At 46.3% G+C, this 144179-nt stretch overlaps 3 protein-coding genes and 3 pseudogenes across 3 annotated transcripts; 5 read left to right on the forward strand and 1 right to left on the reverse strand.

Moving 5' to 3' along the window:
- Nucleotides 1-30617: 30617 nt before the first annotated feature.
- On the forward strand, nt 30618-31238 carry LOC147986459 (uncharacterized). Its single transcript, XM_087542014.1, has one exon. The coding sequence runs from the start codon at nt 30618-30620 to the stop codon at nt 31236-31238; it is 621 nt and encodes a 206-aa protein (XP_087398140.1).
- A 63-nt stretch (nt 31239-31301) lies between these two features.
- On the forward strand, nt 31302-31646 carry LOC147986460 (uncharacterized). The gene has a single exon (XM_087542015.1). It carries the CDS (start codon nt 31302-31304, stop codon nt 31644-31646), a length of 345 nt encoding a protein of 114 aa, XP_087398141.1.
- Nucleotides 31647-55074: 23428 nt separating this feature from the next.
- On the forward strand, nt 55075-113897 carry LOC125537699 (SKP1-like protein 1; annotated as a pseudogene).
- A 10075-nt stretch (nt 113898-123972) lies between these two features.
- On the forward strand, nt 123973-124672 carry LOC147986461 (F-box protein At5g07610-like; annotated as a pseudogene).
- Nucleotides 124673-126436: 1764 nt separating this feature from the next.
- Nucleotides 126437-127777, forward strand: LOC147986462 (uncharacterized; annotated as a pseudogene).
- Nucleotides 127778-137100: 9323 nt separating this feature from the next.
- LOC147986463 (uncharacterized) lies at nt 137101-138060 on the reverse strand. The gene has a single exon (XM_087542016.1). The coding sequence runs from the start codon at nt 138058-138060 to the stop codon at nt 137101-137103; it is 960 nt and encodes a 319-aa protein (XP_087398142.1).
- Nucleotides 138061-144179: the final 6119 nt, after the last annotated feature.

Genomic DNA, 144179 nt, shown 5'->3' on the forward strand with positions numbered 1-144179 from the left:
AACCAACCCGAAGAAGCAAACACCGGAAAATAAGCACACAACATAGTAAACAAACCACACATGAACATCATATGATATGTGAGATGCGGTATGCGATGCATATGCATGATTGAACAAGGAATGCATGAACCTGGCCTCAACTTGGAAAACCAAGTGTGCTACTGGAAAGATGAGATGAAATCGCTTGAAAACGATATAAAGAACGCCGGAATCGGAGTTACGGTTTGGAAATGGCAAGCAATTCAAATATGACCACGATCTGCGATTTACAGCAAGTGTCCATCTAAATGCAATGAGATGAACATGCTACAGCACGCAAACATGGCAACAAAATACATGGCAGGGTTGCATTCAAGATGCTTAACAAAAGTCTAGCACTGAGCTACGGCCAATTCATCCATTAACAGGTTCAAACAAGCATGCCAAAACTGCATATGGTAAACAGATCTCAGACTTAGTGAAATTAACACTTGTCTGGAATTTCAGCTCAGGTAGCACTCTTCGGAGCAACAAAACTACATGCTACAGGACCCGAACATGAAAAAGTAAAGCATGGCATGGAGTTACTCAAGGAGCTTAACAAAAGTCGCTTAGTGACCTTGGGCCAAAAGGGATCACAAAATACATTTGTAAGCATGTGAACATAGCAAAAACATAATCAGTTTTCAGACTTGGTGAAAACTGGGACATGCTGAAAACAGATATCAAGTAGGCATGTTTACGAGCTCGATGCACTCACTACGGAGCAAGTCATGAAAAGCTAAGAATACATCTATCAAGAACACACAAAATGCAAGCTAGACATGGCAAGAACAATAACATAGCATGCACGGATCAACTACAACATCCTCGGCAAAATTGCAAACAAGTTGACAATCTGCCCAGATTCACAACGTAGCAAAAGTAGAGCTCGATTGACTCAAGCTAGGGTGCTCCATATATGCAAAAAAAGACATGGATGGATAGAGCACTACAAAATTAACAAAACATCCTTACTGATCATCCTCAAAAGAGGCACGGATCACTAGGAAACAACATGAACATATGGCATCATGAACTAAACAGCTCAAGGACTTCGTGGAAATGCTAAGTCCCTGAAAACAGAATTACCAAGTGCCTCACTTTGCAAGCTTGCACTAGTCACCACACACATCACAAAAATACATGGGTTGCACCTCTGGAAAGATGACAAAACCCTTAACAAAACATATGTAGAGCACCAGGGCATATCATGCACACAATACTCATGGCAAAAATGACAAATAGCTAAATGGAGTAGCAGATCTGACAATTATCTCAAGTAGCCCTCTTCTAACAGCATTTCGGGCATCAATATGAACTCAAATGAAAATGATGCAATGGAATGAAATGATGTGCTCTCTGAGACGAACAATTTGATATGCTATATGTCAAAAACGGAGCTACAGATGCGGAGATATAGCCTGATGAACAGGGGCACATGGATTAGGGTTTCGGGCAAAAATCAACCGGACCTAGATCTGGCACTGTAGCGGGTACTGTAGCAGCTCGCCGAAGTCGCCGGAAATGGTCGCCGCGGTGGCCGGACTTGGCGGGAGCTCGCTGGAGAAGGAGCCCAGGGCCGCGGGGAGGCTCGCCGGAGCCGAGGCGGCGGGCGGCGGACGTCGAGGTCGGGCGGCGAGGGGGGCTCGTCGGGGAACGAGGGAACGCGGGCGGCGGCCGGCGATAGCCGTGGTGGCCGGAGCGTCGGGCGGCGAGGGCGCTCCGGCCGCCGGAGTTGGCGAAGGAGGCGGCGATGTGGCGGCGGCGAACGCCCTGGCGCGACGGGCGGCGGATGGGCCTCGGGGGCCCAGTTCGGGCCGCCCGGGCCGGCGGCAGAGAAAGCGGCTGCGGCCAGGTGGCGGGAGGCGATTGGTTCGTATGGCGGCGGCGGGTTTGTCTGGCCGGGTCCGGACATGTCCGGCGCGGCGCGAGGGAAAATTAGGGTTGAGAGGAAGGGGAAGACCCGGGATTTCGGAGGGGATCACTAATTTATAGGTAGAGGGAGCTAGGAGAGTCCAAATGAGGTGCGGTTTTTGGCCACGCGATCGTGATCGAACAACCAAGATGATGGAGGAGGTTTAGGTGGGTTTTGGGCCAAAATGGAGGGGTGTTGGGCTGCAACACACACGAGGCCTTTTCGGTCCCTCGGTTAACCGTTGGAGTATCAAACGAAGTCCAAATGGTACGAAACTTGATAGGCGGTCTACTGGTAGTAAACCAAGGCCGCATGGAAAGTCTCGGTCCAATCCGGAAATGTTTAATCCCCACACACGAGAAGAAGGTAGAAATGACCATCGGAGGAGAACGGAGCGCCGGAATGCAAAACGGACAACGGGGAAAATGCTCGGATGCATGAGACGAACACGTATGCAAATGAAATGCACATGATGACATGATATGCAATGCATGACACGCAAGCAATGACAAGGCAACAACAACGAATAACTAAACGACACCTGGCACATCGGTCACGGGGCGTTACAACACTCCACCACTATGAGAGGATCTCGTCCCGAGATCTAGAATGGCACCGGAGGGAAAACGGAAGAGAAAGAGAAGAGGTAACGCTAAGTTGCTTCTTTGACAAACGAGTGACACCAAAGAACCTTGAAAAGGTTAAGTCATTTCGAGAGAAGAATACAACGGAGATGAATGAAGTTGAAAACACTCCGTTAGAAAAAGAGGGACAAAGAACATTGCGAAAACCTTGAGGTTGAAGGGAAGATATATATTGAAAACACTCCGTTTAAGGAAGGGGATCAAGGAAGACCAAATTCGGGCAGCACTCCGGTTAAAAAGAAAATAATTGAATAAGAACTTGATAAGGTGATAGAACTTGAAAAGAGGGCACGACACTCCGGTTAAATGGACAATCATGAAAAGAACATGATCTTAGACAAACGAGATGATGGGTTGAGAAGAGCAACATCAATAGACCTCCAGGAGAAAGAATAGAATAAAGATAATTGAGACAAACGAATATAGAAGACAATGCCAACTTCTACTACAAAAGAACTTGAAAAGGCATATTTAGGAGAAGGGTTGAACGGAGTTGTTGTGAAAACCCACATCGAAAAATAATAAGCTTGATATGGTCTTAAGGAATACATCTCAAATTATGAGGTGAAAAACCTGCCACTCACGGGAAAAGAATTGGATTGATAAGAACAAGGAGACGAGAAAGCTATATCACCGGGAGGATAAAAGAAGAACTTGGGTCATTTATAAGCACCATATAACAACAATCCTTAGGGAAGGCTTTAGGTGAAATATAACCCAAGACAATTCCAAAGACGAGATTGATGGATTTAAAATATCTCATTCTTGACAACATGTGAATCATGAAAAATGAACTCAAATTATCAAAAATGACATAATACCACCTCCAATGATACGGAAGAAAGAATTGCACTCCGGATTACAATATGAAGAAAGCTTGAGCTCACTAGAAATGAATGTTGATGAACACTTCGAGAAGGAATTAAATCCTTGATGAACCATCATGTAGAACCTTCATGAAGAACTCTGGTAACAAAAGGATGAAAAGAAAGAGAAATTGAAAACACCAGGTGAATCCTTGCAATGATTTAGATGGATCTCCGTGATAATTAGAGCTTGGAACTCCGGTAAAGAAAAGATAAAGCATCTCGAACTGAGAATATGATATGATGAACCACTCCGGAAAAAGGAATTAATCACTTGGATGGAACAAGAATAAGAATTATGTTATGCGTATCCTTCACGAATTAAATTGATGACAATCAACAGATTTGGCATACTACTTATTCTCGTTGAAAAGATTAAGAGAGATATAACATAAACTTGAGAAGGTCTTCGACGAACCACCGGTAGAATTGAAAATGAACACTAAAAAATATAAAGAAACGCCGGGAAGAATTATCAAATGCACGAAGGTGCTTGAGGGAATCTAGATACATAAGAACGAAGGAATCATGAACTGATTAGAGATACTTGAACGAAGTACCGGTAAGTTTTTTGGATAACCATAGCTGAAAGCCGAGAATGAATAAATCTCAGATGATGGGCTCCGGATAACAAACTGAAAAACTCTTGAAATGCTCCGGATAGGTGGAAAAAATTATCACAATCGAAAACAATTATGAGAGGAAGGCATCAAGCTAGAATAATGAATCTTGAAGTGAATGGAGCAAGATTAAAGAGAAACTCTTCTTCGGTCTCCGAATCTGAGAATGACGATGAGAAACACCACCAATAATTGTAGAGGCACTCCGGAAGAATCAAAACAAAGAGGTTGAGCCAATGATGAAAACAGTTTGACCGATCTTGGAGGAATACATATGACTAATGATACTCATTCTTACGTCAAACTTGGAAAAGAATTTGAGAATAGCTCCAGGAAAATAAGAAGAGTCAGGTAAGATCCTGGGAAAAGACCTTTGGGTTAGGGCCCACTCAAAAGAAACTCCGTTGAACGATTTAAACGAGAGGTTGCACCGGTTGAATTAAATGGCTAGAATGAGATAACAACCTCGAAATAGGTTGAACGGATCTTGCATTACGAGACGAGCCTTCTGAGATATCTTGAACACTCCGGAACAATTGAATAGCGAGAGTTCAAAGATTAAGAATTTCACCGGCAAGAGAAGGTATTTGAAACGAGGAGAAAGATATGATCAATAACGCTTGAATTTAAACCACCGGAGAAAAAAAATGAGTGAAGGGTGATGAACTAGAAGAGCATCTTCATGTGAACCACCGGGTAAAACATTGAAAGAAAAGAATGAAAAGACTTCACCCGAATAAAAGGATACTTGATAAAGAAATCTGAGTCCTTGAAGAAAACAAAGGGAGGGAGGGTGGGAAAAACAAAGACAATTTGAAATGGATGAAACGAACACCGATCAGAAGAAACTGATACTTGATCTTGCGGATGTTGAAATGATCGGATCCACTTGAAAAGAAACGCGCCGGTTGAAAAGAAATTGGCATGACAATATAGATTATCATGAAGGATTAGTATTCACATCGGAGTATGAGAACACCGTTTGGGAAAAGTATGGAATCAACATTTGACTTTGAAGCAACTCGAATACCACAACTCAAAACAAAACAAGGATCGGCTTGCAGAATAAGCCAAAACAAACATATGATAGAGATTTCGTCCAAAGTTTTCGTGGTGGGGCCTACACGGGCTCGATCGTACAGCACCATCATGTACACGGCAGTGCACATGACATACGAAGCGTCCCCGAGTCGGCATAGCCAAGGACTCTTTAAGACACAACGAGACCACTGTAAAACCGACCGTGAATAGGCGGACCACTAGACGTCGAACCCCAATTTCAAATCATACGTCTGTCGAAAAGATATCCTAAGAGCTACTTGAATTCCCACTTATAAACTCCCGAAACTTTCCGGTTATGCAATCAGGTGTTGGGGATACAGGGGAAGCATAATATCTCACCCAAACTAGCAAATCCTACATCCAGCTGTATCCATCCTTCAACACATAACCAAGAAAAAACTTCGGAAACCATCTACCTCAACCTTCGAAAAGCATCCGTTATACAAGTTATGGCAATACTCCCGAACTCCCGCCCCAGTACTGGGTGGCATCGAGGTTATCTCACCAACGAACTGCATAAAAGAGATTTTCGATGTCGGCGTACTAAACTCAGGTATTCCAAAACTTCAACGATAAAATTATGATGACAACACCTCAGAGCTCAACTCCCGGGACACTCCCACAAAACCCCTGACAGGAGGCACCAAGACAATGTTCTCATCATAAAACCATCGGAACGATTCCAAGATACCCGCGTGATCCTAAATTTTTTTAGTGAAATTTGAGAAGAGAAGAGTCAAAACTCTACGTCAGGATGCCTTACCAGAGTGATGAGGAGACTGGGAAGTAAAAAGAATTCCTAAACTCTCCAATATATAATTCCTAGATGACTCAAAACATTTTTTCTAGACACAACTCGGCCGCTAAAAACGATCAATCAGTGGGGGCTCCTAAGGTCGGGGAAAGCTCTGATACCAACTTGTAACGCCCTCGATGCGGCTATATCTTCCACGTGTCGAAGCACGACTTAGAGGCATAACCGCATTGAAAGCAATGTCGCAAGTGAGGTAATCTTCACACAACCCATGTAATACATAAGGGAAAAGATACATAGTTGGCTTACAATCGCCACTTCACACAATTACATGAATAAAGCATAACATCATCCAAATACAATCAAGGTCCGACTACGGAACCAAAATAAAAGAAGAACCCCAAATGCGACAAGGTCCCCGATCGACCCCAACTGGGCTCCACTACTGATCAACTAGAACGAAACAACACAAAGGACAAGATCTTCATCGAGCTCCTCCTTGAACTTGGTTGCATCACCTGCTCGGTTAACCGTTACCTGCAAGCTGGTTTTGGAAGTATCTGTGAGCCACGGGGACTCAGCAATTTCGCACCCTCGCGATCAAGACTATTTAAGCTTATGGGTAAGGTAAAGGTATGAGGTGGAGCTGCAGCAAGCGACTAGCATATATGGTGGCTAACATATGCAAATGAGAGCGAGAAGAGAAGGCAAAGCACGGTCGATAAAAGTATGATCAAGAAGTGATCCTAGAACAACCTACGTCAAGCATAACTCCAACACCGTGTTCACTTCCCGGACCCCGCCGAGAAGAGACCATCACGGTAACACACACAGTTGATTCATTTTAATTAAGTTAAGGTTCAAGTTATCTACAACCGGACATTAACAAATTCCCATCTGCCCATAACCACGGGCACGGCTTTCGAAAGTTCAAATCCCTGCAGGGGTGTCCCAATTTATCCCATCACAAGCTCTCACGGTCAACGAAGGAATAGACCTCCTCCCGAGACATTCCGATCAGACTCGGTATCCCGGTTCTTCAAGACATTTCGACAGGTTAAAACAAATCCAGCAACACCGCCCGAATGTGCCGACAAATCCCGATAGGAGCTTTACATATCTCTTTCTCAGGGCACACTCAGATTGTCCAAACTTCTGGTAGGCCAGCCCAGAGTTGCCCCTGGTGGCCACCGGCGGCTGACAGTTTGGACCAACACTCAGAGGAGCACTGGCCCGGGGGGGTTAAAATAATGATGACCCTTGAGTCTGCAGAACCCAAGGGAAAGAAAAGGCTAGGAGGCAAATGGTAAAACCAATGTTGGGCATTGCTGGAAGAGTTTTATTCAAGGCGAACTGTCAAGGGGTTCCCATTATTACCCAACCGCGTAAGGAACGCAAAATCCGGGAATATAACACCGATATGACGGAAACTAGGGCGGCAAGAGTGGAACAAAACACCAGGCATAAGGCCGAGCCTTCCACCCTTTACCAAGTATATAGATGCATTAAGTAAATAAGATATATTGTGATATCCCAACAAGCAAACATGTTCCAACAAGGAACAACATCTCCATGTTCCAACAAGGAACAAACTTCAATCTTCACCTGCAACTAACAATGCTATAAGAGGGGCTGAGCAAAGCGGTAACATAGCCAAACAACGGTTTGCTAGGACAAGGTGGGTTAGAGGCTTGGTTCAACAATATGGGAGGCATGATAAGCAAGTGGTAGGTATCGTAGCATAGGCATAGCAAAAGAGCGAGCATCTAGCAAAGCAAAGATAGAAGGGATTTCGAGGGTATGATCATCTTGCCTGAAATCCCGCAAGGAAGAAGAACGAGTCCATGAAGAAGACAAACGGACGTAGACGAACGGGTCCTCACAAACGCGACGTTATCGAAACCAACCCGAAGAAGCAAACACCGGAAAATAAGCACACAACATAGTAAACAAACCACACATGAACATCATATGATATGTGAGATGCGGTATGCGATGCATATGCATGATTGAACAAGGAATGCATGAACCTGGCCTCAACTTGGAAAACCAAGTGTGCCACTGGAAATATAAGATGAAATCGCTTGAAAACGATATAAAGAACGCCGGAATCGGAGTTATGGTTTGGAAATGGCAAGCAATTCAAATATGACCACGATCTGCGATTTACAGCAAGTGTCCATCTAAATGCAATGAGATGAACATGCTACAACACCCAAACATGGCAACAAAATACATGGCAGGGTTGCATTCAAGATGCTTAACAAAAGTCTAGCACAGAGCTACGGCCAATTCATCCATTAACAGGTTCAAACAAGCATGCCAAAACTGCATATGGTAAACAGATCTCAGACTTAGTGAAATTAACACTTGTCTGGAATTTCAGCTCAGGTAGCACTCTTCGGAGCAACAAAACTACATGCTACAGGACTTGAACAAGACAAACTAAAGCATGGCATGGAGCTACTCAAGGAGCTTAACAAAAGTCCCTTAGTGACCTTGGGCCAAAAGGGATCACAAAATACATTTGTAAGCATGTGAACATAGCAAAAACATAATCAGTTTTCAGACTTGGTGAAAACTGGGACATGCTGAAAACAGATATCAAGTAGGCATGTTTACGAGCTCGATGCACTCACTACGGAGCAAGTCATGAAAAGCTAAGCATACATCTATCAAGAACACACAAAATTCAAGCTAGACATGGCAAGAACAATAACATAGCATGCACGGATCAACTACAACATCCTCGGCAAAATTGCAAACAAGTTGACAATCTGCCCAGATTCACAACGTAGCAAAAGTAGAGCTCGATTGACTCAAGCTAGGGTGCTCCATATATGCAAAAAAATACATGGATGGATAGAGCACTACAAAATTAACAAAACATCCTTACTGATCATCCTCAAAAGAGGCACGGATCACTAGGAAACAACATGAACATATGGCATCATGAACTAAACAGCTCAAGGACTTCGTGGAAATGCTAAGTCCCTGAAAACAGAATTACCAAGTGCCTCACTTTGCAAGCTTGCACTAGTCACCACACACATCACAAAAATACATGGGTTGCACCTCTGGAAAGATGAAAAAACCCTTAACAAAACATATGTAGAGCACCAGGGCATATCATGCACACAATACTCATGGCAAAAATGACAAATAGCTAAATGGAGTAGCAGATCTGACAATTATCTCAAGTAGCCCTCTTCTAACAGCATTTCGGGCATCAAGATGAACTCGAATGGAAATGATGCAATGGAATGAAATGATGTGCTCTCTGAGACGAACAATTTGATATGCTATATGTCAAAAACGGAGCTACAGATGCGGAGATATAGCCTGATGAACAGGGGCACATGGATTAGGGTTTCGGGCAAAAATCAACCGGACCTAGATCTGGCACAGTAGCGGGTACTGTAGCAGCTACTGTAGCAGCTCGCCGAAGTCGCCGGAAATGGTCGTCGCGGTGGCCGGACTTGGCGGGAGCTCGCCGGAGAAGGAGCCCGGGGCCGCGGGGAGGCTCGCCGGAGCCGAGGCGGCGGGCGGCGGACGTCGAGGTCGGGCGGCGAGGGGGGCTCGTCGGGGAACGAGGGAACGCGGGCGGCGGCCGGTGATAGCCGTGGTGGCCGGAGCGTCGGGCGGCGAGGGCGCTCCGGCCGCCGGAGTTGGCGAAGGAGGCGGTGATGTGGCGGGGGCGAACGCCCTGGCGCGGTGCGGCGGCGGATGGGCCTCGGGGGCCTGGTTCGGGCCGCCCGGGCCGGCGGCGGAGAAAGCGGCTGCGGCCAGGTGGCGGGAGGAGATTGGTTCGTACGGCGGCGGCGGGTTTGTCCGGCCGGGTCCGGACATGTCCGGCGCGGCGCGAGGGAAAATTAGGGTTTAGAGGAAGGGGAAGACCCGGGATTTCAGAGGGGATCACTAATTTATAGGTAGAGGGAGCTAGGAGAGTCCAAGTGAGGTGCAATTTTCGGCCACGCGATCGTGATCGAACGACCGAGATGATGGAGGAGGTTTAGGTGGGTTTTGGCCAAAATGGAGGGGTGTTGGGCTGCAACACACACGAGGCCTTTTCGGTCCCTCGGTTAACCGTTGGAGTATCAAACGAAGTCCAAATGGTACGAAACTTGACAGGCGGTCTACTGGTAGTAAACCAAGGCCGCATGGCAAGTCTCGGTCCAATCCGGAAATGTTTAATCCCCACACACGAGAAGAAGGTAGAAATGACCACCGGAGGAGAACGGAGCGCCGGAATGCAAAACGGACAACGGGGAAAATGCTCGGATGCATGAGACGAACACGTATGCAAATGAAATGCACATGATGACATGATATGAAATGCATGGCACGCAAGAAATGACAAGGCAACGACAATGAATAACTGAACGACACCTGGCACATCGGTCACGGGGCGTTACAGGGTCTCATACCCATCTCCCTCGGTGCATTATCTATCACAGTGCGTGGTAGACCCTTACTAAAAGGATATTCTAGATTTTTAGACGTTTGGATATAATCTAATGCAATAACTCCGAAGTTTCTCATTTTCCTGGCAGACTTTAACCTTCTCTGAACGTGTCTTGATGACTTCATGTTATCCTTTGAGCTGCTCACTTTCGTGATCATAGTTTGATTGTCGCAGTTCATAAGGATACCCGGTACAGGTTTCTCAACAACCGGCAAGTCATTCAAGAGCCGGCGAAGCCAATCTACTTCGACCGTAGCTATATCTAGTGCTGTGAGTTCTGCTTCCATTGTCGACCTTGTTAAGATGGTCTACTTGCAAGACTTCCAAGAAACAGCGCCACCTCCATGAGTCAATACATATCCGCTCGTGGCCTTTATCTCATCAGCATCTGAGATCCAGTTTGAGTCACTATACCCTTCAAGCACCTTTGGGTGCCCAGTGTAGTGAAATCCATAATTCGTAGTGCCTTTCAAATAACGCAAAACTCTCTCTAGAGCTTTCCAATGCACATCTCCTGGTTTTGAGACAAACCGACTCAATTTGCTAACAACAAAAGAGATGTCAGGTCTTGTAGCACTGGCTAAGTACATAAGCGAGCCAATAATCTGAGAATACTTCAATTGATCTCTAGCAATTCTTCGGTTCTTTCGAAGCAGCACGCTAGCATCATATGGTGTTGGAGAGGGCTTGCAGTCACTATAGCCAAAGCGACTCAAGATCTTTTCTGTTGGGGAACGTAGTAATTTCAAAAAATTTCCTACGCACACGCAAGATCATGGTGATGCATAGCAACAAGAGGGGAGAGTGTTGTCCACGTACCCTTGTAGACCGAAAGCAGAAGCGTTAGCAGAACGCGGTTGATGTAGTTGTACGTCTTCATGATCTGACCGATCAAGTACCGAACGCACGACACCTCCGAGTTCAGCACATGTTCAGCCCGATGACGTCCCTCGAACTCCGATCCAGCCGAGTGTTGAGGGAGAGTTTGTCAGCACGACGGCGTGGTGACGATGATGATGTTCTACTGACGCAGGGCTTCGCCTAAGCACCGCTATAGTATTATCGAGGTGGACTATGGTGGAGGGGGGCACCGCACACGGCTAAAAGATCAAACGATCAATTGTTGTGTCTCTAGGGTGCCCCGTGCCCCCGTATATAAAGGAGCAAGGGGGGAGGTAAGGCCGGCCTAGAGGGGGCGCGCCAGGAGGAGTCCTACTCCTACCGGGAGTAGGACACCCTCCCTTTTCCTTGTTGGACTAGGAGTGGAGGGGGAAAGAGGAGGGAGAGAGGAAGGAAAGGGGGGGCGCCGCCCCCTTCACCTTGTCCTATTCGGACTAGGGGGGAGGGGCGCGCGGCCCTGCCCTGGCCGCCTCTCCTCTTCTCCACAAGGCCCACTATGGCCCATTAAGCTCCGGGGGGGGGGGGTTCCGGTAATCTCCTGGTACTCCGGTATAATCCCGATTTCACCCGAAACACTTTCGATATCCAAACATAGGCTTCCAATATATCAATCTTGATGTCTCGACCATATCGAGACTCCTCGTTATGTCCGTGATCACATCCGGGACTCTGAACAACCTTCGGTACATCAAAACATATAAACTCATAATATAACTGTCATCGAAACGTTAAGCGTGCGGACCCTACGGGTTCGAGAACTATGTAGACATGACCGAGACACGTCTCTGGTCAATACCAATAGCGAAACCTGGATGCTCATATTGGCTCACACATATTCTACGGAGATCTTTATCGGTCAGACCGCATAACAACATACGTTGTTCCCTTTGTCATTGGTATGTTACTTGCCCGAGATTCGATCGTCGGTATCTCAATACCTAGTTCAATCTCGTTACCGGCAAGTCTATTTACTTGTTCCGTAATACATCATCCCGCAACTAACTCATTAGTTGCAATGCTTGCAAGGCTTAAGTGATGTGCATTACCGAGAGGGCCCAGAGATACCTCTCCGACAATCAGAGTGACAAATCCTAATCTCGAAATACGCTAACCCAACAAGTACCTTCGGAGACACCTGTAGAGCACCTTTATAATCACCCAGTTACGTTGTGACATTTGGTAGCACACAAAGTGTTCCTCCGGTAAATGAGAGTTGCAAAATCTCCTAGTCATAGGAACATGTATAAGTCATGAAGAAGCAATAGAAACATACTAAACGATCGAGTGCTAAGCTAACGGAATGGGTCAAGTCAATCACATCATTCTCCTAATGATGTGATCCCGTTAATCAAATGACAACCCATGTCAATGGCTAGGAAACTTAACCATCTTTGATCAACGATCTAGTCAAGTAGAGGCATACTAGTGACACTCTGTTTGTCTATGTATTCACACATGTATTTTGTTTCCGGTTAATACAATTCTAGCATGAATAATAAACATTTATCATGATATAAGGAAATAAATAATAACTTTATTATTGCCTCTAGGGCATATTTCCTTCAGTCTCCCACTTGCACTAGAGTCAATAATCTAGATTACACAGTAATGATTCTAACATCCATGGAGCCTTGGTGCTGATCATGTTTTGCTCGTGGAAGAGGCTTAGTCAACGGGTCCGCAACATTCAGATCTGTATGTATCTTGCAAATTTCTATGTCTCCCACCTGGACTAAATCCCAGATGGAATTGAAGCGTCTCTTGATGTGCTTGGTTCTCTTGTGAAATCTGGATTCCTTCGCCAAGGCAATTGCACCAGTATTGTCACAAAAGATTTTCATTGGACCCGATGCACTAGGTATGACACCTAGATCAGATATGAACTCCTTCATCCAAACTCCTTCATTTGCTGCTTCCGAAGCAGCTATGTACTCCGCTTCACACGTAGATCCCGCCACGACACTTTGTTTAGAACTGCACCAACTGACAGCTCCACCGCTCAATGTAAATACGTATCCGGTTTGCAATTTAGAATCATCTGGATCAGTGTCAAAGCTTGCATCAACGTAACCGTTTACGATGAGCTCTTTGTCACCTCCATAAACGAGAAACATATCCTTAGTCCTTTTCAGGTATTTCAGGATGTTCTCGACCGCTATCCAGTGATCCACTCCTGGATTTCTTTGGTACCTCCCTGCTAGACTTATAACAAGGCAAACATCAGGTCTGGTACACAGCATTGCATACATGATAGAGCCTATGGCTGAAGCATAGGGAACATCTTTCATTTCTCTCTATCTTCTGCAGTGGTCGGGCATTGAGTCTTACTCAACTTTACACCTTGTAACACAGGCAAGAACCCTTTCTTTGCTTGATCCATTTTGAACTTCTTCAAAACTTTGTCAAGGTATGTGCTTTGTGAAAGTCCAATTAAGCGTCTTGATCTATCTCTATAGATCTTGATGCCCAATATATAAGCAGTTTCACCGAGGTCTTTCATTGTAAAACTCTTATTCAAGTATCCCTTTATGCTATCCAGAAATTCTATATCATTTCCAATCAACAATAAGTCATCCACATATAATATCAGAAATGCTACACAGCTCCCACTCACTTTCTTGTAAATACAGGCTTCTCCAAAAGTCTGTACAAAACCAAATGCTTTGATCACACTATCAAAGCGTTTATTGCAACTCCGAGAAGCTTGCACCAGTCCATAAATGGATCGCTGGAGCTTGCATACTTTGTTAGCTCCCTTTCGATCAACAAAACCTTCCGGTTGCATCATATACAACTCTTCTTCCAGAAATCCATTCAGGAATGCAGTTTTGACATCCATTTGCCAAATTTCATAATCATAAAATGCGGCAATTGCTAACATGATTCGGACAGACTTAAGCATCGCTATGGGTGAGAAGGTCTCATCGTAGTCAATCCCTTGAACTTGTCGAAAACCTTTCACAACAAGTCGAGCTTTATAGACAGTAACATTACCGTCAGCGTCAATCTTCTTCTTGAAGATCCATTTATTCTCAATTGCTTGCTGATCATCGGGCAAGTCAACCAAAGTCCACAGTTTGTTCTCATACTTGGATCCCATCTCAGATTTCATGGCCTCAAGCCATTTCGCGGAATCTGGGCTCACAATCGCTTCTTCATAGTCCGTTGGTTCGTCATGGTCTGGTAACATAACTTCTAGAACAGGATTACCGTACCACTCTGGTGCGGATCTTACTCTGGTTGACCTACGAGGTTTAAACCGCATAACAACATACGTTGTTCCCTTTGTTAAGAGATTAGGAAGATCAATGACCAGTAATATGCCACCCTCTTTGGATAGCGAGACATTGAAGGATACGATGACCAGCCGGGAAACGGTGCCCGAGGACTCGGGGGCTTACCAGTCGAGGAATTCATGAATATCCTCTTTGGCTAGGATCATCAAGATCCCCAAGTAAGTGGCTTAACGGCAAGCATCTTCATGCAATGGGATTGCCAGAAGGTAGCGGAAGGAGGCTACTCTACCGACAAAGCTAGTACTAGAGGTTCGGCTACCTGAATTGGAAATTCATTAAGAAAATAAGTGATGTAGAGATAAGGCAGGATCTCACCCGCTTTAAGTATATCATCAAGCCATCTGGAGGAGAATTATCGAGGAGAGGATAAGTTTATAGACAATGTTGCCGATAAGTGTTTCTCATGCTAAAAACTATAATGGGGTTCACGAGTTCACCAAGTGCATCTCTCCAATACATAAAGGTGCCGTAAGTAACACAATCATGTGCAAAAGTACAAAATGAAATATTCCATGCTCATGCCAAACATATGAAATTCTCGATTCCTATATAGACAATACTTTCAAATACTATTCCATTGAAAGACTTCATATAGCAGAAGATGGCCGCCGGAGGGCCACCAGGGGGCCCACGAGGTAGGGGGCGCACCCAGGGGGGTAGGGCGGGCCCCCCACCCTCGTGGGCAGGGTGTGCCCCCTGGTGAATCTATTCCGCTGAGTATTTTTTATATATTCTGAAAACGTCTTCCGTGAAGTTTCGGGACTTTTGGAACTGTGCAGAATAGGTCTCTAATATTTGCTCCTTTTCCAGCCCAGAATCCCAGCTGTCGGCAGTCTCCCTCTTCATGTAAACCTTGTAAAATAAGAGAGAATAGGCATAAGTATTGTGACATAATGTGTAATAACAGCCCATAATGCAATAAATATCGATATAAAAGCATGATGCAAAATGGACGTATCAACCCCCCCAAGCTTAGACCTAGCTTGTCCTCAAGTGAAAGCCAAAATCGAAAAAATATGTCCACATGTTTAGAGATAGAGGTGTCGATAAAAATAAAATACGAACATGAGGGCATCATGATCATTCTTAGAACAACACTTACATAATTCTTGTCATATGATTTCTTATGCTAGAGTAATACTTCAATCACAATTTCAAGTATGAATCATAAACTTCATCAAAAACTAACAAACTATAATCTTAGGCATTGGAGCAATTGCAATTTATCATAACATAGGAAAGCGTCAATATATAAGAGCTTTTCAGCAAGTCCACATACTCAACTATCATATAGTCTTTCACAATTGCTGACACTCACGCAATACTTATGGGTATGGAGTTTTAATCGGACACAGAGAAAGATAGGGGCTTATAGTTTTGCCTCCCAACGTTTTACCTCAAGGGTAATGTCAACAATAATAGTTCATGAAAACTCACATCCAATTAGCCATATATACCAGGATCTTTCCAACATAATGTGCTTGCCAAAGGATAAAATGTAAAAAGGAAGGGTGAAGATCACCATGACTCTTATGCAATGTAGGGGATAAAAGTAAAAGATAAGCCCTTCGCATAGGGAAGCAGAGGTTTTCATGCGCTTTTGTAGTTGGATGCACAAAATCTTAATGCGAAAGAACGTCACTTTATATTGCCACTTGTGATATGGACCTTTATTATGCAGTCTGTTGCTTTTATTTCTTCCATATCACACGATCGTATAAAGCTTATTTCTCCCACACTAATAAGTCATACATATTTAGAGAGCAATTTTTATTGCTTGCACCGATGGCAACTTGGAGGATCTTACTCAATCCATAGGTAGGTATGGTGGACTCTCATGGCAAAACTGGTTTAAGGGTATTTCGAAGCACACGTAGTATCTCTACTTGGTGCGATGAATTTGGCTAGCATGAGGGAGAAAGGCAAGATCAACCATGTTGGATGATCCATGACAATATAATTTATCTCAGATGTAAGAAAACGTAACCTATTACGTTGTCTTCCTTGTCCAACGTCAACTCTTTAGCATGTCATATTTTAATGAGTGCTCACAATCATAAAAGATGTCCAAGATAGTATATTTATATGTGAAGACCTCTCTTTCTTTATTACTTCCTATTAATTGCAACGATGACCAAAAACTATGCTTGTCAACCCTCAACAACTTTTATTCATCATACTTTTTTCTATGTGAGCTCATTACTCTCCATAAGACTCACATGATCTCTTTGTTTCTTTTTATTTTTTTCTCTTTTCTTTTGTTCCCTTAGGATCATGGCAAAATAATCAAGCCCTTGACTCAACACTAATCTTTATTATATAGCTCACGGACTCGATTACATAGAATAATTATAAAGCAAAACTCACAACTAGATCATACTAAGAACTTTTATTCTACTAGATCAAGATATTACCAAAAGGATAGAACTAAGAAAAACGGTAAAGATAAAAGTGATGGTGATACGATACCGGGGCACTCCCCCAAGCTTGGCAGTTGCCAAGGGGAGTGCCCATACCATGTGATTATGTCTCTTTTTTTTGGTGAAGAAGGTGGAGTTGTTGATGATGGATAGCCGCACATCAAGCATAGGAGGTCTTCTAACTTGCGGATAATGCCCTTGAGTGCGAGGATATGCTCCTTCAACAAAATATTTTCACGTGTGAGATACTTATTTTGTATACGAGCTAACTCAATCATCTTGAAAGCTTCGATTTCTGTTGGGGTAAGAAGATTGTGATCAAGTTGAAGGGTGTCTTCTGTTGCCGGAACTTGGTCCCCCATGGCCTTCTTGATCCCTTCATCCTTGTTGATCTCCATGGGTTCTTCTCTCTCCAGCTCTATCTTCATTAGCCAAGCATCGTTGCCCTCATGGTTGGAGGAGGAGGGAGACGACATAGTGCCTGGCCTTGAAAACCCTGACAGAAAACAACTTGAAACAAGAACAAGAGATTTTTGCGTGATACGTGATGTCAAAACCTCCGGGAGATTATATAATGAATTTTTACCGACCAAAATACGTGTCGTGCAAGAAAACGGAGTCCGGAGAGCACACGAGGTGCCCACGAGGTAGGGGGCGCGCCCAGGGGGTAGGGCGCGCCCTCCACCCTCGTGGAGCCCTCGTGTCCTTCCCGGACTGCTTCTTATTTTTCTATTTTTCTAAATATTCCAAAACGGAGAAATATTGCCTTAAAAACTGTTTTGGAGTCGGTTTACTTACTGTACCACATACCTATTCCTTTTCGGAGTCTGGAACATTCTAGAAAGTGTCCCTTATGTATTCCTCCGAGGTTACGGTTTCAATAACATTGGTTTCAACATTTATGTGATTACCTGAGATATAATGTTTGATTCTTTGACCGTTCACCACCTTCGGATTTGTGCCTTCGAAGTTGTTAATTTTTATGGCACCGGAACGATAGACCTCCTCGATAACGTAAGGACCTTCCCATTTAGAGAGAAGTTTTCCTGCAAAAAATCTTAAATGAGAGTTGTATAGCAATACATATTCACCTACATTAAACTCATGCTTTTGTATCCTTTTATCATATGCCATCTTTTAACTTTTTGTTTAAACAACTTGGCATTTTCGTAGGCTTGGGTTCTCCATTCATCGAGTGAGCTAATATCAAAAAACCTCTTCTCACCGGCAAGTTTAAAATCATAATTGAGTTCTTTAATAGCCCAATATGCCTTGTGTTCTAGTTCGAGAGGTAAGTGACATGCTTTTCCATAAACCATTTTATACGGAGACATACACATAGGATTTTTATATGCAGTTCTATAGGCCCATAATGCATCATCAAGTTTCTTGGACCAATTCTTTCTAGATCTATTAACAGTCTTTTGCAAAATTAATTTGAGCTCTCTATTACTCAATTCTACTTGACCACTAGACTGTGGGTGATAGGGAGATGCAATTCTATGATTAACATCATATTTAGCAAGCATTTTACGGAAAGCACCATGAATAAAATGTGAACCACCATCAGTCATTAAATATCTAGGGACTCCAAATCTTGGAAAAATAACTTCTTTAAGCATTTTAATGGAAGTGTTATGATCGGCACTACTAGTTGGAATAGCTTCTACCCACTTAGTAACGTAATCAACGGCAACTAAAATATGTGTATATCCATTAGAGGAAGGAAAAGGTCCCATATAGTCAAAGCCCCAAACATTAAATGGTTCAATAACGAGTGAATAATTCATAGACATTTCTTGACGTCTACTAATATTACCAATTCTTTGACATTCATCACAAGATAAGACAAACTTACGGGCATCCTTGAAGAGAGTGGGCCAATAAAAACCAGATTGCAATACCTTATGTGCAGTTCTATCTCCAGCATGGTGTCCTCCATAAGCTTCGGAGTGACACTTGCGTAGGATCTGTTCCTGTTCATGCTCAGGTACACAACGTCTAATAACACCATCTACTCCTTCTTTATAAAGATGTGGGTCATCCCAAAAGTAATTCCTCAAATCATAGAAGAACCTTTTCTTTTGCTGGTATGTGAAACTAGGTGGTATAAACTTAGCAACAATGTAATTAGCATAATCAGCATACCATGGAGCAGTATTAGAAGCATTTATGACATTTAATTGCTCATCAGGAAAGCTATCATCAATAGGAAGTAGGTCATCAAGCACATTTTCTAACCTAGACAAGTTGTCTGCAACGGGGTTCTCAGCTCCCTTTCTATCAACAATATGTAAGTCAAATTCTTGTAGCAAGAGAACCCATCTAATAATTCTAGGTTTAGCATCTTTCTTTTCCATAAGATATTTAATAGCAGCATGATCAGTGTGAATAGTTACTTTAGAATCAACAATATAAGGTCTGAACTTATCACAAGCAAATACAACCGCTAAAAATTCTTTTTCAGTGGTAGCATAATTTCTTTGAGCGTTGTCTAGGGTTTTACTAGCATATTGAATAACATTTAATTTCTTATCAACTCTTTGCCCTAGAACAACACCTATAGCATAATCACTAGCATCACACATAATTTCAAAGGGTAAATTCCAATCAGGTGGCTGAACGATAGGTGCAGAGATCAATGCTTTCTTAAGTATTTCAAATGCTTCTACACAATCATCATAAAAAACAAATGGTATATCTTTTTGTAATAAATTAGTCAGAGGCCGAGAAATTTTTGAGAAGTCCTTAATGAACCTCCTATAAAATCCGGCATGACCAAGGAAACTTCTTATACCTTTGATGTCCTTGGGACATGGCATCTTCTCAATAGCAACAACCCTGGCTTTATCAACCTCAATACCTTTTTCAGAAACTTTGTGCCCCAAGACAATACCTTCATTAACCATAAAGTGGCATTTTCCCCAATTCAAGACAAGATTAGTTTCTTCACATCTTTGCAAAACTCGATCAAGGTTGCTCAAGCAATCATCAAAAGAAGATCCATAGACAGAGAAATCGTCCATGAAAACCTCACAAATCTTTTCACAAAAGTCAGAGAATATAGCCATCATGTATCTTTGAAAGGTAGCAGGTGCATTACATAAACTAAAAGGCATACGTCTATAAGCAAAATTACCAAAAGGGCAAGTAAAAGTAGTCTTTGATTGATCTTTGGCTGACACGGGTATTTGAGAGAAACCAGAATAACCATCTAGAAAGCAAAAATGTGTATGTTTGGATAGTCTTTCTAGCATTTGATCGATAAAAGGTAAGGGGTAATGATCCTTTTTAGTTGCCTTATTTAATTTGCGGAAATCAATTACCATCCTATAACCTGTAATAATTCTTTGAGGAATCAATTCATCTTTATCATTAGGAATGACAGTAATACTTCTCTTCTTAGGGACACAATGGACAGGACTTACCCACTGACTATCAGCAACGGGATAGATTATACCTGCCTCAAGGAGCTTTAGTATTTCCTTTCTTACCACTTCTTTCATTTTAGGATTCAGCCGTCGTTGATGATCATGAACTGGTTTAGCATCTTCTTCCAAATTAATTTTATGTTGACATAGAGTGGAACTAATGCCCTTAAGATCATCAAGAGTATACCCAATAGCAGCACGGTGCTTCTTCAGAGTTTTCAATAATCTCTCTTCCTCATGCTCTAAAAGGTTAGCACTAATAATAACAGGATATATCCTTTTCTCATCAAGATAAGCATATTTAAGAGTACCAGGTAACGGTTTAAGCTCAAACACGGGATCACCCTTGGGTGGAGGAGGATCCCCTAGGATTTCAACAGGCAAATTGTGTTTCAGAATAGGTTCCTGTTTAAAGAATACTTCATCTATTTCCCTTCTTTCATTCATAAACATGTCATTTTCATGGTCTAGCAAATATTGTTCTAAAGGATTACTAGGAGGTACGGCAATAGAAGCAAGACCAATAATTTCATCCTTACTAGGTAATTCTTCTTCACGGTGTTGTCTACTAAATTTAGAGAAATTAAATACATGAGTCATATCATCTAAACCGATAGTAACAACATCCCTTTTGCAATCTATGGTAGCATTAACAGTGTTTAAGAAGGGCCTACCAAATATAATGGGACAAAAGCTATCTTGTGGGGAACCAAGAAAAAGAAAATCAGTAGGATATTTAGTTTTCCCACTCAAGACTTCAACGTCTCTAACAATTCCCATTGGTGAAATAGTATCTCTATTGGCAAGTTTAATTGTGATATCAATATCTTCTATCTCAGCAGGTGCAATATCATGCATAATTTCTTTGTATAAGGAATAAGGTATTGCACTAGCACCCATATCACATAAGCCATGATAACAATGATCTCCTATTTTAACAGGAATAACAGGCAAGCCTACCACCGGTCTGTTTTTATCTTTAGCGCAAGGTTTAGCAATTCTAGCAGTTTCATCACAGAAATAAATAACATGCCCATCAATATTATCAGACAAGAGATCTTTAACAATAGCAATATCAGGTTCAACTTTAATTTGCTCATGAGGTGTATAAGTTTTAATATTGCTTTTAAGAACCACAGTTGAAGCTTTAGCATGATCCTTTATCCTAACATGAAAAGGTGGTTTCTCAACATAAGAAGTAGGAACAATAGGATCATTATAAGTGACAATCTTTTCTTCAACTTTAATAGGTGCAGCTACTTTTACTTCTAGGGGAGGATGATATTTAAACCAGTTCTCCTTGGGGAGATCAACATAAGTAGCAAAAGATTCATAGAAAGAAGCTACTATCTCAGAGTCAAGTCCATATTTAGTGCTAAATTTACGAAAAACATCGGTATCCATAAAAGATTTAACACAATCAAAACTAGGTGTCATACCTAACTCCTTACCTTTGTCGAGGTCCCAATCTTCAGAGTTGCGTTTAATTCTTTTCAATAAATCCCATTTGAATTCAGTAGTCTTCATCATAAAAGAGCCAACACAAGAAGTATCAAGCATGGTGCAATTGTTATCAGAAAGCCGAGCATAAAAATTTTGAATAATCATTTCTCTTGAGAGCTCATGATTGGGGCATGAATATAACATTGATTTAAGCCTCCCCCAAGCTTGAGCGATACTTTCTCCTTCGCGAGGCCAAAAATTATATATATAATTGCGATCACGATGAACAAGATGCATAGGATAAAACTTCTGATGAAATTCCAATTTCAATCGTTTGTAATTCCAAGATCCCATATCATCACATAGCCTATACCATGTCGCTACATCTCCCTTCAAATATAAAGGGAAGACCTTCTTCTTAACAACATCTCCAGGTACACCTGCAAGCTTAAATAATCCACAAACTTCATCCACATATATTAGATGCTCATCAGGATGTTTTGTTCCATCTCCTAAAAAGGGATTAGCTAGCAGTTTTTCTATCATACCCGAAGGAATTTCAAAGAAGAAATTTTCATTTTCAGTAGGTTCAGTAGGTTGAGGAGAAACTCTTTGCTCTACTGCTCGGGGTGAAGATACCCCGAACAAGCCCCTCAGAGGACTACTTTCCATAGTAACAAGTGACAGTAAATTTCAGCACACTATATAAATTTTTCCTTACCAAATTCCACCTACCAAAGGCGCTTCACTCCTCGGCAACGGCGCTAGAAAAGAGTCTTGATGACCCACAAGTATAGGGGATCTATCGTAGTCCTTTCGATAAGTAAGAGTGTCGAACCCAACGAGGAGTAGAAGGAAATGATAAGCAGTTTCTAGCAAGGTATTCTCTGCAAGTACTGAAACAAGTGGTAACAGATAGTTTTGTGATAGGATAATTTGTAACGAGCAACAAGTAACAAAAGTAAATAAGGTGCACCAAGGTGGCCCAATCCTTTTTGTAGCAAAGGACAAGCCTGGACAAACTCTTATATAGAGAAAAGCGCTCCCGAGGACACATGGGAATATCATCAAGCTAGTTTTCATCACGCTCATATGAATCGCGTTCGGTACTTTGATAATTTGGTATGTGGGTGGACCGGTGCTTGGGTACTGTCCTTACTTGGAAAAGCATCCCACTTATGATTAACCTCTATTGCAAGCATTCGCAACTACAACAAAAGTATTAAGGTAAACCTAACCATAGCATGAAACATATGGATCCAAATCAGCCCCTTACGAAGCAACATATAAACTAGGGTTTAAGCTTCTGTCACTCTAGCAACCCATCATCTACTTATTACTTCCCAATGCCTTCCTCTAGGCCCAAATAATGGTGAAGTGTCATGTAGTCGACGTTCACATAACACCACTAGAGGAGAGACAACATACATCTCATCAAAATATCGAACGAATACCAAATTCAGATGACTACTAATAGCAAGACTTCTCCCATGTCCTCAGGAACAAACCTAACTACTCACAAAGCATAACCATGTTCATAATCAGAGGGGTATTAATATGCATATAGGATATGAACATATGATCTTCCACCAAATAAACCAACTAGCATCAACTACAAGGAGTAATTAACACTACCAGCAACCTACTAGCACCAATCCCGGACTTGGAGACAAGAATTGGATATAAGAGATGAACTACGGTTTTGAGAGGAGATGGTGTTGATGAAGATGTTGATGGAGATTGCCCTCTCCCGATGATAGGAGCGTTGGTGATGATGATGGTGATAATTTCCCCCTCCGGGAGGGAAATTTCCCCGGTAGAACAGCTCCACCAGAGCCCTAGATTGGTTCCGCCAAGGTTCCACCTCGTGGCGGCAGAGTTTCGTCCGAGAAGATGGCTTCTTATTTTTTCCCATCGAAAGACTTCATATAGCAGAAGATGGCCATCGGAGGGCCACCAGGGGGCCCACGAGGTAGGGGGCGCGCCCAGGGGGGTAGGGCTCGCCCGCACCCTCGTGGGTAGGGTGTGGCCCCCTGGTGAATCTTTTCCACTGAGTATTTTTTATATATTCTGAAAACATCTTCCGTGAAGTTTCTGGACTTTTCGAGCTGTGCGGAATAGGTCTCTAATATTTGCTCCTTTTCCAGCCCAGAATCCCAGCTGCCGGCATTCTCCCTCTTCATGTAAACCTTGTAAAATAAGAGAGTATAGGCATAAGTATTGTGACATAATGTGTAATAACAGCCCATAATGCAGTAAATATCGATATAAAAGCATGATGCAAAATGGACGTATCACCGCCGCACCTTGTCGCTTCACCCTCTCCTCCCCACTTCCCTTGTAAATTTCTTCTAACCTTCTTCGGTGGTTCTTGGGTTGGGTCGGTAGGGTCAGCCGTTTCTTCCTCGTCGGCTTAGGCGGTGGTCTTGGCTATGAAAAGATTCCACTTCCATTTCCCATTCAACTTCAACCAACAATGCATGACAGTGAAGGGCTTCCGCTCCAACTTCTTGTACACCAAACAAGCACGAGTAGGGTACAAAGTGAAACATTGTCAACAATGCATATCCGGCTAGTGAGCAATAAAAAATGGATGTCTGGCTAGTGATCAACAAAACTAAGCATATCCATCTAGTGATCAATAAAACAATGCATGTCCAGCTAGTGATATAAAAAAATGGTAACCTGAACTTCCATCACTTCCCGGCCCCTGATAACACGACCCTGCCATCGCTTCCCTCCCCAACATGGCCATGTCTCCCTGCAGCACCTCTGGCCATTGGAAATGCCCTGTGCATCAATACCATAGCTCCGGCAAGAGCCGACGCCCGGCTTACATCACTAGCTTGTGCTTTGCAACCAGTCGTGACCCTCAGGTTGTAGCGGCCGTGTCGCCGGTCAGCAATCGCAAAACCCCTTGAACTTGGCGACCCCAATTTGGTAAATTGTGTCCATTTTTTGGAAAGAAGTTGGCGGTGGCATAACACGGCGGATTCTGATTGGAACATGAACTAGACTCAAGGGATCCACGCGCTAACTCGCGCATATAAATGCTGCCCTCGTACCCCAACCCGTCACCTCGCAATCCATTCATCCGAAGGATCTACATGCAAGCCCTTGCCTTGATCTTCACCCCGTCGATCGATCTGCAAGGCCAAGGATGGTGTTGGTCTCTCGCGTAGATGGCGAATAAGTCAGCACCGACTGGCAAGGCCCATACGAGCATATCCTCCGTGCCTTGTTTACCTACCTGAGGAGGAGATGGGTCCGGAAGGATTTGGAGGCAACTATCAAGGACTTGCAGAAGGGGTATGCTGAGGCGATTAAGAGCATCCCTGAGGAGTACCCGGCGGTGATCAAGGGCATGATCAAGGAAACATTCAAGGGCGAGATGAGGAAGCTATGCAAGAGGGTGATCCAAGGCAAGTGAGAGAAGTACGCGGGCATGCGCATGCTGCCGGAGGAGTACGAGGACCTACTCCCAATGGTCAAGGACATGTGCGGGGAGTACAAGGTGGAGTAGATGTTGGAAATATGAGCAATTACCGAATGATTTTATTAATAGAAATATTAGATAAAGCATGACTAATATAGCAGAGATAAAACAAGTCATGTCCTTTGACAGAGAGAAGGTAAATAGTATCTGCATATACGAACTAGAACCGAACACATCTAGAACAGACACTAGAGCAAGAAGTTGTGACATAACCTCTAACAGGAAGAGTATGAGAACATACGGAACAGGGGCAGATGCACCGGTCTTAGGGTCGGTGTCCTCGCCAGCCATGTCATCTAGGAGGTTGTCGACGTTGGGGAAGAAGTCGTCGTTGGGAAAGTAGTTTTCGGAGCCCGGGGCGTCCGTGACGAAGAAGTAAGTACTCGTGCTGAGCGCTCCCCAAAAACCTTATCACCCTTCTCCCGTACAGGACTCAAATGGTGTGGTTTCAGAGGCCTACTGTCCCGACCTGCGGTGCACACCGCAAGTCGGGATGGGGAAGATCGTAGCAGCAGCGCAATGCTCAGAAACTTTGTGGCGAGAGGAAGAGGATCTTCTGGTGTGTCTCTCTGGAGAGGAGCGACCTCTCTTATATAGGCACACGAGAAGGAGCCGAACAGGCTGCGATGGGAGGTGAAGCAACAGAGGGAGACGAAGCGAACAGACTTCAGCCGAAGAGGCGAGCCCGTTGTGCGTGGCAAAAATTTAGACATCGACACGACTCATTCCTGCTACCCGCATCCCGTCGTGACGAGGCGTGGTGTGTGGCGGAGGAGAAGCGCCCGTGGATGTCCCTCTTGTTCTCATGCTCATACAAGTGGGGAAAGAACCTCCCTTATAAGGAGGTCCAACTCCCACTAAACTAGCAGTATGGGACTAAACTTTAGTAGTATCCCTTGTCTTGCACAAATGGGCTAACTGGGCCTCTAGGATTTATTTAGGAATTTCTGAAATAGTTATTGGGTTGTCCTAAAATAGACTAAATTCCAGCAATCCCCCACCAGATCCCAGAGGCACACAGAAATTTGCCTTTAGTTCCAAAACACTGTTTTATGTACCAATACTGCAATGGAGACTGTTAAGTTGAACTTCCACCTAGAACTATATGCTACATTAGTAAGCAACTTGAACAGTGGACTAGGCCTTGAACTGCAAGTTTTCTGCGAATCTAGCTTCACATAAAGCCTTGACCGATACGTGGCTACTGTGGATCTTCCCCGCGGGTGGAACTTATGCATCATACTCTGAGACCTTTTCTGAGTTTACTAGAGAGAACCCTACTCTCATTGATTGCGACGTTTGACAATCATACTCATTGTTAAGTTGAACCCTACACATTACTACAGCTTCAGCAACTTGCACACTTTTCCTTCCTAACCATATTGTACAAACCCATCTGGTTGTTCCATATAAATTTCCTCGTCCAACTCTCCATTTAGGAAAGCAGTCTTAACATTCATTTGATGAACGAGATGACCATGTGAGGTAGCTAGTGAAAGTAGAACTCGAATAGTGGTCAGTCAAACCACAGGTGAGTAAGTATCAAAGAAGTCTTCACCTTCCTTTTGGGTATAACCCTTATCCACGAGCCGAGCTTTGTACTTTTCAATAGTACCATCAGGCCTAAACTTCTTCTTGAATACCCATTGGCATCCTATAGGTTTGCACCCGTAAGGATGATCAGTTATCTCCCAAGTTTCATTCGCCAAGATGGAATCCATCTCGCTACGAACCGCTTCCTTCCAGTAGTCAGCATCTTCAGATGCATAGGCCTCTGAAATAGAACTGGGAGTATCATCTATGAGATACACAAGAAAATCATCACCAAAGGACTTTGCAGTCCTCTGTCTGTTGCTCCTAGTAGGAACTTTATTGTTCGCCTCCACAGGATTTTCAAATTGTTCCATCGAAATGGCAGGTTCGGTTACTGTAACTGGTTCTTGATTCGATGAACTAGGCATCTCCTGATTAGATGAGGTAGCCATATCCTTCATTGGAAAGATATCTTCAAAGAAAGTTGCATCATTCGACTCCATGATCGTACCGACATGCATGTCAGGTACCTCAGATTTTACAACCAAGAATCTATAACCAATGCTATGAAAAGCATACCCCAGGAAAACACAGTCCACAGTCTTTGGTCCAAGCTTGCGCTTCTTTGGAATTGGCACATTGACTTTCGCCAAACAACCCCAGGTTCGTAAATAAGAGAGTTTTAATATTTTCTTCTCCCATTCCTCGAATGGAGTTATCTCTTTATTGTTTGTGGGAACTCGGTTTAGGACATGACATGCAGTCAATATCACCTCCCCCACCATGCCTTGGAGAGACTCCATGTGTCTAACATGGCGTTAACCAAATTTGTTAGAGTACGATTCTTTCTTTCGGCCACCCCATTTGACTGAGGTGAATAGGGAGGTGCCCTCTCATGGATTATACCATGTTACGCACAAAAAGCATCAAATTCATTGGAAAAATACTCTCCACCACGGTTGGACCAAGGCCTCTTGATTTTCCGATCAAGTTGGTTTTCCACTTAAGCTTTATAGATCTTGAAAAAGTTCAAAGCTTCATCCTTAGATTTCAGAAGATACACACGACAGTATCTAGTGGAGTCGTCAATTAACGTCATGAAATATTTCTTTCCACTCTTTTGTCAAAACACCATTCATTTCACATAGATCTGAATGTATGAGTTCTAGTGGTGCAAGATTTCTCGTTTCCACAGTCACATGAGACTTACGAGGTTGCTTAGCTTGCACACACACTTGATATTTGGATCCCTTGACAGTGCTGAAACTAGGGATTAAGTTCAACTTCTCTAGTCGCGACATGCAACCAAAGTTAACATGATAAAGACGTGAATGCCACACATTTGATTCACTATTGTTGCAAATATGATTAACAACTTTATTGCAAATGTCTGATAAGGATAAACGAAACAGGCCTCCTGACTCATAGCCTTTACCAACAAAGGTTCCATACTTGGATATTACAAATTTATTCGACTCAAAGACAAGCTTGTAGCCATCTCTACACAGAAGAGATCCGCTAACAAGATTTTATTGACGGAGGGGACATAATGCACGTTCTTCAGCCGCACGATCTTCACCGAAGTAAACTTCAGATCGACCGTGCTAACACCATGAATAGAAGCACTTGAACCGTTGCCCATCAGCACGGTTGAAGTCCCTACGGTATGATAAGACAAAAACATGGAAATATTACCGCATACATGCACATTAGTATCTGTATCAATCAACCAATCAGGAGAATGACATACTGAAAGAATATTGGGAAATATACCATACCCAACATCCTTCATGTCAGTGTCTCCAATGACAACTTTAGCGGTCTTGCCGCCTTTCCCAGGATGACGCTTGTCATAGCGATTAGGGCAACTAGGAGCCGTGGCGGTGTCCTGGACTAGGGGGTACTCACCACGTCGTCTCCCGATCAGTTAGATTGGGCCGAGGACCCCATGGCCGCATACTCGTGGGCCGGTTCGGACAACCCCTGCCGCATACAAGGAAGACTCCACAAGACTTGGCGCCCAAGACAAGGACTCTCCTAAACCCTAGGCCTCCGGTGTCTTATATAAACCGAGGCCAGGCTAGTCAATAGACAATCTCATATTCATTAGATCAGTCTCGTGGTAGACATATGTACTCTGTACTACACCCATATGAATACAATCAAAAGCAGGACGTAGGGTTTTACCTCCATCAAGAGGGCCCGAACCTGGGTAAATCCTGTGTCCATGTTACCATCGCTCCAAGACGCCTAGCTTAGGACCCCTACTATGAGATACGCCGGATATTGAACTGACATTGGTGCTTTCATTGAGAGCCTGCTGGGTGATCGTCGCGGATCGATGGGATGATCAGGTGATATTTTTCAGTCATATCTATTCTATATAATTTCTCTCTCCTGCAAAGTCGTCGCTACCGTATTGTGCTATTTGTCTGCAGTCAATCGGATCGAGAATTCCTTTAGCGTCGGCGACCGTATCCGCCGCATCCGAACTACCGTGTGCACCATAAAGATCCTGGTGAGTTGCAGCGGCACAGTTATTAGACTTGCTCCAGGGCTACAGCGACCTAGCCGAGGCAAGTGTGCAACTCGTACTGCCCACGTAGTGCGGCGCAGGTGGGCATGTTGACTAAAGATCAAATCGGCAGCAACAGGGAGACTCTCTTTCCTTTCCCTTTTTCTTTAATCTACTAGTATCAACGTTGCCGATAGTGGACTACTAATTTAAGCATGCATAAGACTAGCATTGATTGTGCTAGCACTATTCGGGATGAGTTCTGCCTCACGTGAAGTTCAAAGTGTTAGGCGTGGTGCTGCGTGTGGAGTTTCTGTCCACTAGTTCTAAAGGCGATCAGACGTGCCGCATGATATAATTAAGGCCAACTCCACCGCGCGACCCTATCCTGTCCGCCCCCGTCCGTTTGGGGTAAAAGGGTAAAACGAGACGGCCCAGCGCGCGGGCGCAAACGGACAAATGTCCGGATTCCGTCCGCTTTCGACCCATCCCCGGCCCAAACTTGCGCTCGGTTTGGGGTGAAACGGACGCGCGTGGACGGCCTCAACGCACGCCCTTGTCCCCCCCCCCCCGTGGCCTGCCTGTCGGGGACACTAGCAGTTCCTCCGCTCCCAACGCTTCACCCTCTCTCCCCGCCCGCCCTGCCACCGGCGCCGCCGCTATTCTCCGGCCGCCTCCTCACCGCGCAGCCCCCCCGCCGTTCATACCAAACCACGTCTCGACATGGCCGCCACCACGCCCGCGCTTCCGCCGTAGTTTTGGTCGTCGATCGGAGGAGGTTTGGCCGTCGCCATCCTTGCCGGTGGCAGAGGGGACACGACTGCCGGCGACGTACCACGGCGGTCGAGGCAGATTCCGACGAGAGCTCCAGAGCGGCCTGTAGCCGGCCGGCAAGCACCCTGCTGCGTCGAGGTGATCATCGTGGCCTCTTCGCCACCACGACCGCAAGGTGTTCGACCTTTTGCCAACAAAGGTATGGACAGTGGAGACGAGTTTTTCTTCCATCACTTCCTTTGTCCATCGGACGATTCATCGTCGGATGATGACGATCTTGTGGTGGCTGCACTGGTCGTTCACGACCATATTCAACGGCAGCTTCCTCGGTACAGGGGGTCACTCCCTGGCTGTGCTCCCAACCTGAACCGTAACAGGGAGAGAGGCCACGCCCTGCTCTATGCATATTACTTTGCCAACACCCCGTTCTTCAGGCCGGATAAATTTCGTCGCCGTTTTCGTATGGCAAGGCATGTGTTCAATCGTATCCGAGAGGGAGTGGTTGCTCATGACCCATACTTCGAGTGTAAGACGGATTCCCTTGGCAAGCTTGGATTCTCCTCCTACCAGAAATGCACCGCGGCCATCCGCATGCTTGCATATGGAATTCCAGGTGATTTGGTGGATGAGTATGTGCGTATGAGTGAGACAACATGTCTGATGTCAATGTACAAGTTTTGCCAGGCTGTGATCGAGGTCTTTGGCCCAGAGTACTTGAGGCAACCAACTGCCGCTGATACAGAGAGATTGTTGGCGACCAACACAGCTAGAGGCTTTCCAGGTATGCTTGGCAGCATAGATCGTATGCACTGGGAGTGGAAGAACTGTCCATTTGCTTGGCAGGGCCAGTACAAGGGGCATGTTAATGGGTGCACTGTCATATTAGAAGCGGTGGCATCACAAGATCTTTGGATATGGCATTCTTTCTTCGGCATGGCAGGTTCTCACAATGATATCAACATGCTGCAGCGTTCTCCAGTCTTCACGAGGCTTGCAGAAGGCCACTCCCCACCTGTCAACTTTGAGATCAACGGCCACCATTACAACAAGGGATACTATCTAGCAGATGGTATATATCCTTAGTGGTCAACTTTTGTGAAGACAATCTCAAAACCCCAAGGTGAGAAGAGAAAGAGATTTGCCCAAATGCAAGAGAGTGTTAGAAAGGATGTGGAACGTGCTTTTGGTGTGCTTCAATCCTGGTGGGGTATCTTTCGAAACCCTGCACTGTCATGGGATGAAGGGAAGCTTTGGGAGGTGATGACTGCTTGTGTGATCATGCACAACATGATCGTCGAGGACGAGCGTGATGAGAGTATCTTCGTCCAAGGATTTGATTATCAAGGTGAAAATATTGAGCCCCTGCACCAAGACCCGACCACATTTGAACAGTTTGCCCAATTCCACCGTGAGATGCGTGATTGGCACACTCATGTGAATCTTCAAAATGACTTGGTTGAGCACGTGTGGGATCACATTGGCAACCAATAGATGTATTTGTCCATTTTATGTTCAGTCAAGACAATTTTGATTTGGTTGTAAAACTATTTTATGAAAGACAATTTCAATTGGGTTGTAAAACTATTTTAATTTTCAGACAAAAATTTGGGTTCGAAACTAGTTTTAATGCAAATTTGGGCATTTCTTGGCCCTGACAGACAGGACGGGGCAAAAGGATGCGGCAGCGCGCTGGGCGCACGGCCTCCGCATCCCAGTACAGGCCCGGACACGACCCCAAATCCCTACCCAAAGGGACAAAAACAGGACAAAACGGACGTCTGTTTGGGGTCGCGCGGTGGAGTTGGCCTAACCTCGACTACGCCACTTCGGCGAGCAGCTGTCGTCAGTCCGGCCTGCGTCAACCTAGTGTTGGCATCGCCTCAGCGCGGGTACCTGCAGTGCCATCTTCGTATTGTCACTTCAAAACTAGTATTAGTACTCTGGGTACACATTACTACAGCTTCACACAAACGTTCAGGTGGTATTTTTCCTTAATAAGAGTGGTTCACTAAATTGCTCCAAAATATTTTTTTGGGGCTTTCGCCGTATCGTTCTTCGCAGGAAATTTGTGAGTGTACGACATTTGTAGTCTACCTGATCCCAACAGTATTACAAATTCAATCCGTCCTCTTTGCCCATAGTCCGGCAGACATCGCCACGCACCTCGCGCCTTTGACACGGCTCGATGGCAGCACACCACACATGTCCGGCATGGATCAGTTCGTCCGTTTGCTTCGGTCAGCAGTCGTCGCTGCTGGTGTTCAGGTTTTATTTTTGCAAATTATTTGTTTATCATTATTATACCCAAAATATTTCTGTTGGCGTGTACTGCATTATCTTGGCAGAGAAATTCTACCGACGTCTGTACCCGGCGTCGGTCCGGCCAGCCTCTCACTGTCGCCTAGGCAGGCCGACCTTCGTCGACATCGCCATGCCACGACACCATCGCACCGTCGAGATAGCCTCAGCGCTCAGGCCATATTTACCAAACTTTTTTTGCATAAATTAATTATACACCCTTTTTTCACTATTATTATTTTTTGGTTGCACTACTTAGTGTGTGCAGGCAATCTATTTATGTTGGGCTGCGCTAACACCTTGCCAAGGCGATATCGTCATCCCACCGACGTTGACCAGGCGTCGCGTCGACGCCTGTCCCTGTGTCAACTTTTCCACATTGCCGCTCCGCCGGGCTGACCTTGTCGCCCAGGCCATATCTATTTCATTATTTACTTCACTCATGATTCTCGAAAAAAATTTACTTCACTTATATTAATTAAATTAGAAGATTTTTTATATACATTATTATTTGTCATTACTTTTGGTTTGCACTATTTTATCTGTGTAGCCATCCGACTTAGACTGAGCCGCGCTGTCACCCCCGTCGACCGAATTGTGTCATCGCCTTGGAGCTCTGCCCGGTGTTGGCAACCCCGCATCGTCGCTTCATCAACCTACTCGGCCGGAGATCCCAGTGTCACCCGCCGACCTGCTCCATCACCGCGACTGGACGGGGGCTTCACATTTTCGGAGTGCCGAACTCTCTTCTCGGCCACCTCGGGGCCAGCCTGGGGACTGGAACCTTGTCCCACATCAAGCTCGGACCGCGTCATCAATGCCGAACACATTAACTAGCTAAGTCGCTTTCATGCTCAAAAGCCTTCAGTTTTAAATTTTTGTTCGTTTCGACCAAGCATTATACCTTTTTGGCAATAAGTTGTTTGTGAAAAAATTCCTTGTCATAACTTTGTTTGTGACACACAAATCCAAATACCCCGTTTACTCGGGGGCTTCCTTTATGAAGCCTTTCCTCTTGCATATGATTATACTTATACGGCTTCGTTCCTTGTTCGTGTATTACGCCACAATATGCACCATATTGACTTAAGCAATTTGCAAGCTGGGTTGCCTCACTCCTGTGGTTACCCCTACGTTCCCAATTGTTCGGCTAGGGAGTAAAGGGAGCACCTCTGCGATTGTCATGATCGGGTCATCCGAGCCGGACCTCAGACTGGGTGAAGCCGAAAGCTAGCGCTCTTATTGTTTTCAATTATGGCCAGCACACAACGGAACTCATGAGTACAAAAAAATATATTGCACAAGTCTCATAGTAACAATGAGCACCGAAGAAAGGTATCGGGGGGGTACTATTTTCTTCGAAGATGCTTCTTACACTTCGTCATTAATATAGCATAAGTTCCCTGAGCGCGCTTTGTCTGTTACAACCTTATGGCCTGATTGCCTGGTTATCGGAAACACCATCGATATTCTCGACAGGTGGAGTACATAACACTTTTCGGCCCTTGACCGAACAAGGAGAAGCCGACGGTCGGTTAAGACGCGTATAAAGTTTGGGTGAACACAGATATGATATAAGTACATCGGTACATACAATCATTATACATAATTTTTTTACCCAAGTCACTTGGGGGCTCTTAAAATTTATATGAGCTATTTAATAGTAAATGTGTTTTCTTCTTGGTCGTTGCAAAGTCTTTTTCTACCGCTCCTTTTTCGACTTGAGTGTATGGTCAATAGCCCGATAGCCTGTCTTCTCTCTAAAAGTTGCTCGAGTTTAGTTTGCTAAACTAACCTCGGAGAAGTACTCCGCCTTTGCGATAAGGATCTTGAAGCCGTAGGCTGACCCGTGTGAAGTCTTGAGATCGGATGTGTCATGTTAAAGCGCGACAGAAGCATAATTCTTTTTCCAATTTTCGGATTGGCACCGAACACTTGATCTTGTTCGGACGTCATGTTTTTACTGGCGTTTTTTGGTTTTCCAAGATTTTGGCACTTTTGTGTGTTTCCAGCACAAGTCTCGAAGTGCAGCGCCGGACATATTTAGAGATTCGGCAAAACATTCTCGGGTATTGCTTTATATGCATCGGTTTCGAATTGTGTCTTTAGTCAATAGTTAGGTTGCCCGGTTCCTGTGCTTGCCTTCTACGTTCCGCTATGTTCGGCTAGGTGTGCAAAGGGAGAACCACTGCGATTCTGCTTCCAGCTCACATGGTTAAGCACCTCAGTGGAGAAAGCCGAAAACTGACTGTCACAATAAGCGTAAACTGGTCAGCAATCCGATGACTGTGTTAAATGACGGGCCATTCATAACATTGGGCGAAGTGTTTATGGCTTCACCTTGACTGTTGCCGAACACTATTGGGGGCTAGTAACTGGCCTCCCAAACTAAATCCTCAATATTTTGCTCTTACATTAGGGCTGAGGTTTCATTATCATGCTTAGCATGACAACCCAAAGAAAGGAACCGATAGCGGGACTATTTTCTTCGGAAGACATTTCTTATGTTAAACAGTAATATAACATATCTCTCTGCGTACCTTTGTTTATAAAACTGTATGGCCAGATTGCCTCGTTTTTCGTAAATCTTTGCCCTCATAAAGGCTTTATAAAGTAGGACAAACACTCCTCGGCTACTGGTCGAGGAGGTGGAAGCCGATGGTCGGTCACCAAAGTTTTGTACAATGCGGATCCGAGCGTTAATGACGTAAAGTACTTGGTGTAACGCCCTCGATGCGGCTATATCTCCTACATGTCGAAGCACGACTTAGAGGCATAACCGCATTGAAAGTAATGTCGCAAGAGAGGTAATCTTCGCAAACAACCCATGTAATATAAATAAAGGGAAACGGATACATAGTTGGCTTACACTCGCCACGTCACACAAATACATGAATAACATTACATTCATCCCATGCACTCAGGGTCCGACTACGGTACCAAAATAAAGATCAACCCCCAAATGCGACAAAGTCCCCGATCGCCCCAATTGGGCACCACTACCGATCATCTGGGAAGGACACGTAGTAACGACGAGAGTCTTCATCGAACTCCCACATGAGCTCAAGTGCATCGTCTGGAGCGGTATCATCGGTCCCTGCATCTGGTTTTGGAAGTAAACTGTGAGTCACGGGGACTCATCAATCTCACACCCTCGCGATCAAGACTATTTAAGCTTATAGGTAAGGTAAAGGTATGATGTGGAGCTGCAGCAAGCGACTAGCATATATGGTGGCTATCATATTTGCAAAAGAGAGCGAGAAGAGAAGGCAAAAGCACGGTCGAACAACTATGATCAAGAAGTGATCCTAGAACAAACTATGTCAAGCATTACTCCAACACCGTGTTCACTTCCCGGACTCCGCCGAGAAGAGACCATCACGGTAGCACACGCGGTTGGTGCATTTTAATTAAGTTAAGTTTCATGTTATCTACAACCGGACATTAACAAATTCCCATCTGCCCATAACCGCGGGCACGGCTTTCGAAAGTTCAAATCCCTGCAGGGGAGTCCCAACCTAGCCCATCACAAGCTCTCACGGTCAACGAAGGATATTTCTTCTCCCAAGACAATCTGATCAGACTCGGCATCCCGGTTACAAGACATCCTCGACAATGGTAAAACAAGTCCAGCAACACCGCCTGAATGTGCTGACAAATCCCGATAGGAGCTGCACATATCTCGTTCTCAGGGCACACTCAGATGAGCGCTCCATACAACTAAAACCAAACCTCGAGTTTCCTCGAGGGGGCGCTGCACAGGCCTCTAGTTTGGACCAACACTCAGAGGAGCACTGGCCCGGGGGGGGGGGGGTAAATAAAGATGACCCTTGGGCTGCGGAAACCCAAGGGAAAAAGAGGCTAGGTGGCAAATGGTAAAACCAAGGTTGGGCATTGCTGGAGGAGTTTTATTCAAGGCGAACTGTCAAGGGGTTCCCATTATAACCCAACCGTGTAAGGAACGCAAAATCCGGGAACATAACACCGATATGATGGAAACTAGGGCGCAAGAGTGGAACAAAACACCAGGCATAAGGCCGAGCCTTCCACCCTTTACCATTTATATAGGTGCATTAAGATAACAAGATAATATTGTTATATCCCAACAATAAACAAGTTCCAACAAGGAATGATCTCCAAACTTCACCTGCAACTAGCAACGCTATAAGAGGGGCTGAGCAAAGCGGTAACATAGCCAAACAATGGTTTGCTAGGACATGGTGGGTTAGAGGTTTGACATGCCAATTTGGGAGGCATGATAAGCAAGTGGTAGGTATCGTAGCATAGGCATAGCAAAAGAGCAAGCATCTAACAAGCAAAGATAGAAGTGATTTCGAGGGTATGGTCATCTTGCCTGCAAAGTACTCAGAGTTGCCTTGATCCTTGAAAGCGAACTCAACGGGCTCCTTGTTCACGACCTCGTCTCCCAGATCTACCCAAACAACAACAAGCAGCAAAAGGAACACAATCAACCACGTGCAATGCTCAAGCAATATGATGCAAACATGGTATGATATGCGGGATGCGATATGTGATGCATATGCAAGATTTGCAAAGGAATGATTGAACCTGGACTCAACTTGGAAATCCAAGAGTTCCACTGGAAAGGGGAGTTGATTTCGGTTGAAATCGATATAAAGATCACCGGAATCGGATGCACGGTTTGGAAATGGCAAGCAAAACAAATATAGCACCGGTCTATGATAATCAGCAAGTAGCCATCTAAATGTATCAAGTAAAATATGCTACATCACTCAAACATGACAACAAAATAAATGGCAGGGATCCACTCATGATGCTTGACAAAAGATGAACACTAAGCTACGGCTAATGCATCCATTAACAGGTTCAAACAAGCATGGCAAAAGTGCAAATGATAACAGGTTTCAGACTTTGTGAAATTAACACAAGTCTGGAATTTATCATCAGGAAGCAATCTTTAGATTATGGAAACTACATGATACAGGAACTTAACATGCTAAAGCAAGGCATGGCATGAAGCTATTCAAAGCACTTAACAAAAGTCCCTTAGTGACCTTGAGCCAAAAGGGATCGGAAAATACAATTGCAAGGATGTGAACATAGCAAAAACACAAACAGATTCAGACTCAAGCTAGGTTGATCCATAAATGCAAACAAAGACATGGATGGATAGAGCACCACAATGTTAACAAAACATCCTTACTGATCATCCTCAAAAGAGGCACGGATCACTAGGAAACAACATGAACATATGGCATAACAACAAAATCAGGACAAGGACTTAGTGAAATTCTAAGTCCCTAAAATCAGCATCAACGATTACGCTAATTTGCATGCTTGTGCTAGTCACCACAAATATCACAAAAATACATGGCATACGCCCCTGTAAAGATGGCATGGCATATAACAAAATACATGTAGAGCTCAGGATCATGGCATGCACACATAAATCATGGCAAAAATGACAAAATGCCATTTGCTGAAACAGATCTGAAATATTCCTCACATAGCCCTCTTCCAATAGCATTTTGGTCATCAAGATGAGCTCAAATGAAAATGATGTAATGAGATGAAATGATGTACTCGTTGAGACGAACATTTTGATATGCTACACACACAAATCAGAGCTACCGATGCAGAGTTATGGCATGTCAAAGATTGCATAAAAGCTAGGGTTTGGAGAGGAAAAAGTCAACCGTCTCCTAAGATCCAGATCTGCATGCTTCTCAAGGAGATCGCCGGAACAGTGGCTCGTCGCCGGACTTGGGGGGCTTCACCGGAGAAGAAGAAGGCCGGCCGGGGCGAGGAGAAGCCGGAGAGGGCGGCGGCGCCCGGGGCGGCAAGGTCGCCGGCGATGGTGACTACGGCAGCGGGGAACCGGGTCGGCGGGCGGCCGGCGTGGTGGTCGGAAGAGGCGGGCGCGGCGGCCCGGCGAGGTTCGTCGCCAGTGTGGGAGGAGAACGACCTGGGCGGCGGCGGCGGTGGCCCGGGCGGGCCGCGCACGGTGGTGGCCGGCTGGAGGCCACGTGGAAGCCTACGAGTGGCTGCGGGCGGCGGCGGAGAGGCGTCCGACGCGGGCGAACATGTCCGGCGCGGCGCGAGGAGGTTTCTAGGGTTAGGGGGCAGAGGAGACGCGGGATTTTTGTGAGGGGATCTATTTATAGAGGTAGAGGGAGCTAGGAAGCTCCAAATGAGGTGCAGTTTTCGGCCACGCGATCGTGATCGAACGCTCTAGACGATGGAGGGGTTTTTGGTGGGTTTTGGGCCAAATTGGAAGGGTATTGGGCTGCAACACACACGAGGCCTTTTCGGTCCCTCGGTTAACCGTTGGAGTATCAAATGAAGTCCAAATGGCATGAAACTTGACAGGCGGTCTACCGGTAGTAAACCAAGGCCGCATGGCAAGTCTCGGTCCAATCCGAAAATGTTTAGTACCCGCACATGAAAAGAGGTAGAAAGGACCACCAAGTGACATAGGAGCGCCGGAATTCAAAACGGACAACGGGGAAAATGCTCGGATGCATGAGACGAACACGTATGCAAATGCAATGCAGCTGATGACATGATAGGAGATGCATGACAAAGACAGCAACACACGGAGACAAAAACCCGACAATGGAGATATACAATAACTTAGTGCCGGAAACGGCAAGAGTTGGGATACATATAAGGTAAATTACATCCGGGGTGTTACAACACTCCACCACTACGAAAGGATCTCGTCCCGAGATCTAGGACTAGAAAAACTCCGGGTACTCAGAACGGAGGTGATCCTCACGTTCCCAGGTGGCTTCACGGTCGGATTGATGTGACCACTTGACTTTGAGGAATTTGATTGACTTGTTGCGAGTCTTGCGCTCGGTTTCTTCAAGGATAGCAACGGGGTGCTCACGATAAGAAAGGTATTCTTGGAGATCAATGTCTTCGAATTTGACGGTGCGGACAGGGGTCTTGAAGCACTTGCGGAGCTGAGAGACATGAAACACGTCGTGCACATTTGCAAAGTTGGAGGGAAGCTCGAGTTGATAGGCGAGATCGCCTCTCTTGCTGACGATCTTGAAAGGACCCACGTATCTAGGGGCAAGCTTCCCTTTGATACCGAAGCGACGAATACCTTTCATTGGAGAGATGCGGAGGTAAACATGGTCTCCGATCTCGAAAGCCAAATCACGATGCTTACTATCATAGTAGCTCTTCTGGCGCGATTGCGCTGCTTTGAGATTATCACGAATGACTTTGCACATCTCTTCTGCCTCTGTGATCAAGTCATTGCCAAGAAGTCGACGTTCACCAGTCTCTGACCAGTTAAGAGGAGTACGACACTTCCTGCCATAGAGAATTTCAAATGGGGCCTTGCCCGAACTCGCTTGGAAGCTGTTGTTGTAGGAAAACTCGGCATATGGAAGACAATCTTCCCACTTCATACCGAAAGAGATAACGCAAGCCCTGAGCATATCTTCGAGAATCTGATTGACACGCCAGACTTGGCCGCTAGTTTGAGGATGAAAAGCTGTGCTGAAACGGATGTTGGTGCCCATGACCTTCTGAAAAGAATCCCAAAACTGGGAGGTGAAGATGCTGCCACTATCTGAAGAAATCAACTGCGGAATGCCGTGCAGAGAGACAATCCGAGAGGTATATAGCTCTGCCAATTGTGCTGCAGTGATAGATTCTTTGATAGGAAGGAAATGGGCCACTTTAGTGAGTTTGTCGATGACAACGAAGGTAGCATCATTGCCACGCTTGGACTTTGGAAACCCAGTCGCGAAGTCCATCTCAATGTGGTCAAACTTCCATTCTGGAATGGCAAGAGGTTGGATGAGACCAGCTGGTCGTTGGTGTTCTGCTTTAACTCTTCTGCAGACATCACATTCATTCACGAACTGAGCAATCTCGCGCTTCATTCGAGTCCACCAATACGATTGCTTGAGGTCCTGGTACATCTTTGTACTTCCAGGGTGGATAGAGAGGAGTGAATTGTGAGCCTCGTTCATAATGACTTTACGAAGGTCACCTTTAGGCACAACAATGCGATCCTCGAAGAAGAGAGTATCCTTGTCATCAAGGCGATAGCACTTGTACTTGGATTGACTTTTGGCAATCCCAATCTTCACCTTCTTCACCATAGCATCAAGAAGTTGAGCCTCGCGAATCTGATCTTCCAAAGTAGGAGAGACTTGGAGGTTCGTGAGGAAACCTTGAGGAACAACTTGCAAATTGAGTTTGCGGAAAGCTTCACAAAGCTCGGTTTGGTAAGGCTTGAGAATCAAACTGTTGCAGTAAGCCTTCCTACTCAATGCGTCAGCAATTACATTGGCCTTGCCTGGAGTATATTCGATACTTGGGTTATACTCTTGAATCATTTCGACCCAACGAGTCTGCCTGAGGTTGAGATTAGGCTGAGTGAAGATGTACTTGAGACTCTTGTGGTCAGTGAAGATGTCCACTTTTCGTCCCAATAAGAGATGTCTCCAAGTCAAAAGAGCATGCACAACTGCCGCCAACTCGAGGTCATGAGTGGGGTAGTTCTTTTTGTTGGGCTTCAACTGGCGAGAAGTATAGGCCACAACTTTCTTCTCTTGCATCAACACTACACCAAGACCTTGAAGAGAGGCATCACAAAAGACCTCGAACGGTTTGGATTCATTAGGAGGAGTTAGAACTGGAGCAGTGACTAACTTCTCTTTCATGGTGTTGAAAGTGATGTCACATTCAGGAGACCAAACATACTTCACGTGCCTCTGGAAAAGGTTGGAAAGAGGCTTCGCGATCTTTGAAAAGTTCTCAATGAACCTTCGACAATAGCTTGCGAGACCAAGGAAGCTGCGAAGTTGCTTCACGTTCTGAGGTGGTTCCCAATTCACAATTGCAGACACCTTCTCAGGATTCACAGCAATGCCCTTGGCAGAGATGATATGCCCAAGGTAGAGAACCTCATCGAGCCAAAACTCGCACTTCGAAAACTTAGCATAGAACTGATGTTCTCTGAGCTTATCCAGCACCAAACGCAAGTGCTTCGCATGATCTTCCTTGTTCTTGGAAAAGACCAAAATGTCATCGAGGTAGACCAAGACGAAGTCATTTGTGTAGGCGTTGAAGATGAAGTTCATCATTCGAGAGAATGTTGGCGGAGCGTTGACGAGGCCAAAAGACATGACAATGTATTCATATGAACCATAGCTTGTTCTGAATGCTGTCTTGGGGATATCCTGCTCGCGAATGTGAATCTGGTGATAGCCCATACGGAGATCAAGCTTGGAGAATACTTGGGCACCTTTGAGTTGTTCAAACAGCTCATTGATGTTGGGAAGTGGGTACTTGTTCTTTATAGTCTTCTTGTTCAATGGACGGTAGTCGACACAGAGTCGGCCCGTTCCATCCTTCTTCTTCACAAAAAGAACTCCACAACCCCATGGAGAAGAACTAGGTCGGATGAGACCCATACGCTCTTGTTCATTGAGTTGCTTCTTCAGCTCCTTCAACTCTTTAGGTCCTAGTTTGTAAGGACGTTTGCAAACATGTTCCGCGCCAGGCTCAAGATCGATGACAAATTCAACTGGCCGGTGCGGAGGCATTCTTGGAAGCTCTTCTGGAAAGACGTCTTAATATTCGCAAACGACTGGAATTTGAGAGATGACATCCAGCTCATCCTTCTCATTGAGAGAAAATAGACGAATGGTATCATCCCTTGCGGCAAAGACAATTACATCCTCAGACGAATGAGTTAATTGAATCGGTCTGGTAGGACAATCAAGGTGAGCCTTGTGCTTAGAAAGCCAATCCATTCCAAGAATAAGATCAATATCCGAGTCGCCCAGAACAATAGGAGAAGGTAGAAATTTGTAGTCGCCCAACGTTATAGTAACATCCGAGACGCAGATATTAGCTGTCATTTGCTTGCCCGGTGACACTATTTGCAAAGGTCTTTGCAAATTCTGATAATCGCACTCATACTTTGATGCAAAAGGTTTAGGAATGAAGCAATGCGATGCACTACTGTCCAAAAGAACTTTTGCAGGAACATCGTTAACAGGAAGGTTACCCATGATGACATCTGACGAGTCCTCTGTCTGAGCTGCATTCATCAAGTTGACCTTGGCGTGCTTGGGGTTATGCTTGACCACAACTGTACTTGCAGATCTCACAGGAGGAGGAGGAGGAAGACGCCTCTGATTGAAGCATTTGTTGGCATAGTGACCCTTCTGTTGGCACTTGTTGCACGTGACCTCCGAGAGCGGACGGTGATACGGAGCACTTGATCCTGGAGCTTGAGACGAAGTCTTGTTCTGAAAGCCAGGGTTGGGTGGGTGGGAAGATCCACTGCCACCTTTGCTCTTCTGCTGATAAGGCTGACGGAATGGAGGAGGAGGTAGCCAATACTTTTGCTGCTTAGCCACTTGAGTAGAGGAAGAAGGAGTTGCATCTCTGACTCGCTTTTTGGAAGCATCGCACTTCAGTTGGGCAGCCTCTTGCTTCATTGCCATGTTGTAAAACTCATCGTACTTCTTGGGATCAAAAAGGACAAGAGCAAGTTGGAGTTCTTCTCCGAGACAACCCCTGAACTGATAAATCATGCTCTTCTCGTCAGGGACGTCTTGCTTAGCGAAACGGGCGAGCTTCTGAAACATGATGTTGTACTGGTAAACAGACATAGTGCCTTGCTTCAGGTTGCGGGATTCCTCACGCTTGCTCTCAACCACACTCTGAGGAATATGATGAGCTTTGAAGTCTTGACGGAATTCATCCCAGGTAATCACATGGCCTCCTCTGGAATCTTTGTACTGCTGAAACCATTCTGCAGCTTGGTCTTTGAGTTGGAAGGAGGCAAACTTGACAAAGTCCTCAGGCCTGACGTTGCTGCACTCGAAATGCTTGCATATGTCCACGAGCCAATCATCAGCGTCTGTTGCCTCAACACAATTGCTGAAGGTCTTTGGCTGGTTAGCAAGGAACTGGTTGAGTGTAGCAAACTGATTTTGATTGTTGCCATGGCCATGGTTCCCTTGGTTGCGCTCTTGAAGAATTTGCATGATCAGCTGCGTGTTTGCATTGGTAGTGGCCATCACAGCTTGCCATGCCTCCGGAGCTGGAGGTGGTGGTGGCAGATCAGGATTCAGAGTCGTGCGCGTTGGAGGAGCCATCCTGAAGAGGTTGACATCCGTTAGAATCTTGACAGACAAATATTTAAGCTGAATCAAACGGGTTGAAATTGCAACATATAGTTTTCACATCCGAACAAAATGAATGAATGCATTCCAATTGAAATGGTCACATTTCCATAAATTGAGAATCCACTTAGAATTGAGGTAGAAGAATAAAAACAAGGTACGGACAAGAACAAATACTTGGTGAGGATTACCCAATCCCAAACCAAATATCCGTGGAAGAAGAACTAGAGCTACAAGAATTCCCACCTATGAAACTCCCGAACCTTTCCGGTTATGCAATCAGGTGTTGGGGATACATGGGAAGCATAATATCTCACCCAAAGCTAGCAAATCATACATCGAGCTGTATCCATCCTTCAACACATAACCAAGAAAAACTTCGAAAATCATTTACCTCAACCTTCCAAAAGCATCCGTTATACAAGTTATGGCAATACTCCCGAACTCCCGCCCCAGTACTGGGTGGCGTCGAGGTTATCTCACCAACAACTGCATAAAAGAGATTTTCGATGTCGGCAAAACTCAGGTATTCCGGAATCTCAATGATAAAATTGTGACGACAACACCACGGAGCTCAACTCCCCGGGACACTGTCACAACCCCTAAATGTCAGGAGGCACCAAGAACAATGTTCTCGTCACAAATCGATCGGAACGATTCCAAGATACCCGTGTGATCTTAAATGTTTTTTAGTGAAATTTGAGAAGAGAAGAGTCAATACTCTACGTCAGGATGCCTTACCAGAGCGATGAAGGGACTGGGGAGTAAAAAGAATTCCTAACTCTCCGATATATATAATCCTAAATGACTCAAAACTTTTCTTTCTAGACTCAACAACGCCAACGATTCGATCAAGCAGGGGGCTCCTAAGGTCGGGGAAGCCTCTGATTACCAACTTGTAACGCCCTCAATGCGGCTATATCTCCTACGTGTTGAAGCACGACTTAGAGGCATAACTGCATTGAAAGCAATGTCGCAAGAGAGGTAATCTTCGCAAACAACCCATGTAATATAAATTAAGGGGAAAGGATACATAGTTGGCTTACACTCGCCATGTCACACAAATACATGAATAACATTGCATTCATCCAATAGACTCAGGGTCCGACTACGGTACCAAAATAAAGATCAACCCCCAAATGCGACAAAGTCCCCAATCGCCCCAACTGGGCACCACTACTGATCATCTGGGAAGGACACGTAGTAACGGCGAGAGTTTTCATCGAACTCCCACTTGAGCTCACGCGCATCGTCTGGAGCGGTATCATCGGTCCCTGCATCTGGTTTTGGAAGTAAATTGTGAGTCACGGGGACTCAGCAATCTCACACCCTTGCGATCAAGACTATTTAAGATTATAGGTAAGGTAAAGGTATGATGTGGAGCTGCAGCAAGCGACCAGCATATATGGTGCCTAACATATTCGCAAAAGAGAGCGAGAAGAGAAGGCAAAAGCATGGTCGAACAACTATGATCAAGAAGTGATCCTAGAACAACCTACGTCAAGCATTACTCCAACACCGTGTTCACTTCCCGGACTTCCCCGAGAAGAGACCATCACGGTAACACACGCGGGTGGTGCATTTTAATTAAGTTAAGTTTCATGTTATCTACAACCGGACATTAACAAATTCCCATCTGCCCATAACCACGGGCATGGCTTTCGAAAGTTCAAATCCCTGCAGGGGAGTCCCAACTTAGCCCATCACAAGCTCTCATGGTCAACGCAGGATATTCCTTCTCCCAAGACAATCCGATCAGACTCGGCATCCCGGTTACAAGACATCCTCGACAATGGTAAAACAAGTCCAGCAACACCGCCCGAATGTGCCGATAAATCCTGATAGGAGCTGCACATATCTCGTTCTCAGGGCACACTCAGATGAGCGCTCCATACAACTAAAACCAAACCTCGAGTTTCCCCGAGGGGGCGCTGCACAGGGCTCTAGTTTGGACCAACACTCAGAGGAGCACTGGCCCGAGGGGGGGGGTTAAATAAAGATGACCCTTGGGCTCCGGAAACCCAAGGGAAAAAGAGGCTAGGTGGCAAATGGTAAAACCAAGGTTGGGCATTGCTGGAGGAGTTTTATACAAGGCGAAGGGGTTCCCATTATAACCCAACCGTGTAACGACCGCAAAATCCGCGAACATAACACCACTATGACGGAAACTAGGGCGGCAAGAGTGGAACAAAACACCAGGCATAAGGCCGAGCCTTCCACCCTTTACCAAGTATATAGGTGCATTAAGATAACAAGATAATATTGTGATATCCCAACAACAAACAAGTTCCAACAAGGAACGATCTCCAAACTTCACCTGCAACTAGCAACGATATAAGAGGGGCTGAGCAAAGCGGTAACATAGCCAAAGAATAGTTTGCTAGGACATGGTGGGTTAGAGGTTTTACATCGCAATTTGGGAGGCATGATAAGCAAGTGGTAGGTATCGTAGCATAGGCATATCAAAAGAGCGAGCATCTAGCAAGCAAAGATAGAAGTGATTTCGAGGGTATGGTCATCTTGCCTGCAAAGTACTCAGAGTTGCCTGGATCCTCGAAAGCGAACTCAACAGGCTCTTCATTCACGACCTCATCTCCCGGATCTACCCAAACAAGAACAACAAGCAAAAGGAACACAATCAACCACGTGCAATGCTCAAGCAATATGATGCAAACATGGTATGATATGCGGGATGCGATATGTGATGCATATGCAAGATTTGCAAAGGAATGGTTGAACCTGGCCTCACCTTGGAAATCCAAGAGTGCCACTAGAAAGGGGAGTTGATTTCGGTTGAAATTGATATAAAGATCACCGGAATCGGATGCACGGTTTGGAAATGGCAAGCAAAACAAATATAGCACCGGTCTGCGATAATCAGCAAGTAGCCATCTAAATGTATCAAGTAAAATATGCTACATCACTCAAACATGACAACAAAATAAATGGCAGGGATCCACTCATGATGCTTGACAAAAGATGAACACTAAGCTACGGCTAATGCATCCATTAACAGGTTCAAACAAGCATGGAAAAAGTGCAAATGATAACAGGTTTCAGACTTTGTGAAATTAACACAAGTCTGGAATTTATCATCAGGAAGCAATCTTTAGAGTATGAAAACTACATGCTACAGGAACTTAACATGGTAAATCAAGGCATGGCATGAAGCTATTCAAAGCACTTAACAAAAGTCCCTTAGTGACCTTGAGCCAAAAGGGATCGTAAAATACAATTGCAAGCATGTGAACATAGCAAAAACACAAACAGATTCAGACTTGGTGAAAAACTGGAGCATGCAAAACAGTTAATGAGTAGGCATGTTTACGAGCTCGATGCACTCACTATAGAGCATGGCATGACAAACTAAGCATACAACCATCAAGAAGACATATCATAGAAGCTATACATGGCAAGAACAATAACATAGCATGCACGGATCAATAGCAACATCCTCGGCAAAATCGCTAAACATGTCAACAATCTACTTGGAACATTTTATAGCAAAAGTAGAGCTCGATTGACTCAAGCTAGGGTGCTCCATAAATGCAAACAAAGACATGGATGGATAGAGCACCACAATTCTAACAAAACATCCTTACTGATCATCCTCAAAAGAGGCACAGATCACTAGGAAACAACATGAACATATGGCATAACAACAAAATCAGGACAAGGACTTAGTGAAATTCTAAGTCCCTAAAATCAGCATCAACGATTACGCTACTTTGCATGCTTGTGCTAGTCACCACAAATATCACAAAAATACATGGCATACGCCCCTGTAAAGATGGCATGGCATATAACAAAATACATGTAGAGCTCAGGATCATAGCATGCACACATAAATCATGGCAAAAATGACAAAATGCCATTTGCTGAAACAGATCTGAAATATTCCTCACATAGCCCTCTTCCAACAGCATTTCGGTCATCAAGATGAGATCAAATGAAAATGATTCGATGAGATGAAATAATGTACTCGTCGGGCGAACATTTTGATATGCTACACGCACGAATCAGAGCTACGGATGCAGAGTTATGGCATGTCAAAGATTGCATAAAAGCTAGGGTTTTGAGAGGAAAAAGTCAACCGTCTCCTAAGATCCAGATCTGCACGCTTCCCGAGGAGATCGCCGGAACAGTGGCTCGTCGCCAGACTTGGGGGGGTTCACCGGAGAAGAAGAAGGCCGGCCAGGGCGAGGAGAAGCCGGAGAGGGCGGCGACGCCCGGGGCGGCGAGGTCGCCGGGTATGGCAACCGCGGCGGCGCGGAACCGGGTCAGCGGGCGGCCGGCGCGGTGGTTGGAAGAGGTGGGTGCGGCGGCCCGGCGAGGTTCGTCGCCGGTGCGGGAGGAGAACGACCCGGGCAGCGGCGGTGGTGGCCCGGGCCTCGGGGGCCTAGCGCGGGCCGGGCGGGCCGCACGCTGTGGTGGCCGGCGGGAGGCCATGTGGCAGCCTACGAGTGGCTGCGGGCGGTGGCGGAGAGGCATCCGACGCGGGCGGACATGTCCGGCGCGGTGCGAGGAGGTTTCTAGGGTTAGGGGGGAGAGGAGACCTGGGATTTTTGTGAGGGGATCTATTTATAGAGGTAGAGGGAGCTAGGAAGCTCCAAATGAGGTGCAGTTTTCGGCCACACGATCGTAATCGAACGCTCTAGACGATGGAGGGGTTTTTGGTGGGTTTTGGGCCAAATTGGAAGGGTGTTGGGCTGAACCACACACGAGGCCTTTTCGGTCCCTCGGTTAACCGTTGGAGTATCAAACGAAGTCCAAATGGCACGAAAATTTGACAGGCGGTCTACCGGTAGTAAACCAAGGCCGCATGACAAGTCTCGGTCCAATCCAAAAACGTTTAGTACCCTCACATGAAAAGAGGTAGAAAGGACCACCGGGTGACATAGGAGCGCCGGAATGCAAAACAGACAACGGGGAAAATGCTCGGATGCATGAGACGAACACGTATGCAAATGTAATGCACATAATGACATGATAGGAGATGCATGGCAAAGACAACAAAACACGGAGACAAAAACCCGACAACGGAGAAATACAATAACTTAGTGCCAGAAACGGCAAGAGTTGGGATACATATAAGGTAAATTACATCCGGGGTGTTGCACTTGGATACATAGAGTCATTACACATAATTTGTGATTTTACTAGGGATATCGATCCTTAATTCGGCCACCCGTGCCCGCATTAAGGCTCGGGGGCTACTGGGCTTCGGGCTTATTATTTACAAATATTAAAGGGGCACATCGATCCCCTGATCTGGTGTTGCCACCCGACCAGTGTCTCGGGGGCTACTGCATTGACAATCCAATGCAGAAAATTTAAAGTGCAATATTGTTTTCGAGGAGATTATTATCCTCAGGTTCGTCGGCCGCACCCAACCTGAGTCTCGAGGACTTTGCACACCGCTTTTCTATTCCTAAGTATGCTGCCGAGCTGGGAATTAATCCTTAGTCTAATTTTATGAATTGACCAGAGTCTCAGGGGCTACTAGGGTCTGCGGTTTGATTTTTTTCCTTCAGTCGCATCCCAGATATGGCCATCACGCACCTTGAGGGCTACTGGCTATACATCTCAGCAGAGATTACATTGCACAATTCGAGATTAAATTCATAAAAATCAGCCCATGGACGAGGTGGTGTACTACCTCGGATACAGTCTGGCGTTGGTGCTCGACTACCATAGACACCCCGGAAGCAGTCCGGCATAAAGCTGGGACGCCAGTGGTTGGCTCCGTAGAGGGCATTTCTGGCATTAAGCTCGGCTAAACTCCTTCGACTTTTTTGAGCCAAGGTGATCTATGACACCTCGGATATAGTCCAGCGTTGGAGCTCGGATACTCTCCGGCGTTGGAGTTTGGATTCAGTCCGGCGTTGGAGCTCGGATATAGTCCGGCATTGGTGCTTGGCTGCAAAAGATACCTCAAATGCAGTCCGGCGTTGGAGGTCGGATGCAAGAGGACACCGCCGCACGGGGACAACTTCAAACCCGAGGTGGGCGTGAAAATAACAAGGCATTGATAAAGGCCGGAAACATAAAGGGGCTCCTCGGATACCCGATGCGTAAACTCTTTGGATGCACTTTGGTGATCCTCAAGATCAAAGATGGGAAGATTTGTTGAACTACTTTTCAAGACCGACGACCGAAGATGAAGAACAGTTCAGAAGAATCGAGGAGCGTCCCCAACTTGAAGACCGGTTCATGGGGGCTACTGACGGTGTCCTGGACTAGGGGGTACTCACCACGCCGTCTCCCGATCAGTTAGATTGGGCCGAGGACCCCATGGCCGCATACTCATGGGCCGGTTCGGACAACCCCTACTGCATACAAGGAAGACTCCACAAGACTTGGCGCCCAAGACAAGGACTCTCCTAAACCCTAGGCCTCCGGTGTCTTATATAAACCGAGGCCAGGCTAGTCAATAGACAATCTCATATTCATTAGATTAGTCTCGTGGTAGACATATGTACTCTGTACTACACCCATATGAATACAACCAAAAGCAGGACGTAGGATTTTACCTCCATCAAGAGGGCCCGAACCTGGGTAAATCCCGTGTCCATGTTACCATCGCTCCAAGACGCCTAGCTTAGGACCCCTACTACGAGATACGCCAGATATTGAACCGAGAAGCCCAATGATCAGGATCCCCACACACATGACAAACACCTTTCTTCTTGTCATTCTTCTTCTTGAAGTTCGTGTGTTGCACAACCTTGTTCTTCCCATCAAACTTTAATTTACCATCAAACTTGCCCTTGTTCTTGACCTTGTGGGGCTCGAAGTTCTTCTTCTGTACCAGATTGGCACTAGATCCTCCCTCAATACCTCGAGCACGTGTGTCCTTTGCTCTCGCCTTTTCTTCCACAAGAAGATTACCAATGAGATCCGCAACGGAAAACTCCTGCCTCTTATGCTTCTGTAAGGTAGCAAAGTTCCTCCACGAAGGAGGAAGCTTAGTGATGATGCCTCCGGCAACAAACTTGTCCAGTAGCATACAATTGAAGTACTCAAGTTCTCTAGCAAATGATTGTCTCTCATGAGCTTGCTCAACCACGGAGCGCTCTTCAGCCATCCTGTAATCATAGAATTGCTTCATGATGTACAACTCAGTGCCAGCATCCGAGACCCCAAACTTGGCCTCGAGTGCATCCCACATATCTTTTTCATTATCAATTGACGCATAAGCATCAACTATGTTCTCGTCAAGAACACTCAAGAGAGCAGCCTTAAACAGAGTATCCATTTTCTCAAAAGCTTGTGCCTGTTGAGCATCAAGCTCTCCTTCAGGTTTGCCAAGAGTGGCGTCATAGCAACTCATGGTTTGACACTACTAGGAAAAACACTACCAGTAGCGTGGGTTTTTTGCATACCAGTAGCGTGGGTTTTTTGCATACCAGTAGCGTGGGTTCCCGCGCTACTGCTACGACGCTATAGCTAATTTTTAGCAGTAGAGCGTTTTTTACCATGCGCTACGGCTAAAAAGTTAGTAGTAGCGCGTGTGCACCCGCGCTACTACTAACCTAAAACCCACGCTACTACTAACCTAACTACTAGTAGCCCTCACTTTTGACCCACGCTACTACTAACAATTTAGGAATTAAAAAAATAGATGTAGTATTCATGAATGGTAATACGTCCAGTGCAAACCAAACCAACATCATAGAACCATCCCAATATCCATTTAACATCAGACACAACATCACAGAACCATCTCAAGATCCATTTAACATCAGACACACACAACCATCATCGTAAGGTGGGTACCTTCCCTAGTGGTCTACCACCTACCTAAACAGAACACTTCTCTAAATGTATCTACAAGGCTCGGAGTTCAGATGTCGTTGGACACGAATCCTCCCTCCCTCGAACGATGGCGTCGAGGTCCTCCACCTCGGCGACCTCCGGCGTCGAAATCACCTCGACGATCATCTATGCGACGTGGCCACCGGGCTTCACGGTGAAGTACACCTCCGAGTGGTTGAATAGCACAGCGCCACCGGGCCGTGCTAGTCAGCGTCAATCACGTCTACACCCACGTCGGGAAGTGAAAACTTGTTAGTACGCAAATTGCATCAAGTCAACGAAAAAGTACTATTAACAAATTCAAACTAAAGCCACGGCACTTATTTTGGGACGTAGGAAGTATGTCCTAGCACTTCTTTTTTAACCGGAAAAGATCTACGGATACTCTAAAGTTCCTCAGAAGAAACTAAATGATGTACCTCAGCTTCTTCCTGGGTCATACCCTCTTTCCATTGATGATCCATCAAGCCATACAGGTAACTGGAACCAGATCCTGAAAAAGGACAACAATAACATAGAAGTGTGAGAATCTGCACCTGGTATAGCATACACTAAAGCTGGATTAGCACAACTGTATGCTCGGTGTTTCTCAGCACTAAGTGCAACCAGATTGCATTAAACCAAGATAAGAAGTGTGATTATAACCCAATGTGTTTTACAAACCACAAGCAAGTAAGTGAGTACAAGCCTGCCAGACTGCACCAGGTTTGTTGTAAACAAGTGCTAGAAGCTACTCAAGGATGTAAATTCAAGTATAGGCAAGGAATGCTCCACATCTATTGGGGAAAGCTTACCTCTAATTGCGAATGGCTTCCTCAAGATCGTTCCACCAAGAGGGACTGAGTAAATTTGGCCCCCCTCATATTTATCCCATCCACCGACTATCATCCAACTTGCAACATGCTCTGGGCGTTGATAACAAATATGAGAAATGACATGATGTGTCTAAATAATGTGCCCAATCTTTTGCAGAAATATAAAACACTTACAAATCCAGAGCGACAGACGTAGACATTATCTATGAGATGACTGATCTTGTCTGAAGTACGGTTTGCCACATACATTCCTGCGGATTAAGATCAGGCAACAACACATATTACGTTCAGCAAATAATTCGAGAGAGCAAAACAAATCAATGTTGGCTTCCTTCAATTCGAGTGTAATCATTAAGGCTTTGTCCGGCATGTTGGCCAGCAGATCAATCAGAACATATTGTACTAAGCAATTGACAATGATACAAGGTTCAAAATGGACAAAACACAGCACAGAACTCCCCCAAGCAAAAGGAAGCACATACTCTAATTTTCACTGCCCCAATGATAACTATTCTGGTAAACCCAGATTCGTTTGCCTCTAATTCCATGGCAAGAGAACAAGGTTTGTCCATGAAATTTGGAATTTTGCATATAAGTAGCAGTACTTGGAGCTCTGATTTGCTAAACTACACGTGGTGGTAAGCTAAAGGGCGCATCTCCCCTTTATCGAATTATTAATAATCAGACTACTCCCGTCGACTACAGACAAACGGAGACGATTTCCCCTGACCTTGCAACTAGGTTATACCAGGGAAAAAATACTGAATTAGGAGAGGCGTCACACAAACCATGGCGACAGCAGCAGCAGCTGAAACATGGTACACGGGGGAGGTTGCATTGTGGCGACCCCGTGAATCCTCGTCTCCCTGCGGCGGCGGCGGTGGCGGTGGCGGTGGTTGTGGAGAAGGAGCGCGGCGTCCCGAGAAAAAGTAGACGGGGTGAGGTCGATGGTGGCTGCCCCGTCAATCACCTCCTCCCTACGGCGACAGTCATTGTGGGGAAGGAGCTGACCTTGGCGGCCCAGCTCGATGGCGGCGCGGATCCAGGAGCCCCCGATGTGGTCGTCGCTAGGGAGAGAAGTGGAGGGGGAGAGGATGGGGGCGTCGGCGTTGGCGATGGAGGGGAGGTCGGCTGTGGACGAGAGATCGCCGTCGGCGGTGGGTGGGTGGCCGGCGGTGGAGGGGATCTGGATCGGGGGTCGGGTGAATTTTTTTGGGATATAAACGGGGCGGGTGGAGGGTGGAGTGGGACTGTTGGTGGCGTGCGGTGAGGGTGGGAGTATACTAGTAGCGCGGTTGTCGTGCATGCGCTACAGCTATGCACATAGTAGTAGCATAGGTTTTAGAACCCGCGCTACTAGTATGGTTTGTTCGCGGGGCACGGTTAGAGATATTTACTAGTAGCGTGTTTTTTTTGCCACCCGCTACTAGTAAGTAGTAGTAGCGCGGGGCAATATAGCGCGCTACTAGTAAGCATCTGTCTATAAGCTTTTTCCTAGTAGTGTGAAACCATAAGACTCTCTCACGCGCCACCTCTTAATTATAGTGGATACCCTCAAACATAGGAGGTTTCATGGAAGCAGCAAAACCACTCGGGGTAAATTGCCTATAATAAGGTTTTTGGATTCTTGGAAATATGAGCAATTTACCGAATGATTTTATTAATAGAAATATTAGATAAAGCATGACTAATATAGCAGAGATAAAACAAGTCATGTAATTTGACAGAGGGAAGGTAAATAGCATCTGCATATGAACTAGAACCGAACACATCTAGAACAGACACTAGAGCAAGAAGTTTTGACAGAACCTCTAACAGGAAGAGTATGAGAACATACATAACGGGAGTAGATGCACCGGTCTTAGGGTCGGTGTCCTCGCCAGCCATGTCGTCGAGGAGGTTGTCGACGTCTGAGAAGAAGTTGTCGTCGGAGTCCGGGGCGTCCGTGACGAATAAGTCAGTAGTCGCGTTGAGCGCTCCCCAAAATCCTTATCACCCTTCTCCCGTACAGGACTCAAAAGGTGCGGTTTCGGAGGCCTACTGTCCTGACCTGCGGTGCACGCGTCGGAGTCCGGGGCGTCCATGACGAAGAAGTCAGTAGTCGCGCTGAGCGCTCCCCAAAAACCTTATCACGCTTCTCCCATACAGGACTCAAAAGGTGCAGTTTCGGAGGCCTACTGTCCTGACCTGCGGTGCATGCCACAAGTCGGGATGGGGAAGATCATAGTAGCAGCGAAGTGCTTAGGAACTTTGTGGTGAGAGGAAGAGGATCTTCTGGCGGGCGGCGGAAGAGGAGCGCACGTGGATGTCCCTCTTGTTCTCATGCTCATAGAAGTGGGGAAAGAACCTCCCTTATAAGGAGGTCCAACTCCCACTAAACTAGCAGTATGGGACTAAACTTTAGTAGAATACCTTGTCTTGCACAAATGGGCTAAGTGGGCCTCTAGGATTTATTTAGAAATTTCTGAAATAGTTATTGGGCTGTCCTAAAATAGACTAAATTCCAGCAGTAGAAAGTTGGACACTTGATATTCTCGTTCGTTACGTTAGTCCGTCTGTCCCTAGGTTTTAGACAAGATTCAGTCCATCTATGCTTTTAATGTCAACAATTTCAGTTTCCGCAGCTAGCAAATCTCTTCTTGGTAGATAAGATGCATGGCTATGTACCGTATATAAGCATATATGTTATTAGCACTTACCTCAATGGCTCAATGCAATTTTTCATGGACCGACGAATATGCACTTACCTTGCCTCAAAGGAAATTTTATCTTCTTCTTTTTTTGTTTTGTATGCCCGAGCCAAATGTGCTTCTTTCAACATGGATTCTCTAGGCGGTCATGGGTTGCACTCACAATGTAATCAAGTGACAAGTTGCAGACACATTTCTCTCTGTGGATACAACAACAAAAAACAGTCTCTTGCTCTTATTCAGTTATTTGTGTTTGGTCTTAGCAGGTTCTTGCTAGAATCTGGAAATGCAATGACATTTCTGCTGAGTCATCCAGAATTCTTTGGTTGTTTCCATGAATTAATTACTTATGGTTATGTTGCCCGTTGATGTAGTATTTATTACGTTCGCTCTTCCACCGCCGCGACTTGTTGCTACGGTTTCGTTTTGCCTCCCAATCCTCCTATCGATGCGGCCGTGGAAGGCGAGAGGAAAATGATCACGCTCAAGAGCTCGGACGGTGAGAAATTTGAGATTGATGAGGCAGTTGCCATGGAGTCGCAAACCATCCGCCACATGATCGAGCACGAGCGCGCCGATAACGGCATCCCGCTCCCCAAAGTCGACTCCAAGATCCTCCCAAAGGTCATCGAGTATTGCAAGAAGCACGTCCAGGCCAGCCCCAAACACTACAAAAAATACACTTCTATGATGATACGTGTTTGTCACAGTAGGTCACATTTTTTGTCATGCATGCACATCCATGACAAATTTATGACAAAATCAATATAGTCATACCTGTGTTGTCGTAGAAGTATTCCATGACATTACCAAAATTATCATCACGGAAGTGTCCACTTCCATGACAATAAATCGCCGTCACAGAAGTGCTTTCGTCAAGGGTGACCGACACGTGGCATCCACCGTAACGGAACGCCGTTAAGCTATCGGGTCGGGTTTTGGATCCGATAACCCGTTAACAGCCCTGACCAATGAAGATTTTCCACGTGTAAAATCATCATTGGCTAGAGGAAACACGTGTCGGCTCATCGTTGGGATAGATGTCATCCACTCACTGGATAGAAGGCGCCTATGATATGTTGACACGTGGCACGGCCCAACAGTGGCCCATTCCTGTGAAAAGGCCGGCCCGTTTGACTTGGTCAAAAGCTGGCAGGTCGGCCCGTGGAAAGCCGGTTAACGGCCTATTCGCATATAGCCCATTTACAGCCCGCTAACCCAAGGCCCATTACACCCTATCTGAATTAGGCCCAGTAGTGTCATCTGGGCCGTCCAATATGATTCCAGCCCGTTTTCACTTCTGGCCCATGTATAGCCCATGACGTCTTTCGGCCCATATGAGGCCCTTTGTAACTCTTGGCCCATTAGCGCCCCCTGCTGAAACTGGCCCGTAATGAACAGTGTATTACTTCACACGCATTAATGGCCCGTGGTGAAACTGGCCCATAATGAATAGTGTATCACTTTATACCCATTAACGACCCGTTATTCCGTTGGGCCATTTCCAGCCCAAGTTAACTTTTGGCCTTTTGAGGGCCCATTTATTCTTGAGCTCATTTCCAGCATTCGGTTACTTACGGCCCGTTACTGTCATTTTCTGCTTGTGGGCCAAATTCAGCCCGTCGTTATAGTCGGCCCGTTTGTGGACCGTTAGTCTGTTGGGCCATTTTCATAGCATCACCAAATACGGCCTATTAACGGCCCGTTATGGTCAGCCCATAAAACGTATGATTTCCATTAAAGGCCCGTCTACGGCCCATTAAAGGCCCGTACAAGACCCATAAATGAGTCGGCGGCCCATGGATCCTACAAGACGTAGAAGGCCCATGGATCCTACGAGACGTAGAAGGCCCATGGATCCTACGAGACGTAGAAGGCCCATGGATCCTACGAGATGTAGAAGGCCCATGGATCCTATGAGACGTAGAAGGCCCATGGATCCGACGGCCCGTGAAGGGCCATGGTCGGGTGAGTTGGCCCCTGTTGGAATGATATAGCATATTCAAAGAATTATCCTACTCAATACTATCACCCCTAAAAAGCATACACTATACAACAAAGAGATCAAGGCATAGAAAGGTAGAATAATCCTACACTATACAATAAAGAAATTACGGCCGATTATACCCACTGGGAATTATGGTTCGGCACAGGTGATAATAAAGCATACACAAACAACAAATTACATACACTGGGCAAATACAGCTCATACATCATGGACGCGCATCAACTTAACTCCATTTGAACTATAATCTCTTCAGAAAATAGGATTCGCCGGATTCAGATAGCACAAATTTTAGTCTGCAAAATCTCCAATTCCTTCATGGTCACCTCAGTGTCTTGTTTCATTTTTTGACTCCTGCATCTAATACCTGCATGTCCAGTCTCAACTTGTTGATTATACGTTGACAATCATGTACATGTTGTCTTGCCACCTCTAGTTGATACTCGAGAACATCAGCACATTCCAATTCCAATCCATAATCATTCGGTAATGGCCATACTGCAATGCTCGTAGATCTTTGTGTTGATGTCACTTCATCCTGAAATGTTTCTGTAAGTACACATGACTAGGGCAAAAACATAGTTACAACAGTGAAGCGAACAAGACACTATTTTGTACTACATGGCAAAACAGGACTAACAATAATGTTACACGTCACTTTAAAAAAATGTTACACGTCATGAAGCATAAGCAGGTGATATTTTAAAAATTATAAAAAATATAGTCTGTGCAGCCTGCATACAGAAATCCCTCTTAGCTCACCAGAGGAGCATGATGTTGGGGCCCAATCAAAAACACAGACAAGTTACAAATTTAGACAACACGTTGCGTATAAGTAAGCAAGCAGTTGGCCATTCTGTGCCTCAATTAAATTCTTAGGGAGCATAATGAACAACAGAGGGTTTCATACAAACATACTACAGCAGGCAAAACTGTGCAATCATTAGCGTAGTATAAACTAGATTGTGAGCCTCATGCAATAATAGTTGGTTAATAGACTTCAAAGCTTCAGGCACACTTCGGCAGAGTAATTAAATGGTAAGGCCTTTAATTATGTCAATTAATAGTGATACAAGTACCAAACATCAGGCATGATTATTTGGGCATCTCATTAACTGAGGATAAATAAAAGCAATTGAAAAGAGAAAATTAACTATGCCTGAAACAAACAAGGAATTGAACTGTTGAGTTGCATACAGTGACTTACCTTAGCAGGTTGAAGAGGCTCAGCGCAGCTCCTACTTCTCTTGCAAGGATCCTTCCTAACATCTTATACTTGGAAATCCTCAATCTTATCTTCATTGCACCCCCTCTGCAAGGTGGCACAAACTAGTTACTCATCTCCTTGGAAGATAAATATGCATACTTTCCAGTCTATGAACACAAAAGGATGAGATTATAACAAAACAACACCACATAATGAAACATGCCACATCTCATGCACTTGCACACAATGAAATGAGCATTTACTATGTCTGCACTATGTAAAAACTAGGCATACCTTCAAACTGGATCTCCAGGTATCTTGGAGAGCCTACTGTAGTGTACAGCCAAACCTTTATGTCACCTATGAGTTAGACAAGGCCCCACTACAGCAGCTGTTAGTGTCAAAACCGGCAGATCTCGGGTAGGGGGTCCCGAACTGTGCGTCTAAGGCGGATGGTAACAGGAGGCTGGGGACACGATGTTTTACCCAGGTTCGGGCCCTCTTGATGGAGGTAAAACCCTACGTCCTGCTTGATTATTCTTGATAATATGAGTTGTACAAGAGTTGATCTACCACGAGATCGGAGAGGTTAAACCCTAGAAGCTAGCCTATGGTATGATTGTATGTTGTCCTACGGACTAAAACCCTCCGGTTTATATAGACACCGGAGGGGGCTAGGGTTACACAAGGTCGGTTACAAAGGAGGAGATATACATATCCGTATCGCCTAGCTTGCCTTCCACGCCAAGTAGAGTTCTATCCGGACACGGGACGAAGTCTTCAATCTTGTATCTTCATAGTCCAACAGTCCGGACAAATGATATAGTCCGGCTGTCTAGATACCCCCTAATCCAGGACTCCCTCAGAAGTCCCTGAACCAGGCTTCAATGACGATGAGTCCGGCGTGCAGTGTTGTCTTCGGCATTTCAAGGCAGGTTCCTCCTCCGAATGCAACGGAAGAATTTTAATACAAGGATAGTGTCCGACCCTACAAAATAAGTTTCACATACCACCGTAGAGAGAATAATATTACCACAAATCTAATCTGCTGACACGTTTTGGTAGTATGACATCACGCCACGGCCTGGTAATTATTTGAACCGTTTTTTCTTAACCAGCCCCACACATAACGCGAGGCGGTCTTGACACGTCTTGTCAAAGCAGAGATCGTGTTCCCCTTATTACGGGATTCTCATCAATACGGACGTGGGTAACCCAACCGTGCCTAGGAGTCCTAGATTTTAGGCAAGTCCCAAACGGCCACGAGGAGGACGCTTGACATTCACCCTCTTTATAAAGGGACAAGGCTTTTACTTTTTTCCCTCCCGTGCTCAATCGAATCCTTCCCCCACCTTGAGTTCTAACACCCAAAGTCCAGGTCAGGTGCTTCGGACCTTCAATCATGTCCGGATCCAGCCTTCAGGGCCGGTGGATGCCCTCCTCTGTCACGGAGGAGGACATGAAGAAGTTAAGGGAGGCCAGATACCTGACTGCCGAATTTTCGCATAGGCTGCCCACCCTAGGGCAGGTCATCCCTACTCCCGAACCCAACGAGAGCGTCGTGTTCGTCTCCCACTTCCTCCGAGGACTAGGCCTCACTCTGGATCCCTTTGTTAGGGGTCTTATGTTCTATTACAGGCTGGATTTTCACGATCTAGCCCCGGATTCCCTCCTTCACATCTCGTCATTCATTGTTGTTTGTGAGGCCTTCCTCCGCATTACCCCTCATTTCGGCCTGTGGCTCAAGACCTTTGATGTGAAGCCGAAGATGGTCGAAGGGCAGCACGCAACGTGCGGAGGTGCTCTAATAAGCAAAATTGTCGGGGCTCCATGGCCGAAGGGTTCCTTTCCAGAGGTGTCCGGATTGTGGCAACGGGAGTGGTTTTAGATCATAGCTCCCCAAAGTGCCAAGTGGGTAGCTGGCCCCACCTTTCGCTCGGGCCCTCCACCACAACTGATGTCATGGATTAGCAGGGGGCTGAGCTGGGGTCCAGCCAAGGATGTGCCTATGCTGCAGAACCGCGTCCGAGATCTCTTCGAGGGAGATTTCAGTCTGGTTATGGTAATGCAAGTTATGCTGGTTCGTCGAGTCCGGCCTTGCAAATGCCGGCCCCTCCGCATGTGGGAGTTCAACCCGGAAGGACCGCGCACTATTCAGAATTTCCTCGGCCTGACGCACGAGGAGATGTACAAATCGTTCTTCGGACCCCAAATTGAGTGTCCGGACACCACCGAGGACGTGGGCCTGAGCAGCAACCGCACCGCGGCCCAAGTACGTAATCCCCTAGCCGAACACACCGTCTTTTTATTTATCATGACATCATTCTGAAGAATCGCTCTTTGACCAGGACTAGATAACAAAGGCGAAGATGATCCGGTGTTCGGCCCCCCTTCCTGAAGGCTTGGACAATCCGGTGCTCGAAAAGATTCTCGAGCGAGCACCTCGCCCGGTGCCCTCAGAGGAAGATGAAGGGGGGAATAAAGAGGGCGAAAGCGGGCCTCCACCGCTACCTGTTCCAACTGAGGGAATGAGCGCCTCCGTGAGGGAGGATAACCAAGGGGAAGAATCTTACATTCTCTGGCCCCAGGGAAGGAAAATGACTACCTCTGAAGATCCGGAAACCAAGGTTTCCAAACGGGAGAAGAAATCTCCACCAGAGGGTCCTGCCTCGGAGGGTGCTCTTGCCGCATAATGTCCGCACGGGGATCAGCCCTCTAACGAGCTGTAAGTAATCAAAAAATACTTAATAGTGGAGATATCCTACCTTACTTCTCAGCAGGAAAATGACCGAAGTGTTTATCTTGTAGTTTGGATCTTAGCCCTTCTCAGCAGAGCTCGTCTTCAGGGGATCTTCTTCTGGAGATGGTGGAGAGCGAAACGCCTCCCCCGGATTCCCTAGCTCAAGGAGCAGGCGACCTTGAAGTGTCGTCATGGAGGGTCTCTCCGGATCCGGCGCGGCCAGAAGATAATCGTATGGTCACCCGAAGTCCCCAGTATCCGGCTCTTGAAGGGAGCAACCGAAAGAGTCCGGCACCGTCTGGCATGCGGTCGGACGTACTAAGGGATCTGCTAGAGCGAGCGGCTATCTCGGCAGAGCACCGTACATTGATGGGTACGGTGATGGAAAGGATTTTGTCCACCGAAAGCGGGTTTCATGAAGCCTTTATGAGTCTACTGACGGGCTTTGAGGTATGTGAAATGATATACATTTGTGATAGTACCACACAGTTTTAGGTGTGCCCTGTGTAGATAGTAACCCCTGAGACTCTGGTTGTCGTCGAGAACGGCAGCGAACAGAGGATCATAGTCCCAGGTAATAACCAAACCGCCTTTATGTGCAGGTGGTTGAAGCTCCGGTGGCTAGCCGAACTGATGGGTTTGCCGAACTAAAGCGGCAACTGGATGCAGCGGATGCCGACATCGAGCTTGTTAGCAAGCGGCTCGATGAGGCACAGGGTAGGTGATTTTTCTGGTGAATGTCACATAGTAAGAGCGGCGTGATGCCAGTATCTTTAATATGTTGTGACTGCAGATGGAGCTGCCACCGTGGAGACACTTCGGGCGGAGCTTTCCCGAGCCAAGGAGCAAGCAAGGAGTAGTAACGCGACCGCTTTGAAGGCGGCCGAAGAGTTAAGAGTCGAGAAGGCCATGCATAGCGAGACCAAAGGAAAAGTGGCCAAGATGACTAGAAAGTTGAAAGATACTGCCGACCGCTGCCAGCTTCTTGAAGAAGAAAACCAGGCAAAGGCGACGAACCTGGAAAAGGCCACGATGACGACCAAAGACACCCGCTCTGCAATGAGAGCAAAGAAGGAGGAACTGCGTGAAGCCGGGGATATTGTGGTTGGGAAGCCCTTTATGCTGCGGAGGAAGTTTGGAGATCCTCGGTATGCCCCTCTGGATCGGTTGTGGAGTTCGGCAGACGCATAGCTGAACTTGGCGGCGAGCGCTGTCGATGCGGCTGAATACTTCCGAGATCAAACAGATTGTGAAGTGGACAAGCTATTCTGGTCGCAATTTAACGTTCCAGAGCGTCCGCTTCCATTGACTGATCAGCTTGCCGAATGGGCCGAGCTCAATAGATTGTCTAGACTCGCCATGAGGTCTGTTGTGGATTATCTGTGGCTGGAAAGGCCAAAGCTGAACAGCTATTTTAGCTTGGTGCAGCAGTTCCTTGATGCGGTGCCGCACATTAATGCGATGAAGAGGTCGGCGTGCATAGAAGGCTCGCGGATGGCCCTTGCCCGTGTCAAAACATACTGGGCGGAGATGGATGCTACCACTGTTGCGGCGCAGGGTTCGGCCATAGGCCGAGTGGCTGCCGAGCACTATTTTGAAGAAGTTCTTGAAGGCGCTCATTCGATAGAGGCCCAGTGCTCGAAGAATATTATGTTTGAGTTTCATGTATTCCCAATGTAAAAACAATGTTTTATTAAATTTATCAAGGCTGTATTTATATTTTTGCCCGAAAGTATTATGATGCCTCCTGTGCGGCCGTTTATGTATATATGTATATAACCTGAAAGATTACAGTCGTCGGCTTCAGCCCCCATGCATATAATGCGGGGGTGTTCGCAGAAGACGCGTGTTCACACTTGATCCAACGTCTTGGTCCATTAAGGAGGTGATAGCGCAGCGGACTAGGCAACCGGACTATAATGCTTTAACACTTTCACTTAGCCGGAGGAGTTTGATAGTGGAGCTACTATATAGCCCCTGGTGGCTCCGCACTCACCCGAACTCGGGGTGCGACGTGCCTGGCCGGGAAACAGCCCTTCGTTAAGGCAGAGGAATCCTGAAGATTCTGGTAGGTCACCGAGTAGTTGACCAGTCTCACGCTATGTCACGACAGTCAGTTTTCGGCTTTCTCTACTGAGGTGTTCGTCTGGATGAACCAGGGCACAATCGCAGTAGTTCTCCTGGTGCCGCCTTAGCTGATAGAGTGGAACGTAAGGCAGCAAAACACAGGAGCCGGGCAAACCCAACATTTGACCAAAGACATGATTCGGAGCTAATGCATATAAGGCCAAACTCGCGACGCTAAACACTCCCTAAGGTATTCGGTCTTTATGGTGTGAACCGGGCCTAGACAATGCCCTTTCAAATAAGCCCCTGGTGTCCAGGTACGCGCAATTTTCTGACGTGGCCACATGCCAATACGTCAGCATCCTTCTCAATTGTACTGAGAGTTCGGGGGATGTGTATCAACAAGAGACAGTAAAAAAGGTTTACGCAGGGTCTTAATCTAAAAAGAATCCTTGGAACGAGTCCCTGCTGCACGTCAGCGCCTGTGTCTCCGTTGTGCCATATCCTGGACGGGTGTAGCACAATGGTCATCTGTAAAAGAGAGGAACTTAGTTGAGAAGTTGCCGTGCAAAAAGGTAGGTTGTACTAAAGAAAATATGTACAGTTCAAGATGAGTAAACTTGAGCCTAATTGCCACTTGTTTGCGCGCGTTGAGCCCCATGTATTGTAATAGGGGTATAGCCATCAAACCTGTATCAATTACATATAACTGCGCCGGACTTGTCCAACCGTGTCTGTGGTCTTAACGACATGTCAGATGCTTTAGTTAGTGAGGCCATTTAGTGTGCGGATGCCGAGGCAGCCACATGGTCTTCTGCACGCAAGGAGCGCTCAATATTTCTATTTACTGTAATGATGCCGCGTGGACCGGGCATCTTAAGCATGAGGGATGCATAATGCGGTATTGCGTTAAAGCGAGCGAAAGCTTCGCGTCCGAGTAGTGCTTGATAGCCGCTTTGGAACGGAGCGATATGGAAGGTTAATTTTTCGCTGCGGAAGTTATCGGGGAAGCCGAATATAACCTCTAGTAGCAGGGAGCCCGTGCAATCGGCTTCTGGGCCTGGCATTACTCCTTTAAAGGTAGTGTTGCTATTGCTAATTTTTGATGGGTCTATCCCCATGTTGCGTACTGTGTCCTGATATATTAGATTTAAACTACTGTCGCCGTCCATCAAAACTCGTGTGAAGTGGTATCCGTCAATTACTGGGTCTAAACCCAAGGCAGCCCATACTGCACGCTGGACACTTGCTGAGTAATCCCGATGGTCGAAAGTGATCAGTTGGGACGACTAGTGGCAAAATTCCGCGGTGATAGGCCCGGGGGCATGTGTCTCTGGGAGTGCCGCTTTGTTTCTCCCCTTTATTACATGTAACACGTTGACTGTTTTAAGTTCAGGTGGGAATTTCTTCTGTTCCCCAGTGCTTTGCTTGCGAGGCTCATCCTCGTCTTCGCTTGGTGTATCCTGCCCCTTATGTTCGACGTTGAGCTTGCCGGACTGCTTGAAGACCCAACATTCTCTATGGGTATGATTTGCAGGTTTGTCGGGGGTACTATGGATCTGACATATTTGGTCCAGAATCTTGTTTAGGCTGGACAGTTCGTCTCTGTTGCCTTTGGAGGGCGGCTTTTGCTGACCTGGCCGAGAGCTTCTGAATCCGGCGTTTACCGTTGTGCTCTTCGGGCTGTCTTCTTTATTCCGGCGCTTCTTTTTGTTGCGTCGTGATTTCCCGTTTCCGCCCCTGACTTCGGATGTACTTCTGTCGCTGGTGCTGCATCGGGCTAACCAGCTATCCTCGCCCGCGCAAAAGCGGGTCATGAGGCTTGTTAATGCTGCCATTGTTCGTGGCTTTTCTTGGCCGAGGTGTCTGGCGAGCCATTCGTCTCGAACGCTGTGCTTGAAAACTGCTAAGGCTTCGGCGTCCGGACAGTCTACTATTTGGTTCTTCTTAGTGAGGAACCTGTTCCAAAGCTTTCGGGCTGACTCTCCAGGCTTTTGAGTTATATTACTTAAATCGTTTGCATCCGGTGGTCGGACATAGGTCCCTTGAAAATTTGCCCGAAAGGCGTCTTCGAGCTCTTCCTAGCTTCCAATGGAGTTTTCGGGGAGGCTTTTAAGCCAGTGCCGAGCTGGCCCTTTGAGCTTGAGGAGTAAGTACTTGATGGCGTGGAGATCGTCTCCTCTAGCCATGTGGATATGGAGGATATAGTCCTCGATCCAGACCCCAGGGTCTGTTGTTCCGTCGTACGCCTCGATGTTTACGGGTTTGAATCCCTCTGGAAATTCATGGTCCAGCACCTTATCGGTGAAACATAGGGGGTGTGCGGCACCCCTGTATTTGGGTGTACTGTGTTGTTCGGATGTTTGTTGTGTTGTATTGCATACTGTAGTGCGCTTGCGTGGCCCGTATATGGATCTGGTTGCGCCGTCCTTTTGATGCGAGCCCTCGCGTGGATCGCGTACTGGCTTATGTGTGGCGTCGTTTGCCGCTCTATATTGGCCGCGAGGTCGTCTATCCGACCGGATGGCCGTTTTATTTTCTAATTGCGGGGGATCTAAGGTCCTCGTCGAATTCAGGTAGCAACTTTTGCTTCGGGTAGCTCTTGGTGTGGCGATTACCGCCGTACTTCGCTGCAGTGTTGAGTACTTCACTCCATCTAATTCTGAGTGTGTCTTGCGCAGCCTTGAGCCTTTGCTTCTGCTTTTTCAGACTCCTCGCAGAGGCAACAAGCCTTTGATGGGCGTTCTGTTGCTCTGGGCGCCTGTCCGGTGTGATGTCGTCCGGACTGTTATCTTTGATGGAGTCGGGTTGTTCGGTTTGATTCTCCGTGTTGCCCTAGTCGGGTGATGGTTCACCCTGCTCTATCGCTAGGTCTATGTGACCGCTGTTTCTGCCGAGGCGGGATTTGGAGCGGTGCTTATGCCGCCGCTTTGACTGCTTCTCAAGGGAACAACCCTTTGTTGCGTCCTTCTGTTCCTCATCGTTGTTTTCTTTGGGTATGTCCACCATGTATACATCATATGATGAGGTGGGCGTCCATTGCCCTGTGGGCAGTGGTTCCTGTTCGTCTCCTGCATCGTCGTCCATACCGTCGATGTCTTCGGAGTCGAGGTCGAGCATGTCGGTCAAATCGTCGAAAGTGGCTACTAAGTGGGTGGTGGGTGGGCGGCGAATTTCTTCGTCATCCGCACCCCAATCCTGCCGGACATAGTTCGGCCAGGACTCTCCTGACAAGGAGAGAGATCTTAATGAGTTCAGTATGTTGCCGAAGGGCGAGTGCTGAAAGATATCCACGGAGGTAAACTCCATGATCGGCGCCCAATTGGATTCGATAGGCACGGGCGCAGGCGGTTCGGAGTCCGTGGCCGGCAAAGGATCCGGCAGAACGGCATCACGACTCTCGTGAAGGGTAAGGTCGATATTTGGCTCGATCGCCGATGAGAGTGCGGCCTCCGTGGCGGGGTCTATCCACCCGCCCATGGAAGGCGCAGCTGGCTCCGAATTGAGGGTCGGAGCGGTTGCCGGCGCGATCTCCTGGAAACTGTCCGATGGCAGAGCTAGATCATGCTCATCGTGGCCGTGTGGCGCACTAGGGAGGGGCTCGAATCCGTCGAAGATCAAGTCTCCGCGGATATCAGCCGTGTAGTTTAAGCTTCCAAACCTGACCTGATGGCCAGGGGCGTAACTCTCGATCTGCTCCAGATGGCCAAGCGAGTTGGCCCGCAGTGCGAAGCCGCCAAATACAGAGATCTGTCCGGGGAGAAAAGTCTCATCCTGGACTGCATCACTATCGATGATCGAAGGAGCCATCAAGTCTAACGGTAACGACACAGAGGGACTCTCAATGAAAGCACCAACGTCGGTGTCAAAACCAGCGGATCTCGGGTAGGGGGTCCCGAACTGTACATCTAAGGCGGATGGTAACAGGAGGCTGGGGACACGATGTTTTACACAGGTTCGGGCCCTCTTGATGGAGGTAAAACCCTACGTCCTGCTTGAGTATTCATGATAATATGAGTAGTACAAGAGTTGATCTACCATGAGATCGGAGAGGCTAAACCCCAGAAGCTAGCCTATGGTATGATTGTATGTTGTCCTATGGACTAAAACCCTCCGGTTTATATAGACACCGGAGGGGGCTAGGGTTACACAACGTCGGTTACAAAGGAGGAGATATACATATCCGTATCACCTAGCTTGCCTTCCACGCCAAGTAGAGTTCTATCCGGACATGAGACGGAGTCTTCAATCTTGTATCTTCATAGTCCAACAGTCCGGCCGAAGGATATAGTCCGGCTGTCCGGATACCCCCTAATCCAGGACTCCCTCAGCAGCCCTTAGTGTTTAAATCGTTGACAAGCTCTGTTAGAGTGTTAGGTCAAGAACAGCAAGTAATCAAAGCAAACTGTCCTAGTATGGCTGGCTGATGCAAACAAGCAATTGAACAGATGTGTGAGCAAATCTTACATATCAAGAAAAGAAGCAAAGAAGGAGGCTTAAAGACCATCACTTGACTGACCAGATTTAAGGGGCATTTAAACATCATGTGCAACGTATGAACTAGCATAAACATTGCATATTCCAGATTCTACAATGGAATGCACATGTATTAGGTTATGCCATGTATGATGATGCCTAAATGTACAGATAGCAGGCAGGAGTGATTCATCATTGCATGCACAATTGAATTGCAGGTTAAGGGCCAGTTCGATTCCGCCTTTTCGGGGCATATTGTCAAAATAAGCCATAAAAGATGTAAAGAAGTCATTTTTGAGTTATGGGCTTGGGCTTAACTAATTTCGCTTTGGAGGGGGGTGTTTCCGGTAGAACCTCACTAAAAATTGAAGGGAAGGGGAATAGTGAAATGACTCTGTTGGCTGCCTATATTACACTCAAAATGCAACTGCTGACGCCCGTGTCACACCTGACCCTCAAGTAAAAACAAACACGCAAGCATTCATTGCCCTGCCCACTTGCATCTCCTCTCCCCTTTCCCTCTACATCGATCCCCTGCCTGCAGCACTAGGGTTCCTCCAGCGAGCCGTCGCCACTGGTCCCATCTGGCCTGGTCCTCGACGATGCTATGTCCAGCTAGGCTACATGGCCGACGGGTAGGGGCAAATCTCCCTGGCTGTTCCTCCCTCTGGCGCCGCCCCTCATTCTCATGGTCTCCAGCAGCTGCTCCACTGTGGTTCATCCAACGCACTACTCCGGCGGGTGCTGCACAACTACGGCTGATGCCACACTGCGGCAGAAGGCACCTTATTCCCCCTTCCTTCCTCCCAGGCCATGGCCTTGAGGTGCTGTTGAAGGATGAGCTCATCCAACAAGGTGAGGAACTCCTATGATTTTTTGCCAAATTTTCATTCTGATCCACTATACAATGAATTGCTATGAGCTGCTTCTGCTGCTGCTATATGATGCATTGCTATGAGCTGCTCCTGCTGCTGCTATATGATGAATTGCTATGAGCTGCTGCTGCTGTATGATGAGTTGCTATGAGCTGCTGCTGCTATATGATGAATTGCTATGAGCCGCTCCTGTTGCTATATGATGAGTTGCTACAAGCTGCTCCTGCTGCTGCTATATGATGAATTGCTATGAGTTGCTCCTACTGCTGCTGTATGATGAATTGTTATGAGCTGCTCCTGCTGCTGCTATATGATGAATTGCTATGAGTTTCTGCTGGTATATGATGAATTGCAGACTGCTACTGCTGTATGATGAGTTGCTATGAGCTACTGCTGCTATATGATGCTTTTAGGTGGTGCTGCTATACGATAATAACCAGCCACTTGGACCATCGAATTTCAATAAATAATTGTTCTTCATTTAAATGTGGGTCAAGCGTTCTTCATTTAAATTAGGCAATGGGATCTCTATGGAAAACATTGACCAAAGTAGATTGTGCCAAGTAGATGGTATCTTTGTATTTGCATTTTGAGCAAATAGTGATGGTCTGTTTTCCTATCATATTAATTACTACATTGGGTTCAATTTGTGATGTTTGCAAGTCAAATTAATTTCCATATGGGCAGCAAAATGGAAAAAATATAATGCAATCTAGACTTTCCACTGATCATACCAAAGATAAGCTGAAAACACAATGAAAAGAACCGGTTGGCTTATTACATGGAGCTTATATTCACAGGTGCTTATTTTCTTAGGATAACTCGTAATAACTGTCCCTAAGAAACTTGGCTAATAGAACTGGCATACAAATAACATGTCACTATGATTGCAATGGAGGAGTGATGTACCATAGCACACTGTATAGGCTCACCGCTGCCTCTCCTTTTTTGCGATGTTCCATGAAATTGCCACATACATCTTGTACTTTTTCATTGTGTAACACTATCTGCAAGTTGACACGGCTAATTTCAGACATCTCTACATGATACTACATTGCATATCCCTTGCACATATTTAAACCACCAATTAACAATTGTGTGCGTACCATAAACTAGCCATGACTCTATATGTTGGACTAGCAGGCACTCTAAGTGAGCCTAATGTAGTGCACTGGAATTCCTACATGCCACCTACGATTTTGTGTAATGTACTGCCCCTGTTCCTAAATATATGTATTTGTAGAGATTCCAGTATGGACCACATACAGATGTATATAGATGCATTTTCGAGTGTAGATTCACTCATTTTGCTCCATATGTAGCCTATAGTGGAATCTCTAGAAAGACATATATTTAGGAACAGAGGTACGAGGTAGTATCATGTATGACATCTACATATCTAATTTAGCAGCCAGTAGTAGAAATCATTGTTTGCACAAAGGGATTACTAGTCGAAAATCCTAGCAAAGCACGCTGGCAGGCACAGAATAATACAAGAGAGAGGACGCGCTTACAAGATCATAGCAATGCCTCAGTCCATGATCTTGGTTGGCCAAGCTGTTAGATCCAGAAGAAACATCTTCCTTGTAGTTTTTGCCAGCTGCATAACAGGTAACATCGACCGGTTAGTATATTTGAAGTACATCGGGCAGGTGATGCTGGACGGGTTTAAAGGTGACAAGTACCTAGGCCGTGGCGGGTGCTTGGCATCTCTCCAGACAGTGGGAATCAGGTTAGAAACGTTGAGGGTGATGACGCTGTGCTAGCTGTCGGGGTACGGTAAGGAGATCTAGAACCATCGAGTAGGGTATTTGTGGAGCGGCTCCAGTAGGGTGGACTACGGTGTGAGCGAAGCGAATCTGTGGCAGTGGACAAGGGCGTAGTTGAAGCTGCTCCGGTGGTTGGGTTAAGGATGGTGTCGACAACGCGGATCTGCGGCCGTGGATGGGGCGTCAAAAGCTGCTCTGGTGATTGGGTTAAGGATGGTGTCGACGATGAGGATCTGTGTCCGTGGACGGGGCGTCAGGAGCTGCTCCGGTGGTTGGGTTAAGGGTGGTGTCGATGATGCGGATCTGCGGCCATGGACGGGGCGTTAGAAGCTGCTCCGGTAGGTTGGATGAGGGTGCGAGGAAGCGGATATGAGGCCGTGGACTTGTGAGTTGGCAAAGCGGCCCCGGTAGGGTTGAGAATGGTATAGGCGAAGCTACTCCGGTAGGGTTGACGATGGTGTCGGCGAAGCAGCTCCGATAGGGTTGAGGAAGGTGTCGGCGAAGCGGCTCCGGTAGGGTTGAGGAAGGTGTCGGTGAAGAGGATCAGAGGCCGTCGACGGGGGCGTCGGTGGGGCGGCTCCGGGGGGTGTGGACGAAGCGTCTCCGGTGGGGAGTACGAATGAGCCGCTGCAGATGCGCGGCGGTTGACGAGAGTACTGGCGAAGCAGATCCGGCGCCGTGGACAAGGCCGGCACTGAATGGGTTGTGGTACAGTGGTGGATGAGCAGTCTACTTGTTTCTAGGGGAGGTTGCAGGGGTAGATGCGGCCGCAGAAGTAGATCCGGCGAGGTGGACGCCGCTGGCAGTGAATGGGCTATGGTACGCCGGTGGATGAGCAGTCTAGGGTTTTGAGAAGGGAGGGGAGAAAGGGCAATGAAGTACGGACGGCGTGATGTAAGATGCTCTGGTGCTGTGGAGTTAGTCGTTTTTGCGGGAGGGGGAGAGGAAATGGGGTTGCCGTGTAGTGGGGGAACCGGAAGTTACCAAAGCAGCCCTGACCTATCATGTAGATGAGGGCGGTATTGTAACTGTTGGTCTCCGTGCACCAAGGACAAAAGGGGGATTTCTCATGCTAAAGACTAAGGTGGCGGAAATTTTAGAAGGAGGCGGGAGATTTTGCCGCCCACGGGATCGTTCGTATCCAGTTTCAACTAATTTTGGACCGTGCTAGTGGGAAGGTCATGCTAGACTGTGTACATGGGGCATGCTTCAGCAGTTAATAACTGGTGTGAAGTCCACCCCAGAAAAAAGACAATAACTCGGGATGATGCGCCGATAACTTAGACATTCACACGGGCGCGGCCAACCGTACGGGTGTAGTGGCGCGTTCACAAAAAAGGGATCAAACGCTCAGCCTATGTATTTCTCATGTAAATAGATAATTTAGTGCCATTGGTTATTTACTTTAAACATAATGCATTGACGTGTTAGTGTAGAGGCGCACAAAAAGAAATGGATATTATAGTCAGCTACTTAAAAGTGTTACCTCGTATGATTACATAGCCTCCATTTCATAAATTGCGTACCCGTTGAATTCATATATGAATATTACATATATTACTTCAAAATAGAAACTTAAATCATCCAAGACTAATGAATTTGAATGCAAGAGTAACAATGGTGCATGTACATGATAGCTACATTGGTTGTTTGAAGAAACATCACTGTAACTTTGGCATGCACAACTGAAAATGTTTATTTAAATAGAAAAAAATGTGATATGTGAGTGTCCAATCTTTATAGCGTTGAATCGATATTGTACCTTTGGCCATGATACGAAGTAGATATTGACTTATGTTCAAGCGATGCACGTCCACGATCGCTAGATAGTGATACGTGAATGAATTGTGCAATCTCTCTCACACGCATACATATCCCATTTCCCTGTGGGCATCGGAATCACACACGTGCACTTCATGTATTTCTCTCCCTCCGTCAGGGTTAAATTCGTCTTTCTACCCCGTCCTACAAGTCTCTCACATAGAAACACACATGCTCTCTATGTCTAACACGCCCACCCCTTTAATTCCGCCCACCCACAGCCACTAATGTCTCAAAGTATAATAATGTCTCTCACACATATGCTATCTACATATGGAAGTGGATTAAGAGCACTCGACGACGTAGCCCTCTGGAATCACCGCCGCTCACCTACTAGCTCGGGATCAGCGCCACCTTTTACAAAACATTTTGTTCGTGTGAATACAAATCCAACGCGTAGAAACAAACAGTTCATACATGTGCTTATAATGACGGATGGAAAGCGTGTGAGGTTTGGTTGTGTAAGGTGGTAATAAATGATTGTGCACTCATTTAGTATGTCTGCAATTTCATGGAAAAAAAACTTGGTTGAGGTCTTTTGTTTTGTGGGATTTGACATGGTAAAAGGTGTGTTGAGGTAAAATAGTGCACGAGAGAGGGTTGGAAGTTGACGTGGCTGCAGTAAAAATGTCCGGTGTACGTGGTAGGATTGGTACGACCATGTGCATGGAAGGGTCATATGAAAAAACCTAATGAATATCATCATTGGTGGCTAGATTGATGAAAACATTATTAAGATTAGCAATAATAGAGATTACATAGTATTTGTTGGTCATTGTATGTCAATTGATGACAGATGACATTAATTCCCTAGATTAGATACAAATCAATCTAGACTTAACCTTGCGACATGGTATAACTATTTTGTACTACTGATGTGGTAACATGGCCTGGATGTGCTGACTAGGTCTCACAAGTACAATTTTCCTTGAAGACGAAGGTTTAAAGCAACCTCGGCGCAGACGAATAGTACAATAAGGAGATTTAGTGCCAGCAGGGCGATGATGATGCGGTGGAATTTCCTGTCTACGGTAACATGAAATGGATGGAAGAGGCCGGTGCATGCATTAACATGAAATAGGTGGTTGGGCGTTGGTAGTTGAGTTCAATCTTTGTGATAAGGACAGAGACTTTGTTCTCCGGGGACAGAAGCGCGTGGACCTCACTTTTGATATACGGAACAGTGGAAAGCGCATACAATCTGAAAATGTTATGAATACAGTGGGGCTACTTTAGTGTGTGCGGATCCCAAGACGCCTGCATGGTCAGGATTCCGATGAGCGTCGGCGCCGAGTGCTCCTATGCAATTTCGATCTACATATCCCTTAATATAGCTAGATATGTGTCACACAAACTCCTTCTCCCTACTAGCAAGATGCCCATGCCTTGCACGGAACATCAAGATGCATTTGTATGAGAAGTTTATCTTGTGGGAGAAAAGGATGAACGAGGGATGCCTTATTTGCAAATGCGGAGAGGGGTGTGGGTATCTTTTTGCAAAATTGCCATAGTTTCCTTCCTGTCCGTCGGATATAAATCGGATGGCCTATATTGCAGGATGGCAGGAACACCATCATCACCAACTCTGTTTTTTATAAGAGTAGAGATATGTGAGTGTCACTGCCCCCCCCCACACCCACACTTGCCAACACCGAAGGAGTAGGGTGACACCTTGATCTTGATACTAATCTATCGACTGGTTTCTCTCTAAAACATACACACACACACACTACCCGTCACCGAAGGAGTAGGGTAGCACATCGATCTTGATAATAATCTATCTACTCCTCTTTCAAACACACACACACACTCACTAGTTGTGCCTCTGTGCCTACCGCGCACACTCTCGATACGTCTTTCTCTCCCCCCCAACAATGACAGCAGAATGGGTGACAACTCGATCTGATCGTAATTTGTCAATTGGTTTCTCTCTCAAACATTGTGTGTCGGTGCCTCGCTCGGTAGCCCCCTCGATATGTAGACTTCTCGCGCGCGCACAGCTGTAGTGACGATGACACTGAACCCAGTGTGCCTTGTTTTTACTGGCCTCATGTGATAGTTTTCACCCTGTTTTCTGTTAATTAACAAGGCAACATTTTCTTTGTTACTACTAGTGAATCTGAAATCATTTGGGGCAGACATAAAATATATCACTTCAACACAATTATCGCAGCAACTATTTTAAAAGAATAAGCTAGCTGCCCATGCGTTGCACGGAACATCAAGATGCATTTGTATGAGTAGTTTATCTTGTGAGAGAAAAAGTTGAACGAGGGAAGGCCTTATTTGCGAACGTGGAGAGACGTGTGGGTATATTTTTGCAAAATTGCCATAGTTTCTTTCCTATCCGTTAGATATAAATCCGACGGCCTATATTGCATGATGGCACGCACACCATCATCACCAACTCTGTTTTCTACTCCCTCCGTCCGAAAATACTTGTCATCAAAATGGATAAAAAGAGATGTATCTATAACTAAAATACGTCTAGATACATTTCCTTTTATCCATTTTGATGACAAGTATTTCTGGACGGAGGGAGTATTTGTCTTTTTAGATATTTCAACAAGTGACTATGACCGGACCTTACCAACATACTCAAAAAAGTAGTCCATAATTTTGATGTTACCGTCTTTTCTTGGCGGTGCAGTGCCATCTGGATACCTCATAAATAAATCAAGGACAAATCTGACCCCTTCCTGAAAAGACATACGGAGCAAAATGAGTGAATCTACACTCTAAAATATGTCTACATACACATCCGTATGTGGTAGTCCATTTGAAATCTGAAAAAGACAAATATTTAGGAACGAATGGAGTATATATAAGAGTAGACATGGAGATATATCTCCAGCATGGTCTACAACAAAAATGTGCTGGGCTGGTTAGCGCCGGATGCTCGCAATGCGATGACATGAGTTCGAATTCTGTCTTTTAACTTTACATTTTTGTATTATATATTACTCTACTTATTTAATATATACTTCTTTCACTACTGTACTGACAGTGGAACCCACAGAGTACTTAGAATACAAGATTAAGGATGGACTTGTTTCTTTTTAACATTCTGTACGAAGGTGTAGTCACCCTGCAAGTCACGTGTACACTGTACATGCAATTAAATTTTTATAGAGGGACAATCATACAGGAAATTAACTCAAATGGATTGGATGTCACTCTATTATTTCCAGCACAAAGAGCATCTCCAACGGCAGCCGGCAAACAAGGACTGATTTCATATAAGCATGAAGGATTCCGTATAAAAAAGCTGGATCTTCATATAAACATGATGGATTTCATTACATTTACATGAACTAAGAGGTGCCAATCTGGCTCTCTTGTATAATTAATACTCCCTCCATCCGGAAATACTTGTCCTAGAAATGGCCGCCCACGGATCCCTTTGTCTTCCTCATGTTCGTCAGACACTTGCGGGGTCGACAAAGGTCCCAGAAGAGACAAAGCAGCAAAGAAACCACCTGAATCTGCGGCCGTCGCCTCGGCGGTGGCCTTCATGGGTCCCAAGTGGCAGCGGCCTCCCGTGTTCTACTTCTCCTCGATGATGGTGGCGGACACGGAGAAGCTGGCCACCGACTCGTCGCTCACCATGCACCCGGCTTCTGTCTCTGCCTGCATGGCGCTGCCGAAGGCACGGGAGGCGCGCCCACAGACACGGGAGGCGTGGCCACCGCAGACACTGGTGGCACGGTACGACGCGGCAGCGATGGCGCTCGTACCGGCGTGCTCGCCGCCGTGCCGGCGTGGAGTGATGTCTACTACACAACCTTCTTCTTGTAGACGTTGTTGGGCCTCCAAGTGCAGAGGTTTGTAGGACAATAGCAAATTTCCCTCAAGTGGATGACCTAAGGTTTATCAATCCGTAGGAGGCGTAGGATGAAGATGGTCTCTCTCAAGCAACCCTGCAACCAAATAACAAAGAGTCTCTTGTGTCCCCAACACACCCAATACAATGGTAAATTGTATAGGTGCACTAGTTCGGCGAAGAGGTGGTGATACAAGTGGTATATGGATAGTAGATAAAGGTATTTGTAATCTGAAATTATAAAAACAGCAAGGTAACTAATGATAAAAGTGAGCGTAAACGGTATTGCAATGAAAGGAAACAAGGCCTAGGGTTCATACTTTCACTAGTGTAAGTCCTCTCAAAAATACTAACATAATTGGATCATAAAACTATCCCTCCACATGCAATAAAGAGTCACTCCAAAGTCACTAATAGCGGAGAACGAACGAAGAGATTATGGTAGGGTACGAAACCACCTCAAAGTTATTCTTTCTGATCAATCCGTTGGGCTATTCCTATAAATGTCACAAACAGCCCTAGAGTTCGTACTAGAATAACAACTTAAGACACAAATCAATCAAAACCCTAATGTCACCTAGATACTCCAATGTCACCTCAAGTATCCGTGGGTATGATTATACTATATGCATCACACAATCTCAGATTCATCTATTCAACCAACACAAAGGACCTCAAAGAGTGCCCCAAAGTTCTACCGGAGAATCACGACGAAAACGTGTGCCAACCCCTATGCATAGGTTCATGGGCGGAACCCGCAAGTTGATCACCAAAACATACATCAAGTGAATCACGTGATATCCCATTGTCACCACAGATACGCACGGCAAGACATACATCCAGTGTTCTCAAATCTTTAAAGACTCAATCCGATAAGATTAGTTCAAAGGGGAAACTCAATTCATTACAAGAGAGAAGAGGGGGAGGAGAAACATAAGATCCAACTATAATAGCAAAGCTCGCGATACATCAAGATCGTGCCAAATCAAGAACACGAGAGAGAGAGAGAGATCAAACACGTAGCTACTGGTACATACCCTCAGCCTCGAGGGAGAACTACTCCCTCCTCTTCATGGAGAGCACCGAGATGATGAAGATGGCCACCGGAGAGGGATTACCCCCTTCGGCAGGGTGCCGGAACGGGTCTAGATTGGTTTTGGGTGGCTTGGAGGCTTCTGGCGGCGGAACTCCCGATCTATTGTGTGTTCTGGAAGTTTTACGATACGTAGGTATATATGGGTGAAAGGAGTACGTCGGTGGACCGAAGAGGGGGCCACGAGGCAGGGGGGCGCCCCAGGGGGGTGAGTGATACGTCTCCAACATATCTATAATTTTTGATTGCTCCATGCTATATTATCTACTATTTCAGACTATATTGGGCTTTATTTTCCACTTTTATATTATTTTTGGGACTAACCTATTAACCGGAGGCCCAGCCTAGAATTGTTGTTTTTTGCCTATTTCAGTGTTTCGAAGAAATGGAATATCAAACGAAGTCCAAGCGGAATAAAATCTTCCGGAACGTGATTTTCTCACCGAATGTGATCCAAGAGACTTGGACCCTGCTCCAAGGAACAAAAGAGGCGGTCAAGAGGGTGGGGGCGCCCCCTAGGGCGCGCCCCCTGCCTCGTGGGCCCCTCGTTGCTCCTCCGGCGTACTTCTTCCTCCTATATATACACACGTACCCCCAAACGATCAGAACAGGAGCCAAAAACCTAATTCCACCGCCGCAACTTTCTGTATCCACGAGATCCCATCATGGGGCCTGTTCCGGAGCTCCGCCGGAAGAGGGCCGTCATCACGGAGGGCTTCTACATCATCATAGCCTCTCCGATGAAGTGTGAGTAGTTTACCTCAGACCTTCGGGTCCATAGTTAGTAGCTAGATGGCTTCTTTTCTCTCTTTGAATCTCAATACAAAGTTTTCCTCCTCTCTCGTGGAGATCTATTCGATGTAATCTTCTTTTTGCGGTGTGTTTGTTGAGACCGATGAATTGTGGGTTTATGATCAAAGTCTATCTATGAATAATATTTGAATCTTCTCTGAATTCTTTTATGTATGATTGGTTATCTTTGCAAGTCTCTTCGAATTATCCGTTTGGTTTGGCCAACTAGATTGGTAGTTCTTGCCATGGGAGAAGTGCTTAGCTTTGGGTTTGATCGTGCGGTGTCCTTACCCAGTGACAGAAGGGGCAGCAAGGCACGTATTGTATCGTTGCCATCGAGGATAACAAGATGGGGTTTATTTCATATTGCATGAATTTATATCTCTACATCATGTCATCTTGCTTAAGGCGTTACTCTGTTTTTAACTTAATACTCTAGATGCATGCTGGATAGCGGGCGATGAGTGGAGTAATAGTAGTAGATGCAGAATCGTTTCGATCTACTTGTCACGGACGTGATGCCTATATACATGATCATGCCTAGATATTCTCATAATTATGCACAATTCTATCAATTGCTCAACAGTAATTTGTTCACCCACCGTAGAATACTTATGCTCTTGATAGAAGCCACTAGTGAAACCTATGGCCCCCAGGTCTATTCTCATCATATCAATCTCCATCACTTTAATATTGTTTTGCTATTTACTTTTCCTTTACTTTTTACCTTGCATCTTTATATCAAAAATACCAAAAATATTCTATCTATCAGATCTCACTCTCGTAAGTGACCGTGAAGGGCTTCACAACCCCTAATCGCATTGGTTGCGAGTAGCTATCGCTTTGTGCAGGTACGAGGGACTTGAGCGTGGCCTCCTGCTGGATTGATACCTTGGTTCTAAAAACCTGAGGGAAATACTTACGCTACTCTGCTGCATCATCCCTTCCTCTTCGGGGAAAACCAACGCAAGCTCAAGACGTAGCAAGAAGGATTTCTGGCGCCATTGCCGGGGAGTCTACGCAAAAAGTCAATATACCAAGTACCCATCACAATCCCTATCTCTCGCATTACATTATTTGCCATTTGCCTCTCGTTTTCCTCTCCCCCCAATTCACCCTTGCCGTTTTATTTGCCCTCTCTCTCTATCCTCCCTCTCTATTTGCCTCTTTTTGTTCGCTTGCTTTTTGTTTGCTTGTGTGTTAGATTGCTTGTTCGTTGCGATGGCTCAAGATACTACCAAATTGTGTGACTTCACCAATACCAATAATAATGATTTCCTTAGCACTCCGATTGATCCTCTTACCGATGCTGAATCTTGTGAAATTAATACTGCTTTGTTGAATCTTGTTATGAAAGATCAATTCGCCGACCTTCCTAGTGAAGATGCCGCTACTCATCTGAATAGCTTCGTTGATTTATGTGATATGCAAAAGAAAAAAGATGTCAATAATGATGTCGTTAAATTTAAGCTATTTCCTTTTTCACTTAGAGATCGTGCTAAAGCTTGGTTTTCGTCTTTGCCTAAGAATAGTATTGATTCATGGAACAAGTGCAAAGATGCTTTTATCTCTAAGTATTTTCCTCCCGCTAAGATCATCTCTCTTACAAACGATATCATGAACTTTAAACAACTTGATCATGAACATGTTGCACAAGCTTGGGAGAGAATGAAATTAATGATACGTAATTTCCCTACTCATGGTTTGAATTTGTGGATGATTATACAAAAGTTATATGCCGGATTGAATTTTGCTTCTAGAAATCTTTTAGATTCAGCCGCGGGAGGCACTTTTATGGAAATCACTTTAGGAGATGCTACTAAACTCCTAGACAATATTATGGTTAATTATTCTCAATGGTATAATGAAAGAACATCTAATAAAAAGTGCATGCGATAGAAGAAATTAATGTGTTGAGTGGAAAGATGGATGAACTTGTGAAATTATTTGCTACTAAGAGTGTTTCCTCTGATCCTAATGATATGCCTTTGTCTACTTTGATTGAGAATAACAATTAATCTATGGATGTGAATTTTTTTGGTAGGAATAATTTTGGTAACAACGCTTATAGAGGGAATTTTAATCCTAGGCCATATCCTAGTAATCCTTCTAATAATTATGGGAATTCCTGCAACAACTCTTATGGAAATTATAATAAGATGCCCTCTGATTTTGAATCTAATATTAAAGAATATGAATCTTGATGAAACAGAATATGATCTTCCTTTACCTAGAAGGCGTTCTAAAAATTTGGAGTGTTTAGATCTTAATGATGAAATTGATGAAAGTGGGATGGAAAGAAATAAAAATCTAGATGTTGCTAAACCCACTAAATTGGATTTCAAGGAATTTAATTATGAAAATTGCTCTTTAATTGATTGTATTTCCTTGTTGCAATCCGTGCTAAATTCTCCACATGCTTATAGTCGAAATAAAGCCTTTACCGAACATATTGTTGATGCCTTGATGCAATCCTATGAAGAAAACTTGAGTTGAAAGTTTCTATCCCTAGAAAACTCTATGATGAGTGGGAACCAACTATTAAAATTAAAATTAAAGATTATGAGTTTTATGCTTTGTGTGATTTGGGTGCTAGTGTCTCTACTATTCCCAAGACTTTGTGTGATTTACTAGATTTCCGTAATTTTGATGATTGCTCTCTAAACTTGCACCTTGCGGATTCCACTATTAAGAAACCTATGGGAAGAATTAATGATGTTCTTATTGTTGCAAATAGGAATTATGTGCCTGTAGATTTCATTGTTCTTGATATAGATTGCAATCCTTCTTGCCCTATTATTCTTGGTAGACCTTTCCTTAGAACGGTTGGTGCGATTATTGATATGAAGGAAGGGAATATTAGATTTCAATTTCCATAAAAAAGGGCATGGAACACTTTCCAAGAAAGAAAATAAAATTACCATATGAAACTATCATGAGAGCCACTTATGGATTGCCTACCAAAGATGGCAATACCTAGATCTATTCTTGCTTGTTATGCCTAGCTAGGGGCGTTAAACGATAGCGCTTGTTGGGAGGCAACCCAATTTTATTTTTATTCCTTGATATTTTCTCCTGTTTAGTAATAAATAAATTATTTAGCCTCTATTTAGGTTGTGTTTTTTTTGTTTAATTAGTGTTTGTGCCAAGTAGAACCGTTGGGAAGACTTGGGGAAAGTCTTGTTGAACTTGCTGTAAAAAACAGAAACTCTAGCGCTCACGAGAACTGCTTTCATTTTTATTTTAAGAGTGCTATTTAGTTAATTATTTTTGCAGATGATTAATAGATAAATTCCTCTCGTCCAGAAATTTATATTAGAATTTTTGGGGTTCCAGATCTTGCGCTAGCTACAGATTACTACAGACTGTTCTGTTTGTGACAGATTCTGTTTTTCTTGTGTTATTTGCTTATTTTGATGAATCTATTGCTAGTAAAATAGTTTATAATCCATATAGAAGTTGGAATACAGTAGGTTTAACACCAATATAAATAAATAATGAGTTAATTACAATACCTTGAAGTGGTCTTTTGTTTTCTTTCGCTAACGGAGCTCACGAGTTTTCTATTTTGAGTTTTGTGTTGTGAAGTTTTCAAGTTTTGGGTGAATTCTTTTGATGGATCATGGAACAAGGAGTGTCAAGAGCCTAAGCTTGGGGATGCCCATGGCACCCCCAAGATAATCCAAGGACACCAAAAAGTTAAAGCTTGGGGATGCCCCGGAAGGCATCCCCTCTTTTCGTCCACTTCCATCGGTAATTTACTTGGAGCTATATTTTTATTCACCAACATAATATGTGTTTTGCTTGGAGCGTCTTGTATTATTTGTGTCTTTGTTTGCTAGTATACCACAATCATCCTTGCTGTACACACCTTTTGATAGAGCCATACATGAATTAAAATTTGATAGAATACTCTATGTGCTTCACTTATATCTTTTGAGCTAGATAATTTTGCTCTATGTGCTTCACTTATATCTTTTGAGCTAGATAATTTTTCTCTGTGTGCTTCACTTATATCTTTTGAGCTAGATAATTTTGCTCTATGTGCTTCACTTATATCCTTCGAGTTAGATAATTTTGCTCTATGTGCTTCACTTAGATCTTTTAGAGCACGGTGGTGGATTCGTTTTAAAGAAACTATTGATATCTCATGCTTCACTTAAATTAATTTGAGAGTCTCTTAAATAGCATGGTAATTTTCCTAATAATAATATGCTTGGTATTCAAGATTTGTGAAACTTTCTTTTGAGTGTGTTGAATACTAAGGAAAGATTGAAGCATGATAATTGTTTTGAGATATGGAGGTGACAATATTAAAGTCATGCTAGTTGAGTAGTTGTGAATTTAAAAAATACTTGTGTTGAAGTTTGTGATTCCCGTAGCATGCACGTATGGTGAACCGTTATGTGATGAAGTCGGAGCATGATTTATTTATTGATTGTCTTCCTTATGAGTGGCGGTCGGGGACGAGCGATGGTCTTTTCCTACCAATCTATCCCCCTAGGAGCATGCGCGTAGTACTTTGCTTTGATAGCTTCTAAATTTTTGCAATAAGTATATGAGTTCTTTATGACTAATGTTGAGTCCATGGATTATACGCAATCACACCCTTCCACCCTTGCTAGCCTATCTAATACCGTGCAACTTTCGCCAGTATCATACACCTACCATATACCTTCCTCAAAACAGCCACCATACCTACCTATTATGGCATTCCCATAGCCATTCCGAGATATATTGCCATGCAACTTTCCACCATCTAGTTCATCATGACACATTCATCATTGTCATATTGCATATCCCGGTACACCGCCGGATGCATTCACATAGAGTCATATTTTGTTCTAAGTATCGAGTTGTAATTGTTGAGTTGTAAGAAAAATAAAAGTGTGATGATCATCATTATTAGAGCATTGTCCCAGTGAGGAAAGAATGATGGAGACTATGATTCCCCCACAAGTCGGGATGAGACTCCGGACGAAAAAAAGAGGCCAAAGAAGCCCCCAAAAATAGAGAGAAAGGCCATATAAATATATATATATATATATATAAAATGAGAGAAAACAGAGAAGGGACAATGTTACTATCCTTTTACAACACTTGTGCTTCAAAGTAGCACCATGATCTTCATAGTAGAGAGTCTCTCATGTTATCACTTTCATATACTAGTGGGAATCTTTCATTATAGAACTTGGCTTGTATATTCCAATGATGGGCTTCCTCAAATTGCCCTAGGTCTTCATGAGCAAGCAAGTTGGATGCACACCCACTAGTTTCCTTTGTTGAGCTTTCATATATTTATAGCTCTAGTGCATCCGTTGCATGGCAATCCCTACTCTCTCACATTGATATCTATTAATGGGCATCTCCATAGCCCGTTGATATGCCTAGTTGATGTGAGACGATCTTCTCCCTTTTTGTCTTCTCCACAACCACCATTCTATTCCACCTATAGTGCTATATCGATGGCTCACGCTCATGTATTGCGTGAAGATTGAAAAAGTTTTGAAAAAGTTAGAGTATGAAACAATTGCTTTGCTTGTCATCGGGGTTGTGCATGATTTAAATACTTAGCGTGGGGAAGATGGAGCATAGCCATACTATATGATTTTGTAGGGATAACTTTCTTTAGCCATGTTATTTTGAGAAGACATAATTGCTTTGTTAGTATGCTTGAAATATTATTATTTTCTATGTCAATTAAACCTTTATCTTGAATCTTTCTAATCTGAATATTCATACCACAATTAAGAAGATTTGCATTGAAATTATGCCAAGTAGCACTCCGCATCAAAAATTCTCTTTTTTATCATTTACCTACTCGAGGACGAGCAGGAATTAAGCTTGGGGATGCCTGATACGTCTCGAACGTATCTATAATTTTTGATTGCTCCATGCTATATTATCTACTGTTTTGGACTATATTGGGCTCTATTTTCCACTTCTATATTATTTTTGGGACTAACCTATTAACAGGAGGCCCAGCCCAGAATTGCTGTTTTTTTGCCTATTTCAGTGTTTCGAAGAAACGGAATATCAAACGGAGTCCAAACGGAATAAAATCTTCGGGAACGTGATTTTATCACCGAACGTGATCCAGGAGACTTGGTCCTGCTCCAAGGAACAAAAGAGGCGGTCACGAGGGTGGGGGCGCCCCCCTAGGGCGTGCCCCCTTGCCTCATGGGCCCCTCGTTGCTCCTCCGGCGTACTTCTTCCTCCTATATATAAACACGTACCCCCAAATGATCAGAACAGGAGCCAAAAACCTAATTCCACCGCCGCAACTTTCTGTATCCACGAGATCCCATCATGGGGCCTGTTCCGGAGCTCCGCCGGAAGAGGGCCGTCATCACGGAGGGCTTCTACATCATCATAGCCTCTCCGATGAAGTGTGAGTAGTTTACCTCAGACCTTCGGGTCCATAGTTAGTAGCTAGATGGCTTCTTCTCTCTCTTTGAATCTCAATACATAGTTCTCCCCCTCTCTCATGGAGATCTATTCGATGTAATCTTCTTTTTGCGGTGTGTTTGTTGAGACTGATGAATTGTGGGTTTATGATCAAAGTCTATCTATGAATAATATTTGAATCTTCTCTGAATTCTTTTATGTATGATTGGTTATCTTTGCAAGTCTCTTCGAATTATCTATTTGGTTTGGCCAACTAGATTGGTAGTTCTTGCCATGGGAGAAGTGCTTAGCTTTGGGTTCGATCTTGCGGTGTCCTTACCCAGTGACAGAAGGGGCAGCAAGGCACGTATTGTATCATTGCCATCGAGGATAACAAGATGGGGTTTATTTCATATTGCATGAATTTATATCTCTACATCATGTCATCTTGCTTAAGGCGTTACTCTGTTTTTAACTTAATACTCTAGATGCATGCTGGATAGCGGTCGATGAGTGGAGTAATAGTAGTAGATGCAGAATCGTTTCGATCTACTTGTCACGGACGTGATGCCTATATACATGATCATGCCTAGATATTCTCATAATTATGCACAATTCTATCAATTGCTCAACAGTAATTTGTTCGCCCACTGTAGAATACTTATGCTCTTGAGAGAAGCCACTAGTGAAACCTATGGCCCCCAGGTCTATTCTCATCATATCAATCTCCATCACTTTAATATTGTTTTGCTATTTACTTTTCCTTTACTTTTTACCTTGCATCTTTATATCAAAAATACCAAAAATATTCTATCTATCAGATCTCACTCCCGTAAGTGACCGTGAAGGGCTTGACAACCCCTAATCGCGTTGGTTGCGAGTAGCTATCACTTTGTGCAGGTACGAGGGACTTGAGCATGGCCTCCTACTGGATTGATACCTTGGTTCTCAAAAACTGAGGGAAATACTTACGCTACTCTGCTGCATCAGACCTTCCTCTTCGGGGAAAACCAACGCAAGCTCAAGACGTAGTAGTGGGCGTGCCCCTACCCTCGTGAGCACCTCCTTCATCTTCTGACGTAGGGTCCAAGTCTATCCAGTAGGTTTCGTTCCAAAAATAACTTCTCCAGTTGATTTCGTTCCGTTTCGACTCCGTTTGATATTCCTTTTCTTCGAAACACTGAAATAGGCATAAAACAACAAATCTGGGCTGGGCCTCCGGTTAATAGGTTAGTCCCAAAAGTAATATAAAAGTGGATAATAAAGCCCAATATTGCCCAAAACAGTAGATAATATAGCATGGAGCAATAAAAAATTATAGATACATTGGAGACGTATCATGGTGCAACTCGCCACTCCTCATCGAGCTGAACTGGAGCAGCGAGTTGCTGAACCACGCGCCTGCTTGGGGCGGCAACTAGCTCCGTCGGGCCAAGCGAGGTTGGTGAAGCACCGAGCGGCCTCTCCCGTATCCAGAGGGCTCAGCGGGCCACCCAGCCGGTAATATGCCGGAGAACGGCTCATCGGAAGCCATTAGAAGAGTGGAGAAAATGGTGAAGGAGGATATGGGGGAGCGGCGGAGGGGTGCGATTCTTGCCCGTTGTCTGTCTGGCCTCATGTAAATAGAGGGCGGACGATAGGAGCTTGGTCGGCATCTGGCCTTGTTTAAACTGAGGGCAGACGGGAGGAGCTTGGCCGTTGTTGCGTTTAATTCCGGCCCGCTCATGAATGGACGTGTGGCCGAAGTAGGATTCTCGATTTTCATGCAGGTTTAACGAAGGGGTTTAATGGAGGCGCCAGGCGTGCAGCGGGCGGCGCAGTACTATTCGATTTGACATCATTAATGAGCCGTCAAATCACAAAGGCCCTCGCCTCTCATGAAACCGACCGAGCTAGACTGCCCCGCCCTCTAACCTTTTAAAAAATGTATATACTCCACTTTTGTACAGTAGTAGTATAGATGGATTGCGCCATGGAGCAAAACTTGAAATTAAAGAAAAGGTGGTACATATAGAGAGCGCTCGTCGCCAAATTATGCATATAGTACTATTAAAAAGGCTTGTCACAATAATGGTGTCCAGCATAAGTGCACAACCCAGCCCTCAAATAAAACTAAGCACCCTGGAATTCTTTGACAAAACTAAGCACCCTGAAATTCTTTGACAACTAAACGGCTGGCTATATGATGTTGGCCATATATATCGTACGTATATAATGTGAAGAAACGAGTGGTAGTACTATACCAACTAAAAGATGAAATGTAAGAAATACTAGTATGTACGTACTGAAGAGTTAAAGTAACAAGAAGAAACATAACATAGTTCTGTTGGGGGCTCAACACAACACACCCCTCAAATTAAATTAAGCACACCTGAAATTAAACTTTGCAACTATTCCGGTAGACACTGCATTAGAACCACCATGAGCAACGACACTGCCACCTTACTCGGAGTCCTCGTCCACATCCTCGACTTCATCCTTGTCCCTCTTCCTCTTGGCCGATACTTCTTTGCTTGAACCACACACTTGGCCATTGCTCTTCATCCAACCCTTGTAGATATTGAAGCAAAGGAGCCATCCATTGCAGCGTAGTGGATGTGGTCTATATCTAGTACATTCCGCTGCCATGCATGATGATGAAACATGTATGGAGGTTTCTCCAGTTTACCGTACGAAGGATGAACCATGGCTCCTGCCAGGGTCAGCATTGAAGGCTGACGAGAGGACACCAGCCGATTCTTCTGGAGGTCGAAGGTGTTGCCTACAATGAGGCCTATCCAACGCAGGACTTCTTTGTCTTTACCAAAGTCTAAAGTAACGAATTTTACTAGGTTGCTCTTGAGGAAGTTCTTAAAATCCTGGCACTCAACGCCGGCATGGCATATGTGGTAGACCAAGCATAAGTCATGCACGCAAACCTGGATCACGGCGGGCTTCGTCCTCTCTTCGTCCTTTAGATCCTTCTCTCATCCCAGGACTGTGGTGTACTCAACATCTAGCCCAGCGACCCACTCATCATATGAGTCTTCGAACATGCGTCTGAAGCGAGAAAGGCATCCTTTGACCGTCGTGGAAGAATGGGTGTAGATGACGTCGAACTCATCGCTGGTTATGGTTCTAACCTTGTACTCACCGCCGATGGGGGAGATTTGGGACACCATGGATTTGGGAGGAGGGTTAGGATTAGTGGAACTGCCGTAATGTGAATGGACGGGACGACTAGGAGCGAACCGTCGTTGTATTGAAGGACGTGCAGGGACGAGTAGGAGCGAACTTCCAGCGTGCGAACGGCAGGGTAGTGGCTTTCCATTCTCCCATGATACGGGCTTCCGAGAGCCCTTGGATCTGAGATCGAACAGTTGCATGGAGTGATTCTAGACCTATGGGTGAATATCCTATCCTGGAGGGTTATTCTGCAAATTATCAGCAACTTAGCATGCGACTGTTTGATGTCAGATCCAAGGGCTGCCAGCAGCCCGTATCGTGGTCGCGCCTACTGTTGGAAATATGCCCTAGAGGCAATAATAAAAGCATTATTATTATATTTCCTTGTTCATGATAATTGTCTTTATTCATGCTATAATTGTGTTATCCGGAAATCGTAATACATGTGTGAATAATAGACACCAACATGTCCCTAGTAAGCCTCTAGTTGACTAGCTCGTTGATCAACAGATAGTCATGGTTTCCTGACTATGGACATTGGATGTCATTGATAACGAGATCACATCATTAGGAGAATGATGTGATGGACAAGACCCAATCCTAAACATAGCATAAGATCGTATAGTTCGTTTGCTAGAGTTTTACAATGTCAAGTATCCTTTCCTTAGACCATGAGATCGTGTAACTCCCGGATACCGTAGGAGTGCTTTGGGTGTACCAAACGTCACAACGTAACTGGGTGACTATAAAGGTATACTACGGGTATCTCCGAAAGTGTCTGTTGGGTTGACACGGATCAAGACTGGGATTTGTCACTCCGTATGACGGAGAGGTATCACTGGGCCCACTCGGTAATGCATCATCATTATGAGCTCAAAGTGACCAAGTGTCTGGTCACGGGATCATGCATTACGGTACGAGTAAAGTGACTTGCCGGTAACGAGATTGAACAAGGTATTGGGATACCGATGATCGAATCTCGGGGAAGTAACATACCGATTGACAAAGGGAATTGTATACGGGGTTGCTTGAATCCTCGACATCGTGGTTCATCCGATGAGATCATCGAGGAGCATGTGGGAGCCAACATGGGTATCCAGATCCCGCTGTTGGTTATTGACCGGAGAGCAATCTCGGTCATGTCTACATGTCTCCCGAACCCGTAGGGTCTACACACTTAAGGTTCGGTGACGCTAGGGTTGTAGGGATATGTATATGCAGTAACGCGAATGTTGTTCGGAGTCCCGGATGAGATCCCGGACGTCACGAGGAGTCCTGAAATGGTCCGGAGGTAAAGAATTATATATAGGAAGTGCTATTTCGGCCATCGGGACAAGTTTCGGGGTCACCGGTATTGTACCGGGACCACCGGAAGGGTCCCAGGGGTCCACCGGGTGGGGCCACCTATCCTTGAGGGCCCCATGGGCTGAAGTGGGAAGGGATCCAGCCCAAAGTGGGCTGGGGCGCCACTTCCCCTAGGGCCCATGCGCCTACGGTGGGGGAAACCCTAAAAGGGGGGCGCCCCCTTGCTTGGGGGGCAAGCCCCCCACCCCTTGGCCGCCGCCCCCCTAGGAGATTGCATCTCCTAGGGCCGGCGCCCCCCCTAGGCCCCCTATATATAGTGGGGGGATGGAGGACCTCTCACCTTTGCCTTTGGTGACTCCCTCTCCCTCTCCAACACCTCCTCCTCCTCCATAGAGCTTGGCGAAGCCCTGCCGGAGTACTGCAGCTCCATCAACACCACGCCGTCGTGCTGCTGCTGGAGCCATCTTCGTCAACCTCTCCTTCCCCCTTGCTGGATCAAGAAGAAGGAGACGTCACGCTGACCGTACGTGTGTTGAACGCGGAGGTGCCGTCCGTTCGGCGCTAGGATCTCCGGTGATTTGGATCACGTCGAGTATGACTCCCTCATCCCCGTTCTTTGAACGCTTCCTCTCGCGATCTACAAAGGTATGTAGATGCATCCGATCACTCGTTGCTAGATGAACTCATAGATGGATCTTGGTGAAACCGTAGGAAATTTTTTGTTTTCTGCAACGTTCCCCAACAGTGGTATCAGAGCCAGGTTTATGCGTAGTTCTCCTTGCACGAGTAGAACACAATTTGTTGTGGGCATAGATGTTGTCAACTTTCTTACCGCTACTAGTCTTATCTTGCTTCAGCGGTATTGTGGGATGAAGCGGCCCGGACCAACCTTACACGTACGCTTACGTGAGACCGGTTCCACCGACTAACATGCACTAGTTGCATAAGGTGGCTGGCGGGTGTCTGTCTCTCCCACTTTAGTTGGAGCGGATTCGTAGAAGTTGACAAATCACGTTGTGGCTTTCACGTAGGTAAGAAAATGTTCTTGCTAGAACCCTATTGCAGCCACGTAAAACTTGCAACAACAATTAGAGGACGTCTAACTTGTTTTTGCAGCAAGTGTTCTATGATGTGATATGGCCAAAGTTGTGATGAATGATATATATGTGATGTATGAGATCATGTTCTTGTAATAGGAATCACGACTTGCATGTCGATGAGTATGACAACCAGCAGGAGCCATAGGAGTTGTCTTTATTTTTTGTATGACCTGCGTGTCATTGAGAAACGCCATGTAAATTACTTTACTTTATTGCTAAACGTGTTAGCCATAGTAGTAGAAGTAATAGTTGGCGAGCAACTTCATGGAGACACGATGATGGAGATCATGATGATGGAGATCATGGTGTCATGCCAGTGACAAGATGATCATGGAGCCCCAAGATGGAGATCAAAGGAGCTATGTGATATTGGCCATATCATGTCACTATTATTATTTGATTGCATGTGATGTTTATCATGTTTTGTACATCTTGTTTACTTAGAATGACGGTAGTAAATAAGATGATCCCTCATAATAATTTCAAGAAAGTGTTCCCCCTAACTGTGCACCGTTGCGACAGTTCGTTGTTTCGAAGCACCACGTGATTATCGGGTGTGATAGATTCCAACGTTCACATACAACGGGTGTAAAACAGATTTACACATGCAAACACTTAGGTTGACTTGACGAGCCTAGCATGTACAGACATGGCCTCAGAACACAGAAGACCGAAAGGTCGAGCATGAGTCGTATAGAAGATACGATCAACATGAAGATGTTCACCGACGTTGACTAGTTCGTCTCACGTGATGATCGGACACGGCCTAGTTAACTCGGATCATGTTAAACTTAGATGACTGGAGGGATGTCTATCTGAGTGGGAGTTCATTGAATAATTTGATTAGATGAACTAAATTATCATGAACTTAGTCTAAAATCTTTACAATATGTCTTGTAGATCAAATGGCCAACGTTGTCCTCAACTTCAACGCGTTCCTAGAGAAAACCAAGCTGAAAGACGATGGCAGCAACTATACGGACTGGGTCCAGAACCTAAGGATCATCCTCATAGCTGCCAAGAAAGATTATGTCCTACAGGCACCGCTAGGTGACGCACCCGTCCCACAGAACCAAGACGTTATGAACGCTTGGCAGACACATGCTGATGATTACTCCCTCATTCAGTGCGGCATGCTTTATAGCTTAGAACCGGGGCTCCAAAAGCGTTTTGAGCGACACGGAGCATATGAGATGTTTGAAGAGCTGAAAATGGTTTTCCAAGATCATGCCCGGGTCGAGAGATATGAATTCTCCGACAAGTTTGTCAGCTGTAAGATGGAGGAAAATAGTTCTGTCAGTGAGCACATACTCACAATGTCTGGGTTACATAACCGCTTGACTCAGCTGGGAGTTAATCTCCCGGATGACGCGGTCATTGACAAAATCCTTCAGTCACTTCCACCAAGCTACAAGAGCTTTGTGATGAACTTCAATATGCAGGGGATGGAAAAGACCATTCCTGAATTATTTGCAATGCTAAAATCAGCAGAGGTAGAAGTCAAAAAGGAACATCAAGTGTTGATGGTGAATAAAACCACTAAGTTCAAGAAAGGCAAGGGTAAGAAGAACTTCAAGAAGGACGGCAAGGGAGTTGCCGCGCCCGGTAAGCAAGCTACCGGGAAGAAACCAAAGAATGGACCCAAGCCCGAGTCTGAGTGTTTTTATTGCAAGGGAAGTGGTCACTGGAAGCGGAACTGCCCCAAATACTTAGCGGACAAGAACGCCGGCATCACGAAAGGTATATGTGATATACATGTAATTGACGTGTACCTTACCAGTACTCGTAGTAGCTCCTGGGTATTTGATACCCGTGCGGTTGCTCACATTTGTAACTCAAAGCAGGAGCTGCGGAATAAGCGGAGACTGGCGAAGGACGAGGTGACGATGCGCGTCGGGAATGGTTCCAAGGTCGATGTGATCGCCGTCGGCACGCTACCTCTACATTTACCTACGGGATTAGTTTTAAACCTCAATAATTGTTATTTAGTGCCAGCTTTGAGCATGAACATTGTATCGGGATCTCGTTTAATTCGACATGGCTACTCATTTAAATCCGAGAATAATGGTTGTTCTATTTATATGAGAGATATGTTTTATGGTCATGCTCCGATAGTGAATGGTTTATTCTTAATGAATCTCGAGCGTAATGCTACACATGTTCATAGTGTGAATACCAAAAGATGTAAGGTTGATAATGATAGTCCCACATACTTGTGGCACTGCCGCCTTGGTCACATAGGTGTCAAACGCATGAAGAAGCTCCATGCAGATGGACTTTTAGAGTCTCTTGATTATGAATCATTTGACACGTGCGAACCATGCCTCATGGGTAAAATGACCAAGACTCCGTTCTCAGGAACAATGGAGCGAGCAACCAACTTATTGGAAATCATACATACTGATGTGTGCGGTCCAATGAGCGTTGAGGGTCGCGGTGGCTATTGTTATGTTCTCACCCTCACTGATGACTTGAGTAGATATGGGTATGTCTACTTAATGAAACACAAGTCTGAAACCTTTGAAAAGTTCAAGGAATTTCAGAGTGAGGTTGAGAATCAACGTGACAGAAAAATCAAGTTTTTGCGATCAGATCGTGGAGGAGAATACTTGAGTCACGAATTTGGCACACACTTAAGAAAATGTGGAATAGTTTCACAACTCACGCCGCCTGGAACACCTCAGCGTAATGGTGTGTCCGAACATCGTAATCGCACTCTATTAGATATGGTGCGATCTATGATGTCTCTTACCGATTTACCGCTATCTTTTTGGGGCTATGCTTTAGAGACTGCCGCATTCACTTTAAATAGGGCTCCGTCGAAATTCGTTGAGACGACACCATATGAATTATGGTTTGGGAAGAAACCTAAGCTGTCGTTTCTAAAAGTTTGGGGATGCGATGCTTATGTCAAGAAACTTCAACCTGAAAAGCTCAAACCCAAGTCGGAAAAATGCGTCTTCATAGGATACCCTAAAGAAACTATTGGGTATACCTTCTACGTCAGATCCGAAGGCAAGATCTTTGTTGCCAAGAATGGATCCTTTCTAGAGAAAGAGTTTCTATCGAAAGAAGTAAGTGGGAGGAAAGTAGAACTTGATGAAGTATTACCTCTTGAACCGGAAAATGGCGCAACTCAAGAAAATGTTCCTGAGGTGCCTGCACCGACTAGAGAGGAAGTTAATGATGATGATCATGAAACTTCAGATCAAGTTGCTACTGAACTTCGTAGGTCCACAAGGACACGTTCCGCACCAGAGTGGTACGGCAACCCTGTCTTGGAAATCATGTTGTTAGACAACGGTGAACCTTCGAACTATGAAGAAGCGATGGCGGGCCTGGATTTCGACAAATGTCTAGAAGCCATGAAATCCGAGATAGGATCCATGTATGAAAACGAAGTATGGACTTTGACTAACTTGCCTGTTGAGCGGCGAGCCATAGAAAATAAATGGATCTTTAAGAAGAAGTCAGACGCGGATGGTAATGTGACCATCTATAAAGCTCGGCTTGTCGCTAAGGGTTATCGACAAGTTCAAGGGGTTGACTACGATGAGACTTCCTCACCGGTAGCGAAGCTAAAGTCCGTCCGAATCATCTTAGCAATTGCCGCATTCTATGATTATGAGATATGGCAAATGGACGTCAAAATGGCATTCCTTAATGGTTTCCTTAAGGAAGAATTGTATATGATGAAGCCGGAAGGTTTTGTCGATCCTAAGAATGCTGACAAGGTGCGCAAGCTCCAACGCTCGATTTATGGGCTGGTGCAAGCATCTCCGAGTTGGAAAATTCGCTTTGATGAGATGATCAAAGCGTTTGGGTTTACGCAGACTTATGGAGAAGCCTGTGTTTACAAGAAAGTGAGTGGGAGCTCTGTAGCATTTCTCATATTATATGTAGATGACATACTTTTGATGGGAAATGATATAGAACTCTTGGACAGCATTAAGGCCTACTTGAATAAGAGTTTTTCAATGAAGGACCTTGGAGAAGCTACATATATATTAGGCATCAAGATCTATAGAGATAGATCAAGACGCCTCATAGGTCTTTCACAAAGCACATACCTTGATAAGATATTGAAGAAATTCAATATGGATCATTCTAAGAAGGGGTTCTTGCTTGTGTTACAAGGTGTGAAATTGAGCTCAGCTCAATGTCCGACCACGGCAGAAGATATAGAAGAGATGAGTGTCATCCCCTATGCCTCAGCCATAGGTTCTATTATGTATGCCATGCTGTGTACCAGACCTGATGTAAACCTTGCCGTAAGTTTGGTAGGAAGGTACCAAAGTAATCCCGGCAAGGAACACTCGACAGCGGTCAAGAATATCCTGAAGTACCTGAAAAGGACTAAGGAAATGTTTCTCGTTTATGGAGGTGACGAAGAGCTCGTCGTAAAGGGTTATGTCGATGCTAGCTTTGACACAGATCTGGATGACTCCAAGTCACAAACCGGATACGTGTATATTTTGAATGGTGGGGCAGTAAACTGGTGCAGTTGCAAGCAGAGCGTCGTGGCGGGATCTACATGTGAAGCGGAGTACATGGCAGCCTCGGAGGCAGCGCATGAAGCAATTTGGGTGAAGGAGTTCATCACCGACCTAGGAGTCATACCCAATGCGTCGGGGCCAATCAAACTCTTCTGTGACAACACTGGAGCTATTGCACTTGCCAAGGAGCCCAGGTTTCACAAGAAGACCAGGCACATCAAGCGTCGCTTCAACTCCATTCGTGAAAATGTTCAAGATGGAGACATAGATATTTGTAAAGTACATACGGACCTGAATGTAGCAGATCCGTTGACTAAACCTCTCCCTAGAGCAAGACATGATCAACACCAGAATTCCATGGGTGTTCGATTCATCACAATGTAACTAGATTATTGACTCTAGTGCAAGTGGGAGACTGTTGGAAATATGCCCTAGAGGCAATAATAAAAGCATTATTATTATATTTCCTTGTTCATGATAATTGTCTTTATTCATGCTATAATTGTGTTATCCGGAAATCGTAATACATGTGTGAATAATAGACACCAACATGTCCCTAGTAAGCCTCTAGTTGACTAGCTCGTTGATCAATAGATAGTCATGGTTTCCTGACTATGGACATTGGATGTCATTGATAACGAGATCACATCATTAGGAGAATGATGTGATGGACAAGACCCAATCCTAAACATAGCATAAGATCGTATAGTTCGTTTGCTAGAGTTTTTCCAATGTCAAGTATCCTTTCCTTAGACCATGAGACCGTGTAACTCCCGGATACCGTAGGAGTGCTTTGGGTGTACCAAATGTCACAACGTAACTGGGTGACTATAAAGGTATACTACGGGTATCTCCGAAAGTGTCTGTTGGGTTGACACGGATCAAGACTGGGATTTGTCACTCCGTATGACGGGGAGGTATCACTAGGCCCACTCGGTAATGCATCATCATTATGAGCTCAAAGTGACCAAGTGTCTGGTCACGGTATCATGCATTACGGTACGAGTAAAGTGACTTGCCGGTAACGAGATTGAACAAGGTATTGGGATACCGATGATCGAATCTCGGGCAAGTAACATACCGATTGACAAAGGGAATTGTATACGGGGTTGCTTGAATCCGCGACATCGTGGTTCATCCGATGAGATCATCGAGGAGCATGTGGGAGCCAACATGGGTATCCAGATCCCGCTGTTGGTTATTGACCGGAGAGCAATCTCGGTCATGTCTACATGTCTCCCGAACCCGTAGGGTCTACACACTTAAGGTTCGGTGACGCTAGGGTTGTAGGGATATGTATATGCAGTAACGCGAATGTTGTTCGGAGTCCCGGATGAGATCCCGGACGTCACGAGGAGTTCCGAAATGGTCCGGAGGTAAAGAATTATATATAGGAAGTGCTATTTCGGCCATCGGGACAAGTTTCGGGGTCACCGGTATTGTACTGGGACCATTGGAAGGGTCCCGGGGGTCCACCGGGTGGGGCCACCTATCCTTGAGGGCCCCATGGGCTGAAGTGGGAAGGGATCCAGCCCAAAGTGGGCTGGAGCGCCACTTCCCCTAGAGCCCATGCGCCTAGGGTGGGGGAAACCCTAAAAGGGGGGCGCCCCCTTGCTTGGGGGGCAAGCCCCCCACCCCTTGGCCGCCGCCCCCCTAGGAGATTGCATCTCCTAGGGCCGGCGCCCCCCCTAGGCCCCCTATATATAGTGGGGGGGGGATGGAGGACCTCTCACCTTTGCCTTTGGTGACTCCCTCTCCCTCTCCAACACCTCCTCCTCCTCCTCCATAGAGCTTGGCGAAGCCCTGCCGGAGTACTGCAGCTCCATCACCACCACGCCGTCGTGCTGCGGCTGGAGCCATCTTCCTCAACCTCTCCTTCCCCCTTGCTGGATCAAGAAGAAGGAGACGTCACGCTGACCGTACGTGTGTTGAACGCGGAGGTGCCGTCCGTTCGGCGCTAGGATCTCCGGTGATTTGGATCACGTCGAGTACGACTCCCTCATCCCCGTTCTTTGAACGCTTCTACTCGCGATCTACAAAGGTATGTAGATGCATCCGATCACTCGTTGCTACATGAACTCATAGATGGATCTTGGTGAAACCGTAGGAAAATTTTTGTTTTCTGCAACGTTCCCCAACACCTACCACGACCGTCGTCTCGCTCGTGCGGTCGTGCCCTTGGAGATTTAACATGTTGCGTTAGGCTATCTGATGTTGGCATGTTATACATAGTCATCACTTAGTCACTCATACTACAACAAATTTTTGGCTATAAGTGTATTTTTTTTACTTCTCTCTATCTCTCTCTTCGTACTCCCTCCGTCCCATAATATAAGAATGTATTTGACACTAGTGTAGTGCCAAAAACGTTCTTATATTATGGGACACAGGGAGTACTAGTATTTATTGCATTTTCCAAGGAGTGACCTCTTCCAATGAAATGGTGTTGCTAAGTTTGCTTCATTTAATTAGCTATAGACTCAAAATTGTCTTTTCACCTAGGTACACGCGCTTAGCACCGTTTCGTCCTTGGGTCACCAAACTAGTATCTCTCTTCTTGATTAACTTGCCACATCAGACTTTATGCCTATGTGGCAAGCTTAAGCACCTGTAGAAGCAAGTAAGTACAATAGTGCGCTTTACATGGCATTTTTGCATATGTGGAGGAAAGAGAGGCAAGGAAAAAGTGGAGAAGTTGGCTCTCATGCAAGAGCCAGCCTCTACTACATGGTGGAGCATTGGGAGAGGCACCTGTATGGAGGTGGTCAGGAATCGGGAGACTCACGCCGGTCGTAGCGCTGTAGTTAAAATGATAATGGTAAGTCAAATCATGGGGCCCCACCTGTCCAGCAGTAACTCGCTGTCAAATCACACAACCCTACGTTTGCAGCAACCTACTCCCTCGTCTTCTCGCGTCTCTGTCGAACCGACTAGGCGGAACTGCCCCGCCTACTGCGCAGGAAAAGCCCGCGCAGTATACTCCCTCCGTCTAGGTGACCAAGGTGGAGAGGAAAACGAGAGAACTTAATGTTTAGTATTTCCTATGGCTGGTTGTAATGGTACTAGCCTTAGCAATTTTGATGAGGTGTCATAGAATTAAATGAAGAAAGAGAGAGAGTTGAGTACTATGTGTCATACATGGCAATAAATAAAGTACTACATGATACTAATATATGATACATGGCGAGGAGTAATAAGTATTATTAATACAGTTTTGCTAGAACTCATCTAGATGAGATATAATTTGGTCTCATTCATCTTTTATAGCCATTGGATGTGATGCTATATAAGATGCGTGTGTGCTGACGTGGGTTGTATTTTTTCTTGTGCAACGAACTGACCATTGCATGTCATGTTTGATAGTCTCAAGTCATTAAAAGCATACAAGCCCCACATATCTTCTTGGTTGATTCCTCTATTTATGTCAAAAAAATAAGAAACAACGTGAGAGTTAATGCACCACGCCTATGTGTTTACTATTTGGTTTTCGTAAGATGACTTAACACTCACCTAGACGGAGGGAGTATTCGATTTGACAGCGGGCGGCGCAGTTCCCGATATGGCTTTAATGTAGACGAGGGAGGGAGTAGCGGTTCCCGATATGTTGAACGGCCAATGCATCCTCCTTCAATTAATGCATGAGGGAAGTAATGGGAGGAGGTCCGGGAAAAGAGGCTGCACGATGTGAATGCAACGCAGTTTGCCCTCATTGCCCTGATATAAAGGCGCCCCTCCATTCCAATGCATCTACCACATCGTACGCACCTAAGCATTTGCCTAAGCACCTACACTAAGTGCAAAAGAGCTCACTCCAGACCCATGGCGGCGATGCACGTGAGTGGCCAGCGGCTGCACCAGATGGTCCACGACGCCAGCCTGCGGCATGGCGCCGAGGATCTCTCCAGACGGTGTTGGAGACCGGCTGTTGGATGGCCGCCGTCGACGCCAACTACGACTCTCAGTTGGACCAGATGATCGTTGCCACCAGCAACAAGTTCACCGTCCTCAAGAAGCTCGCGGACGACATCGCCGTACTCCTCCAGCCCGCGCGCCCGGGCTCCTCATTGCCTGCCACCCTAATCAGCCTCCATGGCCGAAACCTCTTTCAAGCACTGGTGGCCCTGCGACTGCCCGCCGACGCCACGAAGAACGTCCACCTGGAGGTCGTGCTCGCCGCGAGGCGCCTTGCCCTGCAAGAATTCGTCGACCTACACATCCACGTGTACGAGCAAATCGTGTACATAGGTATCTACAAGGCCAGTGAGGACGCTACGACGTTGGCCTTCCTCAACCGGCTGGAAGACTTGGATGCCTTTGCTGAGAAGCACCTCGACCTCGCCACAAAAGCCGCCGCTCCTTAGCTGCCGGTCGGTGGCCTGGCGCACTAAGTTGAGGAGGAGGAGGTCGTACGTTCGTGGATCGATCTTTCTTCTTGCCTTCTGTAACCACCACTACGATCGCATCATCGTGGCCTTAATTCTTATTGTGATGTTGCATTCTCGTTCCAGTCAATACCGACATGTGCGATCCCTTTGCTTAATTATATGCATCACTGTAACTAGTACTCCATCCGTCAATTTATAAGTTGTGCTTACATTTTCCATCAACTTCGTGCAACACGCGGGCATCTTGCTAGAAACACTAGAATATGTCTATATAATCCGTATGTGATAGTCCACTTGAAATCTCGAAAAAGACAAATATTTAGGTACGGAGGGAGTAATATATTAGGAGTATATCAAAACAATAGTGATTTCTTTCAAGTTTGTGAACAAATACTACTATTCTAATACTTTGGATCCGTCGCAACGCACAGGCACATTGCTGGTAAAAGGAAAAGGCCTGCCGCGTTCGCGTGGCACCCCCACACGCCCGGGAATCGGGAGCACAACACGGCCCGTCAGGCATGACACATAGCTTAGGGAAGGCATGTTGCCTAGCATTTTCACTTTCATGTGGGACCGCCGTTGAGCAAACCGACACTCCGCCCGCCGCCGGGTTGGAAAACAGAAACGAGGGGAATATCTAGTTGTAGCACGGAAGCCAAGAAATTTGGTGTCAGACGGGGCTCGTTGATAGAGTAGGAGCATTCCGTACTAGTACTACTCCTACTAGTACCAAATTTGTACTCCTAATACTATAGTATGACTAAAAAATGGGAAGATCTTGTTTTGGGTGATTTATCTTTTTTTCAATCAACATAGTATGAATAATATGATGTGGGGGGCACCCATGAAGCTTATGTGGCTTGGTTGCATGGCTACGGAAGGTTATAGAAAAATAAATAGATAATGTGTTTAGAGTGCACTCCACTAAATAGATATACTTTGGATCCATTGCAACGGACCGACACATCTATATCTATACCCCCTATATAGTGTGTGAAAAACTTTGAAAGTTGGTCGTTGGATGAAGCCAATCCGACAGTACAAAGATGGAAAATCCGAGCACTACTGCCCGTTGGATATCATCCACCAGATTCTGCCACATGTATAATCTAGAAGACCCTATGGTTGAACTTAATTCATGACTAACTTTGCCACAACTAAGCTTAGGCAAAGTTATTAGTTCTTCAAAATGAGAGCCACAAGTTGGCAAGCCTAAGGGAATCTTGCCACATTTTGTGTGTGCATGTCATGTGGGGCCTTAGTGTGGCTTGCCTAAGGCATGGCTTGAACCAAACACTCACCTAAGTTAATCAAACTTGCCTAACCTTACATTCCACCAGATTTTGCCACATGTTAGAATCCAGAAAGCTCCACATGTAGAAGCATAATGCACAAACCACCAGAATCTCATGCGTGCAATGCACGTGTACCTTACTAGTACTAGTTGGTAGTAGTAAGAAACAAATTCCAGTTTTGGCACGAGCTCGTACCGCGGGAGCACCACAACGCCTGCCGCAGGATTTACATTTCCCTCTCGGGGCCCACGGGACCGAACTTCAGTGGCTTAGTTCCCGGTCTATGAGTCAATGACATGCGGACCTTAAATGCGGCTGGCCCACATGTCATTCTCATGGTGGTGGCGTGGTTCGCGACTCACTCGTTCGAGATGAACCGGCCGGTAGTGGCAAGGCCGTGGCGAGGGTGCCGCAGCTAGGCGTCGGGGCGTTACGAGGCATAGATGGCCACACCGGCGGGTACTACCTGTAGTACATAAGTACTCCAGCTAGGTTTGATGCCTGGGACGAAATGTGTCACAACCGCTGGATGAAAATTCGATGGTGCGGGAGTACGGATCGGGGCACAGCAGCGGAGCAGGCAAACCGCGTCCAATCGGGTGTGTATGTGGTAGAAAGTTGATGGTCGCCGCAGTTCAGCTGGCCCGCATGTCATGCACACAAAGGCAGAGGAGCGGTGGGGCCGAGAGGGATGAGGGGCATGTCGGGGGGATGAGGATCCCCTGACGCGAACAATCCTACCATTCTGTCAATGACATGTGGGACCCATAAGCGTGGGTCCCACCTGTCAGCGAAGGAAAGGCAGGGCAAGGCAGTGATAGCCACGTTAGAGGATCCATGTCCATGTCGGGGGACGTCGTGCCATGGGTTGGAGCAGCATCGTGGGAATTGCGTGTGGGTGTGGCAGTGGTAGAAACAAAAAACGTGATGGTCGCCGTGGTTCAACTTCCATGGACAAGCTATCATGTCTACTGACACATGTATATCAAAACTAGAGTGTTTATATTTCAAGCACGTGAACAAGTATTATTCTACTACTTTGGATCCATTGCAACGCACGTGCTAGCACATTGGTAGTAGTAGTGTCCATCTCTATCTCTAGAGGCCTTCCCTCGTTCATCCTTTTCTCTCACAAGATAAACTACTGATACAAATGCATCTTGATGTTCCGTGGAACGCACAAGGATGTTTCCTTGGGGGTCTCTCCAGCGCGGCGTGGTCGTAGTTGCAAGTTGACGCCCCTTGAGATGCCGACGTTGAGGGGCACTCGGATTTCCTCCGATGAGCAGGTAAGATGAGTTTGATCACGTAGTAAATGCATTCTAAAGATTACTTCCGTGTACATTTCCTAATTCTCCCCCTGCCCACTGTTTCACAGGTTAGGCTCGGTGCGAGTGGAGATTGGCTTGCATATGTACGGGAGGGTACCAACATCAATTTGCACAATATTTACAACGGTGACACCATTCCCGTAGAACCTTTTTCCAACATTGGGATCAACCATGCAACAGGCCACCGCATGAATTGGTACGTGGAACCACGGTGAGATTGAATAAGATAGCATGAACCTTGCACATGGCGGTCAAAGGCGGACCATGCTGTCTGCGACCGATTTGTTGCCGTACGAGTAGGAAGACGATGTGCTCCTTTCTAACCGCATCTTCGCAGTGACAAACTAGGGGACTTATTTTGTATGGGACACATCCTGTGATATACTCCCTCTCTCCCAGTATATTTGTTTTGAATCTTTTCGTTTTATAAGTTTCAAATTCAAATTTAGAGCTCCCCATCACATGTTGAGATTACAATGTCCATTAAATCGTTGCGTGCATGTATAGTAAAGAAACAAATCTCGAGTTTGGCATGAGTTCGTGCTGCGGGAGCACCACAAGCCCTAGCGCAGGAGTTACATTTCCCTCTCAGGGCCGTCGAGACTGAGATTCAGCGCCTTACTACACCTACCTTTGAGTCAATAACATGTGGACCCGATAGGTGACTGGTCCACATGTAATGCTCCCGTAGGCAGAGGGGCAGTGGGGCCAAGAGGGGTGAGCCGCAGGTCGGGGGACGTGTGGTTTCATGGGTTCGAGCGGCGTCGTGGGAATCACGGGTGGTTGTGGTAGAAACTTGATGCTCGCCGCATTTTAGGTGGCCCACATGTCATGCACACAAAGGCAGAGGGGCGGTGCGGCCGAGAGGGGTGAGGCGCACGTCGGGAGGGGCGTGGTGCCGTGGGTTGGAGAGGCGTCGTGAGAATCACAAGATGAAACGTGATGGTCGCCGTAGTTGAACTTCCATGGACAAGCTGCCATGTCTACGGACACATGCACTACATACCGATCACTGGAAGGAGTAGCAGAGAAAGCTATATATACGGATAAATAGTTCCTTATAGTCAAGCGGACCCACGCTACTACTCTGTTCCAAAGACATGCACACCATCGAAATAGTCCATCTATATCAATATACACCGAGAGGGAATAATTTTTTTTACAAGAGAGGAAATAGTTCATCCATCCATAATGCCGTCCTGCTGGTGCAGCCTTTTCTTCTTCTTCTTCTTCTTCTTCTTCTTCTTCTTCTCTGTGGGAGACGGCTTCGTGACAAGCTCTTTGGACCTTGCAGCTATCTCGAAACTCACACGGGCATCGAGGGCAGCATATTTTATCCGCTCGTACGTCAAGGGATAATTCTCCCATCGAGACGACCTTAATGCCACCGTCTAATCACCCTTCTGAAGATTTGTACCGAGCACAAAATTTCCTACGTCGAATAGGGATGGTGTTTGTTTATCACAATCTTCTACAGGAATTTTGATTCTGGTTTGTAGGTCAGCGATGCTTTTCAAATCAAGGTTGTACCGATCTAGCTTCTGTTTGTCCCTTTCGATGGCTGCCCCATAGAAGTATACATCCTCCCGAGACAAGAAATCGAGAAGCTCACCTGGTATGGAGGGCGAGTGTATGATGTGGTACACCAAAACATCATCTTCGAGGCACAGCTGAAGGACGGCGGCGCGCTGGATCTTCCCAGGGGCACGCTCCGTGTACTCTGCGTCGAGACCGATGACCCTCATTCTACCTTTTCGAGGGAGTTGGATACATTGTTGATCCACTGCCGAACAACCCTTGGGTTGACGGTGACGGTGGCAACTATGCGCATCGAGCCTTCGACGAGGACATGTTGGACGCTAAAAACCTGCATCTCGACCTCTTTCGCCATTTGGAACCGCTGGAATGGAGGGCTATGGTTTGGAGAATTATGATTAGATGGCTAGTCTAACTGAAGTAGTAGATGATTATTTAAAGAGGTCAAAACAATGTGAACGCAGTGGGGTTTGGATGCAAATGAAGACAAAGGGGAGGTGAAGAAGCCAAGGAGAATTGGTTCCCGATGGAGAAGTAAATGGGAGAAGTGGCGTGCAGGCAGTTGATTAGATGGCTAGGTAAACTAAACGAAAAGGCTATGCGGGTAGACTGATGAGTCGTACCTGTTCGTGTACATGCCCATCCTTCCTGATAGGTGGGACCTATGCAAACAGATAAAAAAATGTGTCGTAGTTTTTTTTGAGCGCGTGAGTGGGAGACACAACATTCTCTGGTTAAGGAATACTCCCTCCGTTTAGGTGAGTATAAGTCACCTTATGAAAATCAAGTTTTCCCAAAACCTTTAGGCGTGGAGCATTAACTTCCTGCTCGATCCCCTCCCAGCCTTGTTAGCCAGCGTTCTCTTCCTCTGCTGCCGCGTTCTACCTTTCCATTTTTCCTCTTCTCAAGTGTGGAACGATCTGCATGCCGTCCTTGATGCACCAGAACGACCACTGCATGCATCGCGGTAGGGCGTTGATTGGGCATGCACGAGAATTTGGTTCTGCTCGCAATATGGATGATACCTGAACGATGAAGTGAACAGGCATGCTAGCACGGGAGACCTATTTCCGCTATACAATACTGTAGTACTCATGTTCCTACTACTACTACTACTAGATGGTCAAAATACAACTGCGGTACACTTGATGGTCAAAATACTATTCATCCAGTCCTCACAGTGAAGTGACAACACCCTGCGCCTGACACCAGTCCAGGCGGCGTGTTTGGGTTACCAAAGTCAGCCTCACCCTGTGCACTGTGCAGTCTGTCACCGCCGCTGTACAGCACATTGGCGCCTCGCCTCGTCTCCCTCTCCGCTCCCATAGCACCACTCCATCTCCATCTCCTTCTCCGTCTCCATCTCACTGTGCCCCCGTGTACCGTCGCCTCACTCGCCTCCCCCAGTACCACTATTCCCTCGCCAGCCGCTCCAGCACCGACATCTTTCTCCCCCGTAAATCAAGCCCCCTTCCAAACTCCACCATGGCCAAACACGAACTGCGCAGCATCCATATGAGCCGTGATTGGAGTAATCTCCCCAGTGACATCCTCGACCTCCGTTGTTCGTGTATGGATATGTTGAGCGCCCTGTGGCTGGCTGCATGCTCGAGGGACATGCACACGGCCATCGTCGAAGCGAGGCCTAAGCTTTTCAAGACACCCTACTTGCTGCTATCTGGTCTTTCGAGATTGGCTCACCATGATACGGAGGCGTGCATGCTGCCCCTCGACTTCAATCTGATCTCCATTAGCCGAAACTTCTTTGCAGGTATGTAGTGGATCGCCGTACATCATTTCCCTCGACATCGATCCGATCACCATTGCCCGAAACTTCTTGGCAGGTATGTACTGGGTCGGCATGAACTCCCACTGGATGGCTGCCTTCAGAGAAGACGGTAAAAAGTTGGTGCTCATGAACTTCCAGACCTCCCATGAGATTATCCTTCCTCCATTGGATTATATAGAGTATTACCTTCGTGGTCCAAGTCATCTAGATTACTACATCAGTTGGACGGACCTTATTTTGCAGAAGATTGTAATCTGCCAAGTGCCCACACGACATGCGAATTACGCAGACTTCAAGCTAATTGCCTTGTTCGACCGCGGACTCGCCTATCTTTACGCCGGTGCCTTCTTTAGCTGGAGACAACTCGGCTCGCGGTGGATCATTGTCAAAGCTGATACACACTTCTATGATGCTATTGAACACAATGGCATCATCTACGCGATCGACAAAGCAGATGGCACCACGTATTACTGGGACGGCGCGTGTAAGTTGTTTCCGTCTCATGTTAATGATGACGCCATGACACTGTTTGAACTTTTTGTGATGATTGGCATCTCACTATTTGAGCAGAATTTGAGTAGAACTACGGCAATGTATTAGAGACGCCGTAAATCAGCTATATTTGGAATGAGTTAATTCATGCGATTGTGACCATGTCATTACAGCCAATTTGTACCCTGAATAATCAAACGGTTAGGAATATATGGATATTATCCTTATTTTACAGTAATCTATATACTACTACTAAATATGAGTGTGTATCAATGGCCATGTTAGTTTCCTCATTTTCATGATGTAGAAACATGCACCACACTGTTGGTTTCATCTAACCATACATTAGGGAAGTAAATGTGCATATGGAGAACTCTATATTTGGAAGTAGTGAAATCCTGCAATGCTTACCATGTGTACATACCTATATTCGCCCTTCAGCAATCAATGGCTAGAATAATATCCTCACAAAAAAATTTCCCACAGAACACAAGTATATAACAATGCATGGTCTGTTAGTTACCTTGAAGAATTTTCTTGTGAGGACAGAACATGATTACATAACATGCTTGACATGGTAGTTTCCTGTGAAGAATCAATTGCGAGATAACATGAGTATAACCATGCATGGCACTTCTATATTTTCGAACCCAGTATACATTTCCCTGTATTTTCCTCCCAGTTCCAACAGGGACATATCAATGTTGTTTCTTGCTTTATCCTACTCATACTCTGAACAATACTGATCTTACATTAACAATGCCTGTCCTTTTTGATATGATGCAGTGTCCCTACAGTTACTGCCCTTTGTAATCACACCACCTTTGCCAAAAACAGGGAAGCACAACTGGTTCCTCGCTCGATCAGACAACGGCAAAAGACTGATGATCATTCGAACACATGAGCCAGAAAAGTTATATTGCAAAAACCCCACTGTATACAAGCATCGTCTAATACGTGAGTATCCGGACAGTGGCTGTTACGTCTATGAGTAGGATACCAGCTTGTTGGGGCCTTTAGGATTTTTTTAGTTGGAGGCGGGTAAACAACCTTGGTTCACACTCTCTGTTTCTCGGACTCAATTATCCGATTAACCAGGAGATCATCGTTGGCAAGGACCTTGATGGCAGAGAGGCTCTGTTTGCTATGGAAAACTGTGTCTACACGGCGAGTCCTAGGAGTTCAGGAGCAAACTCCCCTGATTGTCAACGATACAGCCTGCAGCCAAAAGAAGGTGAGAATGACAAAGGCATCCGGATTAACTTTGATCCTTGGATGTCTCAATTACGACAGGCAGTGATGTGGTTCAAGCCTTCAGGTTGATAGGTAATTGGGCGGTTGCATCGAAAGGGTGGAGTACTGGTGTCTCCGGATCACTGGTCGCTGAAGCGGGGCTGCAAATTATGATGGTGTTGGATCATCTCTTCGAATGACTTTGTTGTCTTTGCTGCTGGTTCTGGATGGGTAGTTCTTTCTTTTGTTATGCATATTCCTTGTCATTTGGTCATCCTCGTCTATGTCACTCTTACTATGTAATAGTTGCTTCTGTTTAGAATGTCATTCTCGTCTGGATCACGAGAGTCTGAGCGCTGCAGATGGGTGCATTTTGGTGGTGTAGCAAGACTTCTTATGAACTATCATGTATTGTTGTTTATGTCAGTAGTAGTCACTAGTCAGTGTTTGAATGTTGTATATATCGTTGTTTCGAACTGTTTATTGTCTCGAACTACTGGTGGGCTAAATGACGGCATCACCATTCTCCAGTGTTCAGAGTATATCTTCTTTTTTCAACTTATATAATTTGAGCTCAGTGTCTTTCATTGTTGAGGAAATCGTTAACTGGTAACTGCTCGGCTGGCTGGCGAGTAGGGGATTAATAGGCTAATCGGGAAGTTAATCGGCCATTTAATCAATTAATTGGACGATTTATTAGTTTATCGGCTACTCGGTGACCCTATGAGTAGGGATTAATCGGCAAGTTAACTGGTTAATCGGATGAATTCTTGAGCAGGGGTGTCTTTTCGATGATGTACACTTGTTTGGGCCAGTGAGGTGTCGTTGAGTATGGGGCGAGTAGTAACGCAATGCCAAACAGGTCAGTTATGACTCTCAGGCCGGGCTCTCAAAAGATCCTGGAAAAAAAGGCCTGGCTCTCCAAAAAAGAAAGAATAAGGACTCTTAGGCCGACATGTGGGCGCCACTGATGTTTTCGTGTGCTTGCGCTCCGAGAGCATATTGGCGCGTGCTCGAAATTCATGCTACCTTTTCATCCCCAGTCTCCCGCCCCTCCCCCACCTTTGGAATCTCGATTCCTACTCCAGTTCCCCCAAATCCCCCCCATGTACTCCCTGTACTCAAGCGCACTATCATGTCGCCGGTCAACGCGGATCTCCGAGCGGGAGATCCTGAGGTCCGTCCTGCCTTCGGCCGCTGCGTGCTGTCGCTCAACAGTGGCATGGCAGCGCTTGACGACCAGTTTGCCGGCAAAGTGCTGATGGTAACCATCAACGGCGACCGGCCTCCCGTCTCGCCGGACGACCTTGTCAAAACTCTTGGCATTGCGCACGGCATCCAAATAAGTGACTTGCTCGTCGAAGTCTGTCCGCCACCGGCTGATTTCTTCGTCAGGTTCCGGACAACTTTCGACTGCAATCGTGTGTTCGAATCTTCACGGCGTTTGTTATGCGATGGCGCGCTGGTGAGCTTTGATCGGTGGCACCCAGGATGGGGCTCGGTGCCCTCTGAGCTTGAGTTTTTAACAAAGCTTATCTTCCACGGCATCCCTCGATGTGCTTGGAACAGCGAGTCCATGAACGAGCTTATCAACGACCTTGGAGGTGAGCTCGTAAGTATGTTTGTTCCTCCAGACAGCTGGGCTCTGACGGTTATGGCATGGATGAAGAAGCCGTCCACCATACCGAAGGTGATTGGTGTTGAGATACCGGTGCACGAACCGGGGTTGTACTATTCGGTGCCACTAAGGCCGCCGCGGACCACTTTAGGGATGTACCTGTATCAAGTGTTCGTGCATGTCGAAGAAGTGGTCAATCCATCAATCGAAGTCCTGCCGCCGCCGCTGGTGCCAGGGTCCGTCGACGACGTCCATTACAGGAGTCAACGTCAGACTTTCCCCGTGTTGCTCGAAACAATGGATGGCACAGGGCCTACTCCATTGCGCGGCGGAGGCCACTGCTTCTTTGGGAGCAGAGGCAGGGCTGGCTTCCTGGATGTGCTCTAATTTGAGGTAACAACTAAATCTTGTCAGATACTAGTTAAATCTGAGCTATGGGTGTGAAGCACTGATATGCCAGTACATTTGATTGTGACCTGTTCTAATTTTGTACCTGAACTTTTTTTAGAAAGGGTTGTACGTCAACTTAATGTGTTAGCAGAACTTATTGTGTTGTCTGTCTGTTTTCTTTGCACAACATTCAAGATATTTCCCCATCATTGATAAAGACGATGAACCGTTATGTATGACTTCGTTGGTTTCAACATAGCCCTTCTCGTAGCGATCCACTGCTTCCATCCTGATTGTGTCGCCTGCGTGAAATTTTTGTATGCAAGTTCAGTGTGCTATGATGTTCTATATGATTGTGTGAACTATATAAGTTTTACTGAGCATCAGCAATGCATATGGCTGAAAGATGTATTTACGAGTATCGACCGATGGGTCTCTTTATCTCTCTCTCTCTCTCGCACACACACACACACACAGACGCACAAGTGGGACCCGTTGAATTATTTATTTTCTCGTGACAGCTTTTAATTAGGTTCCACTGTAATCTAACTTTTTTCTTAAGTTATTAATTGAGCTCAGTGACTTCAAAAAGTTGTACAGAAGCCTTATTTGGGCCTTTCCAGCGTCGTTGAATGTGGGCTGAGTAACCATGTTAGATTGTACTGTACCACACAGGCTTTTTTTCAACATCAGCAATGCAACTGGGCCGACAGTTGTACACAATATTCGGGTCAACTTGTTATTCTCCGCCCCGCTGGGCTGCAGACTTTTCTAGGAGGTATGCATTAGGCTTAACAAGAAAATGGACTTTAAGAAATAATAAATGGGATGTAATTATAATAACTGGACAGTTACTATGCACCAAACACGTAATTAGTTTGAAAAATATATTATTTTTGGATTTGAAAATTTTAATTTCATTACTTGTTGCGTGCGTAATATTTCGTTGGATTTTAGCGTAATACAACTTTATTTTGAAATTATATTTAACCTGACTAGAAATTTCGGATAAAAATATTTTGGATTCCATCAAAATGTGGGATTTTTTTTTTAATTCTGTTTTGAGCGGTTGTTTGAAATTATTAACCGTTGTCCTAGCTAGAGTTGGGCTGTACTTTTAACAAACTGTAAATGGGTTGTAGTAAATTCCATTAGAATTAAAAAAAATGGGTTGTACATTCTTATAAATCGCAAATGGGCTATATGTTCTTTGCCAAATCCGAGCTGTGGGCCTACTAAGTTGACGCGTACCAAGGGCTTTGTCAACTTAGTCAATATAAACGATTCTAGCTGCAGTTATCGTACGATGTCCATTCAATGGCCGTAGTGCTTCTTCAACCTCTGGTCTTCTTGCTCCAGCCGCCCAAAGCAGCGTCGATTGTGTCGCGTGCTCCTACCTCCTGTGGCCGGCTGTGATGCCGTGGTGACCTCATCGCCCCGTACTACTCCCACCGCTGGCTAGGCCATCCCTCTACTCACCCACACCCCATGTTATTCTGCGGCGACGGCAGCCTCACACCGTAGCCGAACCAGTGAACCCTCGTACTCCTCTCCGCACGGGCTTCCACTGCTGCGTCTTCCCCGGCTCCGCGTCGTCCTCTTCCTAGGCCTCGCCGTCGTCCAGACCACCGCCCTGGTGCTCTCGGCGCGGCGTGGTCAACGTGGTCAACGACCGACTTCCATTGGAAGAGCACTACTAGGTAAAACCGTTGTAGTAGTGCGGGTAATTGCCTAGTAGTAGCGCGGGGGACTGCGCTGCTGCTAGGGCGCTACAGCTAACTTTTAGCAGTAGCGCGGGTGGTACCCGCGCTACTGCTACTTGTAGTAGTAGTAGCGCGGTTGCCACCCGTGCTACTACTACTTAGTTGTAGCATGTGTCAAGGCCCCGCGCTACTACTAACTAATTGAGAATTAAAAAAATAAATTCCATCCATGGCGGCTGCTTTTGCTGGGCATCGTCCTCTCAATCCATGGCTGCTACTGGTCCTGGAGGGGATGAAGTTGTCCATGGTGTTGGTGATTCCCCACCCAACTTGTGCCCGCACCTCTCGTCTACTGCTGCTACAAGAGAAGAGAAAATTATTAGAAAGAGGAATAGAGAGATAGAGAGAAGTAGGAGGAGGAACTCACCGGTGGCCGCCGGAGTTGGAGCCGACGCCCGAAACCCTAGATGAAGCTCGGTGACCTGGTGCTGCTTGTCGTGGGACCCTTGACCCGACGAGGAGGTGCAAGTGGCTGCGTCCATGGCGGATCTGGTCGCCGCCATGGATGACGCTTTGCTGGTTTTCGTCTCCTTCCACCAGCTGAGAAGAAGGAGCATGGAGGGGGAGGGGAGGGGTCTGCAGTGCCGCCGAGGATGGAGGATGGAGGGGGAGGGGGAGGGGGAGAGGAGGTCGCCAGATTTGTGAGTGCCGCCGAGGTGCGAGGCCGGCAGTGGCAGTGGGTGAGGAAGGGAATGGCGAGTGGGAGGAGAAGGGGAATCGGAAGAGTGTGGGTTTGGATTTGTGCCTCGGCAAGCTATGTGTACGTATGTCTTGGTGGGTCGATAGTAGTAGCGCGGGTTTATACCCCTCGCTACTACTATGGCATGTCCCGGGTGGGCACGGTAGAGACCACTTAGTAGTAGCGAGGGTTATAAACCCGCGCTACTACTATCGACTTAGTAGTAGCGCGGGTTTATACCCCTCGCTACTACTATAGCATGTTCCGGGGGCGCACGGCAGAGACCGCTTTGTAGTAGCGAGGGTTAAAAACCCGCGCTACTACTATCAACTTAGTAGTAGCGAGGGGTAAAAATCCGCGCTTCTAGTAAGTAGCGGTAGTGAGGGTTATAAACCCTCGCTACTAGTAAGCGTCTGCCTATAAGCTTTTCCCTAGTAGTGGAGTATTGTACGTGGAGAGGCTGACAGCTGGGTCCAGGCGGCCGCAAGGAAGTGCCTCCTTATTACGCGCAAAATAATTATTCCTCCACCTGACAGCAGGGACCCATCGGATGGGCCACCTTATTTCGCGAAAAAACGTTCCCCCTGACTGCTGGGACCCACCGGACGGGCCAGCGTATTTCGCGAAAAAAATGTTCCCCCCGCTGTCAGCTCGGACCCATCGGAAGTGCCTCCTTATTACGCACAAAAAAATGAATACTTCCCTGCTAGCTGGGACCCACCATGGTGGGAGGCTGACTTGTGGGCCTACTAAGTTGACTGGGATGGGGGCCTTTGTCTACTTTAGTCAATATGAACGATTCTAGCTCCAGTGACCGTACGATGTCCATCCAACGGCCGTAGTGCTTCTTCAACCTCTGGTCTTCTTGCTCCAGCCACCCAAAGCAGCGCCGGTCGTGCCGCATGCTCCTGCCTCCCGTGGTCGGCTGTGCTACCGCGGAGGCCTCAGCGCCCCCTACTATTCCCACCGCTGGTCAGGCCCTGCGGCGACGGCAGCCTCACACCGTACCCGAACCAGTGAACCCTCGTACTCCTTTCCGCGCGGGCTTCCATTGTCGCGTCTTCCCCGGCTCCCCGTCGTCCCCTTCCTAGGCCTCGTCGTCATCCACCACCCTGGTGCTCTCGGTGCGGTGTGGTCAACGTGGTCAAGGAACGAGTTCCATCGGACGTGGACTGTACGTGGAGAGGCTGACAGCTGGGTCCACGGCCGCAGCAAGGAAGTGCTTCCTTATTATGCGGAAAATAATGATTCCTCCACCTGACAGCTGGGACCCACCGGACGGGCCACTGTATTTCGTGAAGAAAACGTTTCCCCCTGACTGCTGGGACTCACCAGCTACATCTTCGCACGCAAGGAAGTGCGTCCGGGCAAAAAAAAACGATTCACCCCCCTGACTGCTAGGACCCACCAGCTATATCTGGTCGCGAACGTGTACGTACATATATATTGGTGGATGTAGAGGCGTGCACGTGTCGTAGTAGAGGCGCGTCGTGTCGTAGTAGAGGCGCGCACGTAGCATGTACATGTACATACAGCGGCCAGGGCGCAAGAAAGAAAATACGGCCACGTATGTGTACATATTGGCGTGGTCTCAAACGCCTACTCGCGCATACGTACGGCCAGGGCTCGTGTACATGGCTGGGTCGGAACGGAGAAATAACGTCGTCGTCGTGTTCATGGGGAGGCAACGGAATGCGTCGTGTTCATGGGGAGGCAACGGAATGTGTCGTGTTCATCGGGAGGCAACGGAACGCGTGGGAGCCAACCGGCTGGGTCGGAATGGAATGCGTGGTCGTGTTCATCGGGAGGGCTTGGACGGAATAGGTGATGGAAATGAGGCCTGGCGTAGCGCACAACGGAGGAAAAAGACCTCCTACGTTCGGAACGGGGTCCTGTTGATCGGGAGGGGTGTGGCGTACCGCAAAACGGAGGAAACGGACCTCCTACGGTCGAAACGGGGGTCCTGTTGATTGGGAGGGGTGTGGCGTACCGCAAAACGGACGAAACGGACCTCCTACGGTCGAAACGGGGGTCCTGTTGATCGGGAGGGGTGTGGCGTACCGCAAAACGGACGAAACGGACCTCCTACATTCGAAACGGGGGTCCTGTTCATCGGGAGGGGTGTGGCGTACCGCAAAACGGGACTCCATGGGATATTGTTCATCTCCACCGTCGACCTCCTCCAGCCTCCACGGGCTACCGTCGACCTCCTCCAGCCTCCACGGGCTCCTGTTCATCCAGCCTCCACCGCGCGCTACTCCCTCGACTACTGTTCAACCACCCCTCCACGGGCACCCCTCCACCGTCTACTGTTCATCCAGCCCTCCACACCACGGGGTCCTGTTCAACCACCCCTCCACCGTCTACTGTTCATCCAGCCCTCCACCACATCACGGGGTCCTGTTCATCCAGAGGCAACGCCACCGCTCACTGTTCATCCAACCCCTCCCCCCCCCCAACGCTCACTGTTCATCCAATTGATCGGCTTCAGTTAGCAGCAGTAGCGAAGGAATCGCTCGATCGGGTTCAGTTAACAGCCATCGATCGATCACTCGGGTTCAGTAACACGTAGCCTGCAGTGCAATCGCTCGGGTTCAGTTAGAGCCCAACGCCTCGCTCGGGTTCAGTTAGAGCCAACGCCTCGCACACACGCGCGTACGTGTACAAGAGAAACGCGCATCGCTCGGCCCCCGACCTCCCACCGTAACCGGAAACTCCCCGAAAGTTTCCTCCCCCTCGCTTCTACCATGGTTTTTTCCGTCATGGACGGCCCAAAGAATGTCATGCAGTTGCGTCTCCGGCCCGCCCAGGACGAAAAGCCCATTTTATGTCATGATTTTTTGTCATAGAAGTAGGAACCCACCACATCTATGATGATACCGGGTTTTGTCACAATTATCGTCATAGAAGTGTCATATGTATGACATAATTTTTTTCGTTCGGCCCAGAATATCACGGATGTGTCTTTTTTTGTAGTGAAACCGGCCAAATCCGGCGCTGCCGCCGACGCCAGCTCCTCCACCTCTACTGCAGCCACCGCCCCCGCCGAGGACCTCAAGAGCTTTGACGCCGAGTTCGTCAAGGTCGACCAGGCCACCCTCTTCGACATCATCCTGGCTTCAAACTACCTCAACATCAAGGGATTGATCGACCTTACTTGCTAGAGTATTGCAGAAATGATCAAGGGCAAGACTCCGGAGGAGATCCGAAAGACTTCTAACATCAAGAATGACTTCACACCCGAGGAGGAGGCGGAAATCTGCGCGCAGGGAGAACAAGTGGGCTTTGAGTAGAGAAGAGAAGCATCTTTCTTTTAGATCTGCATTGTTTCATTGAATTACTGCTTAGTATTCGTCTTTCTTTTAGACTTCGTATTATGCAAGAAGAAACCTATCGTGGTAAGTTGTCATTACTTGTGAAATTGAATTGTTATTTGTCAAGTGGATGTTTTGATTAGTAACATCATCCTTGGCTGATTTATGCGTGTGATTTGAGATATTTTGGGCTGTGTTGAAATAGCCTTATTATTTCTGATTTTATATCTACATATTTGCTAAAGATCCTGTTGAAATCTGTCACACATGATTTTCATTTGCCTTCAGGTGGAATCTAGTGACCGTTGGATCATTGTCACGAATCTCAACGCGCAACAATGTTATTTGTCCTGTCGTGAGCGCGACATGCGTTTTAGTTTTTTTTCGGGTTACAGGTCTCCACTCTCCACCCCGGGTCACTTCGTCGTTTTAGCTAGCGAGAGACGTCGTGTCACCCCGTGTCACTTCTTCGCCCCCCGCGCGACGTCCTTAGTTAGAGCCGTTGATTTCCACCCAATGTTTTCACTCCGGTGGAAATCCTGTGCTGGAACACCTACGTTGGCGGGCTGGACTGGAGTTTTTGTGCGCTTCATTTGTCTTTAGTGTTGTGCGTAATTTTTTGGTGTTTTTCATCAATGTCATTAGCAGTGGAAATAGGTATATGGGTGTATGGGGGCATTCGGCAGAAAAATGATTTTTGCATGGGGGATGGTATTAGTGTTCTTCAATCCTGATTGTCTGCGTCAATATTGCTAGCCGAATGGGAGCTGCTGCACTGCTAACTTAGGCTGCCATTTTCAGCGTATTTGCTTCTAGATATTCAATCAAAATCACGTTCCAAAATAACTGACTATACATAAATATAGTATGGATATTACATGGTGATTATTTTGTTCATGGCAACGAGCGAGAATGGCTAAGGTGATTTGGAGGAGTGACCGGTTGTGGACATGTTGGTTTAGTTCGATTTTCTGAATGCAGGCTTTTTTCTCATCAGTAGTCCTTCACATTGGAGCTACATCTCTGTATGATTGCTCAGTTTATCATTTACGTCTTTGTTCACTGACTATGGTTGCATCATTTTTCAGTCGTAGTAAATTTTAACGGCAGAACTAAACATAACACATCAGGCCCACTCTTAGTTTCTTTTCCTTAAGTATCTCGGCTCCCTAAGTTTTACCCAAATGATAACACCCACACCTGTGGCACGAAGCAATTTCTCCCATACGTTTTTTATGGCAACTTTAGTTGTGAAGTATGACAACTTTCTGTTTGGATGACAAGTTTCAGGTTTTTTGAATTTTTTTTCGGATGGCAACTTTAGCGTAAAAGAATGTGTGGGCGGTATTACTACATGTCACACGTGTGGCAGTTATCAGCGTCCAAGTTTTATGTTTTAAGTTTGTGCTTATTCCTCAGTCCTTTTTATTCTTCTCGAGTAATCAGTGTTCTTTCTTCATTTCTATGTTCAGTCTCCTAATAAGTTTTTAATCTGTGTTCTTTCTTCATTATAGTAGGGAAAAAGAATTGATTATCTCAGTTTTCTCATTGTGTGGTCTCATTGCTTTTAGAAAGCTCAGTAATTTTAGTTTTAGTTATCATTTTCAGTGTGGTCCATCGTTCTTCGGTTTTTCTTTTCTATTGTGTTTATTCCTTACTTTGTGAATCAGTCATTGTTTAGTTCATTAGTGAATCTTCTTTAGTTCCTCTTTGCAATTTATTTTTATCACTCTTTTTCTTTAGTTATTTTTTCCTACGGTCTTTATTTTTCTTAATTAATTCTTTATTCACTTTTCAGTCATATTCTTTTAGATTTTAACTATGGCATTGCCTCCTGCCTTCAGCCCGTAGTTTTGTTTTTCCCTATTTGCAATTTCATTTTTTTACTTCTCAGTCTATATAAGTTAGCAGTCGTCCGCGTGGGTGAATCGGGCGGCGACTTGATCCACTTTTCTTGCAGTCATCCCCGTGTGCCTTCCCCTCGCAGCCACCAGGCTTGTCCGCACGGCTGGCAATGGCGGCGGGGTTCCATTCCCGTGGTGCTTTGGGGGGGGGGGGGGGGGGGGGGGTTGGCCAGGTACATGCAGCGGCTGGAGGTAAAGGAGGAGTTATCAGCGGCGTCGACAATCCAAACGGGGTTGGATCCAGCGAGAGCTTTGCGCGGGTGGCCAGATTAGTCCCATAGTCCCCGCCACCGCTGCTCATGGACACCATTACGGAGTGCCATCTTCAATGGATGCAGTCACTCCCAGCGCCATCAAATTCGTCAGCGGGATCATGGGAGCCACTACCCTATTCCCTGGCAGGAGTAAGTCCACCTTGTACGGCCGCCTCCCATGGCATCCTCCATCCGGGGAGCCTAACTAGTTGAGGCGGTGGCCTAACATAGTTGCCGCGGCCATCGCTGGCAGGGAGGGGGGGGCTCTTGGAGGTCCTTCACTCGGGCTCGGGTGTAAGGTCATATGTCGCCATAAATCTGGATAGTAAGTTGTTGGCCGGTCATCGGTCGGACGGCAATAACCTAAGGAACACTGTCCTATATGATCAGCCACCACAGGCAATGATATAGGAACATGGCAAATTCATTTTCATAAATTTTCTGAAGACCAAGATAATTTTGAACGCATTATTAATTGTGATGTGACAAATTTCATAGATTTTGCACAATGAAATTGTACGTGCTTATTTCAAAAGAAAAAAGAGATTCCCATGTCAGTCTCAAAAAAAGCCAAGGTCCAAATAACAATAAATTTGCCATTGACAATGCAAAAATAACATTTTTCCATTAGAATAATCTTGGAATGTAGTATAAAACTTAAGTGTGCCCATGGCTAAAACATGAGAGGTTTTCCATGGGTAGTTTGCCCCTGTTATCTAGTCTAATTAATATAGTTGACATGGTATAAATACTAAGACTGCGATGTGACATACAGTAAAACTATGATGGTCAAATTTGCCATGATAATAAAAAGAAATTTGCCATGATACATAAAGTAAATTTGCCATGATGTGTGAAACAAATTTGCCATGTTTCAAAAAGATAAATGACCTTGTTCTAAACACGAGGGCAATCCTTTGTCTACTACAATTGTAACTACGAAGTTAAAATATTTGCCATGGTCCATAAACTAAATTTGCAATGTTTCAGAAAGCAAATTTTCCATGACCCATAAAGTAAATTTGCCATGGTTAAGTGAGAAGAAAAATCCAGAAGCTTGCCATGGGAGTGTTGCAAAAAGATCTAAATTTGCCATGTATGGGAGCCAAAAAAATGCTATGAATTTGCCATGTGATAATTTAGAAATACTTCTAAGTTGGCCATGGGTAGAAAAACATGATTATAATGATCTCCAAACATGATTCTGTTTTTTTCCAAATTTTGCCGTGAATTAGAGATCTTACTCCCTCCGTTTCTAAATATAAGTCATTTTAGAGATTTCAATACGGACTACATACGGATGTATATAGACATAGTTTAGAGTATAGATTCACTCATTTTGCTTCGTATGTAGTTTATATTGAAATATCTAAAATTACTTATATTTAGGAACAGAAGGAGTATTTCTAAGTTTGTGAACATGACAACCTTATGAATCTGTAATAATTATATTGATAATTTAAGAGGTATTTTAGGGATTTAGTTCTCTGAAACACATGGTGAATTTAGTTGAGAAGGCAAATTTAGGTGGAGGACAAATTTAGTTCTTTGAAAACATGCCAACTTAGGAAATGTGTAATGTACCATGAAGAAGACATAAGCATAACAGAAAAAAATGATTGGTTGACCGATGATTACAGCAGCGATAGAACGAAATAGACACACATGGCAAATTTAGTTGAAACGGCGAAATTCTGGTGAGATGGAAAATTTAGATCTCTGAAACCATGGCAACATTGGAAAATCTGTAATGTACCCTGAAGAAGACACAAATCAAAATAGATTTTTTGGCCTAAAATTCATTGATTAAAGCAGCAGCAGCAAGCGAGCAACACTAAATTGACCTAAGATGGCACTGACGGCTGACGAGGGACTCAAGCATCTAGGCTCGACCTAAGATGGCACTTCTCGTCATCAAGCTTCATCCAATCTTCGGCAATGTTATTCTTCTTCTTTTTCGATCTTCGGGTCGTTTTCTTTGCGTTTATGGCGGCGGCTTTCGCTTTCTTGGCAGCCTCGTGGTCATACTTAACTTTCCAGAAGTCAGAATTGGCCTGCAGACAGGTAAAGATGAAAAGCCAGGCAAATATTAAACAATACGGCTGGGGAAAATACAAAGGAGAGAGTTCAGAATATTCTTACTTCTGGCACCGGGTTAAGATTGCAGAAGGGGTTTAACCCAACAATGCTGCAATCTTCGTATTTCCCGTTCATCAGAAGGGTCGACATTGAGACAATATCTTATTCTGTCAATTGAACGGGGCTGTGACGAAGAGAGTCATCAGGGCCTCCACCATACTCATACATCATCTTTGACCGGCGGCTTAAAGGGATGACCCGCCATCAGATCAACTCCAGTTAACCCGTTCCCCAACAGAGCATTGATCCTTTTGATGGATGGTATCAGCCTCTTGCGTTCAGCGACAGTAAGCTTATCAGGAAGCACGAACTTGGAGTCAAGACGATCGGGGCGATAGCCCGGTAGTGGCTTCTCGTTTGCTGGTGAAGTGTCCTGGCAGTAGAACCAAGTCTGGTTCCAGTCCTTTGGGTGACTTGGTAAGACAATGAGGGGGAAGACGGCACCCTGCCGGCGCTGAATTGATATGCCTCCAAGCTCTAAGCTAAGGCCGTTGGTGCACTCATTCTGCCGGTTCAGATAAAAGTATTCTCTAAACAACTCCACGGTCGGCTCTTGTTGAAGATATACTTCACATAGTACTTGGAAGTTACATATGTTAGATATGGAATTAGGCCCGATATCTTGAGGATGGAGCTTGAAAAAGTGGAGGACCTCTCTGAAGAACTTTGAGCCGGGCAGTGAGAAGCCACGGTTCATGTGGTCAGTGAAAACGATCACTTCACCGTCTCTTGGATTGGGTCGTTCTTCTTTCGAGTCGGGGGCATGGTAAGACATGACAGTTTTCGCTGGCAGAAATCCTATGGTGAAGAACTCTTTCAAACGTTCCTCAGTTACGGTTGAGGGAACCCAGTTACAGATGGTTGTTGCTTTGGACGGCATGATGTGCAAAGACGAACTGAAAAGAAAGGCAACATGCCGGTTTAGTTTAATTGTGAGATTGACAGTTAACTAATGATGATGCAAACAAGTAATGGCGGCTTAGTTAAGGGCTAATGACATATAAGGAAAATTAAGCCGGCATGGTAAGCTGCCATGACTACAGATATTTGAGGAAGGCAAATTAAGCTAAGTGTTGAGACAAACAAGTTTCCTAAATTGTTTGGTATTATTCCAGATCAAATGGCTATTCAAAATGGAAAAAATTCTAGACCTAAAAAATGTCTGAAAGTTCTAAAGCAACCTTTGAATCAGAAAAACGGATCTGTGGATCAAGAAGAGGTACAAAAACACTACTGCGCAAGCATATATATAGCTTTTTGGATCAGAAAGGGCTTGCGGTGGAAGAACTACGATGAAATATGGAGAACACGCGGGAGCTCGGAAACCCTAATGCAGATCTGAGAAATGAAGGAAAGAACACTTACGATTGCAGGTTTTCTACGGAGGTCACTGCGGTTTCTCTGGATCGGTTCGGGTTGATGCAGCGGCCAAAGTCGACGGAGACGGAGATGAGGCGCGGCGGCGGCAGAGCTCGAGCAGCAAGGGGTTTGCGAGAGGAAGAAGACGGAGTAAGAGAGGAGAATGAGAAGGCCGAGGCGTGCCTATTTATAAGGAAAGATGTGAACAGACGGGCGTGAAAATCGAGGAGAGCCGAATAAAGGTTATCTAGCTACACAGACGCCTCGATTCTCGGGAAGCATTAAAGATAAAAGATCTGTTGGGAGATGACGTCATGAAAGTTCTTTGCGTTTTCAACAGATGGCATCACGGCGGGTTACGAAAACTTCAACGAAGATAAGAAGATGGATTTTTGTCTAAGTATTGAAGATTGACAAAGAATGAAATTCAAAGTCAACCTGGCGCCTAATGTTGGGGATATTACTATCAGTCATGACCCGCCTGGGAGGGGCCGGGTCAGCCCCAATGGCGGGTTACGCAAGAAGCCCAGTAAACATTCAAGACGATAGTTTATTAAACCTTATAGAAGGCCCAAGGGCCTGGACGCGGCTTAAGGCCCGATATTATAAACCATCGTATGTAAGGAAAGACTTGTAAAGAAAGGCATGTTAAGGAAGCCACCGAGCCGGACACGATTATGAGCCGGCCGGGACTCTGTAGGCCACCAGGCGTCAACCCATGTATACAAGGGGATGACCCGGTGGCGGCTTAGGGCAAGAAACAACAAATCGATAACCAAGCCGGCGAGTTGAGCCTCTTGGTGATCGAAACCCCAGCAATACCAACCCCAACTAGACGTAGGCTTTTACCTTCATCGTAAGGGGCCGAACTAGTATAAAACCCTCTCGTGTCCTTTGTCCCGATTAACCCTCTACCTATATATATATGTGTGTGTGTGTGTGTCTCCCTCCGAAATCTCACGGACAAACCCTAGATCTCTTCTCCAACCACGTGCCGCCACGTTAGCCGGCCTCCTCCCTCTCTCTCCTCCGTGCCCGTCGTCGGCCTGCGGGCCCGCAGCCGGCCCGCGCGGCTCGCGCGTCGCCCGTGGCCGCTTGCCGCCAAGCCGCCCCGGCCACCTCCGTCGCCGGCGCATCGCCGGAGCGCTCCGCCACCGCGCGCCCCGCAGAGCTCCGCCACCGCGCCGCCATCTCCGCCGTCGTCTCCAGCTCGCACGTCGGTCGTCGTGCGTCCGCCGTCCGCCGCCTGCCGCCTACACCGCCTCCCCGCACCGGCATCTACCGCGTCGCCGACCGCCGGCTGCCTCCGCGCCTCCACGCCGTCGACCTCGCCGGAATGCGCCGCCCCACGCGCCTGCCGCCTGACCTGTCGTCTCCATTCCGATGAGCTCCTCGCGCCTCCTCCGTCGTCTTCCTCCACTCCGGCGAGAACTCCGGCGAGATCCCAGAGAGTGGGCCAGATCCACCACTTCAACGAACCAAACAACCCCGCTGCATCCCGGATCTCCTCGTCCCGCACAACCTCGTCCCGTTGACTTTTCCGAGGGAATATTTATTCTAAGTCCCCAGATATGTGATGTCTTCAGGCCATGTTTATCGCATCATAACTCTGCATCCTTAGCTCCATTTTGGGCGTGCCATATATCAAAATGTTCGTTAGGATGTCCACTTCATTTTGTTCCATTGCACCATGCTTCTTTGAGTCCATCTTGATGCCCAAATGTCTGATGCAAGAGTGCTATAAAATGTTAGTTCATGTTTCTTAACAAATCTTGAGCATTTGTCATTTTTGCCATGATTATTGTGTGCTGCATATGGGCATGAGCTCTACATGTGTTTTGGGCTATGCCATGCCATCTTTACAGGGGTGTATGCCATGTATTTTTGTGATCAATGTGGTGACTAGCACATGCATGCAAAGTAGCTCTCGTGATGTTGCTGATTTCAGGGACTTAGAATTTCACTAAGTCTTTTCCCTGCTATTATTTTTATGCCATGTATTCATGTTGCTACAGTGAGATCCATGCCTCTTTTGAGTATGTTTAGTAAGGATGATTTGGACATATGGTTATGCTCTATCCATCCATGTCCCTGTTTGCATTTATGGAGTGCCCTAGCATGGCTCAATCTTGCTCTACTTTTGCTATAAAATGTTCCTGGCAGATTGTTTACGTGTTAATCAATTTTGCCAAGGTTGTTGTAGTTGATCCATGCATGCTATGAATTTGTTCTTGCCATGGTTAGCTTCTTGAACATGTCTTCTTGCTGGTAGTATGCTTACTTTGTCATGCAATGCCTTGTGTTGAGTGCATCGAACTCGCAAACATGCCTTCGTAATTCTGTTGATGCCATGTCCAGTTTTCTGCAAAGTCTGAATCTGTTAACGAAACTTGCTATGTTTACATGGGTGCCATCATATCTTATGATCCTTTTTGCCTTATGGTTAGTAAGGGACTTCTGTTATATGCTTTGAGTAGATTCATGCCATGCCTTGCTTTGCTATGTCCTGCTCCTGTAGCATGTTGTAATCTTGCTCTAAACATTGCTTCCTGATATTAATTCCTGGCATGTTAGTATTTTCACTAAGTCTGTGAAGCTGGTATCTTTTGCACTTTTGCCATGCTTGTTTGAACCTGCTCTTGTGTGATTTAGCCGTAGCTCAGTTTCATCTTTTGTCAAGCATCTGGAGTAGATCACTGCCATGTGCTTTGTTGCTATGTTAGAGGGCAGTAGCTTAGTTTATTGTTGCATTCTAGATGGCATCGTGCTGTTAATCGCAGAATCGTGCCATTCTTATTTTGCTTGCCATTTGCAAACCGTGCATCCGATTCCAGTGATCTTTATATCGATTTCGACTAAAATCAACTCTTCTTTCCAGCGGCGCACTTGGTTTACCAAATTGAGGCCTGGTTCAATCTTCTCCTTCCGGAGCACGCATATGCATTGCATATCTCATCCCGCATATCATGTCATGTTTTGCATCATGTTGCTTGTGCATTGCACCGTGGTTGATTTGTTGTTTCCCTTGCTTGTGTTCTTGCCTTGGGTAGAGCCGGGAGACGATTACATGATCGAGGAACCCATTGAGTACGCTTACGAGGATCAAGCTTTTGTCAACTCGGAGAACTTTGCAGGCAAGATGACCATACCCTCGAAATCACTTCTATCTTTGCTTGCTAGTTGCTCGCTCTATTGCTATGCTGCGATACCTACCACCTGCTATATCATGCCTCCCATATTGCCATGTCAAGCCTCTAACCCACCTTTCCTAGCAAACCGTTGTTTGGCTATGTTATCGCTTTGCTTAGCCGCTCTTATAGCGTTGCTAGTTGCAGGTGAAGATGGAGTTTGTTCCTTGTTGGAACATGGATATTTGTTGGGATATCACAATATCTCTTATTTTAATTAATGCATCTATATACTTGGTAAAGGGTGGAAGGCTCGGCCTTATGCCTGGTGTTTTGGTCCACTCTTGCCGCCCTAGTTTCCGTCATACCGGTGTTATGTTCCTTGATTTTGCGTTCCTTACGCGGTTGGGTTATAATGGGAACCCCTTGACAGTTCGCTTTGAATAAAACTCCTCCAGTAAGGCCCAACCTTGGTTTTACCATTTGCCACCTATCCTTTTTCCCTTGGGTTCTGCAGACTCAAGGGTCATCTTTAGTTGGGACACCCCTGCAGGGTTTTGAACTTTCGAAAGCCATGCCCGCGGTTATGGGCAGATGGGAATTTGTTAATATCCGGTTGTAGAGAACTTGACACTTAACTTAATTAAAATGAATCAACCGCGTGTGTAGCCGTGATTGTCTCTTTTCAGCGGAGTCCGGGAAGAGAACACGGTCTCGTGTTATGCTTGGGCGTAAGTAGATTCAGGACCACTTCTTGATCATTATAGTTTCTCGACCGTGCTTTACTTCTCTTCTTGCTCTCATTTGCGTAAGTTAGCCACCATATATGCTAGTACTTGCTGCAGCTCCACCTCACTACCTCATTTTCCTACCCATAAGCTTAAATAGTCTTGATCGCGTGGGTGTGAGATTGCTGAGTCCCCGTGACTCACATATTACTTCCAAAACCAGTTGCAGGTGCCGATGATACCGTGCAGGTGACGCAACCGAGCTCAAGGAGGAGCTCGAAGAAGATCGTGTTCGTTGTGTTGTTTCATTTTCCAGTTGATCAGTAGTGGAGCCCAGTTGGGGCGATCGGGGATCTTTGGCATTAGGGGTTGTCTTTCTTTATTTGGTTCCATAGTCGGACCTTGGTTGTATTCTGGATGGTGTAATGTTATATTCATGTATTGTGTGAAGTGGCGATTGTAAGCCAACTCTTTATCTCTTTCTTATTCAGTACATGGGATGTGTAAAGATTACCCCTCTTGCGACATGCCTACTATGCGGTTATGCCTCTAAGTCGTGCTCCGGCACGTGGGAGATATAGCCGCATGGTGGGTGCTACAAGCCTCCTCACGGACGGCCTCAACGTGGAGATCCTCTCCCGTCTCCCTGCCAGGTCTGTCCACCGTTTCAAGTGTGTTTCCCGTCTTGGAGCGACCTCATCGCTGACCCCGCCAATCGCAAGAAGCTGCCGCACACCCGCTTCCTTTACAACATCTACGACAGCGAAGACCCCCGCTTCCAGCACTTCCACTTCGCCAAGGTCTCCGTCGGTGCAGCCCCGCCGATCGACCCGCTCCTCCCTTTCTTGCCACCCGACAAGTACATGTACGTCATCCAGCTGGACTCCTGCAATGGCCTCCTCCTCTGCCTCTGCTACATGGCCCATACTTCTCCTTCCACAGATGAGAATGCGCCGGTTGAATCCCGTTACGTGGTGCGCAATCCGGCCACAGAGAGGTGGGTCGACCTGCCCCCTAACTCAGAGCTGCAAGACGGCCATCGCATCTTAGCTCGTTTGGCTTTTGATCCAGCAGTCTCGTCCCATTTCCACGTTCTTCAGTTTGATGAGACTGATCAGGAGAAATGCGTCACAGGAGTGAACATCTACTCCTCGCAAACTGGAGCCTGGAAGCATAGACAAAGCCGCTTGGTTGAGAAAATTAGCATGTTCGCTGGCTTTACAAGTGTCTTCTTTCAAGGTATGTTGCACTTGCTTGGTTTGTTGTATCCCATGAAGATGGATGACGATGTTATGCTGCTAGAAGTGGACATGGAGGGGCAGGTGTGGAAGACTATCAGTGTGCCATCAGGTGGTTTGAGTTTTGGTGCGATCGGAGAGTCACAGGGGTCCTTGCACTTTGCTACCACACCCCTAGCTACCGCGGACAAGAAGAAGAAGAAGAAGAAGAAGAAGAAGAAGAAGAAGAAGAAGAAGAAGAAGAAGAAGAAGAAGAAGAAAGGAGAGTACCACACTGATAGCATCACTCTGGCGTTTGGAGGATTATGATAGCAAACAGTGGGTCGTGAAGCATAGTACGAGAAATGATGAGTTGCAGATCAATATACCTAGGCTGGAGTACAAGGTGGCTGCTATTCATCCAGACTGCGACACTATTTTCTTGGACACATGTGGGTCCTGTGTGACGGTCGGAGCAGAAGTGTGGAACGACGGCGGAGGAGAAGCGGCTTGGAGCCCGGGTGTACAGTTGGAAGTGGGGGACTCTTCGAGTTCCGTCGGGGGTGTGTCATGACGGCCGGGATGGTGGAGCGGTGGCAAAGGCAAGAGAAAAAGACTGAAGGAGAGAAAATAGGAGAATAGAAGCGCGAGGTCTAGGAGGGGTTTTGGGTGGGTCGGGGGTGCCAGAGTCATATCTGTGTGCAGTCCGGACTCCCGTATACCCCTCCTCACTTTATCTCGGGTTTGCCGGAAAAAATACGTCCAGACTGGTCGACGGACCGATACAGGGCCGCGTTGAATAGCACAGTCCAGACCATGCAGTATGGTCCACATTGGAGATGCCCTAAGTAGGGATGAAAATGGAGTCCAAGTAGGGATGAAAATGAAGTGGACACTTTTCGTTTTTCCGGAGGAAAAATAAAAACAGAGAGAAAATATGGAAACAGAAATGGAAATTTGCAAAACGAAGTGAGAGTGATTTTTTTTATGCAGAAACAGAAACAAAAACGGAATGGTGTTTAACGGTGGAAGAGGAGTGGAAATGGAACTTTCCGTTTCCGTAAATATGGAATTTATGTTTTGACTATAGACTTATGGCTGCTTTGAAGCCCAACCACCAAACAACATATAATGACATAATGAGTAGAATGGATCATTTGATGCCCTACTTCTACTACCATACATGTACTCGGCTAGACCCTATAGGTAATTGTCCAGTACACTACTACAATACTACGCGAAGTTACTAACATCATGATATTATTTGTAGTCATGTTAACAATTCATTAAATTTGTTTTGTGTGTGTGTGTGTGTGTATTTGTCTATGATTCTAAGTGCTTTTAAGTTTCTGTCAACACCCATTTCAGTTTTTGTGTCTGCTTTGTATTCGATCCATTCCCGTTTCTGATAGTATCTGTTTCTGTATTCATTTTCGAGGTTTTTATATTCGTTCGCTTTTGCGAAAATGTATGAAAACAAATATGATAGCACTCAGTTATGTGTGTTTCTTCTCCGTTTTCATCCCTAGCCCTAAGCTTGGTTCAAGCCTCTCCTTCTCTTACTTTTTCTCCGCACCTCGAGCTCTACCAGTTAATTGCCTCGAATATAGCCTGCGCGTACATATACGTGGTGCTTGGTTTGGATTTGCACACGGAAACCTCGAATAGTGGAGCTACAATCGGATTTTAACCGAGAAGGAGAAGTCCCGCGATTCGTCCGTACCCTTACATACCGTATCGAGCGTCTCCGTGTCTTCCTACGTCTGAATTGTTCGTGGGACATACAAAGCATCCATCGTCAGATCCCACGGACTCGTCCATCGATCGGACCGATGGCCAGTGCACGCGCCGCCACCGACGGCCAAATCGCCGACGACGTCCTCCGCGAGGTCTTCGCGCGCCTGCCGGGCGTCCAGGATCTCCTCCGCTGCGCAGCCACGTGCAGGCGCTAGCGCCGCCTCGTCATCGACCGGGCCTTCCTCCGGCGCATCGGCCTCTGGCCGGACAACGCCCGCCGCCCCTCCATGCTGGCCGGGATCTTCTCCCAGAACATGTTCCCTGACAATGACAGGGTTCAGCCCTTGAAAAGGGAACCTCGGAGCCCTCCGCAGTTCCTAAGCCTTCAGGCCGGCGGCGCGCATCTCAACTTCGCGTGGTTCGTCACCGACGGCGATGGGCTCTTCAACAACGCGAGGCCACTGGCGTCGCGCCACGGTTTTCTCCTCCTGCGCGTCATACTGCCCGCCGACACCGGCGGCCGTGAGAAGCTCCATCTGGCGGTGTGCCGCCCTCTGATTGACAGGAGGGATACACATCTCCTCCCGCCGCCCCCCATCGACCAACATAGAATCTTGGACCGAGGTCTAACTGGCTGCGCCATTCTCACCAGCGCGGACCATGCTGCAGTCAGAAATCTGGATTGCCAAGAGGAATCGGCGTTTCAAGTTCTCTTGACGTACACCGACGAACAAGGGTTTATGAACGCGTACATGTACTGCTCTACCAAACAGAGTTGGAGCTCGCCCATCAACTACCCCCTAGCACCCAAACTCACCAGGCGCGGGCCTCGTGCCGGCGTCGTCACTCGTGGCTTTGCGCACTGGCTGTACAAGAACGAGACAAGCTTCTACATCCTCAATGTAAGCGCGGTCAGAGCACGTGTCTCTTGGACCAAGATCCCGAGGAAAGTCCATGCCGGCATGTCGCGGAAGCGACCTCCCTTGCCGTGTGTCGCAGAAGGAAGGATTTCACTTGTTAATATACGAGATCATGGTGTGCTAGAGCTTTGGACCAAGCAAGAAAGAAGGAACGATGATCATCAAAGTGAGAATGAGAGGGGCTGGCTATACTCTAAGCTCACCGATCTTGGGAGCACGAGACTACAACTTCTCTTTTTTGCAGAGAGTAGAGGGGCTTTACTCATCGAGCAAGGTGGTGCCTTTTTCACTCGTGATCTCAAGAGTAAGGAGAAGGTGCAGGTTAACCTCAAGCACGATGAAACTCACCATGGTTTAAGGTGGTTTCCAGCAGACTATTGCAGCAGTAGTTTTTGCGGTGGACATCGAAATGGCGGGACATGTGAAGAAACTCCACCCGTACTCTACGAGATGGATTGGGTGTTTAGTCATCATATCTTTCTCAACTCTTCCGGAGATGAGGCAAGGGTGGATTAATTCAACACTATGTAAAGACAAATAAGTGCATAGGTAGAAGGATATATAAAAGTGGGAGTACCTTGGAGCTATTTTGTCAATGAGCCGGCTAATATACATCATCAATTAAGATGAATTGTCATTGTTGTGCTATCGATCTGTTTGATGGGAAAAAAATCTACCCACCCACCCCCACCCAGACCTCCCAATTTCGTGCACGTGGTAGCTCAACCAATAAAAAACAGAAAGTATCAATTAAACTAGAATAATAAATAATATGGCGCAAAACAATTATATTAAAGTGAAAATACTCGATGTTTTTTCATGTTGTATTAAGACAACTAACATCCTGAATATTTGAATTGTATTCTATAGATTTACAGGGTTTTCTTTTGCACTTATAATTATTATTGTTTATTCATAGAATTTCAGTGACTTTTATGCATATTGCCAGTTTAGTAGCTTTGATGGTATTTCCCTAATATTTATTTTTTTTCCTTCATTTTTCAACTTTTCTGAAGACACTACCTAAAGACAGATAAGCGCGGGGAAGGATATATAAAAGTGGGAGTAGTATGGTAGCTAGTTTTTGAATGAGCCAGCTAATATACATTATCAATCAAGATGATTTGCCATTGTTGTAATGTCAGTTTGATGGAAAAAGATCTACCCCCTCCCCCGAGTTTGATGGAAGAATGTAAGGTTGATTCCTAAACATGATATCGAATATAATTGGTCTCGCATGTGCCAAAATCTATATTTGGTCAGTTGTCCTACTAAAAGAGAATTTTATGACAAATCGGTGTTTGGTGCACATGGTAGCTCCGCCAGTTAAAACATAGAAAATACAACCCCTGTTCCTAACTATTAAGAATAATACATAGCGCAAAACAGTAATATTCAAGTGAAAATATTATATGTTTATTAATGTTGTATTAAGGCAAATAGCATCCTGAATATTCAAATAGTATTCTATAGAGGGTTTTCTTTTTGTGCTTATATTTTTTTTATTCTTAGAATTTAATTTCAGTGACTTTTATGCATATTAGAACTTTACTAATTTTGTTGGTATTTCCCTTATGTATCTTTTTTTATTCCCTGAATTTTTGAATTTGTTATACATTTTATGATATTTGTTTATATTTTTAGTTTTTAATTGGTTTTGGTCAAGTAATCTAAGGGATTAAAACCAGATGGTTTTGGTACCTTGGGAACAAATAATATAGAGCATAGAGTTGATGCAAAAATTGCCTTTCTGCTTTTGTAGAGTCGCATGGATCATTTTTGCATAAAGCCCTACTGAGACCCCCCCCCCCTCCCCCCCCCCGGTCCCCCTGTCTCCTCATGCCATTGTGGACATGGCAAAAAACAAGTTAAGAAAATAATTGGCAATAAAGAAATAAAAACAACATATAATTAAAATAATTACATATTGCACGGTAAAGGATTAGACTTGGATCTTGCACAGTGGAGGGTTCGACTTACATATTGTCCTACCATGTCAAGTGTTAGAGTGTTGTTCTCTTCCTATATCAACTTAGGCTTCTAACCTCCCCCTCTTTGTGGACTATATTTGGGCATGGATATCATAATCTGTAGGATTTTTGTATACATTTCTATGCAATGGTGGTGAATTCGTCTTTGGGCTACACATTACAATTTGAAGAAACTGAACCACGACTAATAAATATAAATATTGAGAAAGGCGGTACTAAAATAATTCCCCGTTAAGTACAGACGATAGATAGGGATATATATATAAACAAATGGCGGGATGGCATGGTTCCAAAGAAAATAGCTTACAATTGTGTAAACTTCCATAGTGGAGAGAGTGTCAAACTGCCTATCACATTACGGTACAGCTTGGGATCAAACAGCTTGCCTTCATCCTCCTTCCTGACTTCAAACGACACTCCATTGGAGTGCTGCTACTGTTGCACTCTTCCATGCCAGCTACCTCTAGGATTTTCTCCGCATAACTCCGCTGATGAAGTGTGATTTCACCCTCTGTTTGGGATACCTGAATCCCCAAGTAGTAGCTGAGTAATCCAAGGTCACTCATTTTGAAGAGCGTCTTCATCTGATCCTTGAACTCTCTGATTAGCCCTTTGTCCGTGCCGGTAATGACAAGGTTGTCCACATACACTCCAACTAGCAGAAAAGTGGACTCATCTCCACGCCTGTAGACTGCATGTTCTAATGGACTTCTCTCAAACCCAAGATTGACAAGAGAATCGTGAAGCTTTGCGTACCAGGCTCTCGGCGCTTGACAGAGGCCGTAGAGCGCCTTGTGCAGCCTCAGTACACGATGCTCTTCCCCTGGCGCAGCAAATCCGGGCGGCTGGTCTACATACACCTCCTCACTGAGATCGCCATTTAGGAATGCCGATTTGACATCCATATGGTGAACTTCCCAGCGGTGGTGCGCGGCGAGCGCGAGCAGAACGCGCACAGTCTCCAGTCTGGCCACGGGCGCAAAGGGTTCCTCATAGTCCACCCCTTGCTTCTGTACGTATCCCTTCGCCACTAGACGGGCCTTGTACTTGGTGATGTTGCCAGCAGGATCCCTCTTGACTTTATAAACCCATTTCAGCCCGATGGATTTCTGACCGGCAGGCAGGTCTGACAGTTCCCAAGTCTTGTTCTCATGGATGCAGCGCATCTCCTCCACCATCGCAGCCTTCCATGGTGCATCACCCAGAGCCTCTTCAACGTCCCGCGGTTCTTCGGCACTGAGAAGACAGCTCTCATGATACTCATATTCAGCCTCTTCTTCTGTGGCATCCATGACGCAGGACATGCGTCGGTACCTGATTGGTCCGGTGTCCACGTCCCGCCGGTTTTCATCTTGTGACAGTGGAGTGGCCCACCTAATTTCAAGCATTCTCAGAGTCTCTTCTGTACTTGGTGTGGTTGTTTCCCCCATGGGTGAAGCTGGCGTCTCTCCCGGTACTGCCGTCCCAATTGGTGTCGTCGGTGGCAGCGGCGTACTAGGCGAGCCACCATGAACTCCTCCGGTGTCCAGCTCCTCCACACCTGGTTCCGTGGTGTACACCACAGTGAAAACGTCCGGCGTGACCTGCGCCGGGGCCGCGGTCACCGCGTCCCAGTTCCATGCCCGTCCTTCCTCGAAGAGCACATCACGAGTGGCTTGTACCCTCTTTGTTTCAGGATCATAGACACGGTAGCACTTCGCCCCCTCTTCATATCCGACGAAAATCATCGGCTTGGAGCGGTCAGAGAGCTTTGTAATGCCCGGCCCCAACATCTTGACATGTACTATGCAGCCAAAAGTTCGCAGATGCTGAACGGCCGGCTTTCGCCCGTGCCACGCTTCATACGGCGTGACGCCTTCGAGGCTGCGGGTGGGAGCTCTGTTGAGTAGATACACTGCAGTTCTCACAGCCTCTCCCCAGAAATATGCAGGTACTGCCATGCTCTTCATCAGGCATCTTGCCATCTCTACCACAGACTGATTTCGCCTCTCCACCACGCCATTCTGTTGGGAAGAGTAAGGCGCCGTGGTGTAGTATTTCACACCCCTTTCGCTGCAGTACTCTTGAAATTCCATTGAGTTGAACTCCCCTCCGCGATCAGACCTGAATGCTCGAAGTTTACAGTTACCTTCGGCTTCTGCCATGGTCTGAATCCTCTTGAAACAGGTGTGTGCCTCATCCTTAGACTTGAGTAGCTCAATCCACATGTACCGACTGTAGTCATCAACAACAAGGATGAAGTATTTGTTCCCTCTTGGTGTTGGTGGCGTAATAGGACCACACAAATCTGTATGGACTAGCTCCAGACCATGCTCTGCTCGATATGAACTCGCCTGCGGGAAAGGGGCTCGATGCTGTTTCCCTAGTGCACAGCCATCGCAGTACTGCTCGATGCGAGCTATCTCAGGCATACCTCGGACCATGCCTTTTACAGACATGGCACGCAGCGCTCGGAAATGCAAATGCCCCATTCTAGCATGCCACTTCCAAGTCTCATCATCCACTTTCGTCATCAGACACACCGGCGTGTCAATGGTCAGCATGCCAGTGTACAAACGAGTGACTGATCGCCGGACACGAGCTAGTATGCGTTGAGCTGGGTCATGTACTGTCATCATACCATTCTGAATCCCAATCTGACACCTCCCCTTCGTCTAACTGACCAACAGAGATTATGTTGCTTCGCAGGCTCGGTATGTAATATACCTCTGTCAAGGCACGCTGCTCACCGCTCTGGCACTTGAAAACAATGGATCCCCTGCCACGGATTGCTACATGTGACCCATCTCCAAATTTGACCGTGCCATGCACGCCCTCATCAAGCTTAGCAAACATACTCCTCTCTCCTGTCATGTGACTTGTGGCACCCGTGTCAAAATACCATAGACCGTCAGGGGATGGCACGGGGATTACCTTTTCTTCATTGAGAAAAACTGCATGTGGTGCCACTGGTTCAGCCGCTGTGTCGAGGGTGACCATGGCCATGAATAGGCCTTGCTCATGCTCGTCGCCTCCTTCGTGCACCAGATTGGCTTGTTCCTTCTTCCCTTGCTGACCTTATTTTTCAAGATACGACCAACAATCTTTCTTCCAGTGGCCAAGTTTCCCACAGAAGTGACATTTCCCTTTCTTCTTTCCGCCCGATCCACCGGATCCACCAGCGCCGCCGTTGCCGGCCGCAGGTTTGCCTCTGCAGGGAGACATGTTCTTGGCCGACTGCTTGTTCTTGCCGGCGCCGCTGCCGGACGACGATCCGCCACCGCCGCCCTGCTTCTCGCAGGCCAGCCACTCCTCGTGGGTGAGCAGAAGACGCCCAGAGGATTGCGCACCGTCATCGAGCTCGTAGTGGTCTTCGCAGGCGGAGAGGCGGCCGACGAGCTCCTCGATGGTCATGGTTTTGAGATCAATCATAGACTCGATCGCCATGGCCATCGGGTGGTACCGCTGCGGCACCACGCGGACGAATTTCTGGACCGCCTTGTGCTCGGTGACAGGGTCGCCGTACAGCTCCAGATCGGCGATGAGGGCCGAGAGGCGCAGCCCGAAGTCTTCGACGGTCTACCCATCCTTGAACCTGAGGTCCTCGAACTCCCGCCGCCGGACCTGCGCCTTGGCCTCACGGGCGCGCTCGCTGCCCATCCGCATGGTCTTGATAGTTTCCCACGCGATCTTCGCCGTGTCCTTTGCGGCCAGCACGCGAAGCATCCCCGGTGGAACACCGGTGAGGATAATCTGCAGCGCGCGCCGGTCGTCATTCTCGTCGGCGGCGTCGTCGGTCACCGCGGACCAGACGCGGGCGACCTGCAACTTCACTTGCATCAACAGCGCCCACTCTTGATAATTCGTACGCGTGAGCATCGTCGACGCGCCCGTCTCCTCGCGCACGACGCGCTCCACCATGCGGAACTCGCCGCTGCCGCTGCCAGTGAGGCGCGCGACCGGCGCCTTTGACGAGGGCGTCTGCGTCGGCGATCTAGCGCCGCCCTTACTCTTCCCATCCGACTCGTCGCCAGACATGACCACGGCGGATCAAACACCGCCGCCGCTTTGAGGATCGAACACCCCGAGGCTCTGATGCCAAATGTCGTCGCCGGATCGATTGAGAGGAGAAACGGGTGAGAGAGGGATGAACACACGCGAGGAAGAAGACACTGGTGTATCTTGTGTCGTCGAACTCGACAGCATTTTTCTGTTATTCCTCTTGCTGTTCTTTTGCGATTACTAGGCTAACTACCTCCCGATCAGCTGCTCTAGATCCGCGTCTGTCGCGCCATCCCACGACTGCGTCACTAGTGCCATACCGATCGGGAGTTTACATCAAAATAGAGAAACGGGAAACTGGAGATCGTGCAACAGCACGTCTCGCTACCTAGCTTGGAGCTGTCCCATCGGACATGCTTGCATGCACTTATTCTATGCTGAAACAGGTACGCAATGGAGCTGAGCTTAATTAGGTCCTACATTTCACCCCCTTAAGATCTGCTCCTTAGTACCAACCTCGGACATTCCAAGCTTCTGACGCATCTCGACAAAGACAACACGGCCCAGCGACTTCGCCAGTGCATCTGCAATCTGCTCCCTGGTACGAATGTGATCCACTTCCACCTGACCCTTCTCCACACAGTCACGTATGTAATGATACTTGATGTCAATATGCTTGCTACGGTCATGATGGACTGGATTTTTACTGAGAGCAATGGCAGCTTGATTGTCCACGAACAGCTTGAACTTGGCCTGCGGCCTCCCGAGCATCTCACTGATCAGACGAGAGAGCCACACACCTTGGCACGCCGCCACTGCCGCAGCGACGTACTCAGCCTCGCAAGAAGAGAGAGCCACTATCTTCTGCTTCTGCGAGCTCCAAGTGACAAGATTGTTGCCAAGAAAGAATACATTGCCGGAGGTGCTCTTCCGGTCCTCAGTGTCACCTGCATGATCACTGTCTGTATAGCCAACAAGCTTCACCTCGCCGTGCCCGGCCTGATATCGACAGCCGTAGCCCAGCGTCCCTCGAATATACCTGAGAATCTGTTTCACGGCTGCCCAATGATGAGTGCTCGGGGTCTCCATGAATCTGCTTACAATTCCCACGGCATGTGCGATGTCAGGTCTTGTGTTGACAAGATAGCGAAGACTTCCTATCACACTACGGTACAGCTTGGGATCAAACAGCTCGCCTTCATCCTCCTTCCTGACTTCAAACGACACTCCATTGGAGTGCTGCTACTGTTGCACTCTTCCATGCCAGCTACCTCTAGGATTTTCTCCGCATAACTCCGCTGATGAAGTGTGATTTCACCCTCTGTTTGGGATACCTGAATCCCCAAGTAGTAGCTGAGTAATCCAAGGTCACTCATTTTGAAGAGCGTCTTCATCTGATCCTTGAACTCTCTGATTAGCCCTTTGTCCGTGCCGGTAATGACAAGGTTGTCCACATACACTCCAACTAGCAGAAAAGTGGACTCATCTCCACGCCTGTAGACTGCATGTTCTAATGGACTTCTCTCAAACCCAAGATTGACAAGAGAATCGTGAAGCTTTGCGTACCAGGCTCTCGGCGCTTGACAGAGGCCGTAGAGCGCCTTGTGCAGCCTCAGTACACGATGCTCTTCCCCTGGCGCAGCAAATCCGGGCGGCTGGTCTACATACACCTCCTCACTGAGATCGCCATTTAGGAATGCCGATTTGACATCCATATGGTGAACTTCCCAGCGGTGGTGCGCGGCGAGCGCGAGCAGAACGCGCACAGTCTCCAGTCTGGCCACGGGCGCAAAGGGTTCCTCATAGTCCACCCCTTGCTTCTGTACGTATCCCTTCGCCACTAGACGGGCCTTGTACTTGGTGATGTTGCCAGCAGGATCCCTCTTGACTTTATAAACCCATTTCAGCCCGATGGATTTCTGACCGGCAGGCAGGTCTGACGGTTCCCAAGTCTTGTTCTCATGGATGCAGCGCATCTCCTCCACCATCGCAGCCTTCCATGGTGCATCACCCAGAGCCTCTTCAACGTCCCGCGGTTCTTCGTCACTGAGAAGACAGCTCTCATGATACTCATATTCAGCCTCTTCTTCTGTGGCATCCATGACGCAGGACATGCGTCGGTACCTGATTGGTCCGGTGTCCACGTCCCGCCGGTTTTCATCTTGTGACAGTGGAGTGGCCCACCTAATTTCAAGCATTCTCAGAGTCTCTTCTGTACTTGGTGTGGCTGTTTCCCCCATGGGTGAAGCTGGCGTCTCTCCCTGTACTGCCGTCCCAATTGGTGTCGTCGGTGGCAGCGGCGTACTAGGCGAGCCACCATGAACTCCTCCGGTGTCCAGCTCCTCCACACCTGGTTCCGTGGTGTACACCACAGTGAAAACGTCCGGCGTGACCTGCGCCGGGGCCGCGGTCACCGCGTCCCAGTTCCATGCCCGTCCTTCCTCGAAGAGCACATCACGAGTGGCTTGTACCCTCTTTGTTTCAGGATCATAGACACGGTAGCACTTCGCCCCCTCTTCATATCCGACGAAAATCATCGGCTTGGAGCGGTCAGAGAGCTTTGTAATGCCCGGCCCCAACATCTTGACATGTACTATGCAGCCAAAAGTTCGCAGATGCTGAACGGCCGGCTTTCGCCCGTGCCACGCTTCATACGGCGTGACGCCTTTGAGGCTGCGGGTGGGAGCTCTGTTGAGTAGATACACTGCAGTTCTCACAGCCTCTCCCCAGAAATATGCAGGTACTGCCATGCTCTTCATCAGGCATCTTGCCATCTCTACCACAGACTGATTTCGCCTCTCCACCACGCCATTCTGTTGGGGAGAGTAAGGCGTCGTGGTGTAGTGTTTCACACCCCTTTCGCTGCAGTACTCTTGAAATTCCATTGAGTTGAACTCCCCTCCGCGATCAGACCTGAATGCTCGAAGTTTACAGTTACCTTCGGCTTCTGCCATGGTCTGAATCCTCTTGAAACAGGTGTGTGCCTCATCCTTAGACTTGAGTAGCTCAATCCACATGTACCGACTGTAGTCATCAACAACAAGGATGAAGTATTTGTTCCCTCTTGGTGTTGGTGGCGTAATAGGACCACACAAATCTGTATGGACTAGCTCCAGACCATGCTCTGCTCGATATGAACTCGCCTGCGGGAAAGGGGCTCGATGCTGTTTCCCTAGTGCACAGCCATCGCAATACTGCTCGATGCGAGCTATCTCAGGCATACCTCGGACCATGCCTTTTGCAGACATGGCACGCAGCGCTCGGAAATGCAAATGCCCCATTCTAGCATGCCACTTCCAAGTCTCATCATCCACTTTCGTCATCGGACACACCGGCGTGTCAATGGTCAGCATGCCAGTGTACAAACGAGTGACTGATCGCCGGACACGAGCTAGTATGCGTTGAGCTGGGTCATGTACTGTCATCATACCATTCTGAATCCCAATCTGACACCCCCCCTTCGTCTAACTGACCAACAGAGATTATGTTGCTTTGCAGGCTCGGTATGTAATATACCTCTGTCAAGGCACGCTGCTCGTCGCTCTGGCACTTGAAAACAATGGATCCCCTGCCACGGATTGCTACATGTGACCCATCTCCAAATTTGACCGTGCCATGCACGCCCTCATGAATCTTAGCAAACATACTCCTCTCTCCTGTCACGTGACTTGTGGCACCCGTGTCAAAATACCATAGACCGTCAGGGGATGGCACGGGGATTACCTTTTCTTCATTGAGAAAAACTGCATGTGGTGCCACTGGTTCAGCCACTGTGTCGGGGGTGACCATGGCCATGAATAGGCCTTGCTCATGCTCGTCGCCTCCTTCGCGCACCAGATTGGCTTGTTCCTTCTTCCCTTGCTGACCTTATTTTTCAAGATACGACCAACAATCTTTCTTCCAATGGCCAAGTTTCCCACAGAAGTGACATTTCCCTTTCTTCTTTCCGCCCGATCCACCGGATCCACCAGCGCCGCCGTTGCCGGCAGCAGGTTTGCCTCTGCAGGGAGACTTGTTCTTGGCCGACTGCTTGTTCTTGCCGGCGCCGCCGCCGGACGACGATCCGCCACTGCCGCCCTGCTTCTCGCAGGCCAGCCACTCCTCGTGGGTGAGCAGAAGACGCCCAGAGGATTGCGCGCCGTCGTCGAGCTCGTAGTGGTCTTCGCAGGCGGAGAGGCGGCCGACGAGCTCCTCGATGGTCATGGTTTTGAGATCAATCATAGACTCGATCGCCATGGCCATCGGGCGGTACCGCCGCGGCACCACGCGGAGGAATTTCTGGACCGCCTTGTGCTCGGTGACAGGGTCGCCGTACAGCTCCAGATCGGCGATGAGGGCCGAGAGGCGCAGCCCGAAGTCTTCGACGGTCTCCCCATCCTTGGACCTGAGGTCCTCGAACTCCCGCCGCCGGACCTGCGCCTTGGCCTCGCGGGCGCGCTCGCTGCCCATCCGCATGGTCTTGATAGTTTCCCACGCGATCTTCGCCGTGTCCTTTGCGGCCAGCATGCGAAGCATCCCCGGTGGAACACCGGTGAGGATAATCTGCAGCGCGCGCCAGTCGTCATTCTCGTCGGCGGCGTCGGCGGTCACCGCGGACCAGACGCGGGCGACCTGCAACTTCACTTGCATCAACAGCGCCCACTCTTGATAATTCGTACGCGTGAGCATCGTCGACACGCCCGTCTCCTCGCGCACGACGCGCTCCACCACGCGGAACTCGCCGCTGCCGCTGCCAGTGAGGCGCGCGACCGGCGCCTTTGACAAGGGCGTCTGCATCGGCGATCTAGCGCCGCCCTTGCTCTTCGCATCCGACTCGTCGCCAGACATGACCACGACGGATCAAACACCGCCGCCGCTCCGAGGATCAAACACCCCGAGGCTCTGATGCCAAATGTCGTCGCCGGATCGATCGAGAGGAGAAACGGGTGAGAGAGGGATGAACACACGCGAGGAAGAAGACACTGGTGTATCTTGTGCCATCGAACTCGACAGCGTTTTTCTGTTATTCCTCTTGCTTTTTTCTTTTGCGATTACTAGGCTAACTACCTCCCGATCAGCTGCTCTAGATCCTCGTCTGTCGCGCCATTCCACGACTGCGTCACTAGTGCCATACCGATCGGGAGTTTACATCAAAACAGAGAAACGGGAAACTGGAGATCGTGCAACAGCACGTCTCGCTACCTAGCTTGGAGCTGTCCCATCGGACATGCTTGCATGCACTTATTCTATGCTGAAACAGGTACGCAATGGAGCTGAGCTTAATTAGGTCCTACACTGAGTAGATCGGCGCCGTCCGCTCCGTGGCCGCTCCGCTATTTATACTCCCCCAACCCCTCCCAGCTAGAGCACACCATCACAAGCAGCTTCCTTCTTCCCATCCCAAACCAACCGTCCTGCTTCTTTCCCACTTTCTTTTTTGCTTTTGTGACACGAGCAACTCCATCCATGTGCTATTTCGTTTCGTTTTGATTCTTTGGTTCTGCTGTTTTTGACGTTTCTCTTGCGATGGATGGTTTGTTTTTCTTGAACTTGTCTTGTGATGATTCTTGATGATGCGCCGGTGAAGGCAAGATCGAGCTCGGTTGGCAAATATCCTTGCAGCGTTGCATGCGTGAGTGCCGGATGTATCAGGCCGCAGATCGTTGCTCGAGTGCCTGAGGCAGGGTTTCCTTGTTCTTCCCGTCAGGAGCTTTGTGTGTGGCTGATCGATCAGCCGTTGGTGCGATATCTTCTGGTTTTACAGTCACTCCTATTCATCTTCTTTCCCTGTTCTTGTAGTGCTCTTGCGTTTCAACTTTCTTTTACCGGCAAGGAGACGAGGTCCGCGCGGCTCATGTTCCAGATCTGTATGTTGTCCAAAACCCTGTGCGCTCCATGGTTTGCTCTGTGTTTTTCTTGAGTTTTTCTCCGCCTGGAGTGCTGCGCGCACATCCGCGGCTGTTTTTTTGTTCCGTTTCTTGTCGTTCGGAATGGTCTCCCCGATCGATGAAGCGTGTTTCTTGCAAGCGACCATACATACATACGCCGATGATGATGATGCATATATATATTTGCAGATGTGCCACGCACAAGTGATAGCAATTAATTAATGTCTTCATCTGAGGCGCTGTCGTTTCGCAGCCTTTTGGTTTCTTTGTTGCTCGAACGAGATGCCAAGTTCTTCCTCCTCTTGACAGTCGGTATTTCTTTTCTCCTCCGTGCTCGATGATCAATGCAAGCAGTTGTACGAGCCACCATGCATGCATGGTGGTCTCTCTCTCCTTCCGTTTTTTGGCTGGTAGTGCTAGCTCTGCTGCACCCGCGGTCTTCCCTGCCCTGGCATCGCTTTTGCTTTGGTCCTCCTTCTCTTTTTCCTTATCTTTTCGACGATCTCTTCTTACCTCGGTGATGCAAATTAGCTGTGATAGACCTGATGCTCTGACCGCTGATTGATTCGCGGCGAGATTCATTTCACAACAGCTGAGAGGCTTTTACTGCTCAAGATTCTTCGTCTACCTTTGCTAACTATGTCAGGGTGGCAGCTTTTATTCCGCGGCAAGAAATTGTCTGGAACTGGAACAATATTGTTCAGTATTTTACTTCTCTCACGTACGATTTTTTTCATTCTGCCAATGATGCATAAATACATGAATAAGTAAAATACTCCGACTCATACCATGCGGAAAACTTTTAACATCGCCGAGGCATTTGCTCTTTGTTTCGTTCATCGTTAGCCTCCTGCGTTTCTTTGGTCTAGTTTCTCTCCGTTCTCTTCGTACTTGATCTGGTGTTACCAGAAACATTGTTCAGTATTTTACTTATATGAGGTTCTCATCCCGTTTCCAGAATTCCCGCCTCTAACGGACGATTATTTTCTTCCTGCCAATGATGCTTAAATACATGAATAAGTAAAATACTCCGACTCACCCATGCGGAAAACTTTTTACATCGCTGAGGCATTCACTAATTTAATTTGAACCCTTGAGTTTTTCTTTTTCTGTACTTTTCTATCCAGCTTTCTTCCTGACTGGATAGGCAAAATTTACTCATGTCTATGATGAGGTGTCCTTAGCGGTTTGATGCCACTTGAAAACGAAATGACATTTCTGAGACATGTTTTTTTGGGGCGTTGATGTATATTTTGTTTATGAACGCACTGATGTGCCACGTACAAGATAGCAGTACACGGAGGCCATTTAAGCACCTGAAATTTAACTAGTAGTAGTAGCATCAATTTGAAAAAAAAATCCAGGGGCTGATGATGCGGAACACAGTTCAATTTGGAGTAAATTCTGGTTTTTACCCTCTATTCTGACATTTTTGACACTAATTACCCTATTTAGCGAGATTTTGTCCGTTTTACCCCATTTAGCAAAAGTTCTGCCAGAATTTACCCTGTTTAGCGAGATTTTGTGTTCTGACCGACAAGTTTCAATTGTCTGGTCCAGCTGGCATGCCACATCAATGGTTTTTTATTGCCTATTTTTCTCCATGCCGAACCAGTCCTCGTAGCTTCTACCGACCAGGACAGCCTGATGGTGATCACTCGCATCACGTCCAACGCACAACGTGCGAGTCGGCCGAGCGGCGAGTGCCATGCTCGCCTCTACTCGGTTCTCGCTTGCGTTGCTCGCCCCCAATCGTTGCTCAGGATTGTCAAGAAGTGGCGACGATGACGGCGACGGTGGCGGGTGCTGAGGTCCTGGCCATGCGCTTTCATACCTCCTCGGGCCGGGCTGTATGGCCACAACATCATGGCAAGAATTGACCTCGTGGAATCCGATGGTCCCGTCAAGTTCGCTGACGTCGGCGTAGTCCTCTGAATTTGATATACTTAAAAAACTAATCATGTATGTGACCGCATCATGTTGTGCTTAGTTCTTCTTCCTACTTTGGCGACATAGCAGGGACCCTATTAGTCTGTGCTCAGTTGATGGTGGTTCTATGGCGACGTCTGGTCCAACAAATCAGCAAGGTTGGTGAACAAACAAGCCCTCTCAGTCATACCCCATTCCACATGATTTTGACCATCTCTATTACAGCAATTTGTGTATTCTAAAATTTTCCTGACTCATACATTTGCTGGTTAGGCGTTTAATTCGGACAAAATTAAGATGCTTATTAGAAGATCATGTTTATATATATCACCCTTCTGTAATTGAGGTACATTGATTTAAAGTGTTTTTCAACATTTTGAATATTGGAATTCTTTTACTTCTTCAGTTTGATAAACCTTTATCAGAATATATTTTAGAGTAATCCAGATCTCCTTCAGTGGTTGTAAGGCGCATAGATGGAGGATGATTTTTGTGGTTTGTGACAGCTCCTGGAAGTGATGGAGGACAAGATGATGTTAGCATCCTAGATGGAGAGCTTTGCAAGGTGTAGGAGCTAAGAAAGGTGAAGACTGACAAGGTGTATGTGCCACTGCTACTGTTTGGTGTATTCTGAAGCTTCTGCAGTTGTGAACTAGTGAAGCTATTTATACATGTGATGTTATTCAGCTGTACTATAAGGTCCTGGTGCTATCTATAAATGGGAAGCATCATTCAACCTGTTTTCAACATGTGAACCCAGAGCAATCTGTAGTCTATATTAATAAATTTTGATAGTTGTGTATTTCCATGATCTGTTGCAAATAATAGGAGAATGATCTGATTTATAAATAATAGGAGAATACCATCAACTCCAAAAATATCAAACATGGTAACACAATTGGACCAGCGTGTCAGAATGCTCATAAAATATTAAACTAGGTAAACTGTGGCAACACTTTTGCTAAATTGGGTAAAACGGATGAAATCTCGCTAAACGGGGTAATTATTGTCAAAAATGTAAAAATAGGGGGTAAAAACCGGAATTTACTCTTCAATTTGATCCAAGGGCCTGATTTCTTGGCCTATTTTCGACATGTAAACTTCATATTTCCCCTGAGGCCTCCCTGATGATGCTTTGACCGCTCGTCCGTGAATTTTGTATGTGAAGACGTTCTCATTGGGATCAGGGAAGATCAACATGTGCTGTGCTGCCGCTCTGTCCATGGCCATGCTTTATTCTCTTTTTTCTGCCTTTTCCAGTGCCTTCCGTGCTTGTTTTTCTTTGCATGCAAGCATGGTGGTCTCTCGTTCTTCCTTCTTTTTTCTTCTTGTATTGTATTGCTGCTGTGCACCCTGACATCGACCTTGTCGGAAGGAGCGAGGACAGCAGCCGTTCTTGTGATTTGGATTTGGAGTAGTGTAGCATTCTTTTTTGTTAGTAGCATTTGGTCTCTAGGGTGGTGATCTTTTTCTTGGACCTGAACAGGTGAATTATCCTGACTTGTAATTCTCTCTTTGGCCGATGATGTGCTGAAATATCGTGCTGAACAGGTGAAAATATCCGTCACATGACGTACAAAATTGAACGCTAGTGCGTGCCTGAGGCCTTCTACTTCTCTCAATGACCTCTCTTCTTGACTCGCCTCTGCTGTAAGCTCTTCTTGACAACCTCTTCTTCTTTTGCTGCTTTGTACGCCCGAGCCAACTGTGAGTTTTACTGACACTGTAATCAAGTGACATTTCTGCTGTGGATACAACAATTTCTTGCTCTTATACTGATGTCTGTCTTGGTGCTAGTATGGGATAAATGCAATGACACTTCTGAAGTTATGAGACATCCAGAATTCTTTTGTTGCTTCCATGAATTATTTTTGGTTTTGTTGGCCATTGATGCCGTCGAATCTCACTATCGTTCTGATGTGTGTGCCACGTGGAAGATAGAAATACACTGAGGCCATTCAAGCACCTGGCATTCAACTTGTAGCAGTAGCATTCTCTCTTCTTTGCCCCATTTCTTTTCTCAGTGAACTTTGCTCACGTCTCTCTGCTGCCAGCTCTCACTTGTTTCTTTTGGTTGGTTAATTATTTTCCTTCCTGCTACTGACTGGAAGTTGGCCTTGCTTAATTATTTTTCTTTTGCTGCACTGGTTGTGGTTTGAGTTACATATAAACTTGAGCTACTCCTCTTTGTGTCCAAACTACGTTTCTCTCTTAGTTGATTTTTCTGAAGCCTCTTGATACAATCCAACCTTGAATCAATCTGTTCACAAAATATGTTGCATAACCTTGAGTATGCATGGCTGTGATGGGAAATATTGTTTGGATGTGTTTTGCTGCTGAAATTCTGTACAAAATTGTCCAAACTCTGTCTTATAAAATTGGCTCTGATTTTTATAATATTTTCTACAAAAATTGGGTTTCAACTCTCGGTGGTCATCTCTTCTTTAACAATAATACATATTTTGTGAACAGAAATGAAAATGCATATTTAGGAACAAAGTTTCTATAGTTGTCTTTTTGGTGCCATAAGAACTAGTTTTGTTTGTTTCATTGGATTTTTAAACTTATAATTGTTGACTTCCCCTCGATATTTTCCTAAGGTTTACTATGTTGAATAACATTGTTGAAGTGCAAAAAAAATTGTTAAGTACTCAGTGATTGTTGCCAGCTTTAAGCTTATTTACTTGATCGATCTTCTTGTATATCAAAGAGGGACGATTGGTGTTAGTTTGGTTTGTGATCAATTCTGAAGCTTATTGGAGATGATGTGTCGGTGACACAAGATGGCCTGCGAGCGGGCAAGGCAACTATAGCACCAGCGTAATGGTTGAAATTCTAATGCAGGAAACAGGAAAGACCAATTTCCTACTAGTAGGCTGCCATGGGCGAAACTTTTATTCTTGTAGATGTTCATTTGTTTTTGTTTTGTAGCTGCTGAACTCCTGTACAAATCGGATTGGTTATTAGTAGGTGATGTTCGGTTCTAGGATGCCCGTGTGTTACACCGGGAGAGAAAATCTATATGTATTAAAATGTAGTGAGATATGTTAGACAAAATCTGTTACACGTGTCATTCCGCACCACTTCTTCTATGCAACTTTAAATTATTAACAGACAAAATCTGTTTGCATGCCCTCCATCTCATTGTTG

The sequence above is a fragment of the Triticum urartu genome, chromosome 2A (assembly GCF_056163025.1).
Source record: "Triticum urartu cultivar PI428250 chromosome 2A, HENAU_Tu73, whole genome shotgun sequence".
Classification (NCBI taxonomy): Eukaryota; Viridiplantae; Streptophyta; class Magnoliopsida; order Poales; family Poaceae; genus Triticum; species Triticum urartu.

Coding starts and splice junctions, on each gene's coding strand:
- LOC147986459 (XM_087542014.1), top strand. CDS start 30,618: ATGGCAAGGCATGTGTTCAATCGTATCCGAGAGGGAGTGGTTGCTCAT.
- LOC147986460 (XM_087542015.1), top strand. CDS start 31,302: ATGCAAGAGAGTGTTAGAAAGGATGTGGAACGTGCTTTTGGTGTGCTT.
- LOC147986463 (XM_087542016.1), bottom strand. CDS start 138,060: ATGTCTGGCGACGAGTCGGATGCGAAGAGCAAGGGCGGCGCTAGATCG.